Source organism: Geotrypetes seraphini, chromosome 12, assembly GCF_902459505.1.
Source record: "Geotrypetes seraphini chromosome 12, aGeoSer1.1, whole genome shotgun sequence".
In the NCBI taxonomy this organism is placed as follows: Eukaryota; Metazoa; Chordata; class Amphibia; order Gymnophiona; family Dermophiidae; genus Geotrypetes; species Geotrypetes seraphini.
The window spans coordinates 110,291,284-110,416,811 of NC_047095.1; the positions used below are offsets into that span (position 1 = coordinate 110,291,284).

General features: G+C 42.8%; 1 protein-coding gene across 1 annotated transcript; it reads right to left on the bottom strand.

Moving 5' to 3' along the window:
• Positions 1-18,444: 18,444 nt before the first annotated feature.
• Positions 18,445-98,371, bottom strand: LOC117346012 (vomeronasal type-2 receptor 26-like). Its single transcript, XM_033915209.1, has 4 exons — positions 98,315-98,371; positions 92,227-92,327; positions 43,200-43,326; positions 18,445-19,331 (listed from the first exon to the last, which is right to left on the bottom strand). The coding sequence occupies exons 2-4, from the start codon at positions 92,254-92,256 to the stop codon at positions 18,445-18,447; spliced, it is 1,044 nt and encodes a 347-aa protein (XP_033771100.1). The 5' UTR covers positions 92,257-92,327; positions 98,315-98,371.
• Between the last annotated feature and the right edge of the window lie 27,157 nt (positions 98,372-125,528).

Below are 125,528 nucleotides of genomic sequence, written 5' to 3' on the forward strand. Positions count from 1 at the left end.
TTATGTTGCTTTTATGTATCCTGTTACCAAATATGGTTTTTCCTACGGTCATATGCTGAAAAAACTGACCCTTGTATAATGCTATAAAAATGGATGAAAAACTCATAATAAATGGACAATTTTTTTGGGACAAGCCTGAGCATCCTTTCTTCCTAAAGAGATTGTCTCCAGATATCTGGAAGGCGACAGAGTGTGTGCAGGGCAGTTTTGGGACCAGAACCGGACCAGGTCCGTTTCAGCTGGGGGCTCGACCGGGCTTGGGACTAGATATTTTACTGATTCCATGTGAGTATTTCTGAATTTTGAGTTCTGTTCTTTAATACTCACTGGTATTGGCATCTTGTTCCAAACACTTTATCTGTTAGTAAGACTTTTAGGAAGTCTATTGCGGAGTTTTGTGAACTCCCGCTGCGTATGTGAGCGGCTGCATGTTCTTTTGGGAAGAACGATAGTACTTATAGAGACGCCTGCCCACTCTTTCGTCTGTGGGGTTAACACTTTTTGCATGCACTTTTTTCTTTTCTATCGCTTAGAGATAAGGCTTATATTGCTTAGATATAAGACTCATAGAGTATAAGAATTGTATTGTATTGTATATTACTGTATCTCGCTTATAAGGTAAGGTAAGCGAAGACTTGTGCATTGCTATATTGTTTTGTAATGGGTCAGAAAGGCAGTAAGGTTTCCCCCCTCCTAAGAAAGATGAGACTTGTAAGGCTTATGTTGCCCGTGTGTGTGACACTGGATATTATCTTATTGACCCTTGGGTAGATAATATGGCTGGTTGGACTGAAGGACTCCATAGTTCGTGTCCATTTCCCTGAGACGGGGCAAATGATAAGTTCCATATGGATATGGTAAAGGGTTTGTGTTTGGGGGATCATAAGGCATGACCATACTATTCAGGGGACCCGCACTGGGATTTTTTTTTGCCTTGGCCCCCCCCCCCGCACCAATACCTGCGGGCTGCCGGAGTTTTAGAGGCTGCTCAGGGGAGAGAAGCATGGGAGCTCTGCTCTGCCCTCTCCCGAACCAGCAGGACACCCGACTTAAAAGATTCAGCTCCAACGGCACACGGCCATTTGCCTTGGCCCCCCGCACCGATACCTGCGGGCTGCCGGGGTTCTTGAGGCTGCTCAAGGGGAGAGAAGCGTGGGAGCTCTGCTCCACCCTCTCCAGAACCAGCAAGAGACCCGACTTAAAAGATTCAGCTCCAACGGCGCGTGGCCATTTGCCTTGGGCCCCCGCACCGATACCTGCAGGCTGCCGGGGTTTCTGAGGTCGCTCGAGGGGAGAGAAGCGTAGGAACTCTGCTCCACCCTCTCCCAAACCAGCAGGAGACCCGACTTAAAAGATTCAGCTCCAACGGCGCGCGGCCATTTGCCTTGGCCCCCCGCACTGATACCTGCGGGCTGCCGGGGCTTTTGAGGCCGCTCGAGGGCAGAGAAGTGTGGAAGCTCTGCTCTGCCCTCTCCCGAACCAGCAGGAGACCTGACTTAAAAGATTCAGCTCCAATGACGCGTGGCCGTTCGGCGCGCCGAAGAAGGCACACAAAAGAGGTGCGTGCACCTTAGTGCACGCCTTTGTGAAGCGACTGCAGAGAAGCCTTCCGAGAAGCCATCCGTCTGCCACCAACCACGCAACACTGACCTGGCGTGGGAAAGGGGGGAGGTCTAGCTATAATTTTCAGAGACCACCTAAACTGCTCTATTCTAAGTTCAAAATCCACTTCCAACCTAGAAATTTTTTCACTCTCTTTATCATCCAAATCTCTAGCGGCTGCTTTAACAATACTGTTTTATGTTCCACCAAAAAAATGGAATTTAGCCACGGAGGACTTCTCTGAATTTTTGCTAATTCTTTACTAAGCTCTTATTATGTGGAGACATTAATATTCACCTTGAGAAAACTGACCAATCAGAAACCACAGAATTCTGGTCACTCATCTCTTCATTAGGTTACTTCAAACCTCCTCCAGTTAAAACCCACCAAAGAGGCCTGTAAGGGTTTTTCCTTATTTGCACCTGAAGGTTAGGCCTCTCTGACATCATCAAGCCTGATCCATTGTCTGCAAGAAATCTTTCCAGCATGAACTTTGCAAGAAGAGAAAGAAGAACATCTTTGCTGTTTCTGCCTGATGCATTCTGGGTATGTACCAAAATGGTATTCTAGTCAAGGACGTCCATCTATGTCTTCATGCTTAGATTGTGTGATTCCTGGGGGAGTTATACTCCTATGCTGTGCTTATCTTTGAGTTATACTCCTATGCTGTGCTTATCTTTCGAACGGCGCCTGTGTCTCCCAGCCTGTATGAGACTTTACACAGAAAGGCTATTCATCTAAGATCTGTTTCTGGATTGGTCCAAGGAAGTCATCTGACGAGGTCCAAGTGAAAAGGTTGCTAATGATAATTAGTCTGTGTCGGGATGCGAGGGAACTCACATCTTACCACAGGTATTCTCCACGCTTCTCTTTCTTAATAATTAAGACCTGAACAGTTACCTTCTGTGAATCTCTGCCTGAGAGAGAGTGAATCGGACTCTAAACAGATCTGAATTCTATCACTTTAAGGAAACTTGGCTGCCAATAAATTATAGCTGTATCAGTGGCTGATGAACACTTGTTCCTGTAACAAAAGGATTTTCTACGTCTGCTAAGCTCAGAAGGATAATTCTGTCTCCTGAGGGCAAGGCCTAACTAGATGGTGAGATAAGGAATTTATTATACTTAAGCTGAGGATAGATAAGTGCATCCAATTGTGATATAGGATAAGGTTTGTAAAGCTACCTTGGTGATAACTGTAATCAATTGCTGCTAATCAGGGATTATTATTATTATACGGAATTGTTTAGTGTGTGTAAGAATTTGTTTTACTTAGTTATCTAACAAGTGTATTGTGATAATTATGTACTGAGTTTCATATATGTAAATCAGATATTTTGTGAACAATATTTAGATATTGCAGCTGGCTTGTGAATTATATTTTTCTATTTTCATAATAAAAATATTTCTCATTAGCCTGGGTCTTGTGTCGTGTAAATAGGCAAGAAAGCTGAACCTGGCAGAGTTTAGGGTTTTCCCTAGACAAAACTAACAGACACGTAACTTGTTTATGTAACTGATTAGTCTACCATAAATCTTGCTACAGGCCATCAGTTAGATTTAGTTACTTTCTCTACTAGAGAACTGCCTAATCCCAAAATTTACTGGAAACAAGATTACTGGACCGACTCACTATGGTCGGATCACAGACTCTGCAATTTTGAAATTGATTGCCAATTAAAAACTACTAAACCAACAAACAATATCCCCAAAACAAGAAATAAAAAATTCCATACTAGCAGAGGTAAGATAAATCCTGTAGAATTCTGGTCTCACTATGAGATCGTTTCAGAACAAAATGAAGAAACCGATCAATTTATGAACTCCTGGACTAATGATAGCACTTACATTCTGAATGAAATAGCTCCCATTAAAACCCTTAGAATAAGACTTAGAAACCTAGAGGGCTGGTATGATACAGAACTGCTGATGATAAAGAGAGACTTAAGAAAATCGGAAAGACTATGGCTAAAATCAGAAGCACAAGAACATAGAGTTGCCTGGAGGTTAAAATTAAAAAACTACAAAAATCTATCCAAAGAAAAATGCAAAAACTTCTATGCCCACAAAATCAGGGACATTTCAAACAATAATAGCAGCCTTTTTATGCTGGTAAATGATTTATACAATATAGAAACTTTTATTGACACTCCCGAAGAATCTACTCTAACTGCAAACAACATGGCTGACTTTTTCAATTCCAAAATACAAAAATTAAGATCCTCGCTAACCGCCCCGGCCAAGCCCCACTGGTGCTACCCATCCTGTTAGACTCAGACGATTCCAGAGCCAATCTGAACTGGAACAAATTCTCAACCATTGTCTGGCAAACTTTTAGTAAATACTACAATAAGTATGCCAATTCCTACTGCAGATTGGATACCTGTCCCCCAAATGTCATGAAATCTACCCCAGCCAATTTTAAGGTCAAGATGTTGACTTGGGTAAACTTTCTACTATCCTCAGGGAAGTTCCCAGTGGAACAAGGTCACATTATGATTACACCAATTTAAAAAAATGCAAAAGAACCATCTAACATTGCATCCAACTTTAGACCTATCGCCAATATCCCTCTGGTAACCAAAATAGCAGAAGGCGTGGTAAACACCAAACTTATCACATACTTGGAGAAACACAATATCTTACATGACAACCAATCCGGCTTCCAGTCAGGTCACAGTACCGAAACAATTATAGCTTCTCTGTTTGATTACCTTCATCTACTATTCAGCCAAGGCTCATGTACTCTGATACTGCAACTTGATCTGAGTAGCGCATTTGACTTGGTTGACCATGCTATTCTGCTGGACTGTTTGACATCTATTGGAAGCTCAGGTCATGTTCTCAATTTGTTCCAAGGGTTTCTGAAAAATAGAACCTATAAGGTGTTTAAGGACGATACTATCTCCTACGGTTGGAACAACCCCTGTGAAGTCCCACAGGGCTCCTCCTTGTCCCCCACCCTGTTTAACATCTACCTTGCCTCCCTAGGAAACCTCTTGCAGAGCCTAAAGCTCAAATTCTTCATCTATGCAGATGACATCACCATAGTCATTCCGCTCTCTTGCTTTTCATCAGAGCTGATAAATTCTCTATCATTCATTCTAAATCAGGTTGAACTTTGGATGTCAGCGTTTAGATTAAAGCTAAACTCGGAAAAAACTAAATTTTTCTTGGAAGCCCCAAATGACAAAATCAAGGAAACTACGCTACATGTAAATAGGCTGGATTACTGTATTGAGCAATCCCTAAAAACACTAGGAGTCACTTTAGACAAGCATCTCACACTAGAGAAACACTCTGATCTAGTATTTAAGAAATGTATATCGGTGCTTTGGAAACTCCGCACCATCAAAAAATTCTTTGATGATGCCTCTTTTCATCTGTTTTGTACAGTCTTCTATCTTAAGTGTTCTGGATTACTGTAACATCATATACTTAGGCGCCTTCAAGAAAATCACCAGGAAGTTGAGGTTGGTCCAAAATACCGTCGTCCGTCTCATCTTTGGCTTGAAGAAATGGGAACACATAACCCCTTTCTACTACAAGTTGCACTGGCTGCCGTTCAAATCCAGAGTTCTATTTAAGTTCTCATGCATCTGCTACAAAACAGTATTTGGTATGTCACCAGATTATCTTTACCCACACTTCAACCTGAATTACAATAATAAGAGCTCCCGCGAATAAACCTGTTCGCTTTTCCCTCATTGAAATCATGTCATCTTAAAAGATTCTTCGAAAGAACCTTCGCTTTTCAAGCGGCCAAACTAAATTCATGGCTCGCCCAAATTGTACTTGATGCCTCTTCATATCTCAACTTTAGAAAGCAGATCAAAGCTAACGCACCCCACCACTTCCTTAACGTACTTCACCACTTCCCTTCCCATTCTTTTAAGATTGTTGCTCCCCCTCCTTAAAGCTTGTATGCATTTGTCTCCTTCTCTTAAATTCATTGTATATACTGTGACAGAGAAGCTCCTGTCCCAATGAAAAGGACTACTAAACCTCCCCAGCCTGCAGCAATGGGGTTCTGTTAAACCTGGCCTGGAGCTAGGACAGCCAGCTCAGCCAGGAAGGAAAGTGCATAAGCAGGTTGTAGCACAGCCCAAAAACCAGGTGGGGAGGGCACTGAAAACTAAGTATCTCCCCTATCAATCCTTTCCTCTCGCCCAGAAACTGAAAGCCAACCCAGGAGGGAGTGGAGTCAGACCCTGGGGTGTGTCAAACAAATTGCTTCAAGTAAGGAACAAAAAGAGCAATCAAGGAAGCTCAGGTGGCTCTAATCCAGAGAGGTCAGCAACCAGCCATGACTGCAGCTACCAGAGAGTTCCTACTCCCCAGCCCGGAACATTTCCAAGAGGCCAGCCCAGCAGGAGGGAGAGTGTAATCCCTGGGAGGTACAGTGCCTTGCACAATAAGCCTTGGGATAGAGACCCGGGAGTTTTGGCTCAGAGAGGAAACGTTGCCAGAGAGCTGACAAGCAGACAAGGAGGGGGATGGGAGGAACAGCCTCAGATAGGGGAATGGAGAAACAGCCTTGAGTCCCTAACGAATGAATGGGAGATGAATAGTGTCCCTGATGAGACTGAATATGAGGAGGGCATGGAACTAGGAGGAACTGAGATGTGAAGTGTCTCCTCCAGCCCCAAGAGAATCTAGTTCAGGTTATTGTGAAATTCAGGATTAAGGCTGGGAGCAGGGCCAAAGGCAGTCCTATTGCTGAAGGAAACTATTTTGGTTAAAGTTTATGTTGCCTTGCCATATAAAAGCTAAACACAGAGGGGACTTGGAGGGCATGATTTTGGGTGGGCCTGAAGACCTAATTAAGGGAGGCTTGCCCCTTGCATGGCTTATCAGGCAAAGCAGTGCATACCCCTGTGGTGAAGGCGGAGAAATCATTACTTTTGGAAAAACCAAAGTTACTAATTATGTGATACTAAGACTAATAGAAGCATGTGAGGAAAACTCAAAAACTCATGTGAAACCTTCCCAACGGGGTGGGAGCCAAATAGCAGTGGCTGCGAGTTGTCAGTGATCCCGGGGAGGGAAAGTAAAGGCCAGTAGAAGAAACAGAGACTTTGGGAAAGTTTGCTACTGGATTTTGATTTTCGGTTTTTATTTCTTTGGGGGACAAGAACAAGATGTTCATGGTCCTCATAACTGGGTGCAAGAATATTGAACTGAGTTGCTGGACATTGCACCAAAGTGACATTGGAGACCATTGCACAGTTTAACCATTTTTTTGTTTTTCTTTATTTTGAATGTGGTAATAAACTTGGAGGACTTGGACCAGAATTCTAGAATCTGGGGTTTCCTTTTTGCCAGCCATATAAAAGGCGCTACAACAAATCTACCTGTGGTCCGAGCCAGGCTTCCCATCTACTCAGGAACCGGTACAGCCACAATACTTATTGTATCTTACTGTATCTTTTCCCTCACTTAAATTGTAAAAGTATAACTAGTTTGACTTCATGATTGCTTTGTTATGTTCTTCAATTTCAACCACATTGTTTGTATTTCATCTAACTGTTGTGAACCGCCTAGAACTCCCTGGGTATGGTGGTATACAAAAAATAAAATTATTATTATTAAAGAATACATGAAAAGGGGAGGCATTAATTGGCTTACATATGCTCTCTATTGGTCAGCTACTGCCAAAGACAAAAATTCCAAGCTATCCATTCTCTCTCCTGCCCAATTACATGCTGCAGAAAAATCTATCTGCACTGCCAGTCCTCCTCCATATAATTTACAAGCTCCATCATCCAGTTTTCCTCTTAAACTTTATCCCTCCTTATGTCGGCAGCACTCTCGCTCTATCTTCTCCTCCTCCACCTCCCATCCTGTCTGGTGCGGCTGCATCGGGACAGGTTAATGACACTTTGCCCCAAGCCATACCATCGTCCACTATATCCACCAACAGCCCCACCGTCCGGGGGCCGGTAATCTCTTTTTCGCCCATCTGCACTCGCAGCAGCACTCAAAGGGTTAGGGAAGTACAAGAGTTGATGCAAGAACAGATGCCCTTTCTCACAGTGGGGGATACCCTCTTAAAGAAACCCATTGAATTAGAAGACATTAACAAGATTATTAAACACTGCCCCAAGCCTCTTGTCTCTGCTAGTGCCACGTTTCACTACCTGAAGCGAGGATGCAAGGGTCAAAATTATACGCAGGAAGATATGCGCCTCATCCTAGATGGCATTGTTGGACATAGTTCCTCCTGAGACTGGTCTAAAGTCCCCAGTATTAGTGTTTTAGAGCCCGCTACTGTCATTGCTACAGCTTATAAACTTAATACTGAAGCAGGAAATGCTGTTATGTGGAATGAATTGCAGGCAGAGCTTGACAGGTGTTTTAAGTCTAGATCTTCCCTTCCCACTGCTGTAGCTTGCAAACAGAAATCCGGTGAAACTGTTGTGGATTTCTGGAAGAGGTTTAATGAAACCTGGACCCAAGAAGCAGGTCTCAGTGCCCATGCATATATGGATTCCCTACTTATTCAGACTTTCCTTTCTAACTTCCTTTCTCCCTTGCAAATCCTGGTCAAACAAATGATTTTGGAATGGCCCACTAGTTCTCGTGCTGATTTTCAGAATAAATTAATGGAAAAGGAAGCCACAGGTTGCTTTGAGATTTCTAAACCTTGGGAAATCCTGCATTATCAGGGCCAGCCACCCACCTGGGGACTGCGCCTGTCCACTCCTCGCAGAAGAGGGGTCACAGGTTCCGCAGGGGATGGGCCCCTGCCTCCGGTCATGGTGGTAATAATCCATCCAGAAGTACTGGATGTTTCAATTGTGGGGACCCTGACCACTGGCTTAATCAATGCCCATACCCCAGAGCCCCCGCATTGACAGTTCAGTCCGCCCCACCTGTGGTGCCTGCCCCTCCCCCCACTGCGGGACCATCTGCCGTTCCTCCTTGTTTTCCCATCTCTTGGCACACACCCCCAACTTCCCAATGAAGGGGTCCGGTGGTTTACAGCATTTACTTTGGTCTCTGCCTTCGCCAAGGATTCCCCCATGATATCTTTTATTGTCCAGGGGAGTCCAGTGCCTTTCCTTGTAGATTCAGGTGCCACTTGTAGCACCATCTGTGAAGACTACTCTCAGGGTCTGCGCATGAATGCTGAACCTTCTATGGGAATTAATGGGGTTTTGACTAAATCCTACCATACTACACCCCTGTCTGTCGCCCATCCACATACAGGCTCCACTCTATTCCAGCACTCCTTTCTTATTATTCCCCATTGGCCTGTTAGCCTTCTTGGTCGAGATCTTTTCTTCCCTCTCCTCATTCAGCTCACTACAGATGATACAGGAGGTTTGCATGTCTTTTCATAAGAACATAAGAACATAAGAAGCGCCATCTCCGGATCAGACCTTCGGTTCATCAAGTCCGGCGATCCGCACACGCGGAGGCCCTGCTAGGTATACACCTGGCTTATTTTATAGCCAACCATATCTTTATATGCCTCTCTCAAGGAGATTTTCCTCCGTCATTTCCATTTGTCCTCCGTCCACCCTTTACTTTTCCACTTGCCCTGACACGCTTTTGCCCCTTCACCCAGACTCCTCAGTCTGGGCTTCCGCTGACACTGATATAGGCTCTATTTCATGCACCCCCTATCGTGCTTCTCTGAAATCACTCACCCCCGTTTTCATCAAGCAGTACCCGATCTCCCGGGAAAAGGAGAGGGTCATGATTCCACTGATTGCTTCCTTTCTTTCCTCCGGTATTATTAAAACCACCATCTCATCCTACAATACGCCCATCAATCCTATTGTTAAAGCTGATGGCACCCCCCATTTCGTCCAAGACCTTAGGGCTGTCAATGCTTTGGTAATTCCCATTGCACCCATTGTCCCTGACGTTCCTTCCCTCCTCTCCTCCATTCCACCTGGAGCCACCATTTTCTCTGTCATTGACTTGAAGAATGCTTTCTTTTCTGTCCCTGTTGATGAGGCTACTCAGCCCCTTTTTGCCTTCACCTTCCAGCAACAGCAGTATACTTGGTGTAGAATGCCCCAGGGCTATGTTGACTCCCTGTGGTGTTCTCCATTGTCCTTCAGGCTACTCTGCAGCCATGGATGGCCCCTCATGGTTCTGTCCTCATCCAGTATGTGGATGATCTCCTCCTATGTTCCATAACTCAGGAGACCTGTCAGGCTGATAGGTTGGACCTTTTGCAATGGTTGTCTACGTGTGGTCACAAGGTGTCACGAAAGAAACTGGAATGGTGTAAATCTGAGGTGGAATACCTGGGTTTTGTCCTGTCTCATGGTCAGAGGAAAATTAGCACTTCTCACATTGCTGCTGTTCTGGGTCTGCCCTGCCCAGCTACCAAGAAAGACATGCTTACTTTTCTTGGTATGATTGGTTACTGCCGCCAATGGATCCCTGATTGTTCTTTCTATGATCAGATTCTGAGACAGCCCCTAGTTCCTGAAATGACTGATCTTATCAGATGGACCAAAGAAATGTTGGATGCTTTTGGACATTTGAAATGTGCTTTGGTTTTTAGCCCTGGCCTGGGTCTCCCTGATTATGACCAAATGTTTCACCTCTTTGCTCAAGACAATTTTAAAACCATGGCGGGTGTCCTGGCACAAGATCATGGTGGTAAATTATGCCCTGTTGCTTTTTTTTCTAAAGTCACTCCTGTTCAAGTACAAGGCAAGCCTGCCTGCTTGAGAGCCCTGGCTGCATGTGCTATGGTGGTAGAGATGGCCACTCCTCTGACCCTTGGTCACCCCACTACCCTTCATACTTCTCATTATGTCCAAGTCCTCCTTTGCAACATTCATACCCAGCACATGTCTGCTCAGCGCCTTAGTGGTTATGAGGTTATCCTTTTTTTTAATCCCAATCTCACCATCAGGTATTCTGCCCTGACTTACAGCCCCACCCTCCTTTTAAATGGTCTTTTGAGCCTCAAGGGTAAACAGGATGTCCTTCCTCCTGATCATTCCTGTGTCTCTCTGATACACCAAGACACTTCCCCCCGCCCTGACTTGTCCTCCACCCCTTTCCCTGATGCTTCCTCCATTTTTGTTAATGGCTCCTGCTTCCACCCTAATGACAACACCTTCCACACAGAATATGCTGTAGTTGAACTCCTTGACACTGTCCATGAGGCCTCTTCCCTCCCCTATCCCTCAGCCCAGGCTGCTGAACTCATTGCCCTTACTCGCGCCTGCCACCTTTTCTCTGGTGAACGCATTAACATTTACACTGATTCCAAATATGCCTTTGGTGTTGTACATGACCACGGTGTTATCTGGCAATGTCGTGGCTTTGTGGTAACTGATGGTAAGCCCATTTCCCATTCTTCCCTTGTTTCAGACCTTCTCTCTGCCTTATTCCTGCCTGCTGCAGTTGCTATCATTCATTGTCGCGCACACACTGGTCTCCAGACCGAAATTGCCAGAGGTAATGCTCTGGCCAAACCGCACTGCTAAACAAGCTGCTTTGGACCCCCCTCCTTCCTCTGTTCTCCTTCCTCTTCTTTCCCCTCTTGATTTTCCCCCTTCTTCTCTTTTTTCTCAGCTTCAATCCTTTGTTTCCCCTTCTGAACTTGATGCCTGGCAACTGGCTGGTGCCCAAAGCTGCCCTTCGGACGGACTTTGGTGCAAAGAGGGGAAACCCTGTATACCAGCCGCTAGCGCCCCCTTATTCATTGCCCAATATCATGACATTGTTCATCGCAGTGCTTGCTCAACCTTTCAACTTCTTGACAGTGATTTTTTCATTCTTGACCTACGCTCCCTGATACAGACATATATAGCTCGGTGTATAACCTGTCTCCGCACTAATCCCAAAAATCCAAAAATTCAAGAAAAGGATGTCCAAAAAAGTCACAAAATTACAACACCCTCCAAAGGCACAGGACTATAAATCACCTCTCTTCCAAAAAGGAGAAAAGACCTCAGTGTCCAATAGGGGCTCTATAGGCTACCCACATAGACAAGCTAGTTTTAAACAGAATTTAATACTAGCAGACACATCCTCGGTCAAAAACTCCCAAACTGTGAAATTCTATTTAATCTTAATGATCTTCTTTTTTCTTATAGTTTTCAAATTTTCTTCTTATTTTCAAAAACAGTCTCTTTCACTTATCAGTATAATTCGTAATAATTTCAAAAAATTTTTCAATAGAAGTCACTTATCTGAATGTTGTTATTCAAGTGTAGTCCTGGGGTTTAGAAAGCAGGAAAAACTGCTCCGTGGAGAAAAAGCTAAAAGTTATCCAAGCTAAACATTCTTCCACATAATCCAACAGGGCTCCCTGTTTCGCTAAAATGCTTCTTCAGGGATTTGAGCGATCATTCACCCGCTTCAACTCCTGTCATACATTCCATCTCGCTGTCCTCCGTGCGGGGCCGGTGGGCCTAGGCCAGGGGTTGGCATGACATGGAGTTCATTGTGGAAATGTGGCAAAGCCAAATAGCTTATGGCTCTCCAGGACACTCACGGCCCACTCTTGGCCTAGGCCCACCGGCCCCGCACGGAGAAGAGCAAGGCGGAATGTATGCCAGGCCACTGCACCTTCACCTAGCAGACCTGGGTTTCCCACCTCTCTCCTGAGTCTCCGAGCGGTTGCCCATACCTTTCATGAACAGCCACGTTTCTAGTCTCTCTCACACTAGAGGGGATAAGCTGACATATGGCAGGCCAGGAAACAGCCTTAGCTATTTATCGACAGCTACGAGTGACTTTAGGTGTTTGCTGATTATAGGTAGGGTGACTATCTTTAATCAGGACAAACAAGGTCGAGACATGACCCTACGCTTAACCCAACCTTAATGTCACTGTGCCTTCATCCCCACTGTACACCCCCCCATTTTATCCCATAGTCTAAGTTAGCATCCTATGTGGCCTTTAATGCTTCTCTGTCTCCTTCCCTACTGCTGACATGGTATAAGATTGGCATAGATCATGAGAAAAAGGAGGACAGATTGACACATGTACTTTTGACTTGCACCCAGCTATGTCAGTACATCTCCCCTCTATGTAACAACTTATGGCATCCCTACTCGGGTAGGGGTGGGTATGTGTGAAGGTTGAGGGCACACCTCCAGAATAGAGGCCTTCTCCCCACATACCACGCTGACTCTAATTCAATTTGCACATGGCCTGTGTGCTACCCTGAACAAGGTGTCAGAAACCCTCCATTAAACGTCTGCTTGTTACTGTAGAAAGGAAGTGTGGTGGCTGGCCTGACCCCATCATGCGTAGCTTCATCGGAGTGGCAGGCAACTCACATGTAAATGGCATTTAAGCTGACAAAGTAGGTTGGGGGGTGTGGACATGAGATGAAAAGCCTTCTTTCATATATTGCTTTTATAAATATGTGTAGGTATCTGTCTGGACAGTGGTCTCAATAAAGAGCATGACTGGATTAATATGTCCGGACATAATTTTACCCTGGTAACAAGGGTTGATGTTACAATCAGTGGCCCTTACTGCGCATAAACATTCTTGCAACCGTTGTAAAGATAGAGAACCTAGGAGCAGCATTATGCTTGGTCAGGGTGAGCTACAAACATTTGAATAGCCTTACTGGATCAGCCCCTTCTCACGGTGTGCAAGGCAGCTTCCTAATACCAGAGAAAAACCCAATGAGTAGCAACATGACATGCTACCCATCCAGAGGTAGCTGAGGCTTCCCCCCGTGTCTTCATTACAGACTATATATGGACTTTTCCTCCAGGAATTTGTCCACACAGGCATGAAACTTCTTTTTAAAGTGCTCCGAGGAGGGGTGTGGGAGGGGGAACCACCATCATGATGTTTGTTGTATGGGTGCTTTACACCTTATAACAAGCTAGTCTAGTGTTGAGACTTTTTCCCTATCTGCTTACACTGTGCTCTGACCTACAGCAAGCATATGATTGTTTATGAAAAGAGAAGTGGCCTTGAGTCATCCTTTCCACCTCTATACCCAGTGTGTTGGTTCTAATCCCATGGATACTCATTGTGATAGTATGCAAATCATTTTATCCCCCGACAGTCTCTATAGTCATCCCTCTCATTCATGCCCAGGCAGATACAGGACTGACTGGACAGCTCTCTCCCATACCCTTGTCCGGCCAACTTTCAACACCTTTTTATATCCCTCCCACCCCACCCCCTCTGCATACCGGTTATGTCCCTGGTCGTCCAAGCCCTTAGAGCTAATGAGGGAACTGGCTGCTGCTGGAACACCAGAGAGTTAAAAAGTATTGGGGAGGGGGGAGGTACACATTAGTCAAGTTGCCTGGCCCATGAGATGGGAAGGATCTCTCCTCTCTAGGGTTCACAGATTTTACTTTGTGCCAAACCAGAACCCCCAAGCTTGACCCATTATACACTCATACCCCCTGAAAGGACACATTTGAAAGGATAAGTCTTCTGTCTCTGTCTGTGCTGGAGGTGCTCAAACACAGACAGTGTGAGTGTTTGTTCTCTTGATGTTCTGGGAAAAGGCCATTTAATCTTGTTAATGAAGTTAACTGTTTGAGACAATGGAGGTTCAACCCCCCCCCCCCCCCACACTGCCATGTACCGGTTGAGAGATAAGGGAAGCTTTAACACCTTTAGATTTAAACAATGAAGCACATATCCTGCTCGTCCACCCACTCCCCTCTCTTGTCCAACCCCCTTTTCCTGTGTTGGTTACCACTAACTCTTGTACCAAAAAAAGGTATAAAGCTGGATGTAAACTAATAAAAGATTAGGCAATCTCTTTAGGACACTGTCTGCGTATCCTTCCTTTCTAAGGGGAATGCCTCCAGATGTCTGAACAGATGACAGAGTGTGTGCAGGACGGTTTCGGGACCAAGAAACGGACTTTGTTTGCTTCAGTTGGGGGCTCGGTCCGGATGTGCTGGACATCACTAATATCTTGTGAGTATTTCTGAATTTTGAATTCTGTTCTTTAATACTCACTGGTATTTGCGTCCTGTTCCAACCCTTTATTTATATTGTGGGGTTTTTGGGAAACTTCTGCCGCGGCTATTGTTCTTTCAGGAAGAACAAGATTAATGTGGAGTTTTCGGGAAGCTCCCGCCGTGAAAATAAGCAGCTGCCATTCTTTCGGGAAGAATAAAATTATTTATAGAAACGCCTGCCCACTCTGTCATCTGTACCACTCTTTGCATGCGCTTTTCTCTTCTATCGCTTAGATAAGATTTTATAGAGTATAAGATTATATTGTATATTATTAATGTATCTCGCTTATAGGTAAGGTAAGCGAGCATCGCACATTGCTATATTGTTTTTGTAATGGGTCAAAGATGAGACTTATAAGGCTTATGTTGCCCGTGTGTGTGACACTCTCCTTCCAGCCGAAACTACAACCAAAGATCCAACATACTAGTTATGGAAAAAGTAGAAAATGTATCCACAGTGGTTCTGATGACTTTTATACTTCCTCACTATCCAGCTCCAGTCAGTCCCTCCAGCAGCACAGGTCAGTCCCACCACACATCAAGACAGCTAGTCCCATATTTCCTCAAGCCAGTATCATTCCAAATCACATTTAGAACAGCTCTGAACCACAGAACATCCTCAGAGAATAGACATCATGAGAGAACGGATGTTTCCCTCACACAAACCCTTCTCCAGAGGAGAAGGGAGAGACATATTTCTACCATACAAGATGTGGTAGAAGAAATACAAATTAATAATTTGTTTTAATTACATCTTACTTCACACCAAATTTATGTTTTACAAAAAGGGTTATCTTTTGTTCCTACTACACAGTATGATCTGTTTCAGACAAGAATAGATCTCTTTAAGTTTAGGAAGAAACTACAGATCTGTTACTGTTTCTTCAACTCTGATACATTACCTATAGAACAATCTGTTGTCATAAGAAATTCAAAGTGGATCCTTACAGGTCAAATTGACCATACTACTTCACCTTTTATGACTGTTTCTTACATGATGTTGAACAACTTGAGATTTCCAAGAAAAAGGAAACCAACATGGAACCTCACCGAGGAGGAGATGGTAGCCCTAAAAGAGCTAGAAAGGAACAGAGCTGTCATCTTGGGATCTAGCTAGGTACTTGGGAAGTTGGCTGGCCACTGTTGCAAACAGGATACTCGGCTTGATGAACCTTCAGTCTGTCCCATTATGGCAATTCTTATGTTCTTATCATAAAACCAGGCAACATAAGCATTGTGGTTATGTTCATAAGCATTGTGCTTATGAACAGGGCCAATTAAGTTTATCAAGACATATAGTTTTATGTGTCCTTAGATTCTGACCCTACTTAGAAGTTATAAAATGATATTAAAGAACTAATTGGCATTACATATTCAGCTTCTGCACTGATATTAAAAGATAAATATTTGCTTATAATTGAACACTCAGTCATTCCAATGATTTACAAGCTTCCTAAAATCAGTCATTCAGCCTTGAGTAATGTTACTGTGCAGGTCACCCTTAATAGTTTGAACTGGTCACCGATCCCCAGAGTAAAGAACAGTGATAAGTTGGGTTTCATTGAAGTGGAGACAAAGTTGAAATTGGTTGCAGTTCTTGGTTAACATATATGTCTCTACAAACTCAGACATTTAGGGCTCTTTTTACGAAGCCGCGTTAGCAGCTTTATCGCACGCAAATTTTTAGCGCTCGCTAACCACCGCCCTAGATGAAAAACTACCGCCTGCTCAAGAGGAGGTGGTAGTGGCTAGCGTGGCCAGCAAATTAAAGCGCACTATTACGTGCGATAAATCGCTAACGCAGCTTCATAAAAGGAGCCATTAGTCACCGAATGGAAAATTTTCCATTGGGGTGACTGTCCACTATATTGATAGCATCTTTAGCGAACAAATCAGCTTGTCTGGCCTTAAAACTGAAGGGTTCCCATACATTTGGGGCTCCTTTTACTAAGGTGCGCTAGAGTTTTTAGCGCACACAGGAAATTACCACGTGCTATACCATGCGCTATGCTTCTAGAACTTCTAGAACTAACGCCAGCTCAGTGTGAGAAAATTGCTATATGAAATAAGGATTTGTTACTAAAGAAGTATTATTTTGTATTTGGCTATTTTTGATTTTTTTTCTGGTGCCTCATATGATTTGAGATGAACAGAACATACTTTTTCTCTCTTGAAATCCATCAAGTGTTGACTGTATTTAATGATTTAAGAATCTTATTGTAAAACACATTGAATCCTTGTTGAAATTTGCAGGATTTAGGAAACTGTATGGTATAGTTTGGGACTGTGTTTTCTAGGAAAAGCCTAATCAATAAAGATTAATAAAGTGTAAATTAGCCACAACTTTTTAAAGATATATAGAAAACTAACCACTAGTTCCTCAGTTTGCCACACTATGATAACGTATGGTAGCTATCCTCATAGGAACTTTATAACGTGTATAGTTTTCATTATTTTTATACTTTTCATTTCCTTTATTTTATATTATATTTACTTATGAGATACTTGTGCCTAGTATAATAGCATTTATAGCAAAAGTGATGATAATAACAGTCACTTAGCTTTTATCTAGCTCTGGGTCTAGCTCAATCCCCACCGACGCGTTTCACGATTTCATCAGGGTCGGGGACAGAGAACGCTGAAAAAAACAACAACATCAAATACATTAAAAAGGAGAGCTTTGCCAGTAGAAAAGACCCAGTTATAAAAAACAACTTGTAATAAATGCTACTAAATTTACCAGAGCAGAATCTTTTCCTAGCCAAACGCTAGATCCATAATTAGAAAGCCGGAAGTATAACCATCCCGATTTAAGGAGGCTAATAAACTAAAAAACCCCGGTCACATGACCCAACTGTTGGGTCATGTGACCGGGGTTTTTTAGTTTATTAGCCTCCTTAAATCGGGATGGTTATACTTCCGGCTTTCTAATTATGGATCTAGCGTTTGGCTAGGAAAAGATTCTGCTCTGGTAAATTTAGTAGCATTTATTACAAGTTGTTTTTTATAACTGGGTCTTTTCTACTGGCAAAGCTCTCCTTTTTAATGTATTTGATGTTGTTGTTTTTTTCAGCGTTCTCTGTCCCCGACCCTGATGAAATCGTGAAACGCGTCGGTGGGGATTGAGCTAGACCCAGAGCTAGATAAAAGCTAAGTGACTGTTATTATCATCACTTTTGCTATAAATGCTATTATACTAGGCACAAGTATCTCATAAGTAAATATAATATAAAATAAAGGAAATGAAAAGTATAAAAATAATGAAAACTATACACGTTATAAAGTTCCTATGAGGATAGCTACCATACGTTATCATAGTGTGGCAAACTGAGGAACTAGTGGTTAGTTTTCTATATATCTTTAAAAAGTTGTGGCTAATTTACACTTTATTAATCTTTATTGATTAGTCTTTGAACCTTGGTGCACTATTTTTCTGAGTTTGAGTATTCTAGGAAAAGCAGCATAAAATCTGTTTTCTCTTTTGGGATCTTCCCAGGTATTAGTGACTCAGATTGGCCATTCTTGCAAACATGATACTGGGTTTAACGGATGTTCAGTCTGTCCGAATATGACAGCACTTTTGTTCTTATGTTCATAAATTTATGCACCTTTTGTGTATTTAAATTTAAATAATAATGTGTTCCATGTGTACATAAGTAAATTTATTCCAATAAAAAGTATCACCAACAACTTTATCAATAACCATAATAATTACTTAAATTTTATATTGCAATTGTGTATAATATAATGAGCACCAAAGTTCATTCAATTCCACGACAGCATCACTATCAATGCTTTGAAAAAGGGGCCCTTAGTTATAATAAAATAATGAAATTTAGGATGACCTCAACCAATAGCAATATTAAATTAATCCATTCTTTGCACAAATATTAATAATTTCATTTTTTCATAGATATTTTCCGCTTTTCTGTTCAGGTCTTAGCAGAATAATATAGCACTTAGGGAAAAAGATACAGCCCAAAAGTCCAGCACTGGAGGCCAGGATAGCAAATACTTCTACCGCTACCATATATTTGCCCTTGGTGCTCAGATATGTTGGGATGAAAGAGATCCAGACATTGCAAAACACCAGCATGCTGAAAGTGATGTACTTGGCCTCATTGAACCTGTCAGGTAGATTCCTTGCTAGGAAAGCTACAATGAAGCTGATACCAGCCAAGAAGCCCAGGTAACCCAGAACACAATAAAATGCAACTATTGAACCTTCATTACATTCACTTAATATTGTTCCAATTTCTGATTTCATATTAAGATATGGGAATGGAGGAGCAGTGCTCAACCAGACAAGACACACAGCAGTTTGAATAAGGGAACAGGAAAGGACTATAGAAACTGAAATCCTGGTACCCATCCATTTTCGGAGCTTGCTTCCAGGCTTAGTGGCATGAAAGGCCATGACTACAGTGGTGGTCTTTGCCAATATGGATGAGAGAGCGATGGAGAACATGATCCCAAAAGCAGTCTGTCGGAGAATACAAGTCAATTTGTCAGGATGGCCAATGAATACCAAGGAGCAGAGGAAGCAGAGCATGAGGGAGATGAGGAGAATGTAACTGAGTTCCCGGTTGTTGGCTTTCACTATCGGGGTGTCTTTGTAATGAATGAAGAGCCCCAAAATAACAACATTAATGAGAAATAAGAAAAGACAGATGAAAGTCAATGTTAACCCCAAAGGTTCTTCATAAGATAGGAAAATTATCACTTTTGGGATGCAGGCATCTCTCTTCTGATTGGGCCATTGGTCCTCTGGGCATTTTGTACAGGTGTCCATATCTGAGAATGAAAATTATTGTCCTATTATCTCATAGATAGCATCAGTTATATGACAGCAAATGAACACTTTTCATTATTATAAGGCATGTTTCAAAATGACAGACTGCTGAAACATGAAACATGTAATAGATAATGGATTATAGGATCCGAGGCAACATGGCTTTACAAAAGGTAAATCGTGCCAAACGAACCTGATTGAATTTTTTGATTGGGTGACCAGAGAGCTGGATCGAGGACATATGCTAGATGTAATTTGGATTTCAGCAAAGCCTTTATGTTTAAATCTATTTTATTAAGCAACAGTAAGTACAACAGCAATAATAACCATGGAATGCAGTTTCATCAAACACCCGCGGAGGACTGGACTCTTATGTCCTCCCCGAACCCACCATACCCCCACCCCCCAACAAAGAAAACCCTACCCCCACCCACCCCTCCCCATCCCCCCACATATACAGAAAACGCGCAAGCAGGGAACAGCAGAGACATCTAGAAGCACAGTTTCAGAGGTGGAGTCTATTCAAGACCCGGCTACGACTCTCAGGAGGCAAAATGTTCAAATATGGAGTCCAAGTGTGAACAAAGTCTCTGCTCCGGCGTCGGGAAGAACGAGCCAAACGGGCTTCCCAACCCATAAGTTCATGGAGGCGATTCCTCCAATACCAGAATGAAGGTGGTTCAGAAGACAGCCTCATAGGAGGCTGTTGAACAAACTTGAAGGGCTGAAGTTAGGACCCAAAGTGGTGAACTGGTTCAGAAACTGGCTGTCGGACAGACGCCAGAGAGTGGTGGTTAATGGAAGTCACTCGAAGGAAGGAAAGGTGACTAGTGGAGTCCCTCAGGGTTCGGTGCTGTGGCCAATCCTGTTCAATATGTATGTGAGTGACATTGCTGAAGGAATAGAAGGAAAAGTGTGCCTTTTTGCAGATGATACCAAGATTTGTAACAGAGTAGACACCGAAGAGGGAGTGGAAAATATGAAAAAGGATCTGCAAAAGTTAGAGGAATGGTCTAATGTCTGGCAACTAAAATTCAATGCAAAGAAATGCAGAGTAATGCATTTGGGGATTAATAATAGGAAGGAACCGTATATGCTGGGAGGAGAAAAGCTGATATGCACGAACGGGGAGAGGGACCTTGGGGTTATAGTGTTCGAAGATCTAAAGGCGAAAAAACAGTGTGACAAGGCAGTGGCTGCTGCCAGAAGGATGCTAGGCTGTATAAAGAGAGGTGTAGTCAGTAGAAGGAAGAAGGTGTTGATGCCCCTGTACAGGTCATTGGTGAGTCCCCACTTGGAGTATTGTGTTCAGTTTTGGAGACCGTATCTGGCGAAAGACGTAAGAAGACTTGAGGCGGTCCAGAGAAGGGCGACAAAAATGATAAGAGGCTTGCGCCAGAAGACATATGAGGAGAGACTGGAAGCCCTGAATATGTATACCCTAGAGGAAAGGAGAGACAGGGGAGATATGATTCAGACGTTCAAATACTTGAAGGGTATTAACGTAGAACAAAATCTTTTCCAGAGAAAGGAAAATGGTAAAACCAGAGGACATAATTTGAGGTTGAGGGGTGGTAGATTCAGGGGCAATGTTAGGAAATTCTACTTAATGGAGAGGGTAGTGGATGCCTGGAATGCACTTCCGAGAGAGGTGGTGGAGAGTAAAACTGTGACTGAGTTCAAAGAAGCGTGAGATGAACACAGAAGATTTAGAATCAGAAAATAATATTAAATATTGAACTAGGCCAGTTACTGGGCAGACTTGCACGGTCTGTGTCTGTGTATGGCCGATTGGTGGAGGATGGGCAGGGGAGGGCTTCAATGGCTGGGAGGGTGTAGATGGGCTGGAGTAAGTCTTAACAGAGATTTCGGCAGTTGGAACCCAAGCACAGTACCAGGTAAAGCTTTGGATTCTTGCCCAGAAATAGCTAAGAAGAAAAAATTTAAAAAAAAAAAATAAAAATTTTAATTGAATCAGGTTGGGCAGACTGGATGGACCATTCGGGTCTTTATCTGCCGTCATCTACTATGTTACTATGTTAGCTTACGGCTTATGCAATCATGTACTGTATCTCTCTAAGAGGTACTTGAAATGTACTCAAAAAAGTACCCCAGTGTGCAAATAAAAATCTCAAATCAGGAAATTATTCCTGCTAGGGGATTCCATCATGAGAGGCATTAACCTTGGAACAAAGGTGAAGGAGCCCAAAATTGTATTTATTTGAAGGATTTATATTCCATGCAATCAGTAAGTTTTAGGTAGATTACAGCACTACATACATAATTTAAGATGGAAAATAACAAAATTTTCAGGGGTAACAAGTATAGGGTGGGATGAGATGTAAAGGGATATAATCACATTAGAGACAAGACAAGGTACAATTAGCCAAGTAATTTCAACTCTCAGGTTAAGGTTCTAGCTCTATAGCCTAACCCTTCATTTTTTGCTTAGTGATTTTCCATCACCAATGAATAGGTGGTATAGGAATCTTTAAACAGATGTGTTTTCTATTTTTTATTTATTTATTAATTCTTTATTCATTTTCAAAAATACATTAAGTGTTAAATATATTCATTTATATTAACAATAAATACATCACTTACAAACAATCATTGATATATTTCATAAATTCTTATCCCTTCCCCTTTCCCATCCCTCCCTCCCATATATTCCATTATCATATAAAACATATAATAATAAACTTCCCTCCCCCCCTATACCTTAAGTTGATAAATATAAGGGAAACAAATTCAAATTAATCTTTACAATACTTTGTCAATGGTTTCCACACATCCTGAAACATCTTAAAATATCCCCGTTGTAATGCAGTAAACCTTTCCATTTTATAGATTTATAGATATGGCATAAAGAATTCCACCAGAAGTTGTAATTTAATCTCCTCCAATCCAATTCAGCAAACAGAGGAGATACAGGGTATTCCTCATAAAGGTTGGGAATATAAGATTTCAGCTTATTGCGGATGATATATTGCTCTATTTGAGAAATCCTGAGAAAACCATTGCTTGTCTGCTTGAAATAATTGAGAATTTTGGAAAATTTTCAGGATATAAGTTAAATTGGAATAAGTCAGAAATTCTTCCACTCAATGTTCACTGTACAAAAGGTTTGTTTGATTCTTTTCCCTTTCTTTGGAAAGAGGATGGAATAAAGTATTTAGGCATTTGGATTACAAATACATTAGATGAAACATTGAAAGTAAATGAAAAATCGTTAATACAGAAGGTTACGGAGATGTGTGAGCAATGGAATCCTTTACACCTTTCATGGTGGGGGAGAGTCCAAACTATTAAAATGATGATTTTACCTGTGGTTTGTTATCAGATGGGTATGTTACCATTATATTTTCAAAGGTCCTTTTATAAAAAATTAAATAGCAGATGTGTTCTCACTGAGGTTCTAAATGCCTTAAGGTTAGATATCAACTGAAATTATTCTGAGATCAGGTTCTACCTCTGGGGACCCTTAGGGCCTGATTCTCTAAAAGTGCGTCCCGATTTTAGGCAGCTGTAGGCGTCCTACAGCTGTCTAATCAACCAATCGGGATGCACGTTTTTTTAAAAAAATGCTCCCCAGGCAGGCCGCCTATATTGAAGGCGAGGCCCGCAAGACACCTAGGCCCTGATTCTGAATAGGACACCCGGGAGAGGCGTCCTATTCAGAATCGGCCTAAACTAAACCCCGATTCTGTAACCGGCGTCCATGTTACAGACGCGGGTTAGAGAAACGGGTTAGATTAGACATGGCCCACTACACTTATCGCGGCAAGTGATCTCTCTGCCGCTATAAGTATAGCGGGCCGCGGCCCCCTGACCAGGAGGGTGCCCAAACCCTCTGCCCGAAGACGCACCCCCCCACACACTACCGGTCGCTCCCCCGACACTACCGACCGCCCCCCCCCCCCGACATTACCGATCTCCCCCCCCGACAATATCTTTTGCTGGCAGGAGGGTGTCCAATCCCTCCTGCCCGAAGACGCACCCCCACCCCCCCCCGGTGCTAACAACCCCCAAACCTCCACTCCACCAAACCTGTTCTTAGATGGGTCTTGCACGTCTTGAGCCGGCAGGCACGCCTCGTCGAAATGAAGCGGGCCTGCCCCTTCCCGGCCCATCCCGCCGAAGCCTAAGGCCTGATTGGCCCAGGCTCTAGAAGCCTGGAACAATCAGGCCTTAGGCATAGCAGGTCCGCCCATCCCCACTAAGTCTAAGGTCTGTTTGGCCAATCAGGCCTTAAATTAAGTGGGGATGGGCGGACCCGCTATGCCTAAGGCCTGATTGGTCCAGGCTTCTAGAGCCTGGGCCAATCAGGCCTTAGGCTTCGGCGGGATGGGCCGGGAAGGGGCGGGCCCGCTTCATTTCGACGAGGCGTGCCTGCCGGCTCAAGACGTGCAAGACCCATCTAAGAACAGGTTTGGTGGAGTGGAGGTTTGGGGTTGTTAGCGCCGGGGGGGTGCATCTTCGGGCAGGAGGTATTGGACACCCTCCTGCCAGCGAAAGATATTGTCAGGGGGGGGAGATCGATAATGTCGGGGGGGGGGCGGTCGGTAGTGTCGGGGGGCGGTCGGTAGTGTCGGGGGGGTGCATCTTCAGGTAGAGGGTTTGGGCACCCTCCTGGTCAGGGGGCCGTGGCCCGCTATACTTATTGCGGCAGAGAGATCCCTTGCCGCGATAAGTATAGCGGCCGCGTCTACTTACAATGTAAGCCAGCATTTTGCTGGCCTACATTTTAAGCTTCTCCTCTACTAGGGAGACATGTAGGGCCGCCTAGGTTCAGCCTAATGCCCTTAGACGAGCTTAGGCATCTTGCGGGTCTCCCTAGGCTCACGGAGGCGCCTTCAGGCTTGCCTGGGGAGTATTTTTTTTAAAAAACGTGCATCCCGATTGGCTGATTAGACAGCTGTAGGACGCCTACAGCTGCCTAAAATCGGGATGCACTTTGGAAAATCAGGGCCTTAATGTAAAAAATAGAGTTCCTGCATCCTTCAAGGTGGATTTTTTTTCAGTGGAGGGTATGTCAAGGAGGTTAGTTTTTGAGGACTGTACTGGTCGAGTAGGTTGATGGATATGTAGTGTGGATGCCAGTAATGGAGATAACATACCCATCATGCTTTGACAACCAGAATCACGATTTTACTGTATGTCAGATGCAATACTTTATTGGCAGCCAGTATAAATACATCAATTTTGACATGATATGCACATGTCTTGGAATATTATGAATCAACCCGGCTACAGTAATTTGTACAGATTGCAGAGTTTTTAGGTGTTTGGGGGGAACTCCCATTAGTAAAGCATTGCATTAGTCAAAGAGAGATATGATGGTGCTTTGGACAACAAGTCTGATAATTGATAATTTTGAGTTCTAAGAAGATTTTCTTCAGTACATGACAGAGATGGTTTTTCATCTTCAGAGCAGGGTCAAGGATTACTCTGAGAAATCCCAAGTGTTTAGTCAGTTGGATCTCAATATTTCTAATGAAATGCCTTCCAGAATCCTCAACTACCAGGAGTGCTAGGCAAATACTATAATTCTGATGGCATTATCCACCTGGGGACAAATTATGGGACCAATAACCCACACACAATGCAGAAAGTTTTTTGGAAGATGGGAGAGATGTTAAAACCTTTTATTCTGTGTTCATAGAAGAAAATCCTGGGAGGGATCACTATTGGCTGGCAAAGTTACACATGAGAATGAAGTGGACACTTTACCATTCATGGAAGGAGGTGTTTTTGAACAACTTGAAATATTGAAGGTAAACAAAGACACGGAACCAGATGGGATCCATCCCAGGATATCAAAGGAATTTAGAGAGGTTCAAGTGAGTCCTCAAAGATTTGTTCAACAAATACTTGGAGATAGGAGTGGGATTGGAGAAAAGTGAATGTAATCTCTCTTCACAAAAGTGGTCACAAAGATGATGCGGGAAACTACAAGTAAAAAAGTGTTGCTGAAGGAAAAATATAATGAATTTCCTAGACTCTAGTAGGTTACAAGATCCAAGGCAATATGGTCTTACTAAAGGTAAATCATGCAAAATAAATCTGACTGAATTCTTTGACGGGGCAACCAGAGAATTCGATTGAGGACATGATTTCAGCAAAACCTTTGACATGGCTACTTATAAATTGCTTTTGAATATATTTGACAGGCTAAAGTTAGGATCCAAAGTGGTGAATTGGATTAAAAACTGGTTCATGGACAGATGTCAGAGTATGGTGATTTACTGGCATTCATTTGGAGGAAAGAAAAGATCGGTACTGGGGCCGATTCTATTCAATATGTGGGCCCATGCTCTTCAACATATTTATAAACGACTTGGAAAATGGTACGATGAGCAAGGTGATTACATTTCCAGATGATAAATTTGCAAAGACCTGTAATGTAATATAAACATGCTCGAGAAATGGACCGCGACATGGCAAATGAGATTTAACGTGGATATGTGTAATGTGATGCATGTCGGTAACAAAAATCTTATACATAAATACAGGATGTCCGGTGCAGTACTCGGACAGTCACCCCCAGGAAAGAGACTGGGGTGTATTGGTAGACAAGTCAATGAAGCCGTCCACACAATGTGCGGTGGTGGCAAAAAGAGCCATTATCATGCCGCTGTACCGGGTAATGGAACACCCCCACCTGGAATACTGCATCCAGAACTGGTCGCCATGCATGAAGAAGGACATAGTTCTACTTGAAAGGGTCCAGAGAAGAATGACTAAAATGGTTAAGGGGCTGGAGGAGTTGCCGTACAGTGAGAGATTAGAGAAACTGGGCCTCTTCTCCATTGAAAAGAGGAGACTGAGAGGGGATATGATTGAAACAATCAAGATAATGAAGGGAATAGACTTAGTAGATAAAGACAGATTGTTCATCCTCTCCAAGGTAGAGAAAACGAGAGGGCACTCCCTAAAGTTAAAAGGGGATAGATTCCATACAAACGTAAGGAAGTTCTTCTTCACCCAGAGAGTAGCAGAAATCTGGAACGCTTTTCCGGAGGCTGTTATAGGGGAAAACACCCTCCAGGAATTCAAGACAAAGTTTGACAAGTTCCTGCTGAACCAGAAGGTACGCAGGTAAGACTGGACTCAATTATGGCACTGGTCTTTGACCTAGGGGCTACCACGGGAGCGGACTGCTGGGCACGATGGACCACTGGTCTGACCCAGCAGCGGCAATTCTTATGTTCTTATGAGCATCATTATGAAAGGTCGAAGGTAAGGTTTGCCTTTTTGTAGATGATACCAACTAGAGAATAACACGGTGGTAGTTACCCATGTCTAGCCGCGAGTAGCCGTGGGTAACCTGCCGAAAACAGTGGGGGGGGGGAAGTACTCACTGCAGGCATGGTGACAAGTCCATCCACCACCCTGTGGAGTGGTAAATGGCCTAATCCCCGTAGATAAGTGAGGGAAGGCGCGTGGTCACCGATCGCGCGCGGCCCCCTCCCTACCTCCAGCAAAATATATCTCCCTCCCTTCCTACCTCCCCCTTACCTTCATGGTGCTTTAGAAAAAAACTAAAGCCAGTGAAGCCTACCTGTGATGCCCTGCAGTCGCGTTTGTGTTGGCGGAAGCTTCTCCTCTGACGCGATTGGCAACTAAAGTTGAATGCAAAAAAGTGCAGAGTGATACATTTGGGGTGTAAAAATCTGAGGAGGTGTATGTGCTAAGAAGCTAAAGGATGATATGCACATATTGGGAGAGGGTCCATAGGGTGATAGTGTTTAAGGATCTGAAGGTGACAAAATGGTGTGACAAGGCAGTGGCTGTAGCCAGAAGTATGCTAAGCTATATAGATAGAGGAAAACACCCTCCATGGATTCAAGACAAAGTTAGACAAGTTCCTGCTGAACCAGAACATACGCAAGTAAGGCTAGACTCAATTAGGGCACTGGTCTTTGACCTAGGGGCCGCCGCTGAAGCGGACTGCTGGGCACGATGGACCACTGGTCTGACCGAGCAGCAGCAATTCTTATGTTCTTATGAGCACCATTATAGAAGGTAAGGTTTGCCTTTTTGCAGATGATATCAACATTTGTAAAAGAGTGGACACCTCAGAGAGAGTGGAAAACATAAAAAAGGATCTGTAAAAGTTAGAAGAATGGTTTAATGTTTGGCAACTATAATTCAATGCAAAGAAGTGTAGAGTGATACATTTGGGGAGTAGAAATCTGAGGAGGTGTATGTGCTAAGAAGCGAAAAGCTGATATGCTCATATGGGGAGAGGGATCATAGGGTGATAGTGTTTAAGGATCTGATGGTGACAAAATGGTGTGACAAGGCAGTGGCTGTAGCCAGAAGGATGCTAGGCTGTATAGAGAGAGGTATAACAAGCAGAAGAAAAGAGGTGTTGATGCCCCTGTTCATTTTGGAGGCCGTATATGGCTAAGGATATAAGACAACTTGAAGCAGTCTGGAGGAAAGTATAAAAGACAAATGAGAACATAGTAACATAGTAGATGACGGCAGATAAAGACCCGAATGGTCCATCCAGTCTGCCCAACCTGATTCAATTTAAATTTTTTAATTTTTTCTTCATAGCTATTTCTTGGGTTCCAACTGCCGAAATCTCTGTTAAGACTTACCGTATTTTCGCGGATATAACGCGCGCGTTATACGTGATTTTACGTACCGCGCATACCCCTCGCGCGTTATATGCCTGAGCGCGGTATACAAAAGTTTTTAAACATAGTTCCCACCCCGCCCGACGCCCGATTCACCCCCCCAGCAGGACCGCTCGCACCCCCACTCCGAACGACCGCTCGCACGCGCTCCCACCCGCACCCGCATCCACGATCGGAGCAAGAGGGAGCCCAAGCCCTCTTGCCCGGCCGACTCCCCGACGTCCGATACATTCCCCCCCCGGCAGGACCACTCGCCCCCTCACCCCGAAGGACCGCCGACTCCCCAACAATATCGGGCCAGGAGGGAGCCCAAACCCTCCTGGCCACGGCGACCCCCTAACCCCACCCCGCACTACATTACGGGCAGGAGGGATCCCAGGCCCTCCTGCCCTCGACGCAAACCCCCTCCCCCCAACGACCGCCCCCCCCCCAAGAACCTCCGCCCGGCCCCCAGCCGACCCGCGCCCCCCCTGGCCGACCCCCACGACACCCCCACCCGCCTTCCCCGTACTTTGTGTAGTTGGGCCAGAAGGGAGCCCAAACCCTCCTGGCCACGGCGACCCCCTAACCCCACCCCGCACTACATTACGGGCAGGAGGGATCCCAGGCCCTCCTGCCCTCGACGCAAACCCCCCTCCCTCCAACGACCGCCCCCCCCAAGAACCTCCGACCGACCCGCGACCCCCCTGGCCGACCCCCCCACCCCCCTTCCCCGTACCTTTGGAAGTTGGCCGGACAGACGGGAGCCAAACCCGCCTGTCCGGCAGGCAGCCAACGAAGGAATGAGGCCGGATTGGCCCATCCGTCCTAAAGCTCCGCCTACTGGTGGGGCCTAAGGCGCGTGGGCCAATCAGAATAGGCCCTGGAGCCTTAGGTCCCACCTGGGGGCGCGGCCTGAGACACATGGTCGGGTTTGGCCCATGTGCCTCAGGCCGCGCCCCCAGGTGGGACCTAAGGCTCCAGGGCCTATTCTGATTGGCCCACGCGCCTTAGGCCCCACCAGTAGGCGGAGCTTTAGGACGGATGGGCCAATCCGGCCTCATTCCTTCGTTGGCTGCCTGCCGGACAGGCGGGTTTGGCTCCCGTCTGTCCGGCCAACTTCCAAAGGTACGGGGAAGGGGGGTGGGGGGGTCGGCCAGGGGGGTCGCGGGTCGGTCGGAGGTTCTTGGGGGGGGGCGGTCGTTGGAGGGAGGGGGGTTTGCGTCGAGGGCAGGAGGGCCTGGGATCCCTCCTGCCCGTAATGTAGTGCGGGGTGGGGTTAGGGGGTCGCCGTGGCCAGGAGGGTTTGGGCTCCCTTCTGGCCCAACTACACAAAGTACGGGGAAGGCGGGTGGGGGTGTCGTGGGGGTCGGCCAGGGGGGTCGCGGGTCGGCTGGGGGACGGACGGAGGTTCTTGGGGGGGGGGGCGGTCGTTGGGGGGAGGGGGTTTGCGTCGAGGGCAGGAGGGCCTGGGATCCCTCCTGCCCGTAATGTAGTGCGGGGTGGGGTTAGGGGGTCGCCGTGGCCAGGAGGATATGGGCTCCCTCCTGGCCCAATATTGTCGGGGAGTCGGCGGTCCTTCGGGGTGGGGGTGCGAGTGGTCCTGCCGAGGGGGGAGAAGAATCGGACGTCGAGGGGGGGCATCAGGCTTTCAGGATGGGGACAGGACTTCAAGGGGGGACAGGCAGATCTTCAAGGGGGACAGGCAGACCTTCAAGGGGGGACAGGACTTCAAGGGGGACAGGCACGGAGAGGCGGGGCAGTGCACCGAAAGTCAGGGCGGGTGAACGGTGAGTCGGGGCAACCAGAGGAGAGTCGGGGCAGTGCACCGAAAGTCAGGGTGAGTCGGGGCAACCAGATGAGAGTCGGGGAGGGCGAAAGGAGAGTCGGGGTGGCCAGAGGAGAGTCGGGGAGAGCGAAAGGAGAGTCGGGGTGGCCAGAGGAGAGTCGGGCAGCATGCGCGTTATATGCCTGAGCGCGGTATAGAAAAGTTTTTGTACATATCATCGTGATTTCTGCGCGCTATACCCCTGTGCGCGTTTTACAATGGTGCGCGTTATATCCGCGAAAATACGGTACTCCAGCCCATCTACGCCCTCCCAGCCACTGAAGCCCTCCCCAGCCCATCCTCCACCAAACGGCCATATACAGACACAAACCGTGCAAGTCTGCCCAGTACTGGCCTTAGTTCAATATTTAATCTTATTTTCTGATTCTAGACCCTTTGTGTTCATCCCACGCTTCTTTTAATTCAGTCACAGTTTTACTCTCCACCACCTCTCTCGGGAGCGCATTCCAGGCATCCACCACCCTCTCCACAAAGTAGAACTTCCTAACATTGCTTTTGAATCTACCACCCCTCAACCTCAAATTATGTCCTCTGGTTTTACCATTTTCCTTTCTCTGAAAAAGATTTTGTTCAACGTTAATACCCTTCAAGTATTTGAACGTCTGAATCATATCTCCCCTGTCTCTCCTGTCCTCTAGGGTATACATATTCAGAGCTTCCAGTCTCTCCTCATACGTCTTCTGGCGCAAGACTCCTATTATTTTCGTCACCCTCCTCTGGACCGCCTCAAGTCTTCTTACGTCCTTCACCAGATACGGTCTCCAAAATTGAACACAATACTCCAAGTGGGGCCTTACTAATGACCTGTACAGGGGCATCAACACCTTCTTCCTTCTACTGACTACGCCTCTCTTTATACAGCCCAGCATCCTTCTGGCAGCAGCCACTGCCTTGTCACACTGTTTTTTCACCTTTAGATCTTCGGACACTATCACCCCAAGGTCCCTCTCCCCGTCCGTGCATATCAGCTCCTCTCCTCCCAGCATATACAGTTCCTTCCTATTATTAATCTCCAAATGCATTACTCTGCATTTCTTTGCTTTGAATTTTAGTTGCCAGGCATTAGACCATTCCTCTAACTTTTGCAGATCCTTTTTCATCTTTTCCACTCCCTCTTCGGTGTCTACTCTGTTACAAATCTTGGTATCATCTGCAAAAAGGCACACTTTTCCTTCTATCCCTTCAGCAATGTCACTCACAAACATATTGAACAGGATTGGCCACAGCACTGATCCCCGAGGGACTCCATTACTCACCTTTCCTTCCTTCGAGCGACTTTCATTAACCACCACCCTCTGGCGTCTGTCCGACAGCCAGTTTCTGACTTAGTTCACCACTTTGGGTCCTAACTTCAGCCCTTCAAGTTTGTTTAACAGCCTCCTGTGAGGAACCCGAAACCCGAAATCATCCCCTGCAGCAGCAGACTTTCACTTCTTCTTCCAGAGCCCAGCAGAGGAGAGGAAGCTCGTTTTCAGAGCCCAGCAGAGGAGAGGCAGCGTGGGAGCCCTGCTCCGCCCCTCCCCCCGACCAGCAAGGGACCCGATTTCACCCCGCAGCGAGAACTCTTAATTTCAGAACCCAGCAGAGGAGAGGCAGCGTGGGAGCCCTGCTCCGCCCCTCCCCCGACCAGCGATTCAACCCCTGCAGCAGCAAACTTTGTTTTCAGAGCCCAGCAGAGGAGAGGCAGCGTGGGAGCCCTGCTCCGCCCCACCCCCCGACCAGCAAAAGACCCGAAATCATCCCCTGCAGCAGCAGACTTTCACTTCTTCTTCCAGAGCCCAGCAGAGGAGAGGAAGCTCGTTTTCAGAGCCCAGCAGAGGAGAGGCAGCGTGGGAGCCCTGCTCCGCCCCTCCCCCGACCAGCGATTCAACCCCAGCAGCAGCAAACTTTGTTTTCAGAGCCCAGCAGAGGAGAGGCAGCGTGGGAGCCCTGCTCCGCCCCTCCCTCGACCAGCGATTCAACCCCTGCAGCAGCAAACTTTGTTTTCAGAGCCCAGCAGAGGAGAGGCAGCGTGGGAGCCCTGCTCCGCCCCTCCCCCCGACCAGCAAAAGACCCGAAATCATCCCCTGCAGCAGCAGACTTTCACTTCTTCTTCCAGAGCCCAGCAGAGGAGAGGAAGCTCGTTTTCAGAGCCCAGCAGAGGAGAGGCAGCGTGGGAGCCCTGCTCCGCCCCTCCCCCCGACCAGCAAGGGACCCAATTTCACCCCGCAGCGAGAACTCTTAATTTCAGAACCCAGCAGAGGAGAGGCAGCGTGGGAGTCCTGCTCCGCCCCTCCCCCGACCAGCGATTCAACCCCTGCAGCAGCAAACTTTGTTTTCAGAGCCCAGCAGAGGAGAGGCAGCGTGGGAGCCCTGCTCCGCCCCTCCCCCCGACCAGCAAAAGACCCGAAATCATCCCCTGCAGCAGCAGACTTTCACTTCTTCTTCCAGAGCCCAGCAGAGGAGAGGAAGCTCGTTTTCAGAGCCCAGCAGAGGAGAGGCAGCGTGGGAGCCCTGCTCCGCCCCTCCCCCCGACCAGCAAGGGACCCGATTTCACCCCGCAGCGAGAACTCTTAATTTCAGAACCCAGCAGAGGAGAGGCAGCGTGGGAGCCCTGCTCCGCCCCTCCCCCGACCAGCGATTCAACCCCTGCAGCAGCAAACTTTGTTTTCAGAGCCCAGCAGAGGAGAGGCAGCGTGGGAGCCCTGCTCCGCCCCTCCCCCCGACCAGCAAGGGACCCGATTTCACCCCCGCAGCGAGAACTCTTAATTTCAGAGCCCAGCAGAGGAGAGGAAGCGTAGGAGCCCTGCTCCGCACCTCTCCCCGACCATTGAGGGACCCAATTCCACCCCCTGCAGCGCGGTCATTAGTTTTAGAGTCCAGCCCACACCGCCCCTCTCCCCAATCTGCGAGGGACCAGACTCACCAAACGCCACCACAAGTTGAGTCTAAACACATAGGCGATTACCTTCACCAGAGAGGAGAGCGATCAGAAGCTCTCACCTTCTTCAAAAAAAAATCCCTCTCATAAACTCTAACACCATTGCCTCAACTCTAACCAAAGAGTTACAAGATCCGAAGAATCATCCACCACACAAACAAAATGGAAAATCACGCATACAAAATCACACTAGCCCTCCTAATACTCTCTCTACTTACTTCAAACTGGCAAACCACAGGATATCACATATCACCCATCCCAATTCTGACATCAACCTTCAGACAACCACATCCACCCAGAAAAATCCACACCACCAGAACCCTAACATCCTGCCCACTGATCAGCCTAGACCACATTCCCACGGTCTGGGGAAAACGACCTCCACCAAAACATAATACTACCTCGCAAAGACAACAAGCACCAGCAAATAACTTCCTCTACCTCAATCGCAACCTTAACTCCAACACAAAATACACCTCGCTAACCTGTGCCTACATGAATATAAGGTCAATAAACCCAAAAGCAAATCTAATCAAAGACTGGATAATCAAAGAACAACTAAACTGTCTCTTCCTAGCTGAAACCTGGTTAACATCCAACACGGACCCATGCATAACCGAATTCTGCCCCACAGGTTACAAAGTAGAAATGGTATGTCGAGAAAACAAACGAGGGGGTGGCTTAGCGATTCTAGTAAAAAACAATCTCAACCTAAAAGTGCTACACAAACAATCAACCCCTCACTTAGACCTTCTGGCATGCCAACTATCCGACAACACACTCACAGGCACCTTGAACTGTCTACTATGCTACATCACTCCAGGAAAATGGAACACCTCAAAACACGATCTTGAAGAATTCTTATTCCAGAACTCTCTATCCTCCTCATACAACTTGCTCCTAGGAGACATTAATCTCCACCTCGAAGACCACACATCCAAACAAGCAAACGAAATACTCTCATACCTCGATGCCCTATCCTTCCAGGTCCTCAATCCGGAACCCACGCACAATAAAGGCCACCAACTTGACATAGCAGCATTCACACCTCACAACCTACACTCCCCAAATATTCACATCACCAACGGTACATGGCATCCCTCTCTATGGTCAGACCACCATAAATACACCTTCACTATCAACTGGCCTCAAAATAACACAAAATCTATGCCCCCAAAAACAACCTTCAAATCTAGACAGAAAATTGAACCAGCCACATTCTGGGACAAAGTGGACCCAGCACTTGACCCCATAGACCCTTCAGACTTCGCAAAACACTGGCGCTCCCTAAGCGAAACAACCTTGAATGAGCTAGCCCCAGAAAAAACCAAACACAGAACCTGCAGACCATCAGACAAGTGGTTCGACTCAGAACTCCACCTACTAAAAAGGCATTGCAGACAACTTGAAAGATCTTGGAGAAAAAAGAGAAATGACCAAACCAAATCCGCTTGGAGAACCCAAATCAAACTATATAACAACAAACTTAAGGAAAAGCGCAAAACTTACTACACTAAACTAATTGGCACAAACAACCCCGACACAAAAACACTCTTCAACTTAGTAAAAAAACTTACAGACACAAACCCATACCTTGCCAATCAAGGCAACAAAACCCCAACAGCTTCCCAACTAGCTGACCATTTCAAACTCAAGATCATCAAAATCAGAACTACCTTCAATAACTCAACTACCATACTCAACGAGTTAATAACTACCCCCACAACAGAAGAAGCCATAACAGCAGATAGAACATGGACCACCTTCCCAACTCTACAATGGCCTGAACTGAACCGACTATATAAAAAATACAGCCACACCTCATGCGAATTGAACAACTGCCCATCGTATCTACTCACAAATGCCTCCCCTAAATTCAAAACCAGCCTCATGCAGTGGATACAAAGCACTCTCATAGAAGGCCAATTCCCACAAGATCTAGGAGAGATCATAATCACACCCATATTGAAAGACCAAAAAGGCCCTGTAGACACACCTACCAACTACAGACCGATCGCTTCAATCCCACTCTATGTCAAGCTGATTGAAGGACTCGTGGCTCAATACCTCTCTAACTACCTAGCAGACCACAATATACTTCACTCATCCCAATCAGGATTTAGATCTTACCACAGCACGGAAACTCTACTAGCAACACTACTGGACATAGCCCGACAACACCTCAGTAAAGGTCACAGGATCCTAATTATCCAACTAGATCTTTCCGCAGCCTTTGATCTAGTTGATCATACCATACTACTCCAGATACTTGACGCAATAGGGATCTCAGGGGTGGTGTACAACTGGTTCCAAGGATACCTTAAAACAAGAACTTACAGAGTTAAGATAAACGACACGAAATCCAACACATGGTCTAATCCATGTGGAGTCCCTCAGGGCTCTCCACTTTCGCCCATTCTATTCAACCTCTACATCTCTTCCCTTGGTACCACTCTAGACAACCTAAACGTAACATCCTTCAGTTACGCAGACGACATAACTATCCTCCTCCCCTTCGAAACCCAAGACAACTCCGCTACTGGACACTTGGAAACAATACTGGACGAAGTAGAAAAATGGATGACAAACCACAAATTAAAACTAAACTCGGATAAAACCAAATTCTTAATGCTTGAAATGGACAAAATCCCATCCATATCAGACCTGGAAATCAAAACTACCAAATACCCAATCCAGACCTCCCTCAAAATCCTGGGAGTGCTGATATATAGATGCTGCACTATGCAGACTCAAATCAACAAAACTACCCAAAAAGCATTCTTCACAATGCGCAACTTACGAAAAATAAGGAAATTCTTCGACAAAGAACACTACAGGATCATTGTTCAATCCCTGGTACTAGGACTTGTGGACTACTGCAATATCCTATATCTACCATGTCCTACAAAAATGATCAAAAAACTACAGACCATTCAGAACACGGCTCTCAGACTAATCTATTCCCTCGGAAAATATGACCACATAACTAACGCCTACCTAGACTCACATTGGCTACCGATCAGAGCCAGAATCCAATTCAAACTATACTGTCTAATCTTCAAAGTACTCAACGGTACAGCACCTGCCTATCTAATCGATCGCCTACACCGGAACCTTCCACCCAGAATAAGAAGAACACTGACACCATTCTCATACCCACCACTCAACGGCACTCATCGTAAAAAGCTTTACGATAACCTCATAGCAACGCATGCAGCAAAACTCGAACCCTCCATAACCAGATTATTAACCTCAACATCTGACTTCAAAGCATTCCGCAAAGAACTCAAAACGCTACTTTTCAAAAAGCATATTCATAACACCTAATCTCCTCTTCCACATACACCGACCAGGTTACCCTCTCCCTGACACCAAATCCTCAACCGACCAAAAACCGGAAAAAGATTTGATATGTAATGTAATATAACTGCTCTCATCCAATGTTACCAAGTCTATACTCATTATGTAACTATGTCTTACCCTAAATGTCATGTACCCTCCTGGAAATGTCCAGCTTCTTCTTATGTAATCCGCTTTGAACCGCAAGGTACAAGCGGAATAGAAATCACTAATGTAATGTAATGTAATGTAACTGTATCAAAGGCTTTGCTGAAATCCAAGTAAATTACATCTAGCATATGTCCTCGATCCAGCTCTCTGGTCACCCAATCAAAAAATTCAATCAGGATCGTTTGGCACGATTTACCTTTTGTAAAGCCATGTTGCCTCGGATCCTGTAACCCATTAGATTCAAGGAAGTACACTATCTTTTCTTTCAGCAAAACTTCCATTATTTTTCCAACAACTGAAGTGAGGCTCACCGGCCTGTGCTTTCCTGCTTCATCCCTGTGACTACTTTTATGAATAGGGACCACATCCGCTCTCCTCCAATCCCCAGGAATCACTCCCGTCTCCAGAGATTTGTTGAACAAGTCTTTAATAGGACTCGCCAGAACCTCTCTGAGCTCCCTTAGTATCCTGGGATGGATCCCGTCTGGTCCCATCGCTTTGTCCACCTTCAGTTTTTCAAGTTAAGGCCTGAATATGTATACTCTAAAGGAGAGGAAGGATAGGGATGAAAACAGTGGCAGAATTCAAAAAAGCATGGGATGAACACAGAGGATCTCTATTTAGAAAAAATATCCTCTACATATCATGCTCCACATACTTAATAAAACAACTACAGACTGTACAGAAAACAGCCCTCAGACTGATCTACTCACTTGGAAAATTTGATCACATCACTGGCTACCTATACAAGCCCGCATTCAATTTTGCTGCCTTCAAACTATACTGCCTACTATTCAAAGCACTAAACGGAACTGCACTCACCCACCTAAATAACCGCCTAAATCGGAACCTCTCATCCAGACAACAGAGAACCCAATCCCCATTCTCCTCCCCCCCTTTCAAAGGAACTCAGCACAAAAAGATCTACGACCACCTACTAGCAACACAGGCAGCAAAATTGGATCCCTACATCTCCAACCTGTTCACAGCAACAACTGACTTCAAAACGTTCCAAAAAGAAATCAAAACCCTGCTATTCAAAAAATTTATCCAGGTAGCCTAACCCCCCTCCCTCCTTACAACTCCCCCCCCTCACCATCTCTACCTGTATTATCCCCCTAAGACTCAACAATGTAACCAGCTTCTACTCTTTAACTACCTCGTAATCTTCCTGCTTCATCTGACGTTTTCTTAATTTTTCTACCTATCTTGTACCCTCTTCTCAAAACTTTATTATGAAACCAGCTCCTTAATTGTATAATGTAAACAGCTCCTTAATTGTAACTTTCTTTCCTGGAAATGTCCAGTTATCTTCTGATGTAATCCGCTTAGAATTGCAAGGTACATGCGGAATAGTAGTCAGTAATGGAATGGAATGAATGTATAAATTAAAGAACTAAGGTAAGTACTGGGCAGATTTGCTCAGTCTCTGCCCCATATATGACAGAATTTATCAATAAACTCCTTATTCCATATAGCCCATCCAGGTCTCTCCATTCTGCAGCCCAAAATCTCCTTAAACTGAAACCTGGCTTAAAGATAATGATGGAGTCACATTAGGCATGACATGCCTCCCAGGCTATCAAGCTTTAGCATGCTCTCATACAGACAAAAAAGGATGAGGAGTAGCAGTCATTTTAAAATCAAACATCATACCAAGACTGATAGACCTTATCACACTAAATGCCTTTGAATGCCTCACCTTCTCCACTGGTCATACCAGAAACCACACTTTTACCCTGATCTACAGAGCCCCAAGCTTCCCCATGAATGCTCTAGATGACCTCATAACAGTCATAAGAACATAAGAATAGACTTACTGGGTCAGTACAATGGTCCATCAAGCCTAGTAGCCCGTTCTCATGGTAGCCAATCCAGGACCCTAGTACCTGGCCAAAACCCAAGGTGTAGCAACATTCCATGCTACCAATCCAAGGCAAGCAGTAGCTTCCCCCATGTCTTTCTCAATATCAGACTATGGACTTTTCCTCCAGTCATCATCAAGCTAGATATTTCCGGCCAATGAATCACCATCCTTGGCAAATTCGACTTTACAAACTATCATAACTTTATAAACTATTACAACTTTACAAACTATCCCCAGACAACCAGGACACCAGCAAACTTCATAACAACAAGACCATACTTTCAGAACTCCAGGCCTTTGTTGACAGACAGAATGCCCTCTTCCCTTACCAAGTTGCGTTCAGAAAATTCCATAGCAGAGAAACAGTTCTAGCGGACATTACTGATGACTGATGGAACATACTAGACAAAGGAAATGATGGTTACTGGTCCTTCTAGACCTCAGTGCTGCCTTAAGTACCATCGATCACTCCACCTCATTACCATCAATTACCCCTGCTTCCTCACCAGACTTGCAAATATTGGAATCAACAATTGAGCACTCCAATGGTTCTCATCATTCCTTAGCCATAGGGCCCAAAGTGTACTACTAACATATACTCTAACACAACCTAAACCAATAAAATAAGGAGTACCGCAGAGCGCCCTCCTTGCCCCTCTGCTATTCAACCTCTATACCACACAAGTGATAAACACCTTAAAATACCAAATAAAGATCCACTCATTTGCCGTTGACATACAACTGTTCCTACTGCTAAGCTCAAACCAAGACGCTCAAATCTCCAAACTGCATTACTGCCTCTCAGATACAAAAAGGTGGATGAGCCAAAACAAAATGCAACTAAACATGGCAAAAACCAAGATCCTTTGGATATGAAGAGGTGACTCCAAACTCACCTGCCAATTGATCTCTTGGGAATCAGCCACCCTGATTTCCAAGAACAAAGAATGCAGCCTAGGGGTGATCCTAGATGGCAATTGTTTGTTCTCTGACCATATATCCCAAATAGTATCTGCATCATTCTACTACATCTGGCAAAGATGGAAAAATCAGACAATACTTCTCAGAACCGGACATCTCTCAGCTAATCTATGCCTTCATCCTCCCTGGACTACTGCAATGCGCTCCTAAATGGGATCACTACAAATCCTCCATCAACTATAATGAGTGCAAAATCTGACATCCAACTCCTAATCTCCGCAAATGAGACCCAATTGCCCTGGTGTTGCATTCTGCCCACTGACTGCTGATTGACAAATGATATGTATTTAAAGTCCTAGTAATGGTCTACAAACCCTTCCGCAATATGGTACCAGCCTAAATGGCCTCCAAAGTTCTGCCCAATGCCCCAAAGTGACTACTTTTCTCACAAGAAGAAAAGCAATTATATAGAAACATAGAAACATGATGGCAGATAGAAGCCAAATGGCTCATCTAGTCTGCCCATCCGCACTAACCACTATCACTTTTTCTCTCCGAGAGATGCCAAGGCAATAAAAGCTCAGCTCTTCCCCTAGCCCTTTAAGAGAGTACATTTATCCAACTCCACAGATCTTCTGACTAAGGGCCCTGACCTTCCTTTGTCTCGAATCTCCATGTTCTGTCTTGAATCTCCATGTTCTGTCTTGAAACTGTACTACTAACATATACTCTATCAAAACCTAAATCAATAAAATAAGGAGTACTGCAGAGCACCCTCCTTTCCCCTCTGCTATTCAACCTCTATATCAAACAAGTGATAAACATCACCTTAAAATACTAAATAAAGATCCACTCATTTGCCGTTGACATACAACTGTTCCTACTGCTAAGCTTAAATTAAGATACTCAAATCTCAAACTGCACAACTGCCTCTCAGATACAAAAAGGTGGATGACCCAAAACAAGATACAACTAAACATGGCAAAAACCAAGGTACTTTGAATATGGAGAGGTACCAACAGGGGCACCCACAAGCTCCCAGACCTTCTTTGAATAGGGCAAAAGGCAGAATACTCCAGCATAAAGCAGCAGACCCTCTGGACAATTTAAAGACAATAGACTGGTTTCAATCCAATTCTTTATATGTGAGTTTGCAAACCATTGGACCCCTGAGGAAGGGGTGTTCACTGAAACACGGACTGTGTAGGGTCCGGTTGGATTTTTATCACTGTATTTTTTATCATTGTACTTTTTTAATTGAATTTTCATATTTTTATATGTCAGAATATCAAGAATATTTGTATCCACAGTTTTTTGTTTTTATTTAATATTCTACCACACTATGCCATACTATTCACCATCTTTGTCCTACTATACTATATGCCATGTTTGCCATTCAATGTTTGACATTCCCTGTCTTCTATGCTTCCTTTCATCATACACATTTGCTCTACCATTTTTCCAAGTTGTATCATACTATATTAGCCATGCTTTGTAATACTGTGTTTACCCTGCTATGTTTTGCTGAACTATGCTCATAATGCTTTCTCACCATACCATGTTTTGTCATATTATGTTTCTACCATACTTTGTTAACTAGGTTTTGCTATTTTGTCAGACAATGTCTGAGAGTGTGGTGCAGTAGTTGCAACTGCAGCCTTGGCACCCGGACTTTGTGGGTTCAAACCTACATTGCTCTTTGTGACAATGGATATGTCACCTGATCCCCCATTGCCTCAGGTACATTAGATAGATTGTGAGCCCACCAGGACAGACAGGGAAAAATGCTTGTGTTCCTGAATAAATTCGTATAAGCCATTCGGAGCTTTCCTGGGAGAACTGTATAGAAAATTGAATAAATAAAATAAAGACAGTACTGGATGAACTTCTACAGTTAATGGTCCAGAAATATCAAAGAAACATGCTATTTATTTTAATCATGAATTTATAATGCTTTTAACTATTGGGCAAACTGGGTGGACTGTTCAGGTCTTTATCTGCTATCATTTACAATGTATGAATGCTTTCCAAAGATTCTATATATCTTACACAATAGGAGTGTGATTAGTTTTGCTAGTGATATCCAGTTAATATTTTTAGAATAGACAAAGGGTATTCCACTAGGGCAGTGGTTGGCAAACTGCGGCTTGCGAGCCACATGCGGCTCTTTAGCAACTTAAGTGTGGCTGTGCCAGTAGCAGAAGGGCCCTGACACAGCAGCTATTCTCACAAGCTGCCGTCGGCTGCCCTACAGTTTGTCCTCTGCCACAACTTACCATTTCTGACAGGGCAGATCGCCGCAGAGGGAAAGCTTTGGGGCAGCTGCCGGCAGTTTGAGAATGGCTGCCATCAGGGCTGGATCGCAGCAGTCATCACCTCACCCCCCAGTGTCATCGTCCCGGGCCTCCCCCTTCCAGCATCATTACTCCAGGCCCTCACCGTCGACCCTCCCACTGCGAGAAGACCGACAAACCTCCCTCCAGCACTTGTGGGCAGCCGCAGCACTCTGGCGATATCTTCTGTTGCATCACTGATGACATCATCAGTAACGTGGCAGAGGGAATCATTTGCAGAAGGCCGCAAACTGCAAAGCAGCCTGTTTTAGAGTGCTGTGGCTGCCAATGAGTTTTGTCGGTCGTCTCACGGAGGGGCCCCGGCTACAGGGAAAGAAGCGGTCTGCCCTGGGTGCTCCAAGGCCTGGCACCTTTAACTCTTCGGGCAGTAACAGCATTTGCAATTAGCTGCTGTTGCCGGCTTCGGGCCTTCCTCTCTGCTGAGTCTTGCCTACTTCCTGTTTCCATGAAGGCAGGACCCAATAGAAAAGGCCCGAAGCCGGAAATAGCAGCAAATTGTGAATGCTGCTGCTGCCTGAAGACATTCATGATGCCAGGCCTTGGAGCACCTACTTAGGGGCTGCAATGCCGACCGGGGATGGGGTGACAGAAGGAGGAAAGGGAGCAGAGGGGGAGAGAATTGCTGCACCCAACTGGAGGGAAAGGAATGAATGAAAGGAGATGCCAGGGCTTAGAGGGAAGGAGGGAGGATGAGATGTCAGGGCATGGAGGGAAGAGAGGGAGGGAGGAAGAGATACCAGGGCATGGAGGGAAGAGAGAGAGGGAGGAAGAGATGCTAGGGCATGGGGGAAGAGAGGGAGGGAGATATGCCAAGACATGGAGAGAAGGAGGAAGGTATGCCAGACCGAGGGAAAAGGAAGGAGCTAATGTCAGAGCATGGGGTGAGTAGGAAAAGAGAAGAGAGAGATGCCAGAGCATAGGGGAGGGGGTGGTGACAGAAAAAATGGAGAGGTGGCAGAGCTGAAATGAATCATGTACAAAGGAGAGATGGGGCACAAGATAGACAGTTTATGGAAGAAGCATAGAAAGAAGGAAGATGCCATACGGAATGGGGAGAGGGTGGAGAGTGGATGGCAGGGGCAGAGAGAGAGAGGGCAGACATGGAAGGGGCTGATGCTGCATGGAAGACAGAGAGAGGAGAGATTCTGGCTAGAAAAAAGTGATTGAAGACAAGATGATTAATGTAGAAACGACAAAAGGTAGAAAAAGATTTTTTTGCAAATAAGATTGTTATGATGATGATATCTGGTTTTATTTAATGTTAGTAGCTAGTTTAAACCAACTCCTAAAAACATGGTTCTTGAAACGAAATTTGGCTCTCAAAATAAATCTTAATCATTGTACTGCTGATATTTGGCTCTTTTGATTGAGTTTGCCTATCACTGCACCAGGACATGTGAAAACCCATTTTACATAGACCACTGAGATTGCAAGTTAGATGGCCAGATCAGGACCTTCTCAATTCTGGTGAAGTTTTTGAAAACCATAGAAGAAGTAGAGTGAGCCTGGTCTTCAATCCAACCACACTTTAATAGCAAGCAATGTAGCATATACAGAATGTCATCTAAACATGCGGTGGATTCGACATGGCTATTAAAGTGTGATTCATTTGAAGACCAGGCTCACTCTGTGTCTTCTATGGATTCCCTGGGACTTGTAATATAGAATTTCTCTATTGCTTGATTCAAAGTTTTTGAAAAAGCAGGAGTGATATCTATTTGCTGGCCTATGTTGAATCTTCAATAAAGAATGAATATAAGCCTGAAAGTAAATGAAAAGTGCCCAAGATCATGACACATTATAACATGAAATCTCTCACCAGTGTGGATGGAGACCTCTCCCTCTGGACAGGGGATACAGTCATAGCAGCAGATGGGTTCTCCTTCCCTGGTTGATTTCCTGGACCCAGGAAGGCAACTCGGGTTACATCTGGACTGTGGCGGTATCTAATGATTAAGAATAAAAAAATCTGAATTACTTGAGACAACCCTGGGTTATGACTTTTCAAACAGAATGTTACTTTTCTGTCAAAACTGAGTCAGTTTTACACCAATAATTTTTTTTCTAATTAACAAGCAACTCAGTAGAATATAGCAGTGAATATGAGCTATGAAATAAAGATAATATGAAATAAGTTTGACTTGAAATTAGTCATTCAAGCTGATTGGATAATGTCTTGAGAAATGTTCCTATTCAGGTCTTCCTTAATAGTTTGAACTGGTTACTGCTCTCCAGACAAAAGGACAGTGATAAGTTGGGTTATGTTGAAGTAGAGACAAAGTTGAAACTGGTTACAGTTCTTAGTTAACATGTATATCTCTAGGAGATCATACTTTTAGTCACCCAATGGACTGTTCACTGGATTGGTAGCATTTTTAGAGGAGAAGTCAGCTTGTCTGACCTTAAAACTGAAGAATTTCCACACATTTGACATTCTTATCTCAGTTCTCAAAGATATTCAGAGTATACTGTATAGTCAGATGAAGTATTGCTAGAACAACAGACAATGACTCCATATTTGAGAAACCCTTCTCTGCAATTGAACAGTACGATGATGAAAATGAAGATGAAGATGCAAGAGATGAATTAGACCATCACTGCTTCAAATATGAATCATAATGAAAATGATGACGGGTGACAGAGATTCCCTTGATCAACATCTGCAAACCCAATTAAAAGACACCAGTAACATTGCAACCTGGTCTGATTTGAAGGAACCTTTTACTCAGTTCTTGAACATCTTTTAGCCATCATGGGTTAATAATGATTCACAAGCACACTTATATGAGTAAAAGTCCTTTATAAAATTTACCCCTTTTTTTACTAAGGTGTGCTAACCTATTAGCGCGCACTAATCGAATTAACGCGTGCTAATCGCTAATGTGTCCATAGACTAACATGCACATGTTAGCGTTTAGTGCACGCTAATCGGTTAGCACACCTAAGTAAAAGAGGGCCACAGTAATTGTCTAATATAATACTTTTTGAGTTAAAAGTAAAAGCACTGCAACTACAATGAATGCAATGTTTTTATCCTAAACTTTTATCGCTCTAACATCCATTTACTTTAGCAAAACTAAGGCCCTCTTTTACTAAGGTGCGCTAACCAATTAGCGCGCGCTAAACGCTAATGCATGCATGTTAGGGCCTCTTTTACAAAGGCGTGCTAAGTGTTTTAGCGTGGATTTAGCACGTGCTCAATCAACACGCGCACTTCCCGCTAATGCATCCATAGGATAACATATATGCATTACTGTTTAGCGCGCGCTATTTAGCACGCACTAAAAAGCTTAGTGCACCTTTGTAAAAGAGTTGGTTACCCCCTTTTTTACTAAAGTGTGCTAACCGATTAGCGCGCACTAAACTCTAACGTGTCCATAGACTAACATGCACATGTTTAGTATTAATCAAATCAGGAGCATATATATAAATTGCAAACATGAAAACGCACTTAAAAGTAGACAGTAGATTAATCAAAACATATAAATAAGTAAATAAGAGAGGGCTACCTACCTTTCCAGGTGCTGGCGAGGGACCGTTGTCCCCCTGAGGAGTAGGGTTCACAGAACTTTTGCTCCTTTGTTTCCTGCTCTCCCTGAATTGTGCCGGTTTTTCAAAAGGCACCGCCAAGGAGAGGGAGTGACATCAGTGGGGGCCTTGATTACAATAAAAGACGCTGTGGCTGCGGCAAGCCGCAGGGCATGGCTACAGGGCTTTGCCCTAAGGGGCACACCAGGCCCCTTGGGAGCTGCGTGGAGCCGTGTGGAGCCACATTGTCTCAGGTACTTTCTGTGGAGTTTTATTTTTGGTGATTGTATTTTCATATTCCTTTCCCCTTATTTTGTAATGGGGAAATGGAAAGTCAAACCCAAAAGCTCCACACCGGTAGTGTCTGGACCCATGGATCCTCATATTCTACAGTCCAATGGTATGTCTATCCCAGTGGGGGATTTACATACTGTATCGGGAGCTTCACTCAGTCCCTTGGAAAGAACTCCTCTTCCCCCACCTAAAGACTCCTGTGTTTCTGCAACCGAAGTGGTTCCAGTAGGACTCAAAGTGACTTAATTCATTTGGAATCTTCAACTCTTACTTTTCAACCTATGCCTCAGGTTTTATTGCAAGAGGAAGGGGCCGCTGGATTTATGTCACCTGAGCCTCCGCAGGATGTTTCCCTAAAAGATATCTGGCTTATTAATACTAGAGTTGAGGGGATGTTAATATCAGTTACAAAAAAAAATGAAAAATTTTCCACGAAGGTTGTTCAGAAATTTGACAATGACAATGTAGATTCAAATTAGAAAATTCTAGATGTGTCTGAAGGTCTGAGTCCCAAATCTCCACATTGCAGAAGGTATCCACCTCTGCTATCAAAGAGTCACAAATAATGCATTCAAAATTTGAAAATATGGAGAATTTACTTAGGTCTAGAAATCTGAGATTGATTAATTTCCCAAAAACCCACCTTATCTCACCAGAAATACTACTTTGTAAATACTTAAAGGAGGTTTTGGGACTTCCAAACTCAGATTCCATACCTATTTTAAATTGTTACTACATCCCACAAAAGAAAAAAGTAGGCTCTGAGAAAGGAGTAGACCAACTGGTAGCAACTGATTAAAATCTTTAGAAGATTCTTCAGATACTATACTGAATCGGTCTACATTACTAATTACGTTTCTTAATAAGACAGATAAGAGTCTAATTATGAAGGCTTATTTTCAAAATAAACAAGTGAAGTTTTATGGGGATACAGTACAAATATTTCCTGATGTAGCTAGATCTACCCAGATGAGGAGGAAAGCTTTTCTTTCTTTAAAACCCAGAGTATTGGCAAATAAGATGGGAGGATATAAGGGAAGTTGGTGTTCGTGAAATATAAAAATACTCAAGAAGAGGATCACAAAAAGGAATACCAGATGAAAATGAAAAAAGGCAAGAGAGAGAGATACATATGGTAAAAGTGCAAGTGGAAGAGCAAATGGCTAGAAATATAAAAAAGGGAGACAAAAATGTTTTCAGGCATATTAGTGAAAGAAGGAAGACAAGAAATGGAATTGCAAGACTGAAAGATGCTATAAACTGGTATATGGAGAGTGATCAGGAAAAAGCAAACATGCTAAACAAACACTTCCACTCTATGTTCAAGAAAGAAAATTCTGGAGAAGGACCACAATTGGCAGGCAAAAATTACAAGTGCCATTCAACTTGAAAAATTGAAGGTGGACAAAGACATGGGACCAGAAGGGATCCATCGCAAGATATTGAAAGAGCACAGAGAGGTCTGGTGGCTCCGCTAATAGATCTGTTCAATAAATCCCTGCAAACAGGATAATTCTAGGCTGTATAAAGAGAGGTTTAACCAGAAGAAGAAAGAAGGTATTGATGCCCCTGTACAGATTTGGTGAGGACCACTTGGAGTATTGTGTTCAGTTTTGGAGATCATATCTGGCCAAGGATATAAAAAGACTTGAAGTGGTCAAGAGGAAGATCTCAACTCTGGAGGAGAGAAGGGACAGGGATGATATGATACAGACATTTAAATATTTAAAAGGTATTAATATAGGACCAAATCTTTTCCAGAAAAGGAAAATTAGTAAAACTAGAGTACATAGGAGTTAAGGCTGAAGAAGCCTGGTTTGGCGCACAGTACGCAGAAGCATTAGCAGGGCATGACAGAGACCTCCCTAGTTCTGATCAGAGGGTCTTATATACTTGCAAACACATTTAAAGCTTTGAGAAGGCAGGTTAATTAACAAAAGACCAGGAAATTGATGTGTAGCATAGGAAAATGGGAATTTTATATTTATGTGAATTGTTCAGTGAAGCAAGACCATAAGGGAAATCAGGACACAATTCCAGAGGAATTAAACTGCCTTCATGTTTCTTTCTCTCTCTGTCTGTCTTTGTTCATTTCCCGCTTTGAGCCTCATGGTTCTAATTGATAACAGATGTGCTTAGGCCGGTTAGGAAGAGCATATTAAATTCTATATTCCAAAATGGAGTATAACATGTATTAAGTATGAATGTAATATACTGTGTTGGATGTGTGAATGGGGCCTCAAATGAATGATTGATGCTATAAATGAGATGTGAGAAAATGATTTGTACTTATATTTAAATGTTTTATATATATACAAGATGTAAGAAACTCTAAGAAGAAAACCTTAGGCAACATCTGGAAATGGTTAGGTTAAAGCCAGGAACACTGTTACCATGGAAGCCCTCTGACCTCTAGTATAGGAAGGGATCTGGGTCTTCTGTGTGTGTGTGTGTGTGTGTGTGTGTCAGTGAAACTTGAAACTGTCAGTTTTTGCAAAGCTCAGAGTAGGGGAGGAATAGCCCCTCCTTCTTCTCATTGTACTAACAGGAACATGAACTTTTCAGCAGGTTTAGATTTAAAGTTTTCTTTGGCTATGTTATAATAATGGGTTTATGCATATTCAGAAATTAATATAAACAAAAATATGACTTTAAAAACTATGTCTTTGAGTTTAAAAAACTATGTAAAGGAATTTCCTTTGTCCAAAGCTAAGGACAGCCTCTGTTAGTCGATTGGCTGACAAGTAATGATGTCATGCAGGACAAAAGGTACATATTGGGGAGCAACAAATTATCAGATTGAGATTCTTTGTCAGAATGCCAGCGTTTGGCGTCTGTAAAGATCTCCCAGATGACACAACTAATCTTTTGATAATTCATTATGGCATTTTTGTCATGTGTTATTTTTCAGATTCTTTTTACCCACCTATGAGCAAACCTGGCTGCTCAGGTTGAGGGGTGGTAGGCTTAAGAGTATTGTTAGGAAATTATTTTTCAAAGAAAGGGTGGTGGATGCTTGGTATGCCCTCCTGAGTGAGAGGAGAACTGTGATGGAATTCAAAAAAGCATGGGATGAACACAAAGGATTGCTAATTAGAATATGAATGAGCAATCTTTCACAGTCTGAATCCAGCAAAGGAGATGGTTTGGATAGGCTGGAGTGAGCTTCAATGGCAACTCTAGTAGCTGGAACCTAAGGACAGTACCGTGTACACTTCTAAGGTCTATGGCCCAGAAATAACAAAGAAAAAAGACATTTTAATTTAATCATAAAATTGTAATGCATGTGATTACAGGGCAGACTGGATGAACCATTCTGATCTTTATCTATATACTGTTTTTGGATATTTCATCCTCGCACAGTGCAGTGCTCAAACATTATTTGCATGACAACCACAAGGTCAGAAACATGGACACTCAATTGCAAAATGCAGAAGTACACTTTCTTTGGACAGAGGGAGTAAAACTTGTAGAAATTCACTGTCGGATATTGACTCGGTATGGACATAGCACCAACAAAAGGTTTGTGTGTGGGTAAAAAGTTTAAAGCGAGAAGAACAGGTATAACAGATGAAGGTCGTTCTGATTGCCCATCAACATCGCGCACACAAGAGCACTTTGACAGGTCAGATGCCTTGATTAGAGAAGACTGACAGATAACGGTATCTCGATTGGCTACAATTTTTTTTTTTTAATTATTTATTTATAATTTCAAATAACAAATCAAGATACACTTGTACAGAAAGTGATTACAGCAAAAGAAAAAAAAATTAACACATTAATCCATTTTTATGAAGAACAAATTATTACTTAACCACTCAAGTCCACAATAAGATCCATGATGCAACACAAACGGAATAACAGGAAACTATATTAAACTAGGATACGTGGAACATGGTTAACTGATAATCAGGCGTCTAATATACTAAAGCCCTCATTTCTTTTCCCTTTCCCGGGGGGACATAGATAGAAAAGCCGTTAGCTGGGATGGCTCAAAGAAAACATATTTCTGAGAATTATATTGTACTATACATTTGCAGGGATGACGAAGATAAAAAGTGCCTCCAAGAGCTAAGACTCCAGGTTTTAGTAGTAAGAACTCTCTTCTACGCCTCTGTGTGTCTTTTGTTAAATCTGGGAACATTTGTATCTTAAGATCAAGAAACTTTTTCTCTTTATTTTTAAAGAATAATCTCAGAAGCCAATTTTTGTCCAATGTAATAGCTAAGGACACAATCAATGTTGCAGGTATTGCACTTTCTTTATCTGACAGTTCAAGTAAAGCAGACACATCAATTGGATCTTGATTCCTTTCCTGATGAACTTGATTTTTATTCGGCAAGTAATAGACCTGGGTGAAAGGAGGCATTGAATCTTTCGGAACTTCTAATATCTCCAACAAATAGCGTTTTAACATTTCTCTTGGAGTAACTGTTAAGATTCGAGGAAAATTAATCAATCTAAGATTATTATTCCTGGAGAAATTTTCAAATGTCTCTATCTTCCTTCTTAAATTAACATTATCTTTAATTAAAGTCTCTTGAAGTAATTTGGAAGACTTAAGTTGATCTTTAATATTCTGGATATCTAATTTTGATTCACCCAGATCTTGTTTTATCTGGAGAACTTCTTTATCCTGAGATTTTATTTTTGCCTCAATTTGAAAGTAATTAGTGTTCACTGTTCTGACCAATTTGGCAGTCAAGTCCCACAGAGCCTCCAAAGTCACTTCCTGGGGCTTTACATTATTAAAAGTCTGCAAATCTGGTAATGAAAAGTTTGGCTCACCAACCAAAGGTTTCTCTCCTCCACACTCCTCCTGGGTCGGTACTAAGTCCAGTGTTGTAACATCCTCGTGGGCATTCAGGCTCTGCTGCAAACTCAAAGAACCTGAGTCATTGTTTCTCTCGCTGTTCCCGGGAACCTGGGGGGGAGATCGCATGCCGGCTTACGACTGCCTCTCTACCCCCGGGGAGCTAGTGGCACAGGGATTGGGAGGAGGAGCTCTCACGTCGGGACTCAACGAGATCTCATGCACCCGAAACGACGCTTCCATTCTGTCTCCCGGAAGCGTCTCAGGCTGTGGCAATGCCGATGTTCCTATGGCGCCCTGCATCCGCCTCAGCAGGTCTTCAATATTGCCGGAGGAGAGCACTTCAGGGCGCCGCGAGGTTCCAGGGACACCCTTTCCTCTCCTCTTCGGCATAGCTGCTATTCATCAAAAGCGAAAACCGCAGGGAAGAAAGTTTAGAAGGTGAGACTTGCGGGCAGTTGCTCAGAAAACCGTGTCCACGGCCATCTTGGATCCCCGATTGGCTACAAATTTTGATATCAGCTATGAATCTGCATTTGACATAATGCATGATGACTTGGGATATAGGAAAGTCTGCACACAAAGGGTTTCCTAACAGCTCACTGATCTGCACAAGCAACGATATGTGGAGGTTGTGACCCAATTCCTGAGTCAGTATGAAGAAGATCTGAGAATTCTGGAGAGAATTGTACCGGTGGTGAGACATTGGTGCTTCACTGTGACCGGGAGAGCAAAAGACAAAGCGTGATGAAGTAAAGGAAGTGGTACACACCTGGCTTAGGGAGTGTGACAGGGTGAGATGCCTGTTACAAACCTGCACAGGGAGCCTGAGAAGTTGTGTGTAAAACTCATTTGCATAAGATCTTGCAAAGGCAGCTGGGAGATGTTCTTTTACCCTAAGTGAAGTAATGTGCTGAAAAGGACTGCTCTAGATCAGTGATCCAGAAAGAATAAGAGCTTCATCGGGAGCCTGGGAAAACCTTGGGAGAAGGAGAGCTGGCTTTATTCTAATTTCCAGAAAGCCCTCAAAACGTACTTGCCGGTGCTGACAGAGGGCCCAGTGTAGTAGAGGAGTTGTCCATTGCGGTCAGGGGCACGGTGTAGCAGTGAGAGAAAGAGACCCTGCCCTAGCCTACTTGATAGAGCTTGGAGCAACTGGAGAGCATTCAGGCTCAATGACCAGCAGAGGACCAAGTGACAGAGTGTCTGAGGGACTAGGAGAGTCCTCAGCAAAAGATTGTCCTAGGCACCAGTTCTCAGGGAATGACCAGTGACTAGAGAGTCTGAGGAATGACTAGAGTACCAGTGGAGTCCTGGCTGACTTTGACAGGTGGAGTGACCATTGAGGAAGACTGGTGGTGACCAGTTCAGGAGTGAAGTAGCTGGAGGGCCTGGTAGAGCTTGGGGGTGACCAGGAGAGTACCCCAGGCTTGACAACTGATGGAGGGACCACTGAAGAGCATCCTGGACTTGTGGGAACATAAAAGGGTAGGGAGCAAAGGACTGGCTATGGCCCCACAAAGGCTTAGGGTGACTGTTGAGTGACCAGAGGGTCCGGTGGTGACCAGCAGAGAGACCGGTTAATGGTACTAGGAGCTGTAAGAGGACCCCATAGGATAACCTATAACCAGGGGAGACAGCATCTAGTGGATTGCGAAGAAAGAAAATGGAAGCAGCAGGAACCCGGAGGAGCTTCCCAGTATACTGCACGGAGTGTCATATGTATGACTACCTCCCCTCGGGAAGGCAGGCATACGTATGCAGTTGGTGTCAGGAACTGGAAAGCCTGAAGAAGGAAGTTGGTCGACTGCAGTACAGGGTTCAGGAGCTGGAGGGGCTCCACATCTTGGAAGCACCGTTCAAGACAGCTGAAGATCCCACAAGAGAGAGCCACATCGAGGAGCTAGTAAGGGAGCTCGAGAGATTCATCGAGGAGGTCTACAGGCAGGTGGAAGTGCAGGATCATCAGCAGCGCTGGAGTGAGGAAGCTACGTCCACATGAGATGGAGGACAGGGACCAACAGATGGAAGACAGGAACCAACAGACACCAAGGATGAAGGACCACATGGAAAAATTGAGCAAGCAGAGGGGGCGAAGACTGGCCAGTACCCTGAAAGAGAAGTACTGAACTACATCGAGGATACAGACTTGAGACCAGTGAGGAAACTGAAGAAGGGGAAATCTGCAGTCGTAGTGGGAGACTCAATCCTGAGAGAAGTGGACAGTCACGTAGAAGGAGGGAGAGAAGATCGGCTAGTGACCTGTCTCCCAGGAGCAAGAACGAAGGACATCACCGACAGAATCGAGAGGATCCTGGACGGCGCAGAAACAGAAGAGACAGCAGTGATAATCCACATTGGAATAAATGATGTCAACAGGAGAAATTACAGCAGGACTACGCTAACTGAACAGTTTAAGATCCTTGGAAGGAAACTGAAGCTGAGGACACAGAAGATAGCTTTCTCAAAGATCCTGTCAGTACCGAGGGCAGACGTGAAGAGGCAGACAGAGCTACAAGTAATAAACGCATGGTTGAGGAGATGGTGCGAAGAAGAGGGATTCCACTTTGTGAGGAACTGGACAACTTTTTTGGGGAAGAACAAGCTCTTCAGGAGGGACAGACTACACCTGAGCACGGCAGGAACGAGGCTGCTTTCAAACAATGTCAAGAGAGGAATAAAGCAGGCTTTAAACTAAGAAGAAGGGGAAAGCCGACAGTTGACCTGCCGTTGACGGTTCAGACAAGAGTATCCAAAGAAGATACTGAGGGGGGAAAAGGCAGGGAACAAGCAAAAGATGAACAACAGGAGTCCAAGGAACAAGAGAAACTGATGAACAATAAGAGGGGCAAACAGATAGAATTAGAGGAACAGGAGAAGTCGAAAAATCAGATTGCGGACGAAAAAGATGCACCAAAGAATGAGGAAGAAAGGAACAGAAATCAGGGACTGGCAGCTCAAAAAGTGCATGGCAAGAGGAGCAGAACACTAGGAAAACCAGCAGGGAAAAGAAAAGGCCAGGACTTAAATTGCTTGTACGCAAATGGAAGAATTAGAAGTCACAACCAAAAAAGAGGACCTAGACATCATTGGAATCATGAAAACATAGTGGAATTAGGATAACAAATGGAACGTAGTACTGCCAGGGTACAAACTCTATAGAATAGACAGGACTCACAAAAAGGGTGGAGGAATAGCACTATACATAAAAGACACCATTCCCTCGTCCGGAGTGGATATGGAAACAAAGGCGGAAGGATTGGAGTCATTATGGGTTAAATTACCATGTAGAAATGGCTTTGACATAAAACTGGGACTGTACTATCGTCCGCCTGGACAAATGGAAGCAACCAACAAAAAACTGGCAGCAGAATTGAGGCGGGAAGGCAAAAACAGGAACGTGATGGTAATGGGGGATTTTAACTACCCCGGGATAGACTGGAGTATTGGAAACTCGAACTGTGCGAGGGAAACAATTCCTAGAGGCTGAGTGGGACTGCTTTATGGAACAGCTCGTCAAGGAACCAACGAGAGGGAATGCCACTCTTGACCTAATCCTCAACGGACTAGGGGTACCTGCAAAGGAAGTGGAAGTAGTAGGACTACTAGGAAACAGTGACCACAACATGATCCAGTACAAATTAGAAGTAGGAACAGCAAAAGGGAAGAGAACCACAGGGACAACGTTCAACTTCAAGAAAGGGAACTATGATGCTATGAGAGAAATGGTGAGGAAAAAACTCAGAAACAGCTCAAGGAAAACAGAAACCGTAGAGCAAGCCTGGTCCCTATTCAAGGGCACAGTGCAAGAAGCACAACATATGTACATCCCCAGATTTAGAAAAGGGTGCAAAAAACCCCGAACAAAAGACCCAGCATGGATAACAAATGAAGTGAGGAAAGCGATAGGAGACAAGAAAAAATCGTTCCGGAAATGGAAAAAGGACCAAATCGGGGAAAACTGGAAGAAACACAGGAAATGGCAAAAAGAATGTCATCGAGTGGTTAGGAGAGCGAAAAGGGAATACAAAGAGAGGCTAGCCAGGGAGGCAAAAAATTTCAAATCGTTCTTCAGAAAGCAACCGGCGAGGGAGAAAGTAGGACCGTTGAATGATGGAGACAGAAAGGGAGTGATAAAGGAGGAAAAAGAGGTAGCCGAAAGGTTAAACAAGTTCTTCTCGTCAGTCTTTACAAGCGAGGACACATCCAGTGAACCAGAACCGGAAGAGATCTTCAATGGAGACCAAGAAGAAAAACTGTCGACAATAGAGGTGAGCCATGAGGATGTCCTCCAGCAGATAAATAGATTAAAAAGCGACAAATCACCAGGCCCGGACGGAATCCACCCTAGGGTACTAAAAGAACTAAGAAATGAGGTAGCAGAAATACTCCAACAAGTTTGCAACCTATCCTTGAAAACTGGCGAGATCCCAGAGGACTGGAAGATAGCAAATGTTACACCTATCTTTAAAAAGGGTTCGAGAGGAGACCCGGGAAACTACAGGCCAGTAAGTTTGACATCAGTTCCGGGCAAGATGGTAGAAGCACTGATAAATGACAGCATCGGAGAGCACATCGAAAGAAATGGGCTAATGAAAGCGAGCCAACATGGCTTTTGCAAAGGAAGATCGTGTCAAACAAACTTACTGCACTTCTTTGAGGGGGTAAACAGACAGTTGGACAAAGTGGAACCCGTAGACATTATTTACCTCGACTTCCAAAAGGCCTTTGACAAGGTACCCCATGAGCGGTTACTTAGGAAGTTGTGGAACCATGGGGTGGAAGGGGACTTACACAGATGGGTAAAACACTGGTTGGCAGGCAGAAGGCAGAGGGTTGGAGTGAAGGGTCACTACTCGGACTGGAGGAGGGTCAAGAGCTGAGTTCTGCAAGGGTCGGTACTCGGATCGCTACTGTTCAATGTATTTATTAATGATCTGGAAACGGGGATGAAGTGTGAAGTTATAAAATTTGCGGATGACACTAAACTCTGTAGAAGGGTTAGAACAGTGGAAGAATGTGAGGACCTACAAAGGGACCTGAACAAACTGGAGGAGTGGGTGTATAAATGGCAGATGAACTTCAATGTAGGGAAATGCAAGGTCATGCATATAGGGAAAAAGAATCCAATGTTCAGCTACCAAATGGGGGGATTAGTACTAGAGGGAAGTAACCTTGAAAGAGACTTGGGTGTACTGGTGGATACAACAATGAAGTCAACAGCACAATGCGCAGCAGCCTCAAAGAAGGCAAACAGAATGTTGGGTATTATTAAGAAGGGTATTACAACCAGAACGAAGGAAGTCATCATGCCGCTGTATCGCGCGATGGTACGACCACATCTGGAGTACTGTGTCCAATATTGGTCGCCATACCTAAAGAAGGACATGGAGATACTTGAGAGGGTTCAGAGAAGAGTGACAAGAATGATAAAAGGTATGGAAAACCTTTCATACACAGAGAGGCTAGAAAGGCTGGGGCTCTTCACCCTGGAGAAGTGAAGACTCAGAGGAGACATGATAGAAACTTACAAGATCATGAAAGGCATATAGAAGGTGGAAATGGACAGATTCTTCAGCCTATTGGGAACTACAAGAACAAGGGGGCACTCGGAGAAACTGAAAGGGGACAGGTTTAGAACCAATGCTAGGAAGTTTTTCTTCACTCAGAGGGTGGTGAACACCTGGAATGCGCTTCCAGAGGATGTGATAGGACAGAGTACATTAAGGGGATTCAAAGAGGAATTGGACAAGTTCCTGAAGGATATGGGGATTGAGGGATATAGATAGAGGTAGAGATAGGACCATGAAAGGGTATAGATAGAAGAAAAATGGGGATTAAAGGGTTTTAGACAAAGGATCACTTACAGGTCATGGACCTGATGGGCCGCCGCGGGAGCGGACTACTGGGCGCGATGGACCCCTGGTCTGACCCAGCAGAGGCAACTTCTTATGTTCTTATGTTCTGACAACCTATAAAGATGACCCGAGAGTGAGTGACAGGTGGTGACCAGAGGTACCGATGGTGACCCAAGAGACCAAGAAGGTTGTGTATGTTGTTAGAACAGTGTGACTGAAGTGAGTTTGGAAGAACAGTGTTGACAAGAAAGAAGACCAGGAGTACCTGGGGAGTGGAGAGGAGGCAGGGAGTGACCACTCAACCCAATCACATGATCACAAGGAGCAGCTGAAAATCTTCTCTGCAGGAATGCAGAAGCTAGTTGAACAATACAACAAATGCATGGAAAACTGACATGATCAATTGCTTACACTAACTTCTATTAAAGCCATTAAATTAATTTTGACTTTACTTTTTGATTGAGTGTATGGTGCAGTGGTTAGAGCTACAGCATTGGCATCCTGAGGGTGTGGGTTCAAATCTTACATGCTCCTTGTGACCCTAGGCAAGTCATGTAATCCCCATTGCCCCAGATACAGAGTGAGAGCCCACCGGGACAGTCAGGGAAAATGCTTGAATACCTGAATAATTTGTAATCCACATAGAATTGTATGATATGCAGAATATAAATTGTTTTAATAAAAATTTACCCTCATACTTTGACAAAATATTTTGAACTACGCTGACGAGGTGTCAGAATAGGACTTTTAGGTGATGTCATTGTAGCCTATTTTTCTACTTCTAAAACTGAACATGTGCACAATGGATATGGCATGATGAGTCATTTTAATGGAGCTAAATTTCTTTTGCCCTCGCCTTTGGTTGCTTATTATATAAGGACCTTTGTTTCTTTCATCATTAAGCTAATACCTTTTCCCAATGAGAATTTCATTCATGTACACTTGGTATTTTTTGGTTAAAACTGCTTGCCTTGCCAAATGAATATATTTTGGCCATTTATGTAATCATGTAATGCAAATTTATCTCGATATCTGAAAGATGCACATGGAACCTAATTAATTAACACTTAATTGGCAATAGTTATGAGTTATAGCTGCCCTTATGCCTTATTCTATAAAATGGGCCCTCAACTTTCATAACTTGAAACTAAAAAGAAGACAAATCCATGGAAGGGGCATGAATGGATCAGGGCATTCCCAAAATTTAGGCACTACGTTATATAATACTTAAACTTTTGCACCATTAGTTAGCTGCATTGATTTACCACAGGTTTTGGCAGACAGAAGTCCTCACACCCAAAGTTGGGCATGAGAATCTACTCAATGCACTATTCTATAAAGGGTGTCTAATGTTGGGTGTCATTTACTGAATCTCTTTCAATGTGTGCATGATTCAGGGTTTTCCATCTTGTTTTGTATCATTTAAATCTGACCTCAGTGAATGTGCTCTCCCACATGATCACCTCCTCATAGATCATAAATTCCTGCCCTGGTGGAGCATAAGGGTTATAATTTCCAATAATGTCATTATTCCTTGTACCATCAGGTAGGTAGATTGTGTTTATAATATTATATCCAATGGCAAGATCACCATTCTTATCCAAAAAGATTTCCTCATCTAGAACATTCTTAAAGTGGAGGTTCTTCAGGTAACGATGAAGCTAATAAGAGAAACAATTTTATTAGTGAAGAGTTACATCTCTACCTTCAAAAGCACGTATGATCTGCTCTGGTTTTAGTAATATGCTTTCATTTAAAATCAGCATTAGTAGGGTGGAGCTTATTTTTGAAGTTTGTAAAGATGACTTTTTTACTCCATAATTTTGTTTCCGTATATGAAAAACTTTTCAGGTAAACATCAGTTAAATTGGTGAATATGTACCAGCAGCTCAACAACACTGAAGTCCTGAAAGCATCAAAAAATCACAAATGACAGCGATTTCCATTGTAGGTCCATCTTTATGGAATGCATTGCCAGAGGTTTTGAGATTGCACAGAGAGAAAATGTCATTTAAAAAACAGTTGAAGACTCATTTGTTCATTAAAGCTTTTTATTAATTTTGAAGAAGAATGTAATTTTATAGTTTATATTGTGCTAGCTTTCATTGTATGTGTTCAGACGAACTCCCTACGTTTGCAGGAGAGTTTGGAGGAGACTGAGAGTTCAACAGCTGTAGTGGTAAACTGGAACCTGAGCAGTGCTGTTCAAGGATGCCAACTGGTGAGATTTCTCATTATACAAGTGTTTCCTATACAATTGAAAACCCGAGAGAGGTAACCCTGGATTCCCTTTGGGATCTTGTGGCAGACTTGGCAAAGTCAGTTAAACCCCAACTGAAACAGTTGGAAGAAAGATTTAAAGCCCAAGAAACTTTAGTAGAAAACATGAAAGTTGAAATTGATGATACAAAAAGTTCTTTAGAAAATATCCACCAAGAATTATAAGTATCTAAGCAGATTAGAGAAACACTAATTAAGGGCAATATCGATTTGAGAAGGAAGCTGGAATCCTTAGAAAATACCTCCCAAAATAATAATCTCAGATTGATTAATTTTCCGAGAGTTGCAACAATATCTCCAAGAGATATACTGAAATGCTATATGAGAGAAATTTTGTAAATTTCTGAAGATATGCTGCCACCACTTACTCAGGCCTACTATTTATCAATTAAAAGAGATGAACAATTACAATTACAAGAAGGGGACCAGCAACCACTTGATGTTATAGCAATATTGGAATTTCTGACATAGAAATAGCTAAGCCGGTAAACGGTACTCCCTCCGAAACGTCGGAGGTGTTCAGTGGAATACAGCAGGCTAGGTCCTGGGTCCAATCCTATTTAATATCTTCGTACGGGATCTGCCTCAGGGACTTCAGGGTAAAATTGCATTATTTGCTGATGACGCTATATTATGCAATGTAGTGGGCGGAGGTACCGTACCCAACAGTATGACACAGGACCTACTTTTACTGTAGAAATGGTCTACTATTGGCAGCTGAGCTTTAATGCCAAGAAGTATAAAGTTATGCAGCTTGGTAGCGGAAACCCTTGCAGAATCTACACTCTGAACGGTGAGACCTTAACTAGAACTGTTACAGAACGGAACCTGGGAGTAATCATTAGTGAAGATATGAAGGCTGCCAATCAAGTGGAGAAAGCTTCATCCAAGGCTAGACAAATGCTGGGTTGAATCCGTAGAAGTTTTGTCAGCCGAAAGCCCGAAGTGGTGATGCCGCTTTACAGGTCCATGGTAAGACCGCATCTGGAATCAGGGCTGCCATCAGGGCAGTACTACCAGTCCTGCATTCAGGGGCCCGGAGCTGACAGGGAGCCCGGGCTCCCCCAGTGTCCTAGGCAGTGTTCCCTCTAAGGTGAGCGCATGAGCGATCGCTCACTATTTTCAGTGGCATCGCTCATATGCTTTCCTCTGTCGCTCACTCGAGGGCGGGAGGAGGTGAGAGGAAGCGGCGGCGGCGGTGGCCTGTATTTTAAAGTTAAAAGATGCAGCGGCGGCTCCTCTCAAGATCCCTGACTGCATCGGACTTCCGACGCAGGTGGAGATTCGTGAGAGGAGCCACTGCCACGTCTTCAGTGTCCTACCAAGGGGGGCGGTCTGCCCCGGTTGTGCACCTGCCCTAAGGCTGCAGTCGGAGAAGAAGTTCGGGCCAGCCAATCGCTGCCTGGCTGGGCGGAACTTCCTCTCCGACGGCAGAATTTACGTCGGGGGAATGCTGGTCGGCCCGGTGGGAAGCAGAGAGAGCTTGGGGCAGCCGCGGTGGTGGCTTTGGAGCCTGTTTCCCCCGATGGTTGCGGCGATGGCTTTGGGGCCTGTTTCCCCCAATGGTGGCAGCAGTGGCTTAGTGGAGGGTAAGGAGAAAGAAAAGGGGCAGGCAGGGAGACAGAAGGGAAACAGAAAAAAAGAAAGGTGGCATCAAGAGGAAAAAAAAAGAAAGAAAGGGCAAGGAGAGAGGAAGAAAAAGTTAGGGGAGGGAATAAGGTCTGGAGGAGAGGAAGCATACAGGCTGAAAGAAGGGAAGAAAGATTGGATGCACAGTCAGAAGAAGAAAGTGCAACCAGAGACTCATGAAATCACCAGACAAGGTAGGAAAAATGATTTTATTTTAAATTTAGTGATCAAAATGTGTCTGAATTTATATATGCTGTCTATATTTTGCACTATGGCCCCCTTTTACTAAATCGCAATAGTGTATTTTAGCGCAGGGAGCCTATGAGCGTCGAGAGCAGCGCTGGGCATTTAGCGCAGTTCCCTGCGCTAAAAACTGCTATTGTGGTTTAATAAAAAGGATGGGGGGTATATTTGTCTATTTATGTATGGTTGTTATTGAGGTGACAATGCATAGAGTCATCTGCCTTGACCTCTTTGAAAAAAACCAGAATATGAATGATAATTAACATTTTCTCAGCGTATAGTGTGCTTTGTGTTTTTTAATTTTATTGTTGGTAGATCATTTTGACTTGGTCATTTTAAAGTAGCTCACAAGCCCAAAAAGTTTGGCCACCCCTGAGCTAGAGCGTTGAAGCTATGTATTTCTATTTTATCCCCCCTTTTACAAAACTGTGGAGCGTTTTTTAGCGCCAGCCGTGGTGGTAGCAGCTCTGATGCTCAGAATTCTATGAGCGTCAGGGCTGTTACCACTGTGGCTAAAATCCACACTACAGTTTTGGAAAAGGGTGAGGGGTTAGTTTGTGATGACATATTCCATACTAGGCGAAGGTGTTTACTGTGTTCTGTGTGTTTGAAAGACATGGTTTTCTGTTAGGATTGACGGTGTAGGATTGATCTGTGCTGGTCTGGCTTGCTTAGTTTTACAATGGGTGTATTGATGTACTGCTCACTGCAATATGTAAGATGCTGCCTTTTCCTAGGTACTCATGTGTGACGTGTGGTTTGCTACTAAAAATCATGTTTTTCTTATAGATAGGGGGGTGCCAAAAAATGATGGGCCCCCTGGTGTTACATATGCTAGGTACGCCACTGTATGTACAGATACCAGAAATTAAAATTACATAAGGAGTACAAGGATAAACTACATTTGTTTAAAAATGCGTCCTCCGCGCCTGCTCATAAATTTGTGGAGTATGTAACTTGTCGCTCATGCATATTTTTTTTTGCACACACCCGTTTCGCCAAAATGATTGGCTTCGTCAGGGGACTTTTTGAACAATGCATTCAGTATTAACTCTCCTGCATTTCCAGCGCCATTTTTTTGAAATGCAGGAGAGTTAATACTGAATGCATTGTTCAAAAAGTCCCCCGACGAAGCCAATCATTTTGGCGAAATGGGTCGGGCTCTTATCCACTACTGAGATAAGTGCATTTTTGCTGATTATTATCATTACAGCGTCTAAATATTATTGATATTATTAATAAATTCAATTATGTTCTAATCAGCCATGAGAGGTTTTTATTGACCGATGATAGAGAACCTGTCCTGCAAATAACCACATTGTGAAGTTCTTATTCTATGTGGTGCAGGCTTCTGAGGTCTTTTCTTCTTGTCTAAATCTATTCACAGTTGTGTGCAGAATCTGTTTTTTCGATTGTTTTTCAAATATGTTACTGGCCATATGGAGATGGAAGAAGATATCTTTTCCCTTACAGGACCTATGGCGACAAGAGGACATCCGCTAAAAATCAGGGTTGGGAGATTTCATGGGGACATTAGGAAGTATTTCTTCACCGAAAGGGTGGTTAATCATTGGAATAATCTTCGACTTCAGGTAGTAGAGGCCAGCAACGTGCTCGATTTTAAGAATAAATGGGATAAACATGTGGGTTCACTTCAAGGAAGTGCTTAGGGGGGTGGGTTATTCGAGTGGGCAGACTTGTTGGACCATCGGTCCTTTTCTGCCGTCATACTCTATGTTTCTATGCATCTTATTACAGTAGCCTTAGCACCAGATAAAAACTGGTTTCTCAGGCTTTTCTTTAAAAATAGACAAAAAAAATTTATGGGTCTTAAGATATTGATTTTAACACATCTGGCTCGAGATACGCAAAAAAGGAGACGTGAATTTCTTCTTTCAAAACCTATTTCAAAACCAGGAGTTATAGCTTTGGGGGGCAACCTTTTTTCTCCGATATCCTTGTAAATGTGTGATACAATATCGTATGAAAAAATGTTTTCTTTGATCCAAGCCAGTTGACAACATTCTTGTCTACAGCACCTCAGGCTTAAGGGGAATTATGAGGGCTATATTGATTATTTGTTATCTCGTCTCTGTCTAAAGGGCCTGTTTTTCCTTCACATAGCAACTTAGTTTGTTAAATTTCTTTTAATTTTTCACTATGTATACCTTGGATCCTAATTGTGGACTTGAGCTGAAGTTAAGCTTTATTGAGTTTCCTCCTTATTTTGATGTTTGAGATCTTAGAATGAATATTTTATTGGCTTATCTTTATCTTTCTTTACAAGTGGATACTTGATTTGTAATTTAAAATGATAAATTTAAAAAAAAAAGTTTAATTTTGAATTTTCGATAAATAAAATTTTATTTTATGGTTTATTATTGTTTTAATATTTTGAATTACAAGTGTAAGGGGGCACCAAAATTAGTGCTTAGAGTATCTAAGGATCTTAATCCGGCCCTGGGCATGGCATTGCATTTCTTAGCATTAAATTTTAGCTGCCAAATTTCAGACTATTCTTCAAGCTTCGCCAGTTATTTCTTCATGTTATTCACACCATCCAGTGTGTTTACTCTATTGAAGATTTTAGAATCATCTAAAAAGAGGCAAATCTTACCCGACAGCCCTTCAGCAATATCATTTATCATTAATGAGGCTCTTGATATAAAGCAAACTGGAAACTCAGGCTACTGATATAAAGAACACAAAGCTTAAAATATAGAAATTATGAAAGATTTATTATTTATATGGCATTTTTTATGGTAGGAGCTTAATCTGCTTTAAATGTCAATGCATAATAATATACCATTACTCCTTTCTGAAAATAACATTCTTCTAACATAGGATATTACCTTCCATGGGAAAAAATCTATAAATCTCTCACTTTCTCCACCCCACTTGGTGTTATCTGATGTAGAAGTGACCATGTCGTGCAGTGCGTGTGCCAGGGCATACACAGCATTGTATACATTATAACTGTCCCCAGAGTTTATCACGTCACAGTGTATGAGGTAGTCAGATGTTTCATTATTAATGCAGGTTCTTTGAATACTGTCGGGGCACTGGTCATTACACAGGTCCTTCCACCACATCTCTAAGAAAGAATTAATTGGAAACACAACAGGATTCACCTCACGGACAAATTTGTGAAAACTTGGAACATTCTTTTTTGCCACAGAGAAAGAAAAGGCATTTCTCCTATCATTATGGTATGAGGGAAAGTAAAACAATGGTTCAGCTGCGAAGATCCAGACCTTTCCAGATACTTCCCAAATAATTGTTTGTTTTAGAAACTCTGTGTAGTGTCTATTACAATACAAAATAATCACTTTAGTTGAAGATGTAAGGATAGTATGGTAAATTTCACTCATATTTTGATGCAGAAAAGAATGTTTGAATGTTTCTATGAATTCAATACAACCTCCATTTTTCTCAATCCCTTCTCTCAGGATCTGCAAAGCCCTCAGACTGTTTTCATCATTGCATGTAATGATACCGACCCAGGTCCAGCCAAAATGCTTCAGTAATTTGATTATCCCAGCACAGATATGCAGCTCACTGGGTACAGTACGGTAGAAACAAGGAAATTTAACTCTGTCACTCATGACAAGATTTCCTGAGGTGTAACTGATCTGCTGAAAATAACAGGTTGAATTCATCAACACCTTAGTTATGAAAAGATCACAATTCATTCACATATCAAATATTAAGTGCATTATTCTACTGTAAAGAGCAAAACAGAAAAAGCATGAGAGGTTAAAGCCAAATGGTATATGGTAGCAGAAATGTACTGAGATTTCAAGGAGAGAGACCAGAGTAAGATGAAACTTCCCCCTTCCCATGTGAAAAATTTAAACATAGAAACATGATGTTAGATAAAGGCCAAATGGCCCATCCAGTCTGCACATCCATAGCAACCATGATCTCTTCCTCTCTAAAAGAGATACCACATGCCTATCCCAGGCTTTCTTAAATTCAGACACAGTCTCTGTCTCCACCACCTCTTCCGGGAGACTATTCCACACATCTACCACACTTTCTGTAAAAAAGTATTTCCTTAGATTACTCCTGAGCCTATCACCTCTTAACTTCATCCTATGCCCTCTCATTCCAGAGCTTCCTTTCAAATGAAAAAGACTCAACTCATGTGCATTTACATCATGTAGGTGTTTATATGTCTCAATCATATCGCCCCTCTCCCATCTTTCCTCCAAAGTATACAGACTGAGATCTTTAAGTCTGTCCCCATACACCTTATGACAAAGACCACACACCATTTTAGTAGCCTTCCTCTGGACCGACTTCATCCTTTTTATATCTTTTTGAAGGTGCAGCCTCCAGAATTGTATACAATATTCTAAATGAGGTCTCACCAGAGTCTTAAAAAGGGGCATCAATACCTCCTTTTTCCTACTGGCCGTACCTCTTCCTATATACCCTAGCATCCTTCTAGCTTTCATGTTACCTTTTCAACCTATTTGGCCACCTCGAGATCATCCCATACAATCACACCCAAGTCCTGCTCACCTGCATATAAGTTCTTCACCCCCTAAACTGTACCCTTACGTCAGGATTTTGCAGCCCAAATGCATGACCTTGCATTTCTTAGCATTAAATTTTAGCTGACAAATTTCAAACCATTCTTTAAGCTTCGCCAGGTCTTTCTTCATGTTATTCACACCATTCTGGATGTCTACAGTACTCTATTACAGATTTTGGTATCATCCCCAAAGAGGCAAATCTTACCTGACAGCCCTTCAGCAATATCATTTATAAAAATGTTATAAAGAACAGGCCCACGAACAGAACCTTGAGGCACACCACTGGAAACATCCCTTTCCTCAGAGCGATCTCCATGATCACTACCTTCTGTCGCCTTCAACTCAACCAGTTCTTAACCCAACCCGTCACTCTGGGACCCATCCCGAGAGAACTCAGTTTAATTATTAGACATCTGTGTGGAACACTGTCAAAGGCTTTGCTTAAATCTAAATACATCACATCTAGCGCATTCCCTCTATCCAATTCTCTGGTCACCCAGTAAAAGAAATTGATCAGATTTGTTGAACAAGACCTGCCTCTAGTGAATCCATGTTACTTTGGGTCCTGTAATCCACAGGATTCCAGAAACTTTACCATTCTCTGACCAAAGATGTTGCTGTCAATGAAATTCTGAAATAAAAGCACAACACTGGGGCCTTTTACCAGCCTCTCAAATTCCACAGCCCCTTTAAATGAAATTGCCCCCTTAAAAACCCGCAGAATTAGATCTTCAAACCAGGAGGGATGGTTTGACTCGGAGCCACTTCAGGCAAAGAGGGACCTCAGATAAGCAGAAAGGCAATGGATTAAATCTGGAACCCAAGAGCACAGAATAACATGGAGACTCAAACTAAAAAACTACAAAAACCTAACCAAGGATAAACGAAAAAATTTCTATGCCCACAAAATTGGAAATGTCACAACTAACAGTAGTAACCTCTTTAAACTGGTCAATGATCTCTACAATCTCGAGACACTCACTGACAACCGCGATGAAGAACCTACATTAACCGCTAACACCCTAGCAGACTTCTTTACCTCCAAAATACAGAAACTAAGATAAGAACATAAGAACATAAGAACTGCCATCTCCGGATCAGACCTTCGGTCCATCAAGTCCGGCGATCCGCACACGCGGAGGCCCTGCCAGGTGTACACCTGGCGTAATTTATAGTCCACACACCAAAAAGTATTCCAATAAATGCTCACTACTATGGAGAAGAATAGTCTAGAGATAAGACAATGTAGTAATTTGGAGAAAAGACCTCAGTTTCCTCATCAAGAGGTCTCTATGTCTGCCGTACACAACTTAAAGCAGCATAGGAGAAAACATCCCGGGTCAAAAACTCCACTACATGCTACTAGTTTAATAACTATTAATTGGAATCAAAAAAGAACTAGTAGTAAGAAAAACACTTATCTCTTAACGTCTCAATTCTCCAGGTGAGACAAGAATCTGGTTAAATAATATAGAAATGTCACAGTAATCTTCGTCCATTAAGACCCCCGACAGGCCCTGTTTCGCTATCGCTGCATCAGGGGAAGTCTCTAGAAATGTGACACAAAGCGTTGCTCTACAGATTCTATGAAAAAGAACGCTTTGTGTCACATTTCTAGAGACTTCCCCTGATGCAGCGATAGCGAAACAGGGCCTGTCGGGGGTCTTAATGGACGAAGATTACTGTGACATTTCTATATTATTTAACCAGATTCTTGTCTCACCTGGAGAATTGAGACGTTAAGAGATAAGTGTTTTTCTTACTACTAGTTCTTTTTTGATTCCAATTAATAGTTATTAAACTAGTAGCATGTAGTGGAGTTTTTGACCCGGGATGTTTTCTCCTATGCTGCTTTAAGTTGTGTACGGCAGACATAGAGACCTCTTGATGAGGAAACTGAGGTCTTTTCTCCAAATTACTACATTGTCTTATCTCTAGACTATTCTTCTCCATAGTAGTGAGCATTTATTGGAATACTTTTTGGTGTGTGTCTTATTAATATTCCACTTGCTATTATATATATTTTTTTGTCGTAATTTATAGTCCACCATATCTTTATATGCCTCTCTTAAGGAGATATGCATCTAGTTTGCTCTTGAAGCCTAGGACGGTCGATTCCGCAATAATCTCCTCTGGGAGGGCATTCCAGGTGTCAACCACTCTCTGAGTGAAGCAGAACTTCCTGACATTAGTCCTGAATCTGTCCCCCCTTAGCTTCATTTCATGTCCTCTAGTCCGTGTCAAATTGGACAATGTAAATAATCTTCTCTGCTCTATTTTGTCGATTCCTTTCAGTATTTTGAAGGTCTCGATCATATCCCCACGCAGTCTCCTTTTCTCAAGTGAGAACAATCCTAGTGTTATAAGTCTATCCTCGTATTCCAGTTTCTCCATACCCTTCACCAGTTTTGTTGCTCGTCTCTGCACCCTCTCCAGCAGTTTTATATCCTTCTTTAGGTAGGGAGACCAATGTTGGACACAGTATTCCAAGTGCGGTCTGACCATTGCCCTATAAAGCGGCATTATAACTTTCTCCGATCTACTCGAGATTCCTTTCTTTATCATGCCCAACATTCTATTTGCCTTCTTTGCCGCTGCCGCGCATTGTGCCGACGGCTTCAGGGTCCTATCTATCAGTATACCCAGGTCCTTTTCTTGTTCACTCTTCCCCAGAGTTGCACCTGACATTGTATACTCATATTCCTTATTCTTATTGCCTAAATGCATTACCTTGCATTTCTCCACATTTAACTTCATCTGCCATTTCTCCGCCCATGTTTCTAACCGACACAAGTCGCTCTGGAGTTCCTCTCTATCCTCCTGCGATCTGATTGCCCGGCACAGTTTTGTATCGTCTGCAAACTTGATGATCTCACTGGATGTTCCTTCCTCCAGGTCATTGATATAAACATTAAAAAGGATCGGCCCAAGTACCGAGCCCTGGGGTACACCACTAGTCACTTTCTCCCAGTCGGAGAACTTCCCATTTATGCCCACTCTCTGCTTTCGGTTTTCCAGCCATTTTCCTATCCATCTTTGTATATCTCCCTCTATGCCATGGCTTTGTAGTTTCCTGAGAAGTCTTTCGTGTGGAACTTTGTCGAACGCTTTCTGGAAGTCAATAAGATCATCGATAACTGCCCCAGCCAATCCCCACGGGGACTTTCCAACCCTCCTAGACAAGGACAGGTCCAATCCTGACCCAGGGTCCAGAACGGACCTAAGCTGGGATCAATTCACAACTATTGACTGGCAAACCTTCAACAAATACTTCAACAAATATACCAACTCCTTCTGTAGACTAGACACCTGCCCCCCTAACGTTATGAAAGCGGCTCCAATCCACTTTAAAGCAAACATGCTGGCATGGGTAAACCTCCTACTATCCACCGGTAGTTTCCCAGCTGAACAGGGCCACATCTCAATCACTCCAATCATAAAAACCACGAAAGAACCACTCAATGCCCCGTCCAATTACAGACCAATCGCAAGTATCTCGCTATTCACCAAAATAGCAGAAGGGGTGGTAAACGCCGAACTTACCACATATCTAGAAAAAATCAATATCCTAAATGACATCAATCAGGCTTTCGCTCCCACCACAGCACCGAAATCATCATAGCCTCTCTCCTAGATCACCTACACTCACTCTTCAGCCAGGGCTCCAGCGCCTTGATTGTACAACTCAACCTGAGCAGTGCATTCAACCTAGTTGACCACAAAATTCTCCTAGACTGCCTCACCTACATAGGCATCTCCGGCCAGGTCCTCAACTGGTTCCACGGATTCTTACGGAACAGATCATACAGGGTATTTAAGAACGACACTTTCTCATACAGCTGGAATAACTCCTGTGGCGTGCCACAGGGCTCCCTCTTGTCCCCTACCCTGTTTAATGTCTACCTCGCATCCCTAGGAAACCTTCTGCAAAGCCTCAAGCTCAAATTCTTCAACTGCGCAGATGACATCACTATAGTCATGCCGCTAACCAGTTTCACACCAGAGCTCCTCACCTCCCTTTCAAGCATACTCAATCAGATAGAACACTGGATGCTAGCCTACAGACTAAAACTAAACCTGGACAAAACAAAATTCTTCCTAGCGACCCCCAAAGACAAAATCAAAGACACCACAATTCAAGTAAAAGGATCCGTTTTCCCCCTCGAACAAACCTTAAAAATACTGGGAGTCACACTGGACAAACATCTATCCCTTGATAAGCACACTGATATCACAGTCAGAAAAAGTATCTCGGTGCTCTGGAAACTCCACACCATAAAAAAATACTTTGACGACACCTCATTCCGCCTGTTAGTACAATCCTCCATCCTCAGCTTACTAGACTACTGCAATATTATTTACTTGAGCTCCACAAAAAAAAAACATCAGGAGACTCAAAATGATCCAAAACACCACGGTCCGCCTCATATTCGGCCTGAAAAAATAGGAACACATCTCCCCTTTCTACCACAAACTCCACTGGCTACCACTGGAATCCAGAGTCCTATTCAAATTCGCCTGCTTTTGCTATAAAACAGTGTTTGATTTATCCCCAAGCTACATCATCCCTCACTTCCTCCTGAATCACATCATCAAGAACACCCGCAGAATTCAACTCTTCGCCTACCCCTCCCTAAAACTATGCCACTCTAAAAAATTCCTTGACAAAACCTTCGCCTTCCAAGCTGCCAAGCTAAACCCATGGCTAACCCAAATGGCCGGCAAGGCCCCCAACTACCTCGGCTTTAGAAAAATGCTTAAAACCCACCTCTTCCAAGACCAGGATCCTTAATGCCCCTTCCTAACTAAATAAACCTCCCCCCTCACCACCTCCCCCTTCCCCCCTGGCAACTCTGATCAAGTTGGTCTTGAACCGTTTGTTACTCTGTTTTAATTGATATGAACCACTTATAACTCTGTTTAATTGATGTGAACCGCCTAGAACTCTTCTGGGTATGGCGGTATACAAGAATAAAGTTATTATTATTTATTATTATTATTTAATGATTTCCCCCACAAGATAAGACAATCCTCTTTTATTTTGTCCTGCAACTTCTGTAACTCAATTTTGCCACATAACCTGAGGGTGGGTGTTTGTTTTATATACAGTACAGTTGGCTAACTTCTGAGATGTGTATTTTATAAATGTTGCAGAAGGTGGCACATCATAAAGACACACCTATCTCTGTCAATCCTCAATCTATGCTTAAATAGACAAATAAAAACCTTATAAATTTAGGAACACAGATTTTTGGAATATTCTGAAATTTTCCAGTTTCCAGTTGTTAATATCTCCCCATGGTTTCTAATGCCTCTCAGAATATAGGGATGTGGGAATCCCTCTAAGAAAGATGAGCAGTTGGCAGCTTTTCTGGAGGACTCCTAGATTATCATTTCTTCACATGCAACATTGCTACTAACCTTCCTTTTTGATCTGGATAAATTGAAGATCCTGAAATTACATATGTTAAGGCTAAGCAGAAGCTGTTTTGAGGGCATATAATATAAATCTTTTCAGACTATGTATTTGTTACTCAGCAAAGGAGAAACATGTTTCTTACTTTGAAACCCAAAGTCTTAGCCTTGGAACAACTTTTTTTTTTTTCTTTGTTTCCTCTGTAGATGTGTTTTGCAACATCAGAAGAAAAGAATTATTTATTTATTTTTATCTTTCTCATTTACAGTGTGTCACACCCGTGCTCTCTGCGGACACCTTGAGCTGGCGGGTAGTGACACGATGTTTGCTACTGGCGTGGTCCCTTTAGAATTAGATTATCTGACTTTAAAGGTGGCCACCACTAGGCAAATGCCTAACTAAGCTTACTCCCAAGGGCTTTGAAGAAATCACATTTGTCAGAATGGCCTTGTTGCAAAACATAAACTTTTATTTGGCCACCAGCCATAGAATCACTGTGCCAAATTACTAGTCTGTTCCTCAGTCATCTTCCAGTCTGTGCTGATGAACTGCCCTGCAGGGTCTGAGGCAAGCTCAGCCCCCTTCTGCACTTCCTGCCTCTGCTCTCGCCCTACTCTTTCTGCCAAACCTCGTTCTCCTCCACTTTGCTCTCTGACAAGCCTGGCTTTAAGCTGAGGGAGAGATCCACTCCCCATTGGCTTTGAATGGAGGAAGGGAATTCCTTTCTCAGCCCATGCCGTTTCTCTGAGGGGAAACTGCTTGTGAGCATTCTGCCTTACAGGCACTGGACAATAGCAAGGCAGATCCTTCCTGCCTGGCTTTGGGACTGCTTCAAGTAAGTCTAAGCTTTCCTGTTCTATTTCCATTTCTTCATCTTTACTCACGGGGTAGTCAGCTAACTTATTGTCTTGGGCACTGACCTGGTGAGCACTTCTGCACTGGGGTTTGTATACTTTCCTACATTTCCCTGTGGCAAATCTTGGGAATGAAGTAAGTTTGTCACAAGTGTTATGTGGAAAGACATTTTCGATATGACATCTAAATCTGAGTTTAGATATTTTATGGAACATACACAAAACCAAGCAGTGAACATGACCATTTTCAAAACAACAAAGCATCCATCTTTTTGTTTCAACAATGGCCATTTCTCAGATGGTCTTGTCCTAAGTGCATATCTATACATTACATTACATTACATTAGAGATTTCTATTCCGCCATTACCTTGCGGTTCAAGGCAGATTACAAAAGAATTATGATTGGTCTGTTATAGAAGGAGATCAGTGGACATGACTAGAGAAGGTGAGGAATAGGGCAGGTAGTTTTGGAGGGTTGGGAGGAAGAGAGGAGGAAGGAGGAATTTGTGATGTTAAGACTTATTCAGGGATTTCTTGAAGAGTATGGTTTTTATTTTATTTCTGAATAACTTGTAGTCTGAGGTTGTTATCAGTAGCTTGGAGATCAGGCTATCCAGTTTTGCTGCTTGCGTGGCCAAGAGACCGTCGTAGATTTTTTTTCCATTTCATTTCTTTGATTGGTGGGTGTATGAATGGGTTGTGAGTTTTTCTATGTCTGGTTGAGGTATTATGGATGAGTCTGTTGTTTAGGTAAATTGGACTGTCTCCATTTATATATTTAAATAGTATGCAGTAGAATTTGAATAATATTCTTTCTTGGATTGGGAGCCAGTGTGAGTTGATGAATGCTTCAGTAATGTGGTTGTGTTTCCTTAAAGAGTAGATGAGTTTTAGGGCAGTATTTTGAATTTTTGTAGTTGTTTTGTCATTTTTGCAGGGTAGGGGAGGTAGAGGATGTTGCAATAGTCAAGTATACCCAGGATAAGGGATTGTACTATGAACTGAAATTGTGGTCTTTCAAAGAATTTACGGACTTGTCTTAGGTTTCTCATAACGGGGAAGGATTTCTGTATTGTTTTATTTATTTCTGGTTGCATGGTACAGCATCTGTCTATTGTCATGCCTAGTATTTTTAGGTGGTTTGGATGGGGTATTTGGTCAAGCTGATTTCTATGTTGGTTATAGTTGGGGTTTTGTTATTTTCGAGGAGGATGAATTTTGTTTTGTCTGGGTTGAGTTTCAGTTTGTGGTCTTCCATCCAGTACGCTACTGTTTCCAGAGTTCAGGGTAGTGTATCTGTTATGGTGGATTTTGGTTGATCAAAAGGTATGAGGTTGGTGATGTTGTCTGCATAACTGTAAGGAGGATATGCCTAGTTTGTCTAGGTATGTTCGGAGGAAGACAGTATATAGGTTGAATAGAGTGGGGGATAGTGGGGATCCTTGCGGTACTCCACAGGGGTTGGACCAAGGTTCTGATTTTACTACACCACCTGCCAGGATACTCCAGGAACTTTTAGGACAGGTAGGGATCAATGACCACTAGAGGATAAAGGTGGAGTCATGCCTTCATCCCTTCAGTGATCATCTGGTGAGTGTGAGCACCTTTTTGGAACTTTTTTGTTAGGAAAACAGGTCAAGCCTCAAACATCCAAATTGTGCCTGGACTTACTCTATAATGTTCAATTATTGAAGAAACGAAAACAAAAACACTGTGGAGACGGTGTTTAAGATGCAGGCTTTATTGAAAGTTCAGTCTGATAATCCACATGACAAGATATATAGGACCCAGGTTGTTGGGGACTATGGATCCACACGGTCTGTGTTTTGACAAAAACTGTCTTCCCCAGGGTCCCTGATGGTCCTAATGCAAAAAAACACAAGGATCAAATACTAAAGCCAGTCCTGAATAAAAACTCTGCGCAGGATCCCCTGAGGAAGACAGGTTTTGTCAAAACACATAGTAACATAGTAACATAGTAACATAGTAGATGATGGCAGATAAAGACCCGAATGGTCCATCCAGTCTGCCCAACCTGATTCAATTTAAAATTTTTTTTTTTTTTTTCTTCTTAGCTATTTCTGGGCGAGAATCCAAAGCTTTACCCGGTACTGTGCTTGGGTTCCAACTGCCGAAATCTCTGTTAAGACTTACTCCAGCCCATCTACACCCTCCCAGCCATTGAAGCCCTCCCCTGCCCATGTTGGGTCCATAATCCCAAAGAACTTGGGTTCTAGGTATCTTGTCATGTGGATTATCTGACTGAACTTTCAATAAAGCCTACATCTTGAACATCACCTTCTCCACGGTGTTTTTGTTTTCGTTAGTCTTTTAATTATGTGAAACATCAAGAGTCGATCTTTTGCTTTCGTAATTATTGCAGAAATACATAACTCATAAGCCTGTCTAGTCCCACCAAGACATGCCTCTAACACACCCCCTTGAGATTTAGGTGCATTGCAGACAAACAGCAATTTGGAAGGTTTGGTGAGAAAAGCGTCCATCTGCAACTTTGTCATTTTACGGATGTTTTTCTTTTTTAAAAATGAGCTTCTTAATGGAATGAGATCAAGGCTCAAAAGTTAAGGGGTAGGTTTACCTCTTATAATTTATTGTATATTTTTCTTAAATTGATAATGAGTGTTTTCACTTCTCTCCGTACTTGGACTTGAGACTTACACCCCCTTTTACAAAGGTGCGCTCATCTTATTAGCACTTGCTATACGCTAATGCGTGGCTGTTATCCTATGGACGCGTTAGTGGTTAGCGCATGTGTTGATTTAGCGTGTGCTAAATCCGCTCTAAAACCCTAGTGCCTTTGTAAAAGAGGGCCTTTATTTTGACAATAATTTTTTCTTTTCTTGTTCTGAGTTAGATTAGCTTTTGAAATGGTCTTTTCTATACTGCATTATTTCATGCATTATTTCTTTACAACTTTTGATTCTAAATCAGAATTTCAAATCTGCAGTTTCTCATTGTTAACTGTGTGTGGTTAATAATTTGGTTTGAAGTAGCTGAACACTAATTTCTTTGAGAAGGGGATGTAGAAGAGGATATGGAATAAAATTAAGATCTTCCCTGACCTGTGGGTACTGGTATATCCTGGAAAGGCTGGAAAACTCGCTCGAATGCTCAGCTGGAAGACCTTCAATGACAGCAGCCAATGGGCCAGATGTCTTGCAGCTGAAGTTTGGGATCCCACTTTCCATTCCTGAAAATATATGTATAGCAGCTCTATACATTAATAATAAATTGTTGTAAGGTTCATAAATGTGGAATCCCAGTGTGAGGTTGGGTAAGAGCTCTGAGCTTTCGTTAATCTCTTCCACCGCAGACACAAAAGCCAGAAAGTTGTAATAGTTCAAGGATACAGGACTGTAAAGACAATGAATGACAGATAATATGAAATTAGAATCAATGAATAAGATACAGAAAATATAGAATATGATAGAGAAAAGTAAAATAGGATTTGATTAGGATAAGGGTTTGAAATAGTACTAGTCACAAGCTTTATATTTGTTTGATAATATGATAGAAAAGTGTGTGTCAGATTTCTTTAACCTTCATACATGCCATATTCTCAGGCCATAGCAGGTAAATGCATATCCTACCCATATGGATATAGTCTTACTCACTGGACTCTAGCACCTCTGTTCTCTTCCAATCTATATGCATCTAATCCAACAGAGAAACTAACTGCTGAACTCTAGGCAAGAGTCAGTAAAGTCTGAAAGTGCTAGTGGAGGTTTGTCACTACTATTAATAAAATAAGACCAGAACCAAGGTGGAACAGCTGGAAATGTTAGAGGAAATTCACATTTATCATAGATGAAAATGCATCTCGGACAATAAGAGACAGAAAAGGCAAAAAGAGAGCAGAAAGAAGAGAAGGCAGAGAGGAGAAAAAAGAAGTAGTATAAAAGATAAGTGAGAACAAAGGATTCAAAGAGGAGTTGTGATAAGAGAAAAGAGGGAAATTAAAGCATAGGAGAAGGGAGAAGGTAAAGAGGAAAAGTTAGAAGATGAGGTAGGAGAAGAGAGGGGAGGAAGTACCAGAAGTGGGAGAAGGGAGACGAAAATAAAACAGAAAGGAAGCAGAAAAGGATAGACTGGCAGCCCTAAACTCATTTGCAGTATCATTTGAATATCACTCCTTCCTCTACTCACATTACTCCATATTGAGTTTTCTCACAGAAGGATTAGCATCCAAGAATTTACAACTACAGAACCATCTGCATTTTTGAGCTTTGTAAACTTTTGCAAATACATTCATAAAAGTTATCCAGCCTCTGCAGAAAGTGTTGCATTCTCCACCTCCACTGAAAGGTGATTTAAATTCAGAATTAATTATATGATGCAGAAAGATGGAAAATGGAATTTTCTTTGTCTGCCCCATCTAGAAAAATAATAACTGAGAGAAAGGGAGACACACACTCCTGATGCTATAATCGGTAGTGTACACTATTTTTCTTTCATTGCACACTTTTAATACAATTGTAGTTTTCATACCATTAATTTATTGAATGGGAAGTTCTTTTCTATTCATGCATTAGAATGTTGTAAGCTAGAGCTCAGTGCGTCACTGTAACACATTTTATTACATCTGCAACTTAATGCTGAAGGGTATGCATGGATAGCCAGTGAAATCTAAAATCACAAAATTTCCCCAATCCTATAATTTTAACAGCTAAATGTAAGCACCATTTGCATGGAAAAAAAATCATTCAGAGTGATTTAAATGGACTCAAGAAGCTCATGCCCACTTAGGCCTCCTTTTATTATACTCTGTTAGTAATTATTAGTGCGGGGAGCCGAGCTGAATGCCTCGTGCTGCTCCCGACGCTCATAGGAACTCTGTGAGCGTCAGGAGGAGCACGGAACATTCAGCGCAGCTCCCAACGCTTAAAACTGCTAGCGCAGTTTAATAAAAGGGGGTATTAATTTGTTTAGGTCCACTCATCCACCGATATTCTTCAGCACTTATCTGGGCAATGCCACTAAATATCAGCCATTACCAACCATCGCAAAAATGGGCAGGTGAGGGGAAGTACAAGGAGTGTCAACAACCTATTCTATGTCATTACATGTAACTACCAAATGAAAGTCAGCAGAACCCAACCACCCCCCCCCCCCCCCCCATCATACACTCACACACACACACACACACACAAAATGCAATTTTTTTCATTTAATGAGAAAGATATGATTGAAGTCTACAAAATCCTTAGTGGAGTATGGGTACAAGTGGATCAATTTTTCACTCCATCAAAAACGAAAAAGACTCGATGAAGTTACAGGGAAATACTTTTAAAACCAATAGGAGGAAAATTTTTCACTCGTAGAATAGATAAGGTCTGGACCGCATTGCCAGAGGTTGTGGTAAGAGTGGAGAGCATAACTAGTTTTAAGAAAGGTTTGGACAAATTCCTGGAGGAAAAGTCCATAGCCTGTTATTGAGAAAGACATGGGGGAAGCCACTGCTTGCCTTGGATCGGTAGCATGAAATTTTGCTACTCGTTGGGTAGTGACCTGGATTGGCCACCGTGAGAACGAGCTACTGAGCTTGATGGACCATTGGGCTGACCCAGTAAGGCTATTGTTATATTCTAATTGTGCAAACTATGTCAAAATGATGTCCATGATATCCTTATAGTGGAACCACCATGTATGTATGAACCAATCTACATATATGCAAACTAGTATACATTTGTAAACCTAGAAGAGTTTTCCCTCTTTATGTAATAATGAGCCATTTTCCACATTTTCCAGAGTGCACTCTGTTAACAGAAACTTACACCATAACCAGAAAATAACCCAGTATAAAACTTAAATTCCATTAAATGACACAGTAAACAACAGAAAAACATTTTCTGACTATTAAAATTCCAACCCATGGCATACTATTCTAATATTGCTGTCTTGTAATAATGAGTAATTTATTTGCAGTATTTCACTGTCAACCTAGAACTGACAGATTGTGATTCACTTCATAGCTTCTCAAATACAGTGGTTGGAGGTAATACTTCAAGCTGAACTTCCACATCCAAAGATCCCTCTAACATGTGTTTGTTATATCTGCACGTCAGGAAGTAACCATCTAATGTAAAAGCCCAAAGCATATCTCAGATAAGGAGTTAAGCCATGATGCTACTTACTAGCCAGTTCCTTCAAATGAGGGAGGAGTGGTGAAGGAGGCACCAACATTTGGATAAAAATTTGTCACAGTTACAAGTCCCCCAATCACGACGTCCCCACCTCTATGGTATCCTGGCAGAGGTTGTATTGGTGGGTAGTTTCTAAGTATACACTGACCTGCAGCCATATTCCACAGGATGTCACAAAGCATCAATAAAGTTAGGACCAGACGAGCTTCCATCATTAATTAAGGCTGTGAAAGTTTCTTCTGTGATGATGCCGTCACTAATCACTCCAGTTTTTGCACTTGATCATTGAGCTAGGATGATGTAGAGTTCTAGATGGTGCTATTGAATTGAATAGTTGAATGATGGGAAGAAATGATTAAGGCCCTCTTTTACAAAGGTATACTAAGCGTTTTAGCGCGGATTTAGCACACGCTAAATAAACGCATGCGCTAACCACTAACATGCCCATTAGCGTTTAGCGTGAGCTAAAAAGCTTAACGCACCTTTGTAAAAGAGGGGGGGAAGTGTTAAACTGGACTGAAGAACACCTGTGCTTTTACACAGAAGGCGAATGAGGAAAGACCATGATATTGAGGTGATCACTCTATTTCTAGATTATCAACACCTGTGAGGATACCATGTGGTCTCTGTTGGCTCCTGCTGCTCAGCCTTAAGGGATATCTGCTCCTGACATCTGCATTTATTTTGAAATATAGGTTGTTTCTTTTAAATATAACCTTATGGATCATGTGCATTCATTAAAATAGAATCAAATTTTAATTTACTTGCAATGCTTGTGTGGGATATAGTTTAATAACATAACAATATAATATGTTGATAATATCATGAAAGTTCATTTGGTCTGCACAGTTATTGTGGCCATGCTGCCTTGGATACTTTCTCAGATTCCAATCAGAGCACAATCCTTTCAAGTATTGAAAGGTCACTTGGACACACAAAGTCAGAGGCGTGAAGAAAGTACAAGAGTTTATTCACAGCATGCGTGCTGGACCCCTGAGCTCCAAGCTGGCTCAGAAGTGCCGAAACCAGGAAGTCACAGAGACACCCATTCACTTCTCTGGCTATACAACTGAATTCCAGAAAAAGCCCTTCACGTGTTACCCCTCCCAACACTCATTGGTTCCAAGCTCACACCAGCAGGTCACTAGCAGGACACTTATCTAACTCTTACAGTTAAATGTACAGAAGGGCAGGGTACATCATGGCTCAAACTCTTATCTATTTAGCTTACAATGTGGTAAGGTAGGGACATACATTTTAGGCAGATGAAGTCAATAGATTGTACACTCTTTTCAGCTATGTAGACCAGAGCAATATTTTAAACAACAGTTAACCATTTCATAACCCTACATTATCTCTCCAGAACAGTTTATTCTGCCCCCTTTCTAGGCAATCTATCACCCAATAAAGCCTTTGTACTAGTCTGCAGCCCACCTTCATTATCTCCAACTCTACACTACTATTATTTATCATTTCAAAGAATTGAAAGACATATGCAGTGTGTATTTAGTATGTAACCATGACACTTTAAAATAAAAAATAAAATAAATCTGCTTGATATAGAGTTATTTAGCAGATATAAGCTAAACATATAAGGCTCCTTTTACTAAGGTACGCTAGCGGTTTTAGCGCATGCTTAGTGCGCACAACAATGCCGCACTCGCTAAACGCTAACGCCTCCATAGAGCTAGCGTTAGTATTTTTCATTTAGCACATGGTTTGAGCGTGCTAATCCTTAGTGCACGCTAAAAACGCTAGTGCACCTTAGTAAAAAGAGCCCATAAAGTCATTGAGATTCTATGGATATTGGTGTTAACTCTATGGATTAGATTGAACATCAGTGCAATGTTTTAACTTAATCCAGTTATCATGCTGACTGAATACTGACATCCTGTAAGTTTTGGAAGCCGTAATGGAACACTACCTCCATCAGGTACTTGACCTCTCTCATTCTCCTCCTTTCTCCTTCACTCTCTTTATCTCTCTTAGTCAATTTTCATGTCTCCTCCACACATTAGCACTTCTTATTACTTCTTCACTAGGGCCCAGGCGATCCTTGACCTGGTACTCACCAACGGGGAAAGCGTCTCAGAGGTCTCGGTAGGAGATACGCTAGCCTCCAGCGACCATAACATGGTATGGTTCAACCTTAGGAAAGGATTCCCTAAATCAATCACAAAAACAAAGGTACTTAATTTCCGGGGCACCGACTTCACACGCATGGGAGATTTCGTCCATCAGACGCTGCAGGACCAAGCAGAGACCGGTAATGTGGAAGCTATGTGGTCGTACCTGAAATCATCCATACACGAAGCTACTAATCGCTACATAAAATCGGTAGACAAACGGCAAAGAAACAATAAACCCCAATGGTTCACTGAGGAGATCTCGCACCTCATTAAGGAGAAGAAAACAGCATTTCTTTCCTACAAACATACGCAGAGAAGGGAAACTAAAGTAGAATATAAGACCAGGTCTGCAGCGGTCAAAACAGCAGTTAGGGAGGCCAAACTTCGAGTGGAAGAAACTTTGGCAAAAAACATTAAAAAAGGGGACAAATCTTTCTTCAGGTATATTAGTGATAGGAAAAGGAACACAGATGGCATAGTACGACTTAGAAGACCGGACGGAAACTACACAGTGGCGGATTCTGAAAAAGCCAAAATACTAAATATTTCTGCTCAGTCTTCACCTGTGAGGCACCGGGACACGGACCACAGTTGAAGGCAAAACAAATTGCGGAAGACCCGTTTCAGAATTTTGAGTTCACACCTGAAGACGTCTACAGTGAGCTGACAAGGCTCAAGGAGAACAAGGCCATGGGACCGGACAATTTACACCCAAGAGTGCTTAGAGAATTGAGAGATGTTCTGGCGGAACCGTTGGCCGTGCTCTTCAATCTCTCACTAAGCACGGGGAAAGTTCCGTTGGACTGGAAAACAGCCAACGTCATTCCTCTGCATAAAAAGAGTTGCAAGGCTGAGGCTGCAAACTATAGATCGGTGAGTCTCACTTCAATAGTGAGTAAACTCATGGAAACACTAATTAAGCATAAATTAGATACGGTCTTGAATGAGGGGAATCTCCGGGACCCCAGTCAACATGGATTCACCAAGGGTAGGTCCTGCCAGTCTAATCTTATCAGCTTCTTTGACTGGGTAACAAGAAGGCTGGACTTGGGAGAGTCCTTAGACGTCGTATACCTTGACTTCAGCAAGGCTTTTGACAGCGTCCCACACCGCAGACTGCTGAACAAGATGGAATAGATGGGGTTAGGAGTAACACTAACTGCAAGGGTTAAAGATTGGCTAAGTGGCAGACTTCAGAGGGTGATGGTTAATGGTACCCTCTCCAAAACATCGGAAGTGACCAGCGGAGTGCCTCAGGGCTCAGTCCTGGGTCCACTCCTCTTCAACATATTCATTAGGGATTTGACTCAAGGGCTTCAAGGTAAGGTAACCTTATTCGCTGATGACGCCAAACTATGCAATATCATAAACGGCTACAATCTGCAGGATACTATGGAACAGGACCTCCGTACTTTAGAAAGTTGGTCCTCTGTCTGGCAGCTGGGCTTCAATGCCAAGAAATGTAAGGTCATGCATCTCGGAAATGGAAATCCTTGCAGAACTTACACCTTGAATGGAGAAACTTTGACCAAGACTACGGCAGAACAAGACTTGGGAGTGATCATCAGTGCAGACATGAAAACTGCTACTCAAGTGGAGAAGGCTTCATCTAAGGCACGGCAGATGATGGGTTGTATCAAGAGAAGTTTCGTCAACAGGAAGCCTGAGGTCATGATGCCATTATACAGAGCCATGGTGAGACCTCATCTAGAATACTGTGTGCAATTTTGGAGGCCACATTACCGTAAAGATGTGCTCAGAATTGAGTCGGTTCAGCGGATGGCCACCAGGATAGTCTCGGGGCTAAAGGGTCTCTCGTACAAAGAAAAACTGAACAAATTACAGTTCTATACTCTCGAGGAGCGTAGAGAGAGGGGAGACATGATTGAGACATTTAAGTACATCACGGGATGGGTCGAGGTGGAAGATGATATCTTTCTTCTCAAAGGACCCTCGAACACAAGAGGACATCCGCTCAAACTCAGGGGAGGGAAGTTTCGAGGAGACGTCAGGAAGTACTTCTTCACGGAACGAGTGATAGAGCATTGGAACAAGCTTCCAGTACAGGTGATCGAGGCCCGCAGTATCCCAGACTTCAAGAATAAATGGGATACCAATGTGGGATCACTGCGAGGATCATACCAATGAATAGGGTCACTAGGATATAGACTTAATAGAGCAGGTCAGTAGAGTTAAAGGTCCAGTAGACTTAAAAGGGGGTCAATGGTATGGGCAGACTTGATGGGCTGTAGCCCTTATCTGCCGTCATCTTTCTATGTTTCTATTGTTTCATGTCTCAGCTTTGCCAATATTTCTTTCTTCCTTTTCCACTCTTTTATCTCCAATGTCCTCTCCATATCATACTTGTATGTTCCTTTCCCATCCTTACTTTTATATAATGAAGAAACTGAAGAGAAGAGTTTCAAACTTTAATGGCAAAATCCGATGGGCTGCTAATGAGGTCGCTATTGTAATGAGTTCAAAATGGTGAGTCATTCTCAAAAGACCCCGCATGCAAATGAGGTTTGTGGATGTTTACATAGGCTCACTAAATTTACATGAAATGAGTCACTGGTGGAAGTGATCAGTACATCTGGAGAATACACCCAGGGCCGCCATCAGAAATTTCTGGGCCCCTTACTGTGCAATCCTATTGGGCCCCCCATGCACACCTTCCCCCCCGACCCCCCCTTCTTCCATGGGCCGAATATACACATACTTTTCTCTGTCGCCGCACTCTTTGACCAAAAGATTTGTAAGCCTGCAACCACGTCAAGGTAGACTCTTTCAGCAGGGCCCTAACCTAACCTAAACTAAACTAATCTATACCTATCTATTCTAAACTAACATATGTCTAATACTGAACTAATAACAAACTAACAAACATATGCATAATAAATAACTAATAAATAATAGTACTAGTAACTATAATTCACTTTTGAATGTAAAATCTCAGTTAAGGATTTCTTTTGACCTTTGTAGGCCAGAAGTAGATCACAATTGCACAATATTTTTTGTAACAAGTATTAAATGTGTTTTTATAAATACTGTAAGCTTAATAAATATATCAGAAAAAACTACACATCTGAGCGGATATCTGAACATACACATCTGTATGATCCCATCCTCCTCAGCTTGCCTATAGCTGCATCATGCATGTTAAAAATGTATGATATGTTGATATGTGCACCTTCCTTCCTTCCCATCCATCCTCCTCAGCCTGTCCTTACACATCCACAGCTGCATGTTAATGATGATGTATATGTTATGATGATAAATAAGTGCATATGAGCACATCATTAACATGCAGCTATGGATGAATATATAATGATGTTATGAGTGTGCACCTCTTCCTTCCCATCCTCCTCAGCATGTCACATACAGCATGTTACATTACACAAAGTCTGTGTAATGTAACATGCTGTATGTGACATGCTAAGGAGGATGGGAAGGAAGAGGTGCACACTCATAACATCATTATATATTCATGAATCAATCTGATAATCATCACCACCAGGCTGTGTGTGTTATGGGATGGAGGAAGAAAGGTGCATGGGATGGAGGAAGAAAGGTGCATGTTTAAATTGATCACTGCCTTACTAGTTCTGCAGCTCCTCGTGCTGCTCCTCTCGTCCTGTCCTCCTAGAGACGTGGTGACGTCATCCGGCCAACCCGCTCTCGCAGATTCAGTGGCAGGCAAGTGATGTGTCTCCTGATTGGCTAGGCACCCTAAGCCCAAGACAATCGGAGTGGAGATAGGGCGGGCCTTGGTGAAGGAGTCAGGAGACGAGAGGCACGCACCTAGTATATCGCCAGCTGCGGCCTCGGGCCAGGTAGACGGATCCACTTTTGTCCGGGCGGGTGCTATCAGGAAATCGGCAGGGGACAAAAAAAAGTATGACAGCAGTGTTTATTGTTTATTGTTGTGCACAGCAGAAGCATAATACAGGAATTTGTGCTATGGTGGCCTAGGACAGTGTTCTTCAACCTTTTTACACCCGTGGACCAGCAGAAAAAAAGGAATTTTTTGTGGACCGGCAAATTACTAGGACTAAAATTTAAAACCCCCTTTTCCGCCCCATCTCTGCGAGCTCGGTCCCCGCAAATCATCTGATCCCATCCACACAAGCCTCAGTTATGATTTTATATTGAATGTATTTTATTAAAGTATAAAAAGAAACAATATTCTGTACAATTGTCATTTTATAAATACAAATAATTCAGAGCAAGGATCAACAAAACCCCTGTCTCCCCTCCCCTTCACATATATCCCCTCTACTATCAAGAAAACAGAACAAGCCAAATTATTACAGAATGCTACACAGAAATATCATGCTAATAGAATACTGCAGTCACACATGACAGGAATAGTTTTAGGAAAGTGCAACTAGGGCAACTGCCCCCTGGTTAAAGAGCGCCCTAAGCCAGCTGGAACCTAAAGAAGCACTGCCTGGGTTTTGCAGTCCCCAGTTATGTCTAACACCAGCTCTAATCACAAAATAGAAATAAAATTATTTTTTTCTATCTTTTGTCGTCTCTGGTTTCTGCTTTCAATCGTCTTTTCACTCTCTTCCTTCCAGCGCCTGCCCTCTCTGTCTCTTCAATCCAGCATCTGCCCCTTCCATCCACTGTCTGTCCTCTCCCCCTTCCATATGGTATCTGTCTTCTTTCTATGCCCCTCTCCCCTTTCCATCCAGCTTGTGCCCCCTCTCTCCTTTTTACATGATTCATTCCAGCTTCACTGCTCTCTTCATTTTTATCTCTCCTACACCAGATCTATCATCGTTGTCCCTCTCTGCTTATTTTTCTGCTGACCCCTTCCTATCATCAGTCTCTCTACTTTCTCATGCCTGTGTCTCCCCTTCCCCTCCTCTAATCTCTCTGCCAGCTGTTTCCTTCCTATTTTCATTCTCCCTTCCCTCCTCCTCCTGTCCAGCAGAAACTCTCTTCCCTTCCTCCCCTCCCAGCAGCATCTCTCCTTCTCCCTCTCCAGTAGCAGCTGTCCCTTTTTTCCCTTGCCCAGCAGCTTCCCAGACTCCTTTCCCTCCTCTCCTCCCAGCAGCATCTCTCCTTCTCCTTCCCTCCAGGTCCAGAAGCAGATGTCCCTTTTTTTCCCTTGCCCAGCAGCATCTTTCCTTTTCCCTCTCCAGTAGCAGCTGTCCCTGTTTCCCTTTGCCCAGCAGCTTCCCAGACTCCAATAGTGGCTTTCTCCCCTCCCAGCAGTTCTCCTTACTTCCCAGCGCAGCGATTCAGGAAGGCAGTCTCGGGTCCTTTGTTGGGTCGCACCGCCTCTGAGGAAAGAGGAAGTTGCATCATCAGAGGCAGCCGCGACTCAGCAAAAGCCCCGAGGCTGCCTTCCTGAATCGCTGTGCTGGGAAGTAAAGGAGAGCTGCAGAGAGGGGAGAAAGCCACTGTCGGAGGCTCCCCAAGATCTCGCCGGCCCAGCGCAGACTTCAGCTGTTGATCTTGCTGGCCCTGCGCGGACAGGCAAGAAATTGAAGAGAGTCAATCTTGCCGACCCTGTGCAGACCGGCAAAAATTTCCTGCAGACCAACAGCGGTCCGCGGACCGGCAGTTGAAGAACTGTGGCCTAGGACCCTGGGGGAGCCTGGGCCCCCTGTCAGCTCTGGGCCCCTGAATGCAGGACTGGTAGTACTGCCCTGATGGTGGCCCTGAATACACCCACATATTAAAAAAAAAATTGAAAATCAGCAGGAGAGATGCCAACTCTCTACTGCTGTGCTTGCACAATCCCTTGACACTAGTATTACTTCCCCTTCACAGCAGGAGATGCCTACTCCCTCCCACCATATTGCACTATTCCCCGATACTACTGCCCTCTCCTGCCATTGCCCAAGTCCCCTGACAACTCTCCTAACTTATTGACGATGTACGGCTGGAGCGATGCCTAACCGTTCCAACTGGCAGGCCCGCCTCTTACAAAATGGTGGTCCTTCCTATTCCAGGTGAATCCTGGGATGCACTGGGGAGGGGCCTAAGGCTCTGATTATCCCAGGCATTTGAGGCCCCTCATAGGAAATCCCCAAAGTTTCTGGATCTGTAACCACAAGGAGGTGAAAGGTAGTGACGTTAGATGATTCCCTTCTGAGGTGTATACAGGTGTCCATCTGCAGACCAAACATTTGGTTCTGGGAGGTATGCTGTCTGCCTGGTACCACAATTCAAGATGTTATGGAGATCTTGCTGAGATTAATCAAGCCTAATGACTATTATCCTATGCTGCTCATCCATGTTGGCACTAATGATATTGAAAGGTACCCCTCAGTGATTTTATGGCACTGGGAGAGAAGGTGAAGCAGTGGGCTGTACAGGTAGTTTTCTCATTGATCCTTCCTACTGAGGATAAAGGCCAGGGCAGAGAAGATCACATCCTGGAGATGAATGTATGGCTGCACAGATGGTGTCGTCGAAAGCATTTTGGCTTCCTGGCTGGTTTTCCAAGGGCTGCCGAGCAGGAAGGGTGTGCATCTATCAAAGAAGGGAAGGGGGCAATGTCTAGAAAGCAGTACACACTAATGCTCAAAGTATGAGAAACAAGGTTCTGGATCTAGATACTGTGATGGAAGAGGATGATTTAGATTTAGTGGCAATCACTGAGACATAGTTCATGGAGGGCCACGACTAGGATATAGTTATGCCGGGCTATAATCTGTCCAGGAAAGCCTGGATAAGCAGAAAAGGAGTGGAAATGGCATTATATTTTAAAGGATTGCAGGATTTGCAAAATAAAGAAGAAACACTGTGGATCAAACTAGAATGAGGGATTGGAGAATATATTTACATTGGGATGACATACAGGCCTCCTTCGCAGATACATATAGTGAACAGAAATTTAACTGAAGATATTCAAAATATGGCTGTAAATGCTGTAGTACTACTAATAGGAGATTTTAATATACCAGATTTTGATTGGAATATCCCTATGTGGGATCTTCTATAAGTAGGGAGATCCTGGATTCTCTATAAGGAAAAGCTGTTCCAGGTAATGGAACCCAAGCTGGATGGGGTCATGCTAGACTTAGTGCTTACTAATGGGGAAAGTGTTTCTGATGTTATAGTGGGTGATCATTTCGCATCATTTGGTTTAATATTAAGACACATGTAGAGAAGGCTCATTCAAAAGTGAAGGATCTAAACTTTAAAAAAAAGCCAGAGGAAACTTATAACAAGGAATTGTTATCTGGATGAAGTAGGAAAGCAATTGCCAAACCTGAAAAGAACTATTGTAAGAGGAAAAGAAGGACATTTTGGTTCTCAAAAGTAGTAATTGAGAAGGTAAGGAAAAAGAGATTAGCTTTCATAAATTACAAAAAATTGCAGAAAGAAGACAGGCAAAAATACCTGAAAAAGTTAAGAGATAATAGTCGAGTAGTCAGGAAAGCAAAAATGCAAATGGAAGAAAAAAAATAGACACTTTTTTTATATATATTAATGATAGGAGGAAATACAAATGTGGCATTGTGAGACTCAAAGGTAAAGTGGATGAATTTATAAAACTTGAAGCACTAGGAGCGGGACTGTATAAACAAATTGAGAGGGGACAGGTTTAGAACAAATGCGAGGAAGTTCTTTTTTACCCAGAGGGTGGTGGACACATGGAACGCACTTCCGGAGGTTGTGATAGGCCAGAGCACCACTTTACAGGTCACAGACCTGATGGGCCGCCCCGGGAGCGGACCGCTGGGCGTGATGGACCTCTGGTCTGGCCCAGTGGTGGCAACTTCTTATGTTCTTATGTTTTTAAATGTAAATAGGACTGAAGATGTGGTAGATCCTGGTCAATTTTCAGAGAATTGTGCACATGAGGAACTCGCTAAACTAATGATTCTCTAGAGCTTCTTAAAGCTGAGACTAATATGCACAAATTAGCGTTTAGCATGTGCTTAGCGTATACTAAAACGCTTAGTACACCTTTGTAAAAGGAGCCCTTAATCACTTAACAGGTGCCAGCTCTTTCAACAGCATCCCACCTGTTCCTATGATAACTTCTAACTGAACTGTATGCCTCAAAGTCTGTTGCTATGGCAATGGAAACCAGTCTACACTACCTGACCCTCTCATGACCAACCAGGAGTTAAAAAAAGCTACAGTTGGCTTAGAATGATGGAATCTTGAGTTTTGATGATTCTAATCTCCATTTTGTCCCATAGACTATAATGGGAAAGGAACAATTTTAAAATCATTTTGTCAATTTTAGTACCAATTACTTTCCATTCATGGTGCTACTACTATACAGATATCCCTCCACTTTTAAAATTTAAAAATAGGTGTTTTTACAGACGCATCAGGTTTTTCTCACAAAACTACTCATAAATGCACCAGAATTCCAGTCACCACAAAGAAAGTCTTAAGAAATTATTATTTACCGTTTAGAACTGTCATAACCGTCAAATGCTTATTCCAAAATTTGCTAGACCGTCACACCTTACTAGTCTGCCTAATAGCCAAATTTAAATTTCTCCAAAGGGACCCCTACTATCAAAAATTAGCATGTAAACTGCTATCAAATATAACTCAAAAGTTACCTTACCGGAATCCCAATTGGCTCTTCAGGTGATCCCTGCCACCAAAACCAGCCTGGAACAACTTCTGAAGGCTTCCCAAGGCTGCCAACTCACAACATGAATTCTGTTGAAGCCTGGCTAGATACCTCCAAAATCAAGGCCCAGGCTTCAATTGCAATCTACTGGAGACTTAGATACAAACTGAGCATGTGCAATCTATTGCACATGCTCAGACATGACCAAGGACTAAACTGCATACCTGCCTTTCCTGGCTGTCTCTGCCCATCCGGCCATCACTCTTTGATGGGACGCCATCATGGCAGATGTGCCTGCCATGACTCTGCTACCCAGGACCCCTGGGACAAAAATTGATCCTTAAACAGGTCCCAATATACCCTTGCCTGCCTGGGACAGACCCTGGGAGTGACCCAAGCTACCCAAGAGCTCTGAAGAACCCCAGTACAGCCTAGAAGCCCCATAGGAGCCTCAGAAATTCTGAAACTTCATCATGGAGGAAGGTTTCTTTCATTAAAACTAATCCCTGTTTATATATACAATGCAGATGCATGCTAAAATCTGTTTCTAGACTGAGAACAGAAGTGAGCACAAAGCCAAAACTGTAACAAAAGATCCAACATACTAGTTATGGAAAAAGTAGAAAATGTATCCACAGTGGTTCTGATGACTTTTATACTCTCATTATCTTTTTTTTATTATTATTATTTATTTATTGAAATTTTACATAATTCACAAGAATATTCCTCTTGTACAAGTAAAACAGAAAAGAAACAAATTAAATAGACTCACAATTTCTACTATCAGGAAAATTTCATTCTTTCTTAGACCACTAACTCTGGAGGGAGAGGAGATGAATATATTGAAGAGATAACAAACATAAGTAATAACTATATTCTTGAAAGGCTTAACAGTCTTTAACCCCCTCTTTTCTTCCTATTCTTAAACATTCCGGGTAGCAAGATTCTTTAAATCTAAAAAGGTGCGTAGCTGTTCTGGTGCATTGTAGACATATTTAACACCTTGGTATTTAATTAAGCATTTGCATGGATATGCTAATAAGAATGTCACTCCAAGGGTCAAAGTCTCTACTCTCATTGCTAAGAATAATTTTCTTCGCTCCTGCATTGTTCTCGTGACGTCTGGAAAAATCCATACTTTCTTTCCAAGAAACATTTGTTGAGGATTTCGGAAATATAAACGCATTATTGCATTCATATCTTGTTCGAAAACAAAAGATATGAACATTGTGGCTCTCTCTGTAGATTCGGAAAGTGTAGTTTCTAATAGTTCAGTAACATTTAAAGCGTCTATTGTCAAACGTTCCTCTACACCTGGGTCGGTTCCTTCAATTTTCTTTTTCGGCAAATAGTAAATTCTGTTAAGTGGAGGTATATGTTCAGGGGAAAACTTTAATACTTCAATTAAATACCTTTTCCACATATCTATAGGTGTAACCCCCAAGGCCTTCGGAAAGTTCAAAAGACGCAAATTCAGTCTTCGGTTGTAATTTTCTATTTGTTCAATTTTTTTACTCAAAATTATTCTTTCCTTTATCAAATTATTGGTTATAGCTTGAATATTTACCACATTGTCCTTAACCTCTTTTATCTCCGTTGAAAATTCATCTTTAGTTTTCTCCAAGGATTTCCCCAAAGCGTCCACAGTACTTACAAGAGTTGTCAAGTCACGTGAAGATCTGGCTACCTGGATGTTTAATCTCTCGAGAGAATCCCAAATCTTCTCGAGGGTAATCGCCTCCGATTTAGATGTTTCAGAGCCAGTAACAATACTGGCTCTCACTTCCCCCTGCTCTCCTCCTACTCTCGCGATTCCGAGCCCCTGAAATGGGGTCTCCCCAGCGTTCACTTCCGCAGAGGAAGCCTCCATTTGGGCCGCGAGTTGAGCAGGGTGCGGGGGCGGAGCAGGCTCCGGAGGGGAGAGAGAAACCTCCTGCCCGAAATCCCCAGCCGCTCTTCCGGCCGGAGAGAGCCCGAGACTACCTCCTGGAGTTACGGGGCCAAACAAAGCTGCAGCGAAGTCCAGGATAGAACGCTGAACGGGGGTAGATGTCCGGGCCACAGAGGGCTCAGCTCGGACGCTACCCTTCCGTTTAGAATGAGGCATCACGGAGTAAGTAAAGAAACTGTCCCGGACCGCTGGTGTAATCGCAAGCTTCACACTGCCGCCATCTTGACTCCTCCCTTCCCGTTCCTTATACTCTCATTATCCAGCCCCTTAGGCTTCCATCCAGCAGCACCAGTCAGTCCCACTACACCATGCATATCTGCACGAATACAGGATGTCTGGGGCGCTACTTGGAGAGACCTCCCAGGAAAGAGACTTGAGAGTTCTGATCGACAAGTCGATGAAGCCGTCCGCACAATGTGCGGCAGCAGCAAAAAGGGCGAACAGAATGCTAGGAATGATAAAGAAGGGGATCACGAACAGATGGGAGAAGTTTATCATGCCGCTGTACCGGGCCATGGTACGCCCTCATCTGGAGTACTGCGTCCAGCACTGGTCGCCGTACATGAATAAGGACACGGTACTACTCGAAAGGGTCCAGAGAAGAGCGACTAAAATAGTTAAAGGGCTGGAGGAGTTGCCGTACAGTGAGAGATTAGAGAAACTGGGCCTCTTCTCCCTCGAACAGAGGAGATTGAGAGGGGATATGACCGAAACATTCAAGGTACTGTAGGGAATAGACTTAGTAGATAAGGATAGGTTGTTCACCCTCTCCAAGGTAGGGAGAACGAGAGGGCACTCTCTAAAGTTAAAAGGGGATAGATTCCGTACAAACGTAAGGAAGTTCTTCTTCACCCAGAGAGTGGTAGAAAACTGGAATGCTCTTCCGGAGGCTGTTATAGGGGAAAACACCCTCCAGGAATTCAAGACAAAGTTAGACAAGTTCCTGCTGAACCGGAACGTATGCAGGTAGGGCCAATCTCAGTTAGGGCGCTGGTCTTTGGCCAGAGGGCTGCCGCGTGAGCGGACTGCTGGGCACAATGGACCACTGGTCTGACCTAGCAGTGGCAATTCTTATGTTCTTATGTCCTCTAACCAGTATCCCTTCCTAATCATATTTAGAACAGCTCTTGACCACAGAATATCCACAGAGAATAGACAACATGAGAGAATGGATGTTTCCCCCAAACAAACCCTTCTCCAGAGGAGAAGGAAGAGACATGCCCCCACCATACAAGATGTGGTAGATGAAATACAAATTATTAATTTGTTTTCATTACATCTTACTTCACACCAAATTTATGTTGTACAAAAAGGGTTATCTTTTGTTCCTACTACACAGTATGATCTGTTTCAGACAAGAATAGATCTCTTTAAGTTTAGGAAGAAACTACAGATCTGTTACTGTTTCTTCAACTCTGATACATTACCTATAGAAAAATCTGTTGTCATAAGAAATTCAAAGTGGATCCTTACAGGTCACATTGACCATACTACTTCACCTTTTATGACTGTTTCTTACATGATGTTGAACAACTTGAGATTTGCAAGAAAAAGTAAACCAACATGGAACCTCACCGAGGAGGAGATGGTAGCCCTAAATGAGCTAGAAAGGAACAGAGCTGTCATCTTGGGATCTAGCTAGGTACTTGGGAAGTGGGATGGCCACTGTTGGAAATAGGATACTTGCCTTGATTAACCTTTTATCTGCCCAGTATGGCAATTCTTATATTCTTATCATAAAATCAGTCAGCATTGTGCTTATGAACAGGACCAATTAGCTTGATCAATAAATATTGGGCTCGTTTTACTAAGGTGCGCTAGTGCCTCCATAGAGCTTACATTAGTATTTTTCATTTAGCGCGTAGTTAACATGCTCTAATCTTTAGCGTGCACTAAAAACGCTAGCATACCTTAGTAAAAGGAGCCCATTGCTTTATGTGCCCTTAGATTCTGAACCTACTGAGAAGGTATAAAATGATATTAAAGAACTAATTGATATTACATATTCAGCTTCTGTACTGATATTAAAATAGAAATCTTTGCTTATAATTGAACACTCAGTCATTCCAATGAATTTACATACTTCCTAAAATCAGTCATTCAAGCTGACTGGGAAATGTCTTGAGTAATGCTCCTGTGCAGGTCACCCTTAATAGTTTGAACTGGTCACTGATCTCCAGAGTAAATAACAGTGATAAGTTGGATTACTTTGGAGTGGAAACTAAGTTGAAACTGGTTGCAGTATAGAAGGGCCATTCTAAGGCTCCACTGGTGCCAAGTCACTTGAGAAAATACACACCAGGTTCTGAGAAAACTGTGTTTTCTTTCATCTCTCTCAACTGCTGCTCTTTCTGGGGATTCTGTCAGCTGGTTCAACACAGCAACATAGAGGGGCCATTCTAAGGCTGTCCACTGGTGCTAAGTCACTTGAGAAAAAGTGCACCAGCCTAACTCCAGCGGCGGAGGATCAAGGGAGTTGTTGACACAGCCTCACTTGGCGGAGTCAAAGACATCCCCAGCTTCTCCTCAGTGAAAGAGCTGATGCCGCTCTCTCCCTAGAGAAAAACTGACAGATCACCACCTACCTTGCCTTTCGGTCTTCCCCCTCTTTTCATGTAGGGGTGATTCCTTCCTCACACCTAAGATTAGGCCTCTCAAACTGATGTCAAGAAGCATGAACCATTGTCTGCAAGAAAAGAAAAAATCATCTTTGCTATCTGCTGCCTGCCAGATGCATTCTGAGTATGTTACAAGAACTATGTGTTTCTAGCCAAGAACATTTGACTATGGATAGTACTCATCTCCTAAGAAATCTGTAGGAGGTAGGAGCTGCTCTTCTGTTCTTATCTTCAGAAGGCGCCTCTCTCTCAAGACCTATATAAGACTATACACAGAAAGGCTATTGATTCAGGTTCTGTTTCTGGATTTGTCATAGTGGGATCATCTGAAGAAAACTAAGAAGAAAGGTGTCTATTAATTACTAGTCTATGCTTGGATGTGAGGGAGCTCAGACCCTTGCATAGGTTTACCTACACACCTCTATAATAATTAAGAACTGATAAGTACCTCTTGTGACTTAGCTCTCGGATGAGAGTGAAAAAGAACTGCTTTTGAAACAGATCTGGTTTTTATCACATAAGGAACTGTGACAGACCTAAATTATAGCTTTTTCCTGTAACTAACGGACTGTTCCTTATCGGCAACCTGTTTGTCCTCTTTAATTGACCCTTTCCTTCCCTGGTCGTCGAGAGGACCCACTGCCTCTCTTGCTGGTTTCTTTCCTTTTATATATCTAAAAAAAGGCTTGAAATTTTTGGCTTCTTGCGCTATCTTTTCCTCATAGCCTCTTTTAGCATCTCTTACCATTTTATGACACTTTTTTTGGTCGATTTTGTGACAGTTCCAGGCTTCCGTCGTTTTCTCCCGTTTCCATTTTTTAAAAGAGTTCCTCTTCTCCCTCACTGCATCTTTCACCTCTTTGGATAACCAAGCTGGTTCTCCTTTGTTCTTTTTTCGCCTTCCTTTGGATATCTTCGGTATGTGAAGATTCTGTGCTTCTGTGATGGTGTTTTTCAGTAGAGAACATGCTTGATCAACTGTTTGGATGTCTGCTTTGCCCTTCTTGAGCCGTTTTCTAACCATAGTTCTCATGCTGTCGTAATTTCCTCTTTTGAAGTTAAAGATCATGGTTCCAGTCTTAATTGGTTTCCCCTTTCCGATGTCAATTTTACCATTTTACCAAAAAACAGAGAAAACAACCCCTCATCAAATCTCATACGAATCACAATCTGCAATTCCATCAACAACATCAAATAATAGGAAATCCCCCCACCTCCATTCATTGCATGTATATTGTGACCACCACTGTGGTCCGCCCGGGACTCCACAGCACCTCTAGTGGTTACAATAATAAATAGCAATGGCGTGTGACCTGGCCTGGAGTCACTCTGCAGGCCTGAACTGACACCAAATAGAAAACAAAAATCACAATGTTCCAAAAAAGGTAATAAATCAAAATGCCTCAGATTTATTCTTTCCAAAACATAAAAGTCAGGATAATTATGAGTTCCACAGAACAGGTAAGTAGACCATCAAACTGCAAACAGTCCAAACTCAAAAAGTAAGAGCAATAAACAGTTCAAATATAAAGTCCAAAATGTTTTTCTTATTTCACACCTCTGAGGTTTGTGCTCATCTCAGAATTTAAATCAGCCTGCTCCTAAGCAGGATATTCAGTACATCAAAAAAAAACCAATAGGGTTTAAGGCACTGGACACCCTATTCACAGTACTCCAAACTGAAGCCTCTGGCAGCCATGCAATTCACTGCCAGGAAAAAGAGAGTGCCTCAGGTTTGCTTTTTATCTTGCTATAATATAGCCTCGAAATGCCCTCCCAGGTAACAGCAAACCTCTCCCAAAACAGACTCTATCAGCTTCACAGAAAATGCAAAACAGTAAAGAAAAGAAAAACAAAATCCCAAAAAGGTTCAGCTTCAGCAAACAGTCTTTTTCAAACAAAGCAAGCTGAAAACACACTCACTGTTTCAATCCAGTTGGGACTTGCAGCTGGTGGAAAGACCAACCTCCATGGCTTCTTCACCAGTACTTATTTCTTCAGGCAGGTTGTCCAGTTCCATAGGAAGATCAGAATCAGAAAAGACTTCCTCCAGCATTTCTCCGGCCTCCTGCACCTCCATAGGTGAGGCTATATCACCCTTGCTTGGCCCGAGGAGACTCTCATGGAGGAAAGGTCTGAACCTTCTCCCTAGCCTGCCTGTCTGTTTGCTCTCAGCTGCTGGTTTTTGCACTCTAGGGGCACACCCTATTCTACATGAGTCAGCAGACCTGCCTGGGGCTCTTGGGCTCCTCCTGTGGTGACCTAGATACTGTTCATCCAGGAGGTCCTTGGAGATTTCAGGCTCCCCCTGGTGGTCAACCTGAGAATCATCCCTATTTCCCTTAGGACACCCTTTATACAATCCCATCCGGGTTTTCTTTTTAACTTTTTCTCCGGGCTTAGCTGGGACCTTGGCATGCTTCTTATCTGCCTGGTCACATACCCCCACCCTTAAATGCTGCTTACCCTGATAAGCAGAGGTGTTTTCCGGGATACGTGAAAGAATGTCAACATTAGTATTTAAACTGCCTGGTCAGTGTACCACTGTGAATCGGAAGGTTTGCAGTGCAAGATATCACTGAGTGAGCCGCGCATTATTGTTTCTCATAGTGCTCAACCATTTCAATGCAGCATGATCAGTTACTAATGTAAAAGTATGCTCTTCCAGGTAGTGCACTAGGGTCTGCATCGCCCACTTAGCAGCCAAACATTCTAACTCTACTACTGCGTAGTTTCTTTCATTAGGATGCAATTTCCTACTTAAATATAGAACGGGGTGTTCAAAGCCCTGCTTCTCCTGACTAAGGATGGCCCCTAAACCACACCCGGAAGCATCCATCTGCAGAGTGAAAGGTTTATTGAAATCAACAGCAGTCAAGACAGGTTGCTTACAGAGACTCCCCTTCAGGAACTGAAAAGCCTCCGTACTGCTAGACCCCCCAGGGTAATTTGTCAGGACCCTCCTTTTTTAACATGTTGGTTAACGGGGTAGCTCTAGTGGCAAAATCCGGGATAAACCTCCTATAGTACCCAAGAAGTCCCAGAAATCCCCGCAACTGCTTCTTTGAAGTAGGACGTGGATAGTCCTGGATACACTGGACCTTATCCACCAGGGGCCTAATTTTCCCTCGCCCTACCGTGTATCCTAAGTATTTCACTTCATGTTGCCCCAGGAAACATTTCTTTGGATTTATAGTAAATCCTGCCCTTCTGAGAGATTCTAGTACTGCTGAAACATGTTCTAGGTGTTGAGCCCACGATGAAGAATATATGACAATATTGTCAAGGTAGACCTCTGCGTAGGCATGGTGTCCCCTTAGGACCTCGTTAACTGCATGCTGACAATTCACAGCAGCCCTGTGAAGTCCGAAAGGCATACGGGTAAATTGGTAGAACCCATAGGGGGTGCTAAATGCTGTTTTGGGTTTGGCCACAGCTGTTAGGGGAATCTGCCAATACCCTTTAGTAAGGTCAATGGTCGACAAATACTGCGCCTGCCCAAGACAGTCCAACAGCTCATCCACCCTCGGCATGGGAAATGCATCAAATTGTGAAACTTCATTGACCTGCCGAAAATCAATGCAAAAACGGGGAGACCCATCTGACTTCGGGACAATCACGATTGGGCTGCACCAGGGACTCTGTGAGGGTTCGATGACTCCCAGTGCCAGCATTTCCTGGACTAAACCATTAATCAATTTTTTTTCTCTTCAGACAATCGGTAAGGTCGTACCCTCACTATTCTACCTGGGGCGGTTATGATGTCGTGGGCGATTCCTTTCGTATGGCCCGGAATGTGTGAAAACACATCCGAAAACTTTCCCACTAGGGCCTGTACCTGCTGTGCCTGGGTTACCGAGAGCTCCGGGCCTACATTAACCTTCTCTTCCTGCCCTAGATCGGCTATTTGGGGGCCCAAATCGTCCTCCTGACACCGCTGAGCAACCAGTGCTAACGTTTCCCTATCCTTCCAGGGCTTAAGCAGAGTAACGTGATAAGTCTGAACGTGTTTCTTTTCATCTTTCACCCTATAATTTACAGGGCCTACTTTCTCTACCACAGTGGCTGGCCCTTTCCAGTGAGCCAGGAACTTATGCGGGTCAGATGGTACCAGTATCAGTACCCGATCACCGACTTCAAACTGGCGTTCTTTAGCCTTCCTGTCATAATAGGTCTTCTGTTTTCTTTGAGCAAACTCTAAATTTTCCCTCTCCAGTCCAGCAACTTGAGCCAGCCTCTGTTTAAGTTGGGTCAAATGAGATAACACATCCAATTCAGTCTCATTCGGTGGGTCCCAACCCTACTTTACTATATCAAGAAGCCCTCTGGGAGCGCGTCCATACAACATCTCGAAGGGACTGACCCCCAAAGAATCCTGGACTCTTTCCCTGGCAGCGAATAAAACATAGGGAATAAACAGGTCCCAGTCCCTCATATTCCCTTTTAGACCCTTCTTTAACATATGTTTGAGAGTCTGGTTAAAACGCTCTACTAGGCCATTTGCCTGCGGATGATAGGCAGAGGTTTTAATATGTCTTATTCCCAGCTCTCTCCAAAATCCTTCCATCTCCCTAGATAGAAAGTTACTCCCACGATCAGACAGTACCTCCCTGGGGAAACCAATGCTACAAAATAATCCCATTAACTCTTTCATTAGTGCTTTAGAAGATGTTTTCCGAAGAGGGAAAGCCCAGGGAAATCTTGTGGCAACATCCATCACCACAAAGATAAAATTATACCCCCTTACAGTTCTTTCCAATAGACCTACTAAGTCCATGGCTAATCTCTTGAGGGGTTCATCTACCACGGGAATTGGAATTAGGGATGCTCGAGGCGGCTTATCCATGGTCAGCTGTTGACAGATGGGACAAGACTTACAAAACTCATCTACCTCCTGTCTTAACCTCGGCCAGAAGAACCTGCCCAAAATCTGGGTCTGGGTCGCTAGTATCCCCTTGTTTCCAGCTAATGGGGAATCATGAGCCAATTGCAGAATGATCTTCTGAAACATCTTCGGGACCACCAATTGTTCATTCTTTTCCCCTAGCAGTTCTGGGCATGTTTCTACCTTATAAAGAAGACCCCTTCTAATCCTCAATCTGGCTTTTCCAGATTGTGGCCCTGTAGCCTGTTGCCACAGATCCTGTAAAGACGGGTCAGCACGTTGTTCCCTAAGAAATGTGGGAAAGGTATCCACTATCTCTTGAGGCAGCCCTGTGTCACACCCACGCTCTCTGAGAACACCTTGAGCCGTCGGGTAGTGACATGAAGCTTGCTACTGGCGTGGTCCCTTTAGAATTAGGGTAACCTTTCAACTTGGTAGTCACTGGCAAATGCCCCACTCAGCTTATTCTCCAAGGATTTTAAAAAAAATCACACTTTGTCAGAATGGCCTTGTTGAAAACATAAGCTTTTATTCGGCCACCGGCCGTCGAATTACTGTGCCGCTCCAGGTTTTCCTGGGAGCATGCACCTCATACAAAAACAACAGATAAAGTTCATTTCACTCTTAGTCACCCAGTAATCAACTCTGGACTGGGTTGGTAAATCACATACAGTCATTAATATTCCATGAGGCTAGGAGGTGAAACAGCACCAATAACTCTCCATTGTAGCTTTACAGGAGAGACATTCTTGTTCATGATTGAGAAATATTCTGTGCTGTCCTACAGTGCTCTTAATCTCTCCAGCTGGGCTGGACTTTCTCCCTAGTCGCAAGCAGGCTTTTCCCTGAGAGGGTTAATTTCACTCTTCCTACGAGGCAGGCAGACTAATTGAATTAGTTAGTTGCTATGGCAATTCCTTTACAGCTGGGCACTTTCACGGAGTGTGGAAGTCAGGAAATTCTGGGCTTTAAAACTAGCCAGCATTACAGCCTGGCGTTTGGTTCAGCTGTGCACATAACCTGCAGAGGAGATTACTGTATCCTTTCCACACTTCAGCAAAACAGCATGTGAAATTGCCGTACAGGATTATTTCCCTAGTAACTCCCACAGTCATTAGCTCAAAGAGCAAACAGCAAAATACAGCCTAAACAAGACCTCTGTTCACAGACCTTTTCCAGGATATTCAGCTCTCCATCTCCTCTGGCCAGCTTTCCTGTATAGCCCCACTTTCCTCCAACACCATGGGTTCTGGGGGAAGGAATTCAGTGGCCAAATTACCAGCCTGTTCCTCCGTCATTTCCGTCAGTGCTGAGGAACTGCTCAGCCCCGTCCTGCCTCTGCTCTACTGCCAAGCCTCGTTCTGCACCTCCTCCTTCCTCCCTCTGCTCTCTAACGAGCCTGGCTTTAAGCTGAGGGGAAGAACCACTCCCCCTTGGCTTTGGATGGGGGAAGGGAATTCCTTCCTCAGCCCATGCCGTTTCTCTGAGGGGAAACTGCTTGTGAGCTTTCTGCCTCACAGGCAATGGAAAATAGCAAGGCAGCTTCTTCCTGCCTGGCTCTAGAACTGCTTCAGGTAAGTCTAAGCCTTCCTGCTCTATTTCCATTTCATTGTCACTCACCAGTTAGTCAGCTAATTTATTGTCCTGGGCACTGACCTGGTCAGCCCTTCTGCACTGGGGTTTATATACTTTCCTTAATTTCCCTGTGGCAAACCTTGGGAAAGACGTCCGTTTGTCACACCTGGGAACTCTTGTGTCTGACCAACTTTTCGCAAGGCCTGAGTGCGTTGTTGCTGCTGCCTTCTTTTCTGAGCCCTTGAGGCTCTTGCCTGTTTTTGAGTAGGCCTTTCCACAACTCCCTCCTGAAAAGAGAACACCTTCCCCAGTTCTGCCTCAGGACCTACAGTAGGTAAACCCTGAGACCGATTATTGACAAGCCCCTGTTTAGTACCCAGACACTCTCTCAACCCTGGCCAGTCCTGACCCAGAATCAGGTCATACGGGGCACCGGGTACCAGAGCTACGGAAACTTGATAAACCCTATCTTGGTGTAGGATTGTGGTTGGCCTAAGTGCATAGTGTAGGCCCTAGTTTAAGTCCGGTGCAAGCACACACACCTAGGCAGAACCCGGGGGGGTTAGGTGTAATTGGGAATAGGAAACCCCCTGTTAAAGTTGCCTCTATTCCTTTATCTTGGGAATGTGTGGCGCAGTGGATAGAACTACAGCCTCAGCACCCTGAGGTGGTGGGTTCAAATCCATCACTGATCTTTGTGACCCTGGGCAAGTCACTTAATCCCCTCATTGCCCCAGGTATACTAGATAGAGTTTGAGCCCACCGGGACAGATAGGGAAATATGATAAAGTACCTGAATGTAAACCACGTAGGATATAAGTGGTAAATAAAAAAATAAAAAAATATCCCCATGTATACATTTAATAACCACTCTTTCCCCATTGGAGGTTTTTTCCTCCCCAGGGAACACCTTTTCCCAGAAGCGTACTGACATCATCGACTGATCGGCCCCGGTGTTGATCAGTGCTATCGTTTCGTGTCCGCCTACGGACACTGGCGTAGTGCATGCATTTTTCAGCCCTTGCCCAGGAATACTTATTTTGTTCCCCCTAGTATCACCCCTGACCCTCCGGCTGGATAGGTTTACTACTCTATAAAAATCTTGTGTATGTCCTAACCGACCACACCTACAACATTTCCTCTTACTTCTCAGAGCGCTAGGCCGAGATAAAGGAATAGAGGCAACTTTAACAGGGGGGTTCCTATTCCCAATTACACCTAACCCCCCCGGGTTCTGCCTAGGTGTGTGTGCTTGCACCGGACTTAAACTAGGGCCTACCCCTGAGAGTTCCTGGGCGCCAAGAAAGGTGTCCATAACTTCTAAGCCCCGTCCTAGCATCTCAGGACTGAGAAAAACTTCAGGGTCATCTCTGGGCACAGTCTTAAACCAGTTTAAATGTGTCAACATATTAAGTCCTACCGGAGCTGGAGAAGTTTCCCTTGGAGGCACCTGACAAGCCGGTATTGTAGTATTCCGTTGGAGTAGCTGTGCAAACACTCTGGTCTGTTCCTGCGCGGATGACATTAATTCTCCGTATTGCTGTATCATAGCGTCCTGGCGGTTTTGCCAACGAGCCTCATTGGTCCTTAAAATTTCCTCCAGTTCCTTGGCCTGTCTCTGGTCCTCCTCGGCCATCGCTGCCAATAACTGGGCTTGCTCCAAAGCGAAGTCCTGAAAGGTAAACAAAAAGAAAAGGAACCCAAGTGTGGCTGTATTGAGAGAGTTCCCCTCTTTATAACCTCCCCCAGTCTCCAGTCCTCCCCAACCAGCACTACCTAATCCTCACCAGCTACCCCGGGTACTCTTACCGGAGGCACTGATGAATCTGCACGTCTGTGCTGAATGGGTGCACCGCCCATGCTGTCACCGGACTGGAACTGGGTTTCGGCTCATTTCTCGGGTCCCTCTGGAACTCTGGTTTGGTTCTCTCCACCTCCGAACTCGAACTGAGCTCCTCGCTGCACTCCTCCACAGGATATGCTGCTGTCTTTATCCTGGTTTCCTCCTTCCGGTTTGGTCCTTGTAGACACCTCCTCCGGTTCGATCACAGGAAACTCCAGATAAAGTACTCCAAAAGTATACCACTCCAAACAAAACAATTGGTAAATAGTCCAACAATTACAATATCAACATCAAGGATAAGCAAGTCCAAAAATGGCAAAGCAAAAGAAAAACTTTTTTTTTTTTTTCCAATTGCAGTTCCCTGGTGTCGCCTGCAGGAGGTGCAATATCCCACTCCTGATACCAATTATGTGACCACCACTGTGGTCCACCCGGGACTCCACAGCACCTCTAGTGGTTACAATAATAAATAGCAATGGCGTGTGACCCGGCCTGGAGTCACTCTGCAGGCCTGAACTGACACCAAATAGAAAACAAAAATCACAATGTTCCAAAAAAGGTAATAAATCAAAATGCCTCAGATTTATTCTTTCCAAAACATAAAAGTCAGGATAATTATGAGTTCCACAGAACAGGTAAGTAGACCATCAAACTGCAAACAGTCCAAACTCAAAAAGTAAGAGCAATAAACAGTTCAAATATAAAGTCCAAAATGTTTTTCTTATTTCACACCTCTGAGGTTTGTGCTCACCTCAGAATTTAAATCAGCCTGCTCCTAAGCAGGATATTCAGTACATCAAAAAAAAACCAATAGGGTTTAAGGCACTGGACACCCTATTCACAGTACTCCAAACTGAAGCCTCTGGCAGCCATGCAATTCACTGCCAGGAAAAAGAGAGTGCCTCAGGTTTGCTTTTTATCTTGCTATAATATAGCCTCGAAATGCCCTCCCAGGTAACAGCAAACCTCTCCCAAAACAGACTCTATCAGCTTCACAGAAAATGCAAAACAGTAAAGAAAAGAAAAACAAAATCCCAAAAAGGTTCAGCTTCAGCAAACAGTCTTTTTCAAACAAAGCAAGCTGAAAACACACTCACTGTTTCAATCCAGTTGGGACTTGCAGCTGGTGGAAAGACCAACCTCCATGGCTTCTTCACCAGTACTTATTTCTTCAGGCAGGTTGTCCAGTTCCATAGGAAGATCAGAATCAGAAAAGACTTCCTCCAGCATTTCTCCGGCCTCCTGCACCTCCATAGGTGAGGCTGTATCACCCTTGCTTGGCCCGAGGAGACTCTCAGGGAGGAAAGGTCTGAACCTTCTCCCTAGCCTGCCTGTCTGTTTGCTCTCAGCTGCTGGTTTTTGTACTCTAGGGGCACACCCTATTCTACATGAGTCAGCAGACCTGCCTGGGGCTCTTGGGCTCCTCCTGTGGTGACCTAGTCATCCAGGAGGTCCTTGGAGATTTCAGGCTCCCCCTGGTGGTCAACCTGAGAATCATCCCTATTTCCCTTAGGACACCCTTTATACAATCACATCCGGGTTTTCTTTTTAACTTTTTCTCCGGGCTTAGCTGGGACCTTGGCATGCTTCTTATCTGCCTGATCACAATATCAATGCAAGATCAGTAGTAAACAAATTACTCCTCCTAAATGACCTAATTACAACCAACAACCTTGACCTCTCATTTGTAGTGGAAACTTGGCTAAAAGACCAAGACAGCCCAGAAATTCTCCACCTCTGCCCTCAAGGATACAATATACTTCAATTCCTAAGGAAGCACAAGAGAGGAAGTGGCCTAGCAATAATATACAAAAGCTCTTATATCATCACCGAATTAGACTCTGCAACCTACCCAGAACTAGAATACCTTGCTTGCAAACTCGAAGACATGTCCAACTCCACACAAAGCAACATTGTAATCCTACTAATATACAGACCTCCCAACTCTCCTTCAAGCGTTGTCCCCAAATTAACTGAAATAATAATGAACCTGGCATGCCATTATGCCTAACTGCTCATCCTCAGAGATATCAACCTCCCTCTTGAATCCATCGAGAACAAAGATGTCTCCAAACTCAAAACACTGTTTGAAGATTGTGAAATCACAATCATACCTTCAGGCCCCACACACGAGAAAGGACACACCCTTGACATACTTGCTTCTGCCCCCTCCAATATTACTACTAATGTCAAATGGACTCCGGTGCCATAGACTGACCATTACCTACTAAACTTTTGCCTAAACTTCACAACAGCAAACCTGAGCAACAAAGCCACCAAGGAAGTAAAACTAGTTAGAGGAAAGACAAGACCAGACCTCTTCTGGAACATAGTTGAGAATTCTTTAGTCCCAGCGAAAGGACACCTCACTAATTTGGGTTCAATCACAGGATGGCGGAAGCCTTCAATGTCATTCACATCAAAATATGTTTAAACACTTTGGCTCTCTTCATAACCTCCTGTTGCTATATTGTGCATTTAATTACTGTTGCTTGACTTTCTGTAATTCTTTTTATATAAAAAGACTCACATATATATATATATATATATATATATATATATATATATATTTATATATAAAGACTATACAACAGTATATATATATATATATTTATATATAAAGACTATACAACAGTAAAAATTTCTTTTTTTTTTTAAATTATCCTTTTAATGCAGTGTCTCTAGCATGCCCCGACAGGACCCATTTCATCCAAAAGGGCTTTTTCAGGGGTTCATGTGGGAGCTCTGCACAATACAAAAAATCATTTATAGTATATAATTATTGACACTTATAAGACTAGATTATAACTTCACAACAATACATTCTTAGATGGTGTATTCATGGTTAAATTCATCATAAACTTTATCCAAAACTTTTTTGTAAAACAATTTTTAAACACATAATTTTAAAACATATTCAATGTCTCTGTGAAACATAGGGGTCTTTTTATCAAGCTGCGGTAGGGGTTTAACGCATGTAATACCGCGCATTATACTGCCTGCCGCAATAGCCGCTAATGCCTGCATTGAGCAGGCGTTAGTTTTTTAGCCAGCCACGGGGGTTAGCGCGTGATGAAATGTCTGGCACGCTAACCCTGCTAGCATGGCTTGATATAAGGACCCCATACTCTCTAATACATTAATTACCTAAATAGTTAAATATATATTAAGAAAATACTGTATACTTTCAATTAGCTAAATCACCTAAATAAATACATTCATTGCTAAAAAAAAACATCTATGTAAACTGCACTACCAATATCGATAATGGATATAAAGATTATCCCAACATTAATGGTACAGCTTAGAAAGCTTATTTGAGTAAGGTCGAAATAGCTTTCATGAGTTTAAGATCTTTAAGACATATGGATTGGGATAATCTTTACATCCATTATCAATATTGCTATTAGTGCAGTTTACATGGATGCTTTTTTTTAGCAACGATATAATGATTCAACACTGATACTAAACTGTAAATCAATTCATTAATGTTTAGTAATAGAGAAAGCCTTTAGAGCTGTATTTACAGAGAATGAATTGAGTTGAGATTGTTTATATATTATTCAATTAAAGATTTTAATTAGTATTACCAACAAGTTGTTATATATTGATCTGAACAATATAAAGTTTTGGTTAGCTATATACTAGAATTAAAGTTTAGTAATTGAATTTTGGAAGTTACTTTAATTAACTGATAAATATTAATTAGTACTCGGATCGCTGCTGTTCAATGTATTTATTAATGATCTAGAAACAGGGACAAAGTGTGAAGTTATAAAATTTGCGGATGACACTAAACTCTGTAGCAGGGTTAGAACTGCGGAGGAATGTGAAGACCTACAAAGGGACCTGAACAAACTGGAGGAATGGGCGAATAAATGGCAGATGAACTTCAATGTAGAGAAATGCAAGGTCATGCACATAGGGAAAAAGAACCCGATGTTCAGCTACAAAATGGGGGGATTAGTACTAGGGGAAAGTAACCTTGAAAAAGACTTGGGTGTGCTGGTGGATACAACAATGAAGTCAACGGCACAATGCGCAGCAGCCTCAAAGAAAGCAAACAGAATGTTGGGTATTATTAAGAAGGGTATTACAATCAAGACGAAGGAAGTCATCATGCTGCTGTATCGTGCGATGGTGCGCCCGCATCTGGAGTACTGTGTCCAATATTGGTCACCGTACCTTAAGAAGGACATGGCGATACTTGAGAGGGTTCAGAGAAGAGCATCAAAAATGATAAAAGGTATGGAAAACCTTTCATACGCAGATAGGTTAGAAAGGCTGGGGCTCTTTTCCCTGGAGAAGCGGAGACTCAGAGGAGACATGATAGAGACTTACAAGATCATGAAGGGCATAGAGAAGGTAGAGAGGGACAGATTCTTCAGCCTATTGGGAACCACAAGAACAAGGGGACACTCAGAGAAATTGAAAGGGGATAGGTTTAGAACCAATGCTAGGAAATTCTTTTTCACTTAGAGGGTGGTGGGCACCTGGAATGCGCTTCCGGAGGTTGTGATAGGACAAAGTACATTACGTGGTTTCAAAAAGGATTGGATAAATTCCTGAAGGATGCGGGGATTGAGGGATATAGGTAAAGGTAGAGATAGGATTATGAAAGGGTATAAATAGAAGGATAAATGGGTTTAAAGGTTTTAGACAAATGATCACCTTACAAGTCATGGACCTGATGGGCCGCTGCAGGAGCGGACTGCTGGGCGCGATGGACCTCTGGTCTGACTCAGCGGAGGCAACTTCTTATGTTCTTTCAGCTGAAAGCTAATAATGATAAGAATTATATTCATCTATGTAATTTAGTTAAAAGTAAGCATTAAATATAAACTGATCAATTCATATAATCACAGCTTAATAATTAAATTTTGGCAGTTATTTCAATCAATTGATAAACATCAATTGGTTTTCAATATTTTTGATCTAATTGGTTTTCAATATCCTCAATTCATCTAATTTTTAATAGTATTGATTCAATTATTTTAAGTTTATAATGGTAATTAGTGCTAATGAATGTATTTATTTTGGTGATTTAGCTAATTGAAAGTATACAGTATTTTCTTAATATATATTTAACTCTTTAGGTAATTAATGTATCAGAGTATGTTTCACAGAGACATTGAATATGTTTTAAAATTATGTGTTTAAAAATTGTTCTACAAAAAAGTTTTGGATAAAGTTTATGATGAATTTAACCATGAATAGACCATTTAAGAATGTATTGTTATGAAGTTATAATTTAGTCTTATGGGTGTCAATAATTATATACTATAAATGATTTTTTGTATTGTGCAGAGCTCCCACATAAACCCTTGAAAAAACCCTTTTGGGCAAAATAGTTCCCATTGGAGCATGCTAGAGACACTGCATTAAAAGGATAAGTACAAAAAAAAAAGAAATTTTTACTGTTGTATAGTCTTTATTTTTCATATAAAAAGAATTACAGAAAGTCAAGCAACAGTAATTAAATACACAATATAGCAACAGGAGGTTATGAAGAGAGCCAAAGTATTTAAACACATATTTTGATGTGAATGACATTGAAGGCTTCCGCCATCCTGTGACTGAACCCAAATTAGTGAGATGTCCTTTCGCTGTGGTTGTTTCCAATTTACCTCATTATTTCATCTTCAACATCCTTTTAGAATTCCTTAGTTCTCCCTTCAGATTTCACTACAACTATGCTAACAAGCTGCAACCAAACCATCATCAACACTTTAAATACTCTCACCCCCCTCCATCCCCACAAAACAAAACAAAATCATAATTCCGCCTGGTTCACCGAATCACTGAGATCCGACAAACAACTATGCAGGCGACTGGAAAGAAAAAGGCGGAAAAGTGACACACAAGAACTCAGAACACGATGGTGTAAAGCACTAAACAAATACAAATCCAACATAGCAGAGACCAAGAAAAACTACTATGTCAGCAAATTAGGTACCAAAACGGACAATAAAAAGCTATTTCACCTGGTGCGACAACTCACAACCCCACTGAAACAAGAATCCACTGGACACCCCACCAACATCACAGCTCAGGAACTAGCAGATTTCTTTCTCAACAAGATCATAATTGTTCAGTCTGAGGTAACCAAAGCTCTCACCACCGGGACACACACCCTCGATGCGTCTCAACTCCTCACTGAACCTGCCAAAGCAGATCAAATCTGGACTTCATTCAACAACCTGTCCATCCCAGACAAAAAAAAAACTACTATCCAAATTGTCCATGCGCTGCAACCCCCTAGACAACTGTCCCTCTTATCTCCTTACTACCGTTCCAGAACAGATTGCCAGCTGGATTACCAACTTCCTAAATAACACCCTAAATCAAGGCCACTTGCCAGAAATAATGGGTAAAATAGCGCTCACCCCTATACCAAAATCATCAAAGGCAGATCTCTCCTCAGCCTCAAATTATAGACCCATCGCAGGCATACCCATCCTGACAAAAATCGTCGAGACCCATGTGTGCAAGCAGCTCACAATCTACATTGAACAGCACTCATGCCTCCACCTATCCCAATTCGGATTCCATCAACAGCACAGCACAGAACTTCTCATCCTCATCTTGATCACAAAACCCAAACAACTACTCAGTACAGGAAGTCAAGCAATACTCCTCCAATTTGACATCTCAGCAGCCTTTGATTCAGTAGACCACCACCTACAACTAACAAAACTGTCAGAAATTGGCATAACAGGCACAGTGCTAAGATGGTTCTCAGATTTCCTGCAAAACAGGGAATATATCGTCAAACTGAATGGAGAGATCTCCAACCCCTGGAAACCCATCTGTGGTGTGCCACAGGGCTCCCCATTCTCCCCCATCCTATTCAATCTCTTCATGAGCTCTCTTGGTAACATCAAGTTTGAAGACGAGAGCATATTATCCTATGCAGATGACATCTTTCTCCTTATTCCCATAACCAATAATCACTCGGACATCACCAACAAAGTCTCACATAATATAGAAAGAATCCAAATCTGGGCAACTACTAAAAAACTAAAATTAAACTCAACTAAAACCAAAGTTCTATACTTCTACACACCCTAACAGATGGCACTAACAAGCATCACTTTTTGATCGGGCAAGACCCTCCCTGTAGAAGAATCTTCCAAAATCCTAGGTTGCATCCTGGACTCCACACTTACCATGGAACCATAAATCTCCAGTCTCCGAAAGAAATCCCTCTATACCTTGAGACAACTAAGGCTAATCAGACCATACTTTCACCAACACCACTTTGCCTTAGTTGTACAACTGATGATACTACCACAACTGGACTACTGCAACTCCATCTACATGGGAATCAACACCACTCTGATTCACAAAATGCAACTCATCCAAAACACCGTTGTCAGACTAATCTTCAACCTGAGTAAATATGACTTGATTACAGACTTCATCAGACAACTGCAGTGGCTACCTATTCCATCACGAATAATCTTCAAAACTGCATGCATCATTCACCGTATTCATTATGGAAACTCTGCAGCTCCTCTCATCCAATTCTTCTCCAAGGCATCGTCTACTTCCAGCAGAACCCTCAACAGAATACTTCTAAATCTCCCTTCCACAAAAAATCTGCAATACAAATGTGTTTTCTACTCCATGATCACCTTTCTAGGCTTAAAAACTTGGAATGGCCTTAATGAAATGACCAGGATGGAACCTAACTACACCATATTCGGGAAGAAACTGAAAACTCATCTATTTGACATTTAATCACCTGTATCCTCTCCTCCCCTCCCCCTTCCTCCCCCTCCTACCCTCCTATTCTCTTTTCCCACCCCTCCTCCTCCCTTCTCCTTCCTCACGCCCCTCTTTAAGTCACCTTGAGCCTACCTAGGTATGAGCGACGCGGAAACAGAAGATTAGATTAGATTAGATTGCAGTTCTTTGTTAACATATATGTCTCTACAAAATCAGACATTTAGGGCTCCTTTTACAAAGGTGCTCTAGGGCCTTACTGTGTGCAATAGCGCTCATTAAATTCCTGTGCGCTAGCCACTACCACCTCCTTTTTAGGAGGCGGTAGATTTTCAGCTACCACGCGCTATAGCATGCAGTAATTTTGTGTGTGCACTAAAAACCCTAGCGCACCTTCGTAAAAGGAGCCCTTAGTCACCAAATGGAAATTTTTCCATTGCGGTGACTGTCCACTATATTGATAGCATCTTTAGAGAAGAAGTCAGCTTGTCTGCCCTTAAAACTGAAGGGTTCCCACACATTTGGTATTCTTGCATCAGTTCTCAAAGATATTCAAACAGAGTCTGCAGTCAGATGAAGAATTGTTAGAACAACAGACAATGATTCCAACTTTGTGAAACCTTTCTCTGCAATTGGACAGCATGATGATGTCAATGAAGAGATGGTAGAGATGAATTAGTCCATCACTGCTTCAAGCACAGATCACAATGACAATGATGATGATGATGATGACAGAGATTAGCTTGATCAATATCTGCAGACCCAGTCAGAATACATCAGTAACATTGTAGCCTGGCCTGATTTGAAGGAACTTTTTACTCAGACTGAGCAATCCACTTCCTGCCTGTTCAGTTCTTGAACATCTTTTAGCCTTGCTGGTATAATAATGATTCACAAACAAACACGTATGAGTGAAGGTTCTTTTCAAAATTTAGTTTTACTAAAGTAAAAATGGATGGTAGAGTGATAAAGTTTAAGGATAAAACATTACCAGAAATTGAATTCATTGTAGTTACAGTACTTTTACTTTTTACACTGAGCATATTACATTAGGCAATTGCTATGTTTTCACTGTATATTTACTTAAGCATTAAAATACATTTATTTTTATTTTGAGATAAGTACTTTGACAAAGAACTTTGAACAACACTGACTTGGGAACATCTGCATAATGGATCTGACATGATAAACTAATTTTAATGGAGTCAATTTCTTTTGTACTCACCCTTGGTTGCTTACTATGGGCTTCTTTTACAAATCTGTGAAAGATGTTTATACCACGCGCTAGCAAGGTAATTGTTCCAATGCTCATAGGATTTCTATGAGTGTCAGAGCATTTACCTCGCTAGCCCACCAGTATACACCACTACCGTGGCTTTGTAAAAGTCAACGTTTCAAGTTTATTTAAAAAATTTATACCGCTTAATCAAATTTCTAAGCGGCGTACAGAAATAAAAAGTGTCTTAAGAACAAATTAAAATTAAATTACTAACCAGGACCAGGTTGGGTTAGTAAACACATACGAGCATATATACTAACTACAAACAATTAGGGAAGAAGGGTGAGAAATACAATCTTAACGAAAAAGAGCACAATTAAGGGAAAAACAATAGGTAAGGGTAAAAAGCTATAAAACTGGTTTTAGTCCTAAAAAGGACAGTTGTTATCCAAACGCTTCTTGGAACAAGAAAGTTTCTAATTTTGCTTTAAATTGCTTTAGTACGGTTTCGATTCGTAAATGATTAGGCAGTGAATTCCAGAGAGAGGGTGCAGTGACAGCGAAATTGTTGGATCTCAGCGTATTGACTAATTTTAATGATGGTACCACAAGGAGATTCTGCGATGTGGTTTGAAGTGATTTAACGGGACTGTAAGTCTATCAATGAAAGTATAGAAGGACCTCTGTTTCTTTAATCATTTAGCTAACACCTATTTCCAGAGTTACTTTCATTCAGGCACACGGGGTATCTTTTTTATGTGTGTGTGTTTTTATTATGTATGTGAATTGTAAACCTCCCAGAATGGTAGATGGTTTGGGGTAGAAATTTTTTAAATAAATAAGTAAATAAAATAATCTGGTTGTCTGGCCAAATGACTAATTATTTGGAAATTTCAGCTTGTAAAATTATTAACAAGGAATTAAAGGATCCTCTTTCTTGTATATTATTCTATATTCCACCAAAAAGCTGGATAAAAGCTAGAGAAGAGTTCTGTGAATTTGTTCTACGTAACTCAATTACTTATTTCTATAATATTATCGCAGGAGACATAAATTTACATTTAGATGAAAAGGATATTATAGATGTTGAGGATTTTTATCTTTGCTTAATTATAGTCTTCCTTTACCTACACAAACACATCAAAAAGGTCATCATTTAGATGTGGTAGCTATGTCCTTAAAGGAGACTTTAGATCCTTCTGTCTCTCTAACTGATGCTATCTGGTGTCAAGATAATTGGTCCGATCATATCATTTATTATTTTAATTTAGTTTGGAATCAATTAAAATTTAAAAATCATTCAAGAATGGTTTTGGGGCTTTCTCATATCTCACACCTATCAAGTTTGTTTCAATAATGATCTTTCAGGTATTTGGAATAATAATAATTTATTCTTATATACCACCAGACCACGAATGGTTCTAGGCGGTTCACAGCAGATAAGGCTGAACATCCAGCGAATATACACTTAAAAAGATACATCAATTTCTAGATTGTACACAATACATGTTGTATTTAAAAAGCATTAGGAAGCTTGGGTTACATATTTGTCAAATAGTTGTGTCTTTAATAGTTTTCTAAAAAAAAATAATAGGATGAGACTCCTGGCTTGATTTTGCCAAACCAGGTGTTCATTTTGGCTACTCTTTAATGTTTATATGTCATCATTAGGTACACAATTGACCCAGCTGGGGATAAAGCTATTTAGTTATGCAGATGATTTTATGATCATTATTCCATTTGCTATTTCTCTTTCTGAAGTTATTCCTAAAGTATTAGGTCTAATGGAGCAATGGATGACTGAATTTAGATTGAAGCTTAACTCAGAAAAAATGAAGCATTTTGTAGCTTCACCTCGCCCATTTGATACTAAAACATCATTGCATATAAATAAATTCAGCAATCTTATTCAATCTACCATTAAGGTTTTGGAGATTACATTGCATTACATTAGAGATTTCTATTCCGCCATTACCTTGCGGTTCAAGGTGGATTACAAAAGAATTACAAAAGACGGATTACAAAAGAAGATACAGTATCTGGTAATTTCCAGGGGAGATACAGAGAAGATCAGATTGTTTAGAGGAATCGGGAAGTTATTGGGATTTGGGAAGGAATTTGCGGTATTAAGTCATTTTCAGGGATTTCGTGAAGAGTAGAGTCTTTATTTCTTTTTTGAATTTTTTGTAGTCTGGGGTCGTTATCAGTAGATTTGAGATTTGGTTATCTAGTTTTGCTGCTTGTGTGGCTAGGAGGCCATCATATAGTTTTTTTTACTTAACTTCTTTGATTGGAGGGTGCGTGAATGGAGTGTGGGTTTTCCTATGTCTAGTTGAGGTTTTTTTGATGAGGCTGTTGTTCAGGTAGGTTGGGCTGTTGCCGTTTATTGTTTTAAATAGTAGACAGTAGAATTTGAATAGTATCCTTGCTGGAATTGGAAGCCAGTGTGAGTTGAGGTATGCTTCTGTGATGTGGTCATGTTCCCTCAATGATTAGATAAGTCTTAGAGCTGTGTTATGGATTGTTTGTATTTGTTTTGTCATTGTTGCTGGGCAAGGGAGATAGAGAATGTTGCAGTAGTCTAGTAGATCTAGGACTAGGGATTGTACAAAGAGCAGGAATTGTGTTCTATCGAAGAATTTTCGAACTTGTCTTAAGTTTCTCATGATGCAAATGATTTCTCTCTTTTTTTATTGATTTGTGGTTGCATGGTGCAGCATCTGTCTATCGTCATTCCTAGTAGTTTTAGGATGGGTTGAATGGGGTAATTGATTGAGTTAATTTCTATATTGGTTATGGTTGGGACTTTGTTATTGTCAAGGAGGAGGAATTTTGTTTTGCCTGGGTTCAGTTTCAATTTGTGATCTTTCATCCATGTTACTACTTTTTTTAGTGTTCGGTGTAGTGTGTCTGTCATGGAGGGCTTTGGTTGATCAAAAAGTTCTGAAGCCAGATTGCGTGGGTTGGAGTATTTTGTGGTATTCCAGATAGTTGGTGAGAAGTTTGGCTACTAGCCCTTCTGTTAGTTTGATGTAGAGAGGTATTGAGGCAATGGATCTGTAGTTGGAAGGTTGATCCATTGCTTCTTTAGGGTCTTTTGGGACCGGGGTGATGATGATTTCACTGAGGTCAGATGGGAAAAGGCCATCGGTGAGCATGGTTTGTATCCATTGTAGGAGAAGGGCACAAAATTTTGTGCTGGAGGTTTTTAAGAGATATGGTGGGCAGTGGTTGAGGTCACAGGATGTGTGGCAGTACTTTCTGTATAGTTTGTTGAGGTTGGACCATTGTATAGTGGGGAAGTGGGACCAGGTTCTGTCTGCAGCAGTTGATTCTTTTTCTGTGGGGTGTATTATAATTTCTTTTAGGTGAGTTGAGGTACCGTTGAAGGTAGCTCTGGCATCTGTAATTTTGTTCTTGAGGTATTCTGCTAAGAGGGTGGCTGAGGCGGGAGGGATATTGTTAGTGGTCAGGTAGGGTTTTGTGTCAGTTATATCTTTTAGTATTTGAAATTGTTTTTTGGTGTCTTGGGATTCTGTGCCTATTAGGTTGGTGTAGTGTGCTTTTCTCTTATCCTTGAATTGTAGTTTGTATTGTTTGTTTAGTTTTTTCTAGGCGGTTTTCGTATGCTCTAGGTTAGTTTTTCTCCTTTTTCTTTCTAGTCGTCTACATTGTCTTTTGATTAGGAGTAGTTCGTTGTCAAACCATTGGTCTGATCGTCTGCTGGTTATGGTTTTGGTTTGTAATGGGCCTAGTTCATCAAGGGTGTTAGAGCTCAGTTTGCACCATTGTGAAATGAAGTTCTTGGGATTGCATTCCTGGATTGTTAGTCCAGAATTTGGTGGGCTCGATGTGTTTGCATGCGGTGTAGGTTAATTGTTTGGATCTTGGTATGATTTTGTTTTTGGTACAGTTGATGTTGAAGGAGTAAGTGTAGTGGTCTGACTAGAGGGATCAGTACCATATTCCATTAGATATATGAATTTCTGATAGAGATGGTTGAAGGGTCATAAAGGCTGCGATGTCAAGTTGGTGACCTTTTTCATGAGTGGTTTGAGGGTCTAATATCTGGAATGATAAGGCGTCGAGAAATGAAAGAAAGTTAGGCACTTGTTTGGATCATTGGTCTTCAAGGTATAGGTTTAGATCTCCTAGAATTAGGTTGTAGGCTGCTGTTAGTGAGTGTTGGTATATGAAGTCTTCAAATTCAGGTTTTACTGTGGTCCAGTTTACCGGTGTTATGTAGCAGAGCATGTAGTTTAGTGAACCTTTTAGTGTGGTGCATGAGAGTTGCCAAGCTAAAAGGTCCATGTATGGGGTGGATGTTTTTTCAAGTATATTTATGGTTAGGGATTCTTTGATTAAGATTGCTAGTCCTCCTCCTCTCTTTTTTCTCTTTGTAGACCACTGTTATTTTGTATCCTTGTGGGCAAACTTCAGTTATTCTGGGATCTGTGTCTGATGTTAGCCAGGTTTCTGTGAGGAAGAGGCAGTCTAGTTTTTCGTTTTTTATCCAGTTTTTTATATGTTCTGTTTTGGGGCCTAAGGCTCTGATGTTTAAGTAGGCACATGTAAGTATGGTATGCTCTGTTTGAGAGTTGAGAGTCATTTTGGGGTAGATGAGTGTTCTAGGATGAGGGTGAGATTTGGTTTTGGGGTTTGTTGGTCTTCTTCCCCATGCTAGATTGATGGAGTGTTGAATGCCGGTCTGATGATTTGAGCTTCTGTTCATTGAGATTATCCTGGTTGGGTGGTGGGTTTTGTTCGTGGTTGAACTAGTGGGTGTTGGGAGGAGGTTGTTTGTTACTGCTTTCCAGCTGGTTATGAGAAGGATTATCAGCAGGGTGATCAGAGTATGTGTTTGTGAGAATAGCTTCATTGTGGAGGCTGGGGGCGTTTTAGTGGGGTTAGGTTATCGGTGGTTAGGTGTCTTACCAGCACTGTAACCTGATGTGAAGGGGCATGATTTATTGGGGTGGTACTGTGGGGAGACTATTGGGGTAGAGATTTAGAGTAGGTTTTGAAGGGATTGGGTAGCCTTATTTAGATGGAAGTTTGGTCGCTTATTGGTCACTTCGCAAAGGCTACTCCCAGTCCAATGATTAAAGGAGAATTGGCAGGACCAAAGAAAAGGTAGAATGTAAAATTAAATTAAATTCAAAAGCCTCTGCTGAGCCTTCCAACTAGCTCAGTGTTGTAACGTCGGGGAGAGGGTGGTGTACTCTCCCATGCCCGAGGAGACCCCCAAGCTGCTCCCGGTCCGAAGATTAAAGGAGAACTACTGGACCAGGGCTTGATTATGAAGAACCAGGTGGATTCTTTACTTTTTGGAAGTTTCGTTCTGTTAGGGCATATTTTGATGTATCATCATTTAGAGTTTTGGTACAGTCTCTTATACTAAGCCAGCTTGATTACTGCAATATTTCCTATTTGGCAATTTCCCAGAAGAATATGCAACGATTACGAATAGTACAAAATGCCGTGGTCAGGCTGATTTTTAGGTTGAAGAAATATGATCACTTAACACCCTCCTATCGAGTACTGCATTGGCTGCCAATGGAGGCGCGGGTGAAGTTTAAATTTGGTTGCTTCTGTTTTAAGGCTTTGTTTAGTTTAGCTTCCAAATATATAATTGAGCTTTTCTCTTTTGCAACCAACAGACATAAGAAAAACTCACATCTGAATTTTGTTTTTCTGTCTGTTAGATGATGTAAACTTAAAAAACATTATCAAAATCTTTTTTCATATCAAGCAGCTTTATGGGGTAAGGATTTAGAACAATTGCTATTGCTTACTGACACTTATGGGGAATTTAGGAGACATCTAAAAACATATCTGTTTTCAAAATATTTAGGCAGCTAATTCGTAAAAAATTATGCACTATTTTGATCATTTTAATGTCTCTAATTATTGACTTTTTAACTCTTTTAGTTCTATTCAACGACTTTTATTATTTTTTTAAACTATTAAGAACATAAGAATTGCTGCTGCTGGGTCAGACCAGTGGTCCATCATGCGCAGCAATCTGCTCACGCAGCGGCCCTCTGGTCAAACACCAGCACCCTAACCGAAACTAGCCCTACCAGCACCCGTTCTTGTTCAGCAGGAACTTGTCTAACTTTGACTTGAATCCCTGGAGGGTGTTTCCCCCTATAACAGCCTCTGTAAGAGTGTTCCAGCTTTCTACCACTCTCTGGGTGAAGAACTTCCTTATGTTTGTATGGAATCTATCCCCTTTCAACTTTAGAGAGTGCCCTCTCGTTCTCCTTATCTTGGAGAGGGTGAACAACCTGTCCTTATCTACTAAGTCTATCCCCTTCAGTACCTTGAATGTTTCGATCATGTCCCTTCTCAATCTCCTCTGTTCGAGGGAGAAGAGGCCCAGTTTCTCTAATCTTTCGCTGTATGGCAACTCCTCCAACCCCTTAACCATCTTAGTCTCTCTTCTCTGGACCCTTTCGAGTAGTACCGTGTCCTTCTTCATGCATGGCGACCAGAGCTGGACGCAGTACTCCAGGTGAGAGCGCACCATGGCCCGGTACAGCGGCATGATAATCTTCTCTGATCTGTTCGCAAATTTATTGAAACCACATAGAACTTTACGACCTTCCAGTATATACATTCATTATTAATATTTTTTTGTTCATTTAAGTAATCATATAACCCAAATTTGTCTCAAATCTGAAAGACGCATGTGGAACATAATCAATTAGGGCTTAATTGGCAATAATGTTGTGCATTACATCTGCCCTTAACTTTCATAATGTGGAACTCAAAAGAGGGCATTGACACAGGAGGAGCATTGGTGGGTCAGAGCATTTTCAAAAAAGATAGACATCCAAAAGACAGCATAAACCAGCACTTGGACATCTTACTAGTCAAAACATCCAAGTGGGAATTCACAAAACAGACTTTCTAGATGTCTTTCTGATTATTTTGTCTCCAGTGCATACAAATATTAAAGGGGCATGTTAGAAGCATATTTGGGGTACGCTTAAGGTATGCTTAGGACTTGAACGCTCATCAGGCATAATCAAACCTTTAACAAAAACCTTTTTTTGATGTTTGGAATTAGACCTGTTTTTAAAGCATCTAAATGCTAAAAACTGACCAGCTGACCAATGGAGGGATTAAAGCGTACCCCTCCCCCTTACTACCTCAGTGGTCATCAACCTCCTCTCACTCACAAAGATGTTTAAAAAAAATAGTATATTCTAGCCTGTATTAGGAGGGGGTGCTGAAAAAATTCTCAGCCCAAGCAGCTTCAGCTGTTAACAGACATTCTCCCGCAGAGGAGAGAATCCTGCATTCACCGTGGACCTCATCTGGGGCAGCCTCCTTGGAGCGGCTGGGACACGGGCAGTGTGTCTGGGAGGGAATGCATGGATGGGAGAACATCGCAGGGGAGGGGACATAGGCATCCTGGGACTGTCGGCCAGAAGAAGCCCTTTCTGGATACGTCAATCGCTCCTCCTAAACTTACTTGCTCCACTTCATCACTGACGCTGACCCATTCTGCTTCTATTCCTTTCTCTCCTCTCTTCTACCTTCCAAAGTATTTAGATCAACGCTGTCTTTTTAAAATGTTTATTTTATTTTTATTTTTCCTCTAACTCTACTTTTCACTTCTCTATTACCCTTCAGGTACTTTAGTTAGATTGTGAGCCTTCGGGACAGTAAGGGACTTTTTCAAGTACCTTTCTTATTTCTAATCTTAATGTATATTTTCTGTAAACCGCTTAGAACCTAACGGATGTAGCGGTATATAAGAAATAAATTACATTACATTACATTACATGGACCATTTGGCCTTCATCTGCCATCATGTTTCTAGGTTTCTATAACCATAAAGCTCTATGACATCACAATGCAGGCAAAGAGCCTTAGCCAATGGGAAGAAGATATGCAAATGTTAAGAGCCTTAGCCAATAGGGAGAGGAGGAGATAGTGGATGCTGCAGAATTCTACTGTTCAACGGCTCCCCCTTCTGCTTCTATTCCTTTCTCTCCTCTCTTCTACCTTCCAAAGTATTTAGATCAACGCTGTCTTTTTAAAATGTTTATTTTATTTTTATTTTTCCTCTAACTCTACTTTTCACTTCTCTATTACCCTTCAGGTACTTTAGTTAGATTGTGAGCCTTCGGGACAGTAAGGGAATTTTTCAAGTACCTTTCTTATTTCTAATCTTAATGTATATTTTCTGTAAACCGCTTAGAACCTAACGGATGTAGCGGTATATAAGAAATAAATTACATTACATTACATTACATTACATTTGAGCCCAGAGAGCAGTGGGGTTACTGCAGTGAATTTCACATTAAAGGTTCCAGGTACAGATATCACCTTATCTTGCTTATATTGTATGGTGATTCCTCCAAAACCTACTGTACCTACATAGAGATGACACCTATCAAAATATATAAATGCTAACTGACCAAAATGTTCAAGCATTTAGCATTTAGCGTACTCCATTTAAAGATTCTACCGAGGCTGTCAATATGGCCGCGGGGTTGCCAGCAGTGCTAAAGAAGGGAACACCCCCGTGACCTTCAGGGAGTGGCTCATAGTCAAATGCGCGCGCCAACAAAGGCGCGCCGAGACAACTGACCGCAAGGCGGAAGCGCGCCGAAGAAAAACAGTATTTTAAGGGGCTCCGACGGGGGGTGTTGGTGGGGAAACCCCCCCCACTTTACTGGCGTTGGGGGGGGTTTGGGGGTTGTAACCTCCCTCATTATACCGGAAACTTAACTTTTTCCCTGTGTTTTAAGGATGAAGTTTTCGGTACAACCCCCCAAAACCCCCACAACGCCGGCGCAATCTGTATTCAGTAAAGTGGGGGGTTCCCTCCCCACACCCTCAGTCTGAGCCCCTTAAAAACCTGTTTTTCTTCAGGGCGCTTCCGCCTTCGCTTCCGCCTTGCGTTCAGTTGTCTCGGCGCACCTTTGTCGGCGCGCGCTTTTGACTTGTCACCCAGGGAGCCCAACTACCAATTTTGAAAGGTGAGGCTTAGGAAGTTGCGCTGATATTAATTGTAACTATTTATTGCAGCACATCTAATATCCACGACCCTGAGGAAGAATGAAACGCGTCGGAGGGGATTCATGCGATAATGTTTTGAAGCTAAGGGCTCCTTTTACTAAGCTGTGATAGCATTTTTAGCATGTGTAGAATTGCCGCATGCGCTAGACCTGCGCTACATGGCTAGAAATTAACGCCAGCTCAATGCTGGCATTAGCATCTAGCACGTGCAGCAATATAGCGCACGCTAAGCGTGTGCTGAAACCGCTATCACACCTTAGTAAAAGGAGCCCTAAGATTCACTTTATACTAAATTATTTAAATTATCATCTAACTAATAAAATGTTTTAGATGTAAGGACTGTCACTTTAAAAGAAAACAAAGCCATAAAAGATATATAAAAAGTTAAAAATAATACAAGTCAATTCAAAGGTTCCACTGAGGAGTGCTACCACACTAGCTATATTATCTAAATAATAATAATAACTTTATTTTTCTATACTGCCACAATCTTGCGACTTCTAGGCGGTTCACAAAGAAGAAGAGCTGTACAATCAGCGAATTACAGTAGATGAATACAAGGTGGTTGAAAGGAAAAATTATACATAGGTTGAATTATAAGAAATTAACTATTTTACATCTTACAATTGAAAATAGTCGGACACCAGCGAATATCAGGATACAATTCTGAAGAGGGAATTTTAGCAGACAGGGAATGTGGATACCTAGTGTGAGGAAGAAATTCAGGATAAGGTTTGGAAGTTATGTTCGCGGGAGAGTGTCTGGCTAGGAAAATAATTTCTTAAACAAAGTGGTCTTTAGTTCTTTCCGGAAATATGCTTTAGGTCAACCTAGCGGTATCGATGAGATAGCCTAGCCATGATTGCTGTCTACCAGCTTGAAACTTGAAAGTTCTGTCCAGGAAGGTTCGATATCTGCAGCCAGCGATTTTCGGGTATGCAAACAGGTTGTGGTTTCTGGTAGATCTAATGAGGGAATAGAATTCGAAGTGAGGTAGAAGGTAATTGGGGGCCATTCCCCAGATTAATTTATAGCAAAAGCAGGAGAACTTGAATAGAATTCTTTCTTCGATTGGTAACCAGTGCAGCTTTTTGTAGAAGGGACTAACGTGATTACTTTTCTTTTAGTCTGAATATTAAGCAGACGGCCGTGTTTTGAACTATTCGCAGTTTTCTTACGGTTTTTTTATGTATCCCCAAGTAGATGATGTTACAATAGTCCAGGGTGGATAGAATCAGCGACTGTACCAATAATCTGAAGGCTAGAGGGTTGAAATATTTTTTTATGGTTTTCAGTTTCCAAAGAGTGAAAAAGCATTTTTTTGTCACCGAGTTTATGTGATCGGTCATAGTTAATTTGGTATCTAGAGTGACTCCTAATATTCTTATAGTTTTTAATATTGGGTGGTCATGGCCGTTTATTTGTATTGCTGTTGTGGTGATTTTTTCCTTTGGGCTAGCTAGGAAAATTTTTGTTTTTTCTGAGTTTAGTTTCAATTTAAAGTTTGTGGTCCATTGTTCAATTTCGGTCATAATGAAGGAGATGTGTTTGGATGTGGCATTCGTCACATTTGTTATTGGAATTAATATAGAGATGTCATCTGCATAAATGTAATCTATTGGATTTAACTTTTGCAGTAGGTATGTTGAACAAGGTGGGAGATAGTGGGGAGCCTTGAGGGACTCCCGAGGGGCTTTTCCAGGATTCCGATAATTCCCATCGTTGACCACTTGATATGATTGATTAGTTAAGAAGCCTTAAAACCAGGTCCACACACTTCCCGATATTCCCATTGCATCTAGACACGTGAGCATTATTTCATGGTCCACTAGGTCAAAAGCGCTACTAAAGTCTAATTGTAAGATCAGGGCGCTGGTGCCATGACTGAAGAGATTGTATAGGTGATTAAGGAGAGAGCCAAGGACTGTCTCAGTGCTGAATCCTTTTCTAAAACCTGATTGATGGTCATTTAAGAGATTGAATTTTTCTAAGTGATTTACAAGTTCCAGGTTGACCAACCCTTCCAACATTTTGGTGAAGAAGGGGGTGCTCGCAATGGGTCTTTAGTTGGACGTCAAAGTTAGTGAGGTCTTCTGGTCTTTAGGGATGGGTGTGATTAGAATGTGACCCATATTTTCCTGGTAAATTCCAGTTGTAAGAGTGGATGTTGCCAAGTTAAATAGATCCCTTTTGAATTCGGGAACTGCAACTTGCATGATCTGGGATGGGCATTCGTCTAGAAGACAGTTTTATTTGGCGTATTTATTGAATAATGTGAGGAAGTTAGACCAAACAGGGTGTTCGAATTCATTCCAGTACATATTGACACTGGGCTCTCTTTCCTGTGGAGTGAACTGAAAAACGAAGTTGGGTGAAGGTGAAGGTATTGAGGCTCTTAAATCAATGATTTTTTTGCTAAAGTGGTCAGCGAGGATGTTGACCGTTGGTATCCGTTCATTTTGGTTTTTTAGGATTTGTGTAGTGTCTGTTAATTTGTTCATTATTTTGAACAGTTCTCTACTGTTTATATTGACTGTTCCTATTTTTTTGTGCATAGCAGTTGCGATGCTTTTCTTTTATCAGGTTTTTGTAGATTTTCATTTTATATTTCCAATTGGTTTTGTCATCCTCATTGGCAGTTTTTAGCCATAATCTTTCGAGCTATCTGAGTTCTTTTTTGAGGGCTAGTAGTTCGGCATCATACCATTCTTTAGACTCCCTTGTATTCTTTTTGTATGTTTGGACAGGAGCTATTTGGTTTAGTATATCTTTGGTTAATTTTTCCCATCTGGAAGGGAAATCGTGTTCTTCCACAGGTTTGGGGTGTAATTCATAATGGGTCCAGAATTCTGTTGGATTAGTGATTCTTCTGCGAGTGACAATTTTGTTCTGTTTGGCTTTGTTTGTGTGTTTTGCAATAGAGTTTTTCTTTTGCCAACGTAGTTCAAAATTGTGAATGTAGTGGTCTGATGCATTTTTCCCAGTTTTCTATGTGGTATTAAATCTTTGGATTAGTGAGATCTTTGTGGGAAAGGTGACGATGTCCAGTTGGTGTCCCTTTTCATGTGTTACCTCTATATTTGGTATTCCATAGCCCAGGGTAGTTAGAAATGTGTCAATTTCAATCACTTCCGGTTTTTCCACTTGTTCTAGGTGGACATTTATATCTCCCAATAGAATATTGTATGCTCCTTTTATGGTGTTGGCCGAGAGGAATTTGAAGAATTATTCTTTTGCAATGGTCCATTTTTTGGGGGGGATGTAGAATAGTGTCGCAATTAGTGATTTTTCTAATTCAGTATTGGTGATCTTACAGGTAAGGGTTTCCAATTCTTCTGTGATTTTAAAATCAATTCTAGTGAAATCGAAGTAGTGCTTGAGGATTATTGCTAGACCTCCTCCTCTTTTCCAGCTTCTAGTTAGTGGAATGATTTTATAGCCCTGTGGTAATATTTCCTTCATTATGGCATCCGTGTCAGAGACCAGCCATGTTTCAGTTAGGAATAAGAGGTCTGGGTTCTTTTGTTCAATCCAATCATATATGAATTGTGTCTTATTTCTCACCGAGCGAGCGTTCAGGTAATAACCCTTGAAGCTCCTATATTGAGTGGGGATGGGGATTTCAGTGTACTTCAATCTTTTTAAGTTACTTCTGTTGTTTGTCTTGTTTCGGTGTTGTTTGTATGGTTTATGAATTGATTTAGCTATAGGGATTTGTAATGGGCCAAGTTCTGAGCAGTTATATAGTGTCTGGGGTGAGGTATTTTGTTTATTCAGTTTGGGTGGCCTATGCCTGGATATGTGGACTGGTATAGGTTCTGGGGGTTTTTTATCATTAGCCCGGCTTCTATAGCAGGTTAGGTAAATTATGCATAGTATTATCTGTAAATTATTTGCCGCCCTCATTTTGGCTAAGGTTAGAACAGATGTGGTTGTATTTTACATTATTGTGGCCGTTAAGTATCGAAGATTCTCATTCCTAAGGGTGCTTTGAGTTTATTGGAATTTGGCGAAGTGTGGAAAATGGTCTAGTTATCAAGCAGAGAATTAATATTCTAGTCTAGGTGTTGGCAAATTAACAGAGAGTTAGTATTCTAGTCTAGGTATTGTCAAATTAGTCAATTTTGATCTAATGGATTTTCCGTAATTGTATCACGAGAACTATGTGAGATATGATTAAGAATAGCATACAATTTCAGCACATAATAAGTAAAGGTATGATACAGTTTGTATGGCTCAGAATTATGATACAGTTTGCGGCACTTATAAGTGAGAGACAATTTTCTACATCAAAAGATATGATATCAGTTGATGTACAGTACACATATAGTGTTCACATTTTCAGGCATGTCATGCAAGCTAAATTGTGGATCATGGATAAGTATACTTAGCGCATGGAGTCGAGCTCGGGTTCACCAAAGATATGGTATCATTTGGGGTACAGTACCCATATATAGATCCCATTTTCATACAATGTCATTCGGGGTCATGCAAACTAAAGGAGGATCATAGGTAGTTATACTTATCGCATGGAGTTGGGCTCAGGTCCGTCTTGCTGGTTTTCTAATAAGTTTGGTCGGTTTCGGTTTGCGTCGGTCGGACGTTGTTGGTAAAGCTGGACTTTTTCAGGCCATTCCCCTGTGGAACAGGGAGTGCAGCGGAGCACAATAGTTTACGCGCTCTGTTAAGATGGGCTCCTGCACAGGTGGAGCGGTTAAAAATTAGAATTAGGTTCCTGTAATCTTGTTCGCTGGCCTTGCAGGAAAGTTTGGGGATTCAAATGTATTGGTGCTTCATGAAGGCGCTCACAAAGGCGCACGTGCCTTTGTCGTGCACCTTCGTCGGCACGCCGAACAGCTGCACGCCGTTGGGGAGTTTGTTTTAAAGGACTCCCGAGTCTTCCGTTGCTATGGGATATGGGCGGAGCAGTGCTCCCACACTCCTCTCCTGTGCTGAGCTTCGGCCCGCAGCCACCAGTGAAGGGCAGCAGAAAGGCTGCATGCCGTTGGGGAGTTTGTTTTAAAGGACTCCCGAGTCTTCCGTTCCTAAGGGAGAGGGGCGGAGCATTGCTCCCACGCTCCTCTCCTGTGCTGAGCTTCGGCCCGCAGCCACCAGTGAAGGGCAGCAGAAAGGCTGCATGCCGTTGGGGAGTTTGTTTTAAAGGACTCCCGAGTCTTCCGTTCCTAAGGGAGAGGGGCGGAGCATTGCTCCCACGCTCCTCTCCTGTGCTGAGCTTCGGCCCGCGGTGAGCAGTAGTGGCTCGTGGCCAGTAGGGGGTGATATCTGTGGGACGGTAATGGAATGGACACCAGGACATGATAGTGCAGTATTTTGTAGAATTTTTCTACAAAAATGGCCTGCTTTTCCTATGATTCTGGGTAACTCTAGTTGGATACAAGCATATATGTTAGTTAAGGCCACGCCCAATAGAAGCATACGAAAAATTGGTGAATAAAAATCTGAATATGGATATAGCCAAGGCCAGAAAAACACACTACAGATTAATATTAAGGAAAAACATAATAATATTCTTTTTATGTACTTTGCTATTAAGCTAGATCATGGAAGAAATCAGGATATACATGGACTCCATTTTGTTTTCTGTCTTTCTGTATCTTCTGTGTTTTGAACTCCATTTTGTGTCAAGGACTTTCTGTCTCTGTCTGTCTTTGTTCAGAGTTTTCCCGCTTCTAGCATCGTGGTTCTAATTGATACCAGATGTGCCTTAGGCTGGTTAGAAAAAATATATGAGATTACGTATCCCAAACTGAGATATAACATGCATTAAGAATGAATGAAAATACATGGTCTGAATGGATGTGGGGCCCCAAGCAAGTGCTGAATGGATTGTGAAAGAATTTGTACTGAAGTGAAATGTTTTATATAAAAGGAATACTAAGAAACAATCCTGAACACAGCATCTGGAAATGGTTAAGATAGGAAGGCTTCTGTGTGAGGATCAATGTAATGTAATTTGAAGCTGTCAGCTTAGGGAGAGGGGGAAGCAGCCCCTCCTTCTCCTCTATCTCTAAGACTGAGAATATATCAGCACTCTTTTAACAAATGCAGATTTCTCTTAATATACCTTTGTGAAAGGGATAAAAGGAATATTGGATATGTTATAAAATGTTAATGTATATTCAGAAATGAATGTAAACAAAACAAATATGATTTCTGAAATTTTTAAACATGTAGAGGAATTTTCTTTGTCTAACTTTTAAGACCACCTCTGTTAGTTTTGATTGGCCCACAGCCAATGATGTCACACTGGGCAAAAAGTATATAATGGGGAGCTTCGAAGTATCAAGTTGAGCTCGTTATCAGAAGGCCAGCATTTTTGCAACTATAACGACCTCCCGCTAACGCAACTAGCCTTTTGATGTCCATGATAGAAAAAATAAAAATAATTAAATTAAATATTATTGGTAAATCTTGCGTTAGCATCATTTTCCATTTTTTTGTTGTTTTTCACACCTTGAGTGAAACCTAGCAGCTTAATTGGCAGCTGCAGTTTTATGAGTGCGCTGGTGTCTCATGGTCCATGCTCAGTGGCAACCAGTGAAGGGCAGCAGAAAGGCTGCACGCTGTTGGGGAGTTTGTTTTAAAGGACTCCCGAGTCTTCCGTTGCTATGGGAGAGGGGCGGAGCAGTGCTCCCACGCTCCTCTCCTGTGCTGGGCTTCGGCCCGCGGCCACCAGTGAAGGGCAGCAGAAAGGCTTTAGTGTGGTGTTCTGAGGACCTCGGTGTGAGAAAATTGCTATATGATATATGAAATAAGGATTTGTTGCTAAAGAAGTATTATTTTGTATTTGGCTATTTTGGATTTTTTTTCTGGTGCCTCATATGATTTGAGATGAACAGAACATACTGTTTCTCTCTTGAAATCCATCAACTGTTAACCGTATTTAATGGTTTAAGAATCTTAATGTAAAACACATTGAATCATTGTTGAAATTTGCAGGATTTAGGAAACTGTATGGT

What these genes read in the sequence shown, in the direction of transcription:
- LOC117346012 (XM_033915209.1), bottom strand. Translation starts at nt 92,256, where the DNA reads ATGAAAAGAGGGGGAAGACCGAAAGGCAAG. An exon ending in GGGGAAGACCGAAAGGCAAG is followed by an intron (nt 43,327 to 92,226) that starts GTAGGTGGTGAT and finishes CTTAATCATTAG; the next exon opens with ATACCGCCACAGTCCAGATG. An exon ending in AGAGGTCTCCATCCACACTG is followed by an intron (nt 19,332 to 43,199) that starts GTGAGAGATTTC and finishes TTTCATTCTCAG; the next exon opens with ATATGGACACCTGTACAAAA.